This window comes from Chenopodium quinoa, unplaced genomic scaffold, assembly GCF_001683475.1.
Source record: "Chenopodium quinoa cultivar QQ74 unplaced genomic scaffold, ASM168347v1, whole genome shotgun sequence".
Taxonomy (NCBI): domain Eukaryota; kingdom Viridiplantae; phylum Streptophyta; class Magnoliopsida; order Caryophyllales; family Amaranthaceae; genus Chenopodium; species Chenopodium quinoa.
The window spans coordinates 426430-527857 of NW_018744020.1; the positions used below are offsets into that span (position 1 = coordinate 426430).

The 101428-nt window shown below is 37.0% G+C and overlaps 6 protein-coding genes across 6 annotated transcripts; 3 read left to right on the forward strand and 3 right to left on the reverse strand.

Annotated features, from left to right (window-relative positions):
• Window positions 1-27332: 27332 nt before the first annotated feature.
• On the reverse strand, window positions 27333-28286 carry LOC110690218. Its single transcript, XM_021867049.1, has one exon. It carries the CDS (start codon window positions 28284-28286, stop codon window positions 27333-27335), a length of 954 nt encoding a protein of 317 aa, XP_021722741.1.
• Window positions 28287-29205: 919 nt separating this feature from the next.
• LOC110690219 (glutathione S-transferase T3-like) lies at window positions 29206-30282 on the reverse strand. The gene has a single exon (XM_021867050.1). It carries the CDS (start codon window positions 30280-30282, stop codon window positions 29206-29208), a length of 1077 nt encoding a protein of 358 aa, XP_021722742.1.
• Window positions 30283-30877: 595 nt separating this feature from the next.
• LOC110690230 lies at window positions 30878-37156 on the forward strand. The gene is made up of 5 exons (XM_021867063.1): window positions 30878-31837; window positions 35058-35234; window positions 35609-35788; window positions 35882-35972; window positions 36743-37156. The coding sequence occupies exons 1-4, from the start codon at window positions 30947-30949 to the stop codon at window positions 35909-35911; spliced, it is 1278 nt and encodes a 425-aa protein (XP_021722755.1). The 5' UTR covers window positions 30878-30946; the 3' UTR covers window positions 35912-35972; window positions 36743-37156.
• Window positions 37157-44828: 7672 nt separating this feature from the next.
• On the forward strand, window positions 44829-54365 carry LOC110690231. The gene is made up of 10 exons (XM_021867064.1): window positions 44829-45426; window positions 47424-47493; window positions 49741-49865; window positions 49980-50088; window positions 50174-50237; window positions 50320-50375; window positions 51791-51898; window positions 53022-53171; window positions 53579-53749; window positions 53888-54365. The coding sequence occupies exons 1-10, from the start codon at window positions 45134-45136 to the stop codon at window positions 54116-54118; spliced, it is 1377 nt and encodes a 458-aa protein (XP_021722756.1). The 5' UTR covers window positions 44829-45133; the 3' UTR covers window positions 54119-54365.
• Window positions 54366-61660: 7295 nt separating this feature from the next.
• Window positions 61661-64665, forward strand: LOC110690232 (multiprotein-bridging factor 1a-like). The gene is given in 5 exon segments (XM_021867065.1): window positions 61661-61866; window positions 61869-61952; window positions 62644-62727; window positions 64034-64116; window positions 64320-64665. Coding segments are annotated over 5 exon segments (426 nt in total). The 5' UTR covers window positions 61661-61811; the 3' UTR covers window positions 64440-64665.
• An 11078-nt stretch (window positions 64666-75743) lies between these two features.
• LOC110690233 (tubby-like F-box protein 7) lies at window positions 75744-81512 on the reverse strand. Its single transcript, XM_021867066.1, has 4 exons — window positions 80878-81512; window positions 78094-78184; window positions 77311-77440; window positions 75744-76690 (listed from the first exon to the last, which is right to left on the reverse strand). The coding sequence occupies exons 1-4, from the start codon at window positions 81223-81225 to the stop codon at window positions 76120-76122; spliced, it is 1140 nt and encodes a 379-aa protein (XP_021722758.1). The 5' UTR covers window positions 81226-81512; the 3' UTR covers window positions 75744-76119.
• Between the last annotated feature and the right edge of the window lie 19916 nt (window positions 81513-101428).

Consider the following 101428-nt stretch of genomic DNA (forward strand, 5'->3'; position numbering starts at 1 on the left):
CGCCAGTCAAAGAATAGTGGCGCCAATTTACTGTAAAATGTCTGGGAATATTTCGGTGTTTTTCGGAAAATTTTCGACTTCTGTACTCGAAAAAATTTCTGGAAAATTAATTTTTCGGTTTTCATTGCTTTAATAAATTAAATTTAAAGTAAATAATTTAATTAAAAAGCTGCAATTTCATTAATAATATAAATTACATTATCGATGGAATTTAAATAAAGCTTAAATAAATTAACTTTGAATTTAAAAAGAAATAAAAAAGGAAGTCTAATAATTGAAAATTAAGCAATGCTCTTAATCTTTTTTCTCCTTCTTAGCCCTTTTCCAATTCTTGTCTGCATCTTCTTCCTCATCCATAACCTTAGCTAGTAGACATCCTTTAGAGGACCTACATTCAATCTTTGAATAAATATTCTCTCCCCTAGCTAGGACCCCATGCTTCTTTTCTACCCAAGCTTTCTTTTCTGTGGTGTCAGCTTTCCTTTTTCCTTTATCTTTCGCAGTACTCTTCTTCTTAGGCATTATAGGTGTTTTGAACTCAATTCTTTCACCCAAGCGTTCCTTAACAGGAATCACTTTGTCACCTAGACGACTCTTCACATCAGTTTTACTCTGATTTTTCTTCACATCCTTTGAGGGTTTCTTCAGAAGCCACTTTTTCACATTATTGGGCAAAGAATGAAGAACCTTTTGGGTAATTACTTCCCATAAAGGTCTAGCGCTCCAATAAGCATCAAATTTGTCTTCCTGAGAGACAGGGAACTCGTAGGGACGAAAAAGATCACCGGAAGGAATAGTCTGAAGTAGGCTGTATTGTCTCTTTACCCTGCAGGGATAATAAAAAGTCATTCGGGACAAGCTTGGAAGACGGCAGAAAGGCTGCTTGTTGACACCAACCATCTTTTCTATTTTCCACCAAGGGATGACCCACTTAATGGCAAAATTACAAGACTCGAAGACCTTCTTCCATTCGTGGTGCCCCATCTTAGAGAAGTGTTTCTTCCTTCTCACGAAGCAATTTGGAGTATACTTCTCAATGTTGTCCGGAGGGTTAATTAATTCCAGCCTTTCCATTAGCCACATCTGTAAAAATTGCAATGCAAATAAATTATTATTACCATACAAAAATATATTTTTGATTTCTGTAATTAAAAATATTATTTTTCTACCTGTAATAAAATTGGAGAGCCCCGTAAAGGTGCTTTTGGATTCTCTTTTAATTCATCAAGGCTAAGCATAGTCTCTCTAACTATTAAGGGCATTGGATTTCTCCCAGATTCAATCTGCTCTAAAACAGTGGATATAATTGACTGACCCTCATTATTTTTACCACTAGTTAGAAATAATTGATTAAGCATGCAAAAAAGAAAAGTCCTTCTTCTATAAACATGGAAAGATTCAGAATAAGGTTTATCAAAATAATGGCGAGCAAATTCTTTCAAATTAACTACGCTACCATCTACTATTTTTGATAGATCTTTGTCTTTTAAATTGAAGAAGCGTTCAAAATTCTCATAATAATATTCATTTATTCTAGGGATTAATGCAAGATCTAGTGCAGGGAAGCCTTAAATAGCACCGAATTCTTCCGGCAAAGGGCTAATTTCATCATACCCTATTCTAAAGCAATGGGTATCTACATCCCAATATTCTAGAGCGGTATGAATAAAATCTAAATCAAGATCTACCCCTTTGACACCATAAATACCCCCCAAGTGAAACACGTCTAACTCTTTTCTCTCCTTGCCATTAAGAGACCGACACCATTCATGAGTATAGTTGGTAAAACTTTTGGAGACTAGAGACGTGTTGTTATTTTTTTTAATGCTAAGAAAAAATTTTATTTGCTGAAATTATTGGCGCAGTTTATACACAAAATCGGCGCAGTTTTAATCCAGGAAGGATTCGGAGTCAGCGCTCATTAGCGCCAGACGCCAAATATTGGCGCCTGGCGCCAAAAGCTAACTGTAGCGCCTGGCGCTACACCAAAACGCGTGGCGCCAGCTGGCGCTAATGTATCTTATCGTACGAGCTTTCCAAAAAACCGCGTTTTGACCTGATTCGAGCTGCCAATGTTTACGGTTTCCCTGTTCTTCTTTTATATCTTTTTTTAAAAAAAATTCATTTATTCCTTCCTCTTAATTAATATAACTATTTTCGGATTTTTATTTAGACTAACTTACAAGTCTTTTTCAATTTTTTTTGTGACTTCTATTTTTTCATTTTTTCTTTTTTTTTTTTTTGGGGGGGGGGGGGGAAAGTCGGATACCCTCCATCAATAATAAAAATGACGGAATTTGTGCGCAAAATTATTTTTCACATTCCTTTGCACACACAAACATGCACATAACAATGAAAAACCACGATAAATGATGAATAAACTCATAATAGTATGTATATACAAACATGTCTAAATAATGAGTCTAATTAAAGGCAAAGTTTTATACAAAGTCAAATGAATAATAAAAAGCACAGGAACAAACTATGGCGCCGGGGGACGTACACCCATCATCTCATAAAACTGCGCCGTACAAGGAGTAACCTCTCCACCAGCTCCAGCTCCAGCTCCGGTCTCCTCAGGAGGAGGAAAACTCATAACAGGACCCGTCCACCCAAGATCAACCTGAGGCTGAGGCTGCGGAGGCTGTTGCGATGACGAGCCGACCTCGTACATCCCACCACCTCTAAGAGCCGAGGTAGCCTCTCCCTGGCCTACCGGCGCAGCATGTGCACCCTCAGACGAAGAGCTTGAGCCCTCTACCGCCGCGGTACGGGCAGCCTCAGAACGACCGCCCCGACCTCCCGAACCAGTGCGGTGACGTCTCGAGCTAGACCTTGCCGGATCCCTCCGTACCTTAGGTCTCGAGCGCGTACGAGAAGGAATGGGCTGACCCTGCAAAAGAAACTAAGATCAGAAACATGCAAAGTAGAAGCGGTAATGCAAAAACATAAGAAGGGAAGCTACCTCGTGAACGGCGTCGTCTCGACGACATGTAGCCACGTTCCTCATCCGGACGAGCTGGCTACGGAAGGCATCTATGCATTGTGCCATCGCCGAAACCACCTCGCGTGAGAACTGTCAAAGAAATAAGTCAGTAAACATGCATAACATATATGGACAAAAGTTGCAAATGAATAAGCGTACCCGAGTCTAGTGACGAGGAATCGACCGCTCCACAAAGCGCTCGCCCTCATGAGCCGAAGGAATCATCTCCTCAATCGGCCCATATGTCCCCTGATAGTGGATGGACATAAAGGGTGGCACGAACTCAGCAGGATCACCCTTACAAAGCAAAACCAAATCAGTGAAGCATCACTTATGGGCTACTTAACGAAAGGTAAAAGCTAAAAATCATACCGCCACATCCTCAGCAGGTACAGGAACTGGAGCTAACAACGGCAGTAGCTCCTCCTCATAGCACCGCCCAGGGATCGTGTAAGATCGCCAAGGGGTACCAGCTCCCTCTGACATGCTCACCAACCTCACGGCATTAAACATATGACGCGGTGGAGGAGCAGCAACGACAAAGCTATATGAGGAATGCTGAATAGCAACCCTCTCCCCAAGATATGCGACCGCTCCATAGGTCCCCAAGAAATAGCGACGCTCAGCAGAATACTGCGCGGCTAGCCCAGGGACTGCCAAGTCGACCCACGGTCGGTACAACACATCAGGCTCTTGTAAAGAACGCCTATTAGACAAGAATCTATCAAAGGCATCGCAAAATGTTCAAATAAGTAAAGAACCAAACCGAGATGATCCAATCTCGGACGTAGGCAGTGGACATCCCCACACGGCGGCTGCCCCAGGAAGCACTTACTGGAAACCTGCGCGGCGACGGTCTCGCCGGCGCAGCTGAGGGGAAGTACTCGTAGAACCAGATCAACAAAAGGCAAAAATTATCAGCGAGTGCTAACTACAGCTTAGAGTTAAACTTTACAGGAAATATAGTATACCACTACGACCCTCCAAAAACCGGAAAGATCAATGTTCCCCGTGAAGGATCGATGTCGACACGAGTCCTGCAACCCTCAAATGAAATCAGCATAGGCCAAGCTGGCCCAGTCGTAAGTCCCAATCCGGTGTAGATCACGGACAGTAGGAAGGTAGTAAAGCAGCGCCCTACTACCCTTGTCAGGAGAGAACGTCCTTGACAGCAAGATAAGTGCAAAAATGCGCACCCGCTGCTCTTGGGTAGTCGCACCATCATCAAAAGCCGCTGCTAGAGTCGAGCGGCGAATCCCCCTAGCACTGAACTGAGTCGACTCTACCTCAGCTCAAGCCCGAACAACAATCGGACCCAATAGCTCATCGACCTCGGGAGAAAAGACACTGATCTCCCTATCGAACAGCAGCGCCACAGAGCTAAACTCCAGTCCCGTAATGAGACTGAAGTCGGTCGGAGTGACCATCATCTCACCCCAAGGGAAGTGGAAAGTGTTGGTGGTGTCCCAAAAGAACTCCACCAAAGCACGGACTACATGGTGACCTCCGCAAGAGGCAATCATGGCCTCTAAGGTCTCAAATAGTGCAGTCAGTCCGCAAGACTCCCCTAGAAGTCTCGTCTCGTCGTCTTTGGCGATGTACATCTTGTACAGGTCGCCCAACCGTCACAACCGGAACCGTGACAACGTGTCCTCCCAACTGTGACGCCCCGTCTCACCCTCTCAGAGATATGATGGACGGGAGAGAAGTACAAGGTCCGCTCATCCCACTCAAGGAGCCGGCCGAGCAAAGTGGACGGATCGGCGTCGTCCTCTACAGGCTCATGCTCCCGTCGAACGTCTCGGGACCATGAACCTGAGCCTCGCTGTCTAGCCATGATACATTGTTCAGAATCATTGTAAATTAAGGTTCTATGGTATCTAAGGTTCACCTAGCCTCATGATACTATGTTCGCAAAAAAAAAAACAGAGTATGTAGTACTAAAACAGAGCATAAATTCAAATTGAGCATACACGGAATTTTTCAAGCAATCAAACAATTTCTTGCAATACTATAGTAATTATTGTGACAAATTGGACAAGAATTGCTAGCAAAAACATCAAGAACAAGCCACATTGTCTTCCCGACCTTAAGAGGTTCAACAATGGTGATTTGTTCGTTTCTTCACCAAATTGAGTCAAACAAGTCTCAAATTACTCCCAACGAAATATATAAACATAATTAAGCAATTTCCTGGCATAAAATTTGATAAACAAAGAGAATTGAGCAATTCTAATTTTAAATTTTCAAGAAATTCGTGAACAAATGCATGCGAAATTCGTTAAAACCGGAGTGAGTTTGAAGGAAACTTACATAGATCGGGAAAATGACTGGGATAAGCTTTGATTTGCAACAAATTTAAGCGAATTTGGTTGAGAAATGACCAAGAGCGAGTGAATTGAAGTTTTGAGCGAATTCTCAAGCAAGAAACGAGCAGAAGCAGCGGAAATGTAGAAGAGAAGGGTATTTAAGGAAAACCCAACTCTAGAGCCAAGCATCAGACCTTGGAATCAGTCGATATGGCTTAGCGCCTGGCGCTAGTACCAGCGTCTAGCGCTACAGCCAAATAGCGGCGCTAGCGTTATTTCAACGGCGTCAGATTTCTCATCCACTCAGTACGGTTGTTCCAACCTTGTGCAATATGTTTTGGGTTCCTTGGTATTCCAGCTAGCCCCTCTAAGCAATTTGACACAATTTTTAGTAATCGGCTTGATTACAATTACATAAAGTGATCGACTTGATGAAAGATCGTCTGACTTAGATTAAAGCGCCTAAGCATTGGCTCACTGCAAAAGGCACCGACATACTGGTTCATTCAAAAGGCACCGACATACTGGTTCATAATTCAGCAGAAGGCACCAACATACAGGTTCACAAGCAGCAAAAGCGCCGACGTACAGGCATAGCGGAAACAAAGTTCAAGCGAGCTTTTAGAGATCGACAAGCATAGGTCTTCGATAATTTTCTTTGAAATATTATCGCAACAAATGAGGATAGCTTCAAGCGAGGATATCTTCGGCAGCGTTCCCTGGCTTGCGGAGAGTTGTCACAAACAATTGGAGGTCGTTTCAAGTGAAGCAATCTTCGATGGGGTTCTCTAGCTTGCAGAAGTCTATCATGGCGGAATTGGAGGCAGTTACAAGCGTAGCAGTCTTCAGGCGACATTCTCTAGCTTGTAAGGGGTCGTCAAAAGTACAGAAATACAAGAATACAGTAGCAAATCGGTTACCCCCAGAGACGTGTTCTCAACGGTGCAAGATACGCGTTTCTTAACTTTCTTATCTGTTTAACTAATGCTAGTTTGCAGGTATCGGCGTTACAAGAGTGATTTAGGATCGCAGAACCATCTGAATCATTCTTCGTCCCTATCGATACTTTGACTTTTGTTTTCGAAACCTGCGTTTCTCCAAACTCAGTCAAAGTGGGGGCTTCTATAGACACCCATTCGTGTCTCCCCAAAACCAAACCCGGTGATGAGTACCTTTCACATCGAATCATAATCGAATGAAGTGAAAGTGTGGAAAGTCTAGTGTTGCGGATAGTTTTAATTTCTTTTCTCTTCTCTCTGTTTTTGAAAATCTATTTTAAGAAAACAGTCAATCCAGTTTGGTTGGTCCATGATATGGGTCCAATAGTAGTGTAGTTGGATAGGGCTTGAAAAGAGCTTTCCGACGATATATTATAAGCCCAATTCCAATGAATATTGAGAAAGTTATGGCCAAATTACTAAACTGGGCCCGGTTTGATCCTTATGTGCGGCCCAATGATCTAGGGGAGGGCCTAATATAGACTTATCATTCCTAATGCAATTAGGAATGGTTTTAGTCTTTTAGAAGGTTTTTTTCATTCCTAATTCAATTAGCATTGATAAATTGACTTTTGTTGACTTTTTAGAGTTTTAATCAGAATAAAAGAATGTTTTTGAGGAAAATACGATTTTATCCTCCTGTACGGTCAATTTTTATTTGATTTTAGAAAACGCGTTAATAAGTTAATTAGCGCCAAACGCCAGTTATTAGCGCCTGGCGCCTGGCGCTAATGTCTGCGTGTGGCGCTAACCTTGTTTTTGCGCGTCAGAACTCTGTTTTGATTTTCTATCTTTTTGGCTGATTTTCTCTAGAAATAGCCTTCTAAAAACTCCATTTTGAATCATCAGTTTTCACCAATTCTCATCAAGAATCTCTTGATTACTCTCTCTCTTTTCTAAACCTACTCTTTTTCATACAAAATTCCGCATTCACAAGACCTAGAGACACCTAGCCAAATTCGAAGTTGCCTTCGCCCTAGACGTGAAAGGTTTTAATTTCTGAGGGTTTGGTCCCAAATCACTATTTTAATTATTTAATTTAATTGTTTGATTATTATTTTCCTTGAAGTTACTAATGTGTATATTTTGTTATTAGAAAGAGGTATGAGGCATCCAAGTAAGTACTTTAATGGTTTTAATTGATGTTATTATGTAGAAATCATGCTTAGATTGTTATTTTGATTCCTAGTATCATGTCTAGGGTAACTTTAATATCAAGTATGATTAAAAGTATGATCGATGCTTCCTATGTTCTTCCTAATATTTATGATGCTAGTATCATGTTAGGGCTAAAGCTTTGATTTTTATTACTTAGTGACATGCTAGGGTTTGTTATTAATCTTGTTAGTATCATGCCTAGGATCTTGCTATTAATATTATGCTTTATCATGATTATTGTTATAATTATTATTTTGATTATTATATTATGTTGCTTGATATATTATTTATTGTTATTGCTTGATCACACCTTCTATGCATGTTTAAAGGAATTTGTACTTGTAATCACGCTTATATAAGATAATTAATAATCTTGTTTAGGGTTAATTTGATTATAATTCAAGTGATCGCCAATAATAGATTTGTTTGTGCATTAAAATTCAACCAACATAGATAAACAGGTTTAGGGTTAATCCTATTGATTGCATGTTAGTCAGAAAGCGCACATGAATACGATCAGAATAAATTAGAGGCCTATTATTAGGGCGGGTTCAATCTCTTTTAGGTTGGATTTGTACCTTCATCCCCGAACTACCAGTCATGGTTCAAGACCTATTGGAGTTAACGATCTCTTGGATCATTAAGGGGTGTAACCTTCACCCTATGAACGGTTTACAAGTTCCTAAAACTTGTTGGCGACTCTTTTGCTCTATCTTCTTTCCCTTTGGACGCCACCGTACTTTAGTATATGATCACAGTGGGGTTCAAGCTAGGGGTAATGCTTAAAATATTCCCTACAACAGCGTCCTGTACTCTAGTAGAATTTATGGTTAAATATAAAACTCCATAACTCGCCCTATATGTTCATACTCAAGGTATATACGTTCCAAGAGTTTTGGTGCGTAATCTCTTTCACTTACGTTCTTTAAAATTTATTAACTTGGTGATGACTCTCAAAACATAACAACATCAAACATCATGATTATTCAAACAATTAAACACTTTAATTTAATTCTTGAATAATTAGTGACTGATGGGTGCCATAAATGGCACCCATTTGATGAGAATTTAGGTTGTTTTTACCTTCTTTTCATAGCTTTCCTTCTTAATAAATGCGTATTTTTAAGCTTTTGCTCTTTATTTTACCTTTTTCTTTCATATTTTGTGGTTTTGTACATTTTGATGGTTTTTCTAGTGTTTTCTCCTTTATTTGTTCTTTTTTTGTGGTTGTAGGTATTATACGAGGTTCGGTATTGATATGGATGGATTACTAAGGTGGAAGATGCTTTAGGAGCAAGCTCAAGGCAATAGGAAAGCTCAAGATGCAAGGAAGTGGATTCTCCAAGTTCTAGCTATTGCGCTCTCAAGTCGTGCTCTCATGAAGATAAGGTGTTGAACCCACTTTCAAGTGCTTTTTGGGACTGCCAGTCTTGGTGTCCATCATCATCATTCGGTGCGCTCATTCGAAGCGCTTAGCGAACGCACAAAGCCTAGAGAAGAACCGAAGAAACCCAGAGGAGCGTGGGCGCGCGACCACCCCACGCGGGTGCGTAGCACAGTGGCGTGGGCGCCCCCCTCTGGGTTCTTGTTTCGCTCATCTTCGTTTCACGCCTCCTATAAATACCTATTTGTAACCCGATTTTTGTAAGTAATTAGAGATTGAATTTAGATCATAATTTTAGCTTAGTTGAGAGCTTCTCTATCTAGTTTTAGGGTTAGTTTAGGAGTAGATTTTAGAGAGAGAAAGTGAGGAATTTCAATGATGATTGAGAGATTGAAGATTCAATGGTGACAATTGTGTTGAAGATCTTCTCTATTATCAACGAGCATTTCTAACTCGATCTCATTTTATTGCTTTGTTTAATATTCAAGTTTGTTAAGATTGATTTAATTTTGATGCTTGATTAGTGTAGTTGTTCTTAATACTGTGTTGATTTTTGATCTCCTTAGTTGTTAGTTGATTAGATGATGATTTTAGAGTAGTTGTTTGGCTAGGGATTGGGTAAAACTTGTATGATTGATTGATTGTGCTTAATTTGGGAATTATGTTGATTAATTGTTGAGATTAAAGTGATAATGGAAATTGTGCATGTGTGTGATTCAATAGGCCTTGAGAATTATGCTAGATTGCATTGTAATTGCTAATGATACGGACCATTTATTTAGGAATTGCAATTATCGATTGAGTTTGATTTGTGACGTTCCTAGTTAGTGTCTCTCGTAGTTGGCACTAGTTAGACCTCTAGGAGATAGCTTGTCAAACTCTTTTGATTGCTCTTACCATTAGTCTTCACAACAATTGATTTGCATGTCGTTCCCGAGTTGCTACAATTGTCATGATTACTCGTTAATCCCCATTCCCTAGTGCTTTATTTGTTTATTTTCTTTGTTTATTAGTTGTTAGTGTTCTCTCTTTATCTTTGTCTTCGACCTAGCGCGCTTGAACATTACCGTTCCTTTGGGTTAAAATTATGCTACTACATCAATAAAATTATGCTAAGTACGCGAACGTACCTTGTATACGATCTTAAAATCGCCACGACTAATAAAAATCAATCACTTCGAAGTCTCCTACGATTTAAAATCATAGAAGAGTATTAAAATCCTATCTACACAAATTTCCAACAATAAAACCCCTCATAATTAATTAAAATAAGTTGAAATTATATTTAAAATATCATACTTTAATCCCAATTGATGGTTAATTGAAATTCCTTAAAGAAACTTGATTTTTAATGCACTACCAAAAATTCCAGCAGTACATTTCGATGAAAACTTGATGTAATTAAGCCTTAAAATACTTTAATCAAAGGTTTAAACCATTATACATCATAATCCTTCAATAATTCATAATTCAAGAACCTAGGGTTTCAAAAATTGGGGCTTTTCAATTAAAAATAAAATCTGAAAATTAATTAACATAATACTCATAATCAAACATCAAAAATAAAATCACAAAACTCATAATTAATAATTAGATCTAGGATTAAATTGATTTTTAAAACAAAGTTTTAATTTTTTTTGTTCGAAAAGGTTGGGTGGCAGCGGCAGCCACCACGATGGCTGCCTGCTGCCGGCGGCTGACGCTGCTGCCGGCCGGCAGCCACCTGCTGGTTGTGGTCGGCGGTGAGGGAGGGTGGTGACGAGAAGGAGGAAGGGGAAAAAGAAAAAGAAAAAGAAAAATAAAGAGAAAAGGGAGAGAAATTACCTTGGGTTTCCTCCACTCTGGGCAAAGTTTGATTTGCCTTAAGTGTTGAATATTTATACCCCTACTCTAGAAACTCTTCTCCCTAAAATCTCCTTTTTTAATCTATCATAATCCCTTCCCTAATAAAACTTTACTAAAATAAAAACTTTCTTAAATTAAACCCCCATTTAAATAAAATAACTAATTAAATAAACTTTCCTTTTATAAAATATTTCCAAACTCATTAAAATGAATACTTAAAATACTTTAAATAAAACAATTCAATTTAATTAAATACTTCTTAAAATACTTATTTCAATTAAAATATGTATAAAAATACGATGTATTACATACTTGTAGACACCCATTTTTGTCTCCCCAAAACCAAACCCAGTGATGAGTACCTTTCACGTCGAATCATAATCGAATGAAGCGAAAGTGTGAAAAGTTTAGTGTTGCGGATAGTTTTAATTTCTTTTCTCTTCTCTCTGTTTTTGAAAACTTATTTTAAGAAAACAGCCAATCCAGTTTGGTTGGTCCATGATATGGGTCCAATAGTTGTGTCGTTGGATGGGGCTTGACAAGAGCTTTCCAACGATATATTATAAGTCCAATTCCGATGAATATTGAGGAAGTTATGACCAATTTACTAAACTGGGCCGGGTTTGAGCCTTATATACGGCCCAATGATCTTGGGGAAGGCCTAATATGGATTTATCATTCCTAATGCAATTAGGAATGGTTTTAGTCTTCTAGATTCTTCTAGAAGGTTCTTTTCATTCCTAATTCAATTAGCATTGATAAATTGACTTTTGTTGACTTTTCAGAGTTTTAATTAAAATCAAAGAGAATTTTTAAGGAAAAATACGATTTTATCCTCCTGTACGGTAATTTTTATCTGATTTTAAGAAAACGCGTGATTTTTTGAATCAGCGCCAAACGCCAGTTGTAGTGCCTGGCGCTAGTGTTGGCGCCTGGCGCCAATAAGCCAGCGTTGGCGCTGATCAGTTTTTATGTGCGCCAAACTCTGTTTTGATATTTTATCTTTTTGGCTGATTTTCTCTATAAATAACGTATTAAAAACTCCGTTTTCGATAACCAGTTTTAACGAGATTTCATCAAAAACCAGTTTTCATCTATAATCATTCATCAATTCTCATCAAGTTTTCCTTAATTACTCTCTCTCTCTTTTTCTAAACTAGCTTTTCTCAAATACAAAATTCCGCATTCATTAGATTTAGAAACGCCTAGCCATATTCGAAGTTGCCTTCGCCCTAAACGTGAAAGGTTTTAATTTCTGAGAGTTTGGTCCCAAATCTCTATTTCAATTATTTAATTTAATTGTTTGTTTATTATTTTCCTTGAAGTTACTAACATGTGTATTTTGTTATTAGAAAGAGGTACGAGGCATCCAAGTGAGTACTTAAGTGATTTTTATTGATGTTATTATGTAGAAATCATGCTTAGATTGTTATTTTGATTCCTAGTTTCATGTCTAGGGTAACTTTAATATTGAATATGATTGTTATGATGCCTTTTATGCTCTTCCTAATATTTATTCATGTTAGTGTCATGTTAGGGTTAAAGCTTTGATCTTTATTGTTTAGTGACATGCTAGGGTTTGTTATTAATCTTGTTAGTATCATGCCTAGGATCTTGCTATGATTATGCTTTAACATGATTATTATGATTATGATTATTATAATTGTTATTATGATGATTATTGTTTTTATGATTATAATTTTATGATTATTATTATGTTGCTTGATGATATATATTGTTATTTCTTGGTCACACCTTTTATGCATGTTTAAAGGGAATTTATACTTGAAATCACGCTTAATAAGATAATTAATAATCTTGTTTAGGGTTAATACGAATATAATTCAAGTGATCGCCAATAATAGATTTATTTGTGCATTAATATTCAACCAACATAGATAAACAAGTTTAGGGTTAATCACATTGATTGCATGTTAGTCAAAAAGCGCACATGAATACGATCAGAATAAAGTAGAGGCCTATTATTAGGGCAGGTTCAATCTCTTTTAGGTTGGATTTGTACCTTCATCCCCGAACCCTTATTTGGTTCAAGACCTTATGGAGTTGATGATCTCTTGGATCGGTAAGGGGTGTAACCTTCACCCTGTGAACGGTTTACAAGTTCCTAAAACTTGTAGGCGACTCTTTTGCTCTATCTTCTTCCCTTTTGGACGCCACCGTACTTTAGTGTATGATCACAGTGGGGTTCAAGCAAGGGGTTAACGCTTGAAATTATTCCCTACAATATTTCTCCTCATCCGCATCATCTCTATGCGTGCCATCCTTCTCCCCTCTACATCATCTCTTTTACGTAGGATTTTCATGACCAATTTGTCAAGGAGCTCACAATAAATTTCCTGCATCTTTTGATGTATAAAATTGGCACCAAAAATATTGAAGTCCCAATAGACAACCAGACTTCGACACCCTTGAACATCCATTTTACTTGCTCTTTTGAACTCCATCTTGACTCCGACGACCCATTAGAGGTAGGTGGCTTCGCTCCTTCATGTGCATATGGTGTCAATGGCGGCCTGTACAATTCCTTGTTGCCTTTCATATGCCGATGCATTGAACGACTGAAACTGAGTGTTTAGTTGGATTTTTCCCGACAATTAATTCCAGGATAAGTTCAGGTCCGAGAGGTAATTTAAATTTGCCAACTGTGGTGGTATTCTCCCACCAAAAGCATTCAAAGACAGGTCCAGCGATTTAATCTGGCTAATATTTCCGATTGAGGATGGAATTTGGCCTACAAAAGAATTGCGAGATAGGTTGAGTACCACTAGAGCATTCAAATTCCCCAACTCTTCTGGCAGCACCCCATCAAAATCATTATCAGAAAAGTCAATGACGGTGAAGGCCGGAAGGATGTTTTCAAGCTCATAAGTGTTGCCTTTGAAAGTCAGATCAGTTACATTGAATTTTGATGTATTTCCTTAAGTACATTGACAAATTGTTTTTCATTTACCGAGTATGTGATGTCACTCCAATACAAACTACCATTGATGTCAACATAAGTAATACATCTTTTGCTATTGTACCATTGAAGTTATTCAAAGCAGCATCCACAATTTGAAGTTGTGATCACATTAGGTGGCTGTCTAGGCAGCCCATCGATCAATGGAATGCATTGGACCTAAGGACTAGAACTTGCAAATTGGATAAGCTTTTTAAATGGTAAGGAAAAGTATCATGCAACCGGTTATTTCCAAGATTTAATACCTGTAATGACTTGCAATAAGCAAGTGACCAAGGTATCTTTTCTCGGAGAAGATTCCCATTTAAACTTAAAGTCTCTAAATAACATTTTTTGCTGAAAATTTCAGGGATTTTACACTTAAAATTATTTCCTTAAATTTAAAATAGTGAGTTGCTTTATGTGACTAAGACAATCAGGAATGATCTCGTGGAAATTATTGTATTGGAATTTAAGAATTATGAGATTTGTGGTATAGCAAAGTGCATCTATGTTACCACTTAAGGTGTCATAAGAGAGATTTAACACCTCAATCTCGCTAACATTCTTGATTATCAAATATATATTGACAGCAGGGACGGAGATAAATTCAAGGCAATGGGATCAATTGAACCTACTTAATTTTTGTAAAAAAATTACTACTAACATTTAAAAATAAAACAAGTTACTAATTTAAATTGAATTACTTAATTAATATGGGAAATACGATATCAAATTTCTAAAAAATATATCAATGCAAAACACACATATTAATTTATATGTGCAATATATAATATATAATATATATTTTTTAGGATTTTTCAGAAAATCAAGAGAGCCATGCATGTTGTAATAAGCTAGATTTAGACTACCAAAATTGATGTATGAGGAAGAATAACAACAACCATTTGTATTAACTATGAAGTTGAATGAAAGAGAAAGGAGTCCAAATTTTAGGAGTTCAACTAGATGTAGAGTGTCATTGAACTCACTTGAACCCAAATTTATATTATGAAGTTGATTTAACTGGAAAATTGACTTTCACACGGGCCCTTCAAATTGGTTATATTTTGTATTATTCTGTGAGAATGAACCTAACTATGTTATGTGGTGGTACGGTAGAGGTCGGTGAGTGGCCTTCGAAAAAGGGTGAGAAACCAATGACAATCATTAGTAGACTTATTAAGAACGAAAAGGAACTTGCTTTTTTGGAAGAAGAAGATGGTTTGTCAAATTTAGAGTTGATAGAAAGAGGTGGATGTGGTGAAGTATAAAAAGCAGAGTTGCCAGGGAACAATGACATGATTATAATAAAGGATATAAAGGGACTACCTACAGAGGCTGCGTAGCTTTGTGAAGAAGATAAATAAATTTTTTAGAGCAATATGTATGCACTCAAGTCGGAGATACAGACCGTGGGAAGAATATGACACCGCAATTTGCTACCTCTCCTTGCTCATGTTCCACGACGAAATTGTAATTTACTTGTGTACGAGTAAATGAAAAATGGTAATTTGCAAGACTTAATGGTAAAAGCAGTCAATGGAAGCACAAAGTTAGATTGGTTATCATCTCAACAGAAGATAACCGTTGGAATGGCTTATGGACTTGAATATCTCCATATGAACTGTAATCCCCGTATTATTCACAGAGATCTCAAGCCATGCAACATCCTTCTTGACGATGGCATGGAGCCTCGCATTGCGGACTTTAGGCTATCAAAAGAAATATCAATCGATAACACTCACATGTCATTCTTAGTTGCTACTAGAATATTATAGTAAATAGCTCTTGAATATTTCGAGAGTCGTCAGTTCACATACAAATGTGATGTGTACATCCTTGGGATGATTCTTGGAATGTTGGTGATATGAAAGCTATTGGAAGATGATTTCTTTCAAGAAACAAGAGAGTGGACATGAAGATATGGATGAAGAATATTATGCCTTTGGAGGATCCTAAAAGAGAAATTGATCCTTTGCTAATGAGTAATGGGCATGAAGAGCAAATGTTTTAAGTGCTAAAAATTGCATGCTATTGCACCCATATTGACTCTGAATAGAGGCCTAATAGTCATGATATTGTAGACACCAAATTTTGATCCCTTATTTTCCATACTTTTTTTTTTTACTTTCAATTAACTAATAATTTTTGTACTTTCTCCATTTCTTTTTAGTTGCTACACTTTCCTATTTTGGAAATTTCTAAATAGTTGCAACACTTTCCATTTTGATATTCTTTTCTCTCTATTTCTCTGCTACCCACATGGGCCCAATTTATTTTTCTCTCTATCTCTCCCCACTTAAAAAACTGTATAGGAGATAGTGAAAATAAAAGTGTAGCAACTAAAAAACGAAAAAAGTATATTTTATATCATTATAATGACAAATTTAATTATGCTACAAAAATACCCGAAACACTAACAACAACCACAATAATTAGGCATAAGAGAAAAATACAAGTGATGTTTATTTATAATTTTGAGTACACAAAACTCTTATAATTTGTACTTTTAATTTACGAACAAGACACGATGTTAATATGAAGTACAACTTAAACCTTGTACACTCCGTGCCAGAAACTTTCAGTCGTCATTTGTTCATGATTATGAAAATCATTAACGCCATTAGTAGCACTACTAACACCATGGCCAAAGCTAAATACAAATTTAGCACTCGAAAATGCTCCTTAAACGGAGAGGGAGCTTGACGATTTTGGTTGGCGAGAGCCATGGAAACTGAAGAGGAAAAGAAAAGGAGTGTTTTTTTTGGGAAGATGAGGGGTAAATGATGATTTTGGATACGGGAAATCTACCTTTATAGCAAGTAAATCTTATTCGTATTTTTATTATATCTCAATCGTGTAATCATCTAGTCTAATAATAGTAATAAGTTTATCTTACAAAATAAAATAAATAAATGATATTACCGCTAACGTATATAATAATTATTTCGTTTGAGATATTATGTAATCGGAGATTCATAGGTACTCATACGTCATAGTCGAGAGTTTTAAATATTGATTCCCTAATCAGCACAGGTTTAAAATTCCAACTTATTTTATATTACCACTTTTTAACTCTGGATAATATTTTTAGATATACTTTAGTACCAAAATACAACTAATAATTCATGTATTACTATCCTATTATTATTATTATTATTATTATTAGTATTATTATTATTATTATTATTAGTATTTTCAATCATCATTTACATATAGTTTTATTTAAAAAAAAGAGTAAAAAAATAATAATAAAACAACCACAAAAGACAATTTGCATGCATCGATAACGGAAATGCATGCATGACATGCATACAAACCCAAGTGACGGTTAACCATTTATTTTTTTTTTACTTTCTTTTAATCTTTCACTCATTAAATGGTTTTTTAGATGATACTTTGTTATTAACGTACTCATACTTCATTATTTCATGCTTTTCCTTCCTTTCAACTTCTCACCAAAACGCTATTATAATTATACTTTCATGACTCATTTTTTTCTCGGTTCTATATGCCCAGAAATAAAAAGTGTAAGGTATGCAATGCATGTTATTTTTCTTCCTGATTAATGCAATGACGATAATATTCGACAGTGAAATAGTGGCTCTAAGGAAAGATACCTCTGTCATTACCACTCATTTGATATGTCAAATCCATGTAGAAGAAGAAAATGATAAGCCATGGTTGTAATTTAGCAACGAAAATCAGAAAATTGTGTGATATGACAATACGTTGTATCACTGAGTTGTATTTCTTCATAAACGATAAGGAGATATAACTATTCATAATCAATGGCAAACAACTTTTTTCTCTTTGTTATTTTCTGATAAGTGGGTTTTGGAGTAGTTTGATTTGGCTACGGTAAGTTTAACATATGAAGAGTAAGTACAAGGAAATACACTCTTCAAAGGCAAGTAGAACTACAAGAAAAATATATTTTCGTAGAGATTATTTTAACATTTCATATCGATTGTAATTGCTACCAAAAAAAAAAATCTCAACGAATAGTTATTCGATACAATACCACCATTGCCATAGCCTTTAGTAGTGTTTTTCGCTTTCATTGGGGTTGTCCTTATTAATCGATATGAAAAAATACATTCAATCATGGTGATTTTTGTAACGATTATAATGTTGACCTCATTTTCTAAAAACAAAAAAAAAAAAAAAAATCCCTACATATGATCTACTCCCTCCGTTTCTTTTTACTCGCAACAAACTAGTAGTTTAAGGACTCCTAGGCAAAAGATGGTAAGTGTAATTAACAAAAAATAAGGGCATGTGTTTAGAATTAATTCAACTTTTAAAAAAAAATCAATTACAACCTCTTATCACCAGCAGCAGCACCATACCACCACCACCTAGCACCAGACCACCACCACCACCTATCACCACCACGAGTTCGACCCAGCACGAACCCAGAACCACCACCCACAACCCCGAAACCACCGCCTACAACCCCGAAACCACCTCCTACAACCCCGAAACCCACAACCACGAACCCAGAACTACGACCCACCGCATACAACCCCGAAACCCGAAACCCACATCCCACAACCACAAAACCACCGCCTACAACCCCGAAACCCGAAACCCACATCCCACGAACCCAGAACCACCACCCACAACCCCGAAACCACCACCTACAACCCCGAAACCCACAACCCTCGAACCCAGAACCACCACCCACTACCCGCAAACCCCCAAATCCGAAATCCACATCCCACGAACCCAGATCCACCACCTACCACGCCGAAACCCACCACCCACAACCCCAAAACCCATAAAGCCACAACCCACGAACCCTCAATCCCAAAAACCACAACCACGAACTCGAACCCAGGCCAAAACCCCAAAATAAGAAACCCACAACTCTCTATCATCAATTTAAGCTTTAATTGGTCAAATTTAACCATCAAAACTCTAGATCTAAAGTTTTCATGGTTAAATTTGACCATTAAATCTTCAAATTTAAGCTTTATAAACGACAAGAAGAGGAGAGAGAGAGTAAATACGACTTCTAGCGAGTCGGCTAGTCGGCGACAAACAGCAACGGGACACGACAGTGGTTGCGGTGGTGATCAGGGGAGATGAACAAAGAGAGAGACATTTCTGGGTAAATAGAGTGGAGATCCGGTGGTAGAAGTGGTGGTGGTGGTGGTGGTGGTTGCCAATTAAGGTGATGATGAAATTAGATGGAAGGAGAATGATTTTGGTAGAAATGCTTAAGTTAATAAGAAAAAATTAGTAGTTTAATTGGGGTTTTTAGAAAAAAAAAAAGTAAGGGTAATGTTGTAAAATCACACAAAAAAACTTAACATAAAAGGAAATAAATAAGTTTGCTGCAAGTAATGTGTAACGGTCATTTACAGTATTTGTTGCGAGTAAAAAGAAACGGAGGGAGTATATAAGATTCAAACATGCAACCTGAAGCTTTCATATTAAATGTTTATCCAATAAGCTATGACATATTTTATGTTCTCTTTGTCAAACGAAAATTTAAAATACAGTGTAAAAAAGGTTTTTCGTATCGATTCTTGGGTTGTGGTGGCGATTGTAAACGATACGTTTTTCCATAATTTTATAAATGTGCAGAAAAAAAAGTGAATAAATATTAGGAAATTTTTACTTTTGCTACCTGTCAAACAGGTCGATTTAACTTTTGCTACCTATGAAAACTTTTATTTTATTTTACTACCTATCAAATCCCATTTTATAAATTTCGCTACCAGTTAACGAAATCCGTTAATAATTCTGTTAGTGAGATCCAGCCACCCTCATAACCACCTTCCGGCCACCACTCCCTCCTTAGCCACCCCTGCCACCCCCTCCCCTCAACTGCCACCCCCCTCCACCACCCTCATCCATCACTGCCCACCTCAAGCCAGACACCCTCGTCCCTCCACCACCTTCATCCATCACTACCCACCTCAAGCCACCCACCCACCTCAAGCCACCCACCCACCTCCCTCCACCACCCTCATACATCACTGCCCCCCCCCTCGAAAGTACCCACCCACCCACGAAATAGCCCAGAAATGCCCAGCTCACGAACCCACATGCGAGACCACTCCATCGCAACACCATCCCATCGCGACCCAACCCACCCGTACCCACCTACGACACCTCCTATCCACTCGAACCCCCTTAACGAAACCCCTAAATTTTGAAATCAAATTGGGGGGAAAAATTAGGGTTTTTAATTTTTTCGAATAAAACTCATTAATTTCAAAACGAAAACAACAATTAAATACATGATTTTGCAATTCAAATGTAAACAAACAAAAGCCCTAAAACAATTTCGACAATATTGTTCGAATTATGCCCAAATTCGAACAAATTTCGAAGGAGGGAGGTGGGTGGGTGGCTTGAGGTAGGCCAGTAATGGATGAAGGGGGAAAGGGGGGTTGCGTAGGGAAAGGGGGGTGTAGGGGTGGGGGAAAGGGAAAGAGGGGCTACGTAGGGAGGGGGTGGGTTCGCGCGCCGGCCGAAACCCTAGGTGCCGGCCGCCGGGAGGGGGGGAAGGGGTGGCGGTTGAGGGGTGGCAGGGGTGGCTGGTTTTTTTTTTTAATTTTTTAATTTTTAATTTATTATTATTTTTAAAAAAAATAATAAACTTAACGGAACCCTAACAGATTCCGTTAATGGGTAGCAAAATTTAAAAAAAGTGCATATGTTAGGTAGTAAAATAAAATAAAAGTTTTGATGGGTAACAAAATTAAAATCGAGTTGTTTCAAAGGTAGCAGAAGTCAAAAAATCCTAAATATTATTATGTATTTTGTATCGATTTCATATGGGTTTACTATGTTGATTGTAAAATGATACGGGTTCCACTACTATATCACAAACATATGTGCACATTGTAGCGAATGTACAATCACTACGAAAAGGCAATTTTCTTGTAGTTGTACCAAATAATAATTGTATTAGAGTTTTTAATTATTTTTAGTCATTAATAATATTGTCATTTATTCAGTCAAATTAGTAAGTTTTGTATGTAGTTGTAGTAGGTTAATTTCATTTGTCCTCTACCTTATTAAGACGAATTTTGTTACAATTTTTACATAACTCTTGTATTCATACTTATTTATTTCGTATAAGTAGTATTTTTTTTTTGTATTTTGTACTACCTCCGTTAAATGTTAGGAAAAATTGATGAAAATAATCCCAACTTTCACTGGTTCGCCCAAAATAATCCCAACTTTGGATTATTTTTAAATAACCCGAACTTTGGGGGTTATTCGCTTAAAATGGTCCCAACTGGTCACCCAACCTGTTATATCAGGTAATGGGGACACGTGGCATAACATGTTTGGTTGAAAATTTTTTACAAAAAAAAAAGAAAAAAAAACTTTAAAAAAACCCACGACAATCCTCTCTACCACCACCCACCGGCTGCTTCCGAGCCCCAACAACCACCGCCGACACTCCCTCACACCGGCGCCAAGACCCAGACCCTCCTTTCCTCACACCGACGCCGACACTTCCCTCCTCTTCCCCCTAAATCACCTAACCTCCACCGCAAAACCCCCATTATCAACACCATGATACCCTTAAAAACCCAGCCCCACCGCTAAATCCCCCTAAACGGCCCTCTCCCACCCTCAAAATCTTAGCGATTAGGGTTCTGAGGGTGGCAGAAGGCCGATTGGGGATTTGTATGGTGGGGGTGAGTTTTTCATATGGTTTTCGGGTGAATGGAATGAGGCTTTGTGGTGGGGGTTTTGGTGGTTAGGGGGAGGCAGCAAAGCCGGAGCCGGCACTAGCACGGGGTAGGGGGGTTTGGGTGCTGCGGTTAGAGGCAAGGGCTACCTGGCTGTGCTCAACGGTGGCTGTCGGAAATGTAGTGGTGATTTTAACAGGTTTTTTTTTTAATTATTTTTTCTTTTATTTTTTTTTAATTTTAATCTATCACATAGTGACATGTGTCATATAAACCCAAAAAAAAAAAAATTATCTCTTTAACAGGTTACCGGACACTTGGGATCATTTAAAGCAAATAACTCTTAAAGTTCGGATTATTTAAAAATAATTCAAAGTTGGGATTATTTTGAGCGAATCGGTGAAAGTTGGGATTATTTTCATCAATTTATGTGAAACTTTGGGGTATTATTTGTGAGATATAAAATATTCTAAAGTAGCACATAACATTAAACGGAAGTAGTATATTTTAGCTCCCATTTGCTCCTATAAATATCACCCGCCCTTTACAAAGGAAAACAAAGAAAAAAAAAACCTTTGAGAACTGCAAAAAAAAAGGTCTAAACTATTTCGGCACTTTATTAGATATAAAAAAAATAATCTAAAAAAAACAATTTTTTCAGTAAAAAAATATAAATATAACAAAAATAATAATACAATAGAAGGACTTTGCCTCAACTTATATCGGTTATATTTGACACTACTTTTACTAATTCCTCAAGATAACTACTCAAAGTCAGAGGTAATATTTTTTTTCTTTTCATTTGTGATTTCCAATTATTTTCATATACATTTACTTTCTTTTCTACTTTTATGTGTTCCATAACCTCCTAGGGCACTATACATGCCGGTTTCCTAATTTGGAAACTAAGTAGATAGAGTTTGATTGACCACGAGTGAGTTTGAGAGTGAGCATTCATGGTTTGTTTGTTTGTTCCTCTTGCATGTGTCATCATTATTTAGAACACGAAATTGAAGCAATAATAATTGTGCAAAATGCATAAGAAAGCTCTAAAGAATGAATGAAGGAATTTTAGCAAAGTACCATTTTGACCACTTTATTTTTTAGTTATGTAAAACAATAGCGGATCCAGGATTCCAAAGCAGGGATAGCATTACACGAGTAAATGATAGGGAAAAAAAACTATACAACTACTACTTTGAGACTAAAAAAGGAAGCTAAATTTAAGCTGGAAATAACACAACAAGTTAAATTTTTTGCATAATCTAATATATATATATATATATATATATATATATATATATATATATATATATATATATATATATATATATATATATATATATATATAAAGATGAGTTTTTCCCAGAGATTTTCGAGAGCCACGTAGGATTTTGTTATTTTAAAAAAAATAGAGCGCCACATATTTATGTGTGCCACATAGGATGAAATAAAAACAATAAAATGAAAAATTAAATTTATCATACTAATCTAATGATTTATCTAATTATTTCAAATAAAATATGTTAGTCCTTTAAAAATTTATTAATTCTACCCTATCATTATCTTTCTACCGTTCAAAGAGCTTTTCAAAAAAAATGAAAAATTAAAATTATCATACTAATCTAATGATATTTAAAAAAAAAACATAATTACAAAAAATCATAATATATGATTATTGTTATCCCAAATATCCAAAATCACGTAAATGTAGTATGTATAAAAACAAAAAATAAATAAATAAAATTATTCATATAAATAACAACTAAAAAATGATAAAATTTTATATTAACAAGATAAATTACCATGGCATATTCATGTGATTGGTGTCGTTAATAAAAACAACATCGATATGGTTAGCAATTAAAAAGGATTTTATAAATAATGATAAAATTTATGTAGAGAAGATATGATGTATTGTATTTCCTTATAAATAGGCTTTAATTTAATTCACAATACATAGAAAAATATTAATTATTTCTTTTCATAGTCGGAGATCCCAAGATTCATGGCTACATAAAGTGAAATTTATAATACCTTCGAGGATGCAATGGTAAACAAATATATAACTAAGGTTGGAGATAGAAAAAAATTAATCTTGTCACCGTCATTGATCGGAGGTACAAGAAATATGTACCCGAATTATAAAGAAACGATATACTCTACACACTACATATTTAGGGCTGAAAAAGGGAATAGGACAATCCTGTCAGCGTCATTCACAGGAGACACACGATACATAAATCAGAACTACAAAAAAAGAATAGAGTACTCTGCATAGATGGGTAGAAGATAGAATTCTATTTGAAGCACACATTGTTTTTTTTTTTTAATTTATAATTTTTGTTGATATCATAATAATAATAATAATAATAATAATAATAATAATAATAAAAATGTCTTTTAGTTTATGATTTATCAATTTTTAATAATTATTATTATATAATAAGACACAAATCTAAAATAATATTAAAAATAAAGTCGTGCAACGCACGGGCTTCACACCTAGTGTAATGGAATTTTGTATAAAAAGTTACCATCATAATTTTAAATATCTACGGATTTAGCACCGAGTTATTATTACGGATAAAATTATGTACAAAATATATCAAAATACTTCATATTACAATCAAATAATATAAGTCACATTAATAAGAAATTACTAATTTTCTTCACGGACAAATTTTATTCCATACCATTGATTGTTCTTACCCAATTTTTTATGAGAGTTATCGAAATTATTTGATTTGTACATAAATGTAAAAAAAAGTGACTTTTTCAACAAAAAATTAAAATAAACAGAGACATAGAAATGAACCGGAAAAAATGGGGGGAGGGGGGAGATTTGAACCTTGGACCCCCCCAACTACACTAGAAAGTATTATTCACCTACTTAGTAACCGCTGAAACACCTTCAATTATCTTATTAGGTTTGTAATATTTAATCTTTATACCTTAATTAACAGGAGGCCATTTTGTAAATAGTTTTTTTTTCGAGGGTAGCACGTGCCCCCGAGTTACTACGTGGATCAGGGCCTTCAGGGGCGAAGCCAAGATTTTCAAATCTCGGGGGGTCGGACTTATTAGAAAACAAATTGATTAAATAGGTAAAACATTATAAATATGAGTATATGACGTACTAAATTCAACAAATATATAACAACATTGGTGAGATTCTACTCAACAAAAACCTACAATTTAAATCAAATTGAACAACGACAATGGAACTTTTAGAGACGGAGGGAGTAATTAAACACCTTAAGAGAATCAAACCATCGAATAGCCGAAAGAGACTAAACGGAGTCAGACTTAAAGGGGAAGCAGTGGAAATGGTGCCATTTAGTGGCGTCAAACCCTCTTTGTTTGGCTTTGGTGACAACACCCAACCTCAATGCATTAGCAACAATTTTGTCAAGCGGAGCGATTTGATTTTGCGTACTCGGCGACAAAGGAGGACGCCATTGGAGGCCGAGCTTGGAGGTGGAGGTGGAGGAAGGAGGGTTTAGAGGTAGGGTTTTTGAAAAGGAGATGAGGGGGAGAAGATAATAGAGGAGAGAGAAGTAGATGGCGAGGAGAGAGAAAGGTTAAGGTAGTAGTGATGGTGGTGGAGACGGCGACGATGAGCATTCAGGGTCCTGGGTTTGTGGAATTTGGGTCTGGGGGTTTTAGTAACCCGCCAAAGTTTTGACTATTACGGAAAACAGTATGAGTACTTTACGATGTTACTCCCTCCGTTTTTTTAAGTATCCCATTTGGGGATTTTGACACTATTCATTAAATATAGATTAATGTTTGTGAATTATACATAAGAAAAAATTAAATTTTGTGGGTAATGGTTGGAATCGTGTCAATGAATGGATTATTAAATATTCAATTGTTATAATTTATAGTTAATAATAATTTTTTTTTTTTTTTGAAAAAAGGTAAAAATATTAATATTTAACTTCAAAAACGAGAATCGTACACCAAAGGGCAGAATAGCCCCGATGAATCAAGCTACAACAAAACCATCCTATAAAAAGCAAGAAAACTAAGTAGACAAAACAAACTATCTGGCTACCTAACAGGTTCTTGAACCACTCCTGATTTCTTCTGCTGGTCTTAATCGACATTGCAAAAGATATTCTGTGAAAGAGCTCAGACCAAAGGTTCGGAATCACCTTCTCTGGTTGCATAATGAATCTATCCCATATGGCTTTATTTATCTGTTTCCTAATCACATAGAGTAAACCAGCATAACAACTATACACTACCTGTCTTTGAAATCTGCCTTTGATAACTCTCATCTTGTCATTATAGTATTCAATGTTCTAAGGCTCTAGCTTTATATTCATATTTCTTTGCACCAAATTAATACATTTGCTGTTGTAAACACGTTTGAAGAATAAATGATCTATGGTTTCTTCACCATTCTCACAAAGAGGGCAGGAGGCATCAATGATCAGGTTAGAAATACAGGAAAATATATTATTATGAGGATTCCTAACAGATCACCTCTATCTTAGAAAGATGAGCATTAACTCGAATCCTTCTCCACCTAATCATCCATCATACAAACTTATGCTTAGGAATGTTCAACCTATTCCAAACCCAATCACTCCACTCAACCTTACTGTGTTGAGTGTTCAGCTAATTATAACCATTTGCTATGTTGTATCCTTTTGGATTATCATTCCAGAAATTTTTGCATAATTAAGGATATTATTGATTAAAATTTTGCATCGATATGCGTGGAATGTCACTAGGGGACATTTAAAAAAACGAAGGGAGTACTTATCTAAAGTCTAAACCAATGCTCCATTAAACAGTTCACTGCGTGATGTTAAATCTGAAGTTTGAACGAATTAAGAATACTATAAAATCTTGTTGCCAAACTTTCTCATGCAAGAGTAACTCAAGCCCTTATGCTCGATTACACCTTTTACAACATGATTAAATATATCGAGCAAAACTGTTCATGTAGAGGGAATATAAAATAACACATAATCTAGTAGTTCCACCTTTCACACTTGTAATTCCAGTAGATTATCATCACCATACAAATCATTAATAATACCAAAAGTTAATCATGCACTTAAAGTTTGGCGTAAAGTAAAAATTTGACAATCTTTCTAATCCATTTATACTACGGATAACATACCCAAACCAGAGCGAAGAAAAGTTATGGCGACGACAATATCTTAGCTCCCAGGTAAGTCTTAACGGGGTTTGTCTTGCAAGTTTCCGTCCAAATGTTCGCAGCGGCAATGCTCTCCTTTACATAGGTTATATTACCAAAGCTTGTAATATATTTGTCGTGTATGCTTTGTATTTTAGTTCCTTTCTGTTAGCCTAGGTTGTAATTTGCTCTTTATTTATATAATTCTCTTTGTCAAAAAAAATAAAATTATATTACGGATATGACACATATGCCGTTGTTGATTTCCGTGATAAAATAAGTTTTGTTTATCACGGTAATAAACATGGATTTTCTCATGCTCTTATTAGCGGTTCTTTAAGAGCATTGCCACTAATGGGCATTTTTTTGGTTGCCCAATCTCTCTCTAACCACTTTCTCACTCCTCCTCCCCATGGGCATTTTCTTGGTCATTTTTTTTCTACACTAATGGTCAAAAATTATAATCCCCACCATTCTCTCTCCTATTTTTAACCCTATACCCCACCAATATTTATCTTTCCTACACATCATTAAATTTGTAATTTAGTATTTCTTAATTTTATTGTTAACTAAATTTTTTTATTGATTAAATTATTTATGAGTACAATATTAATTATTTTTATAATTATTTTATGCGAAATTTCATTTTTATTAGTACAACATTAACGATTACAACATTGGAACATAATGATCGTACACCTATCATACAAACCAAATAAATTAACGATTACAAAACTATTTATTCATTTGTACGACCGTATTTTTGCCAAATATGCTCAACTAAATCATCTTTCAAAGAAAAATGGGTTTGGCTATCACGCAGGGTAATTCTTCTTTGAATATACGCGTCAAAATTAACGTTTGGTGGTCAGCCAACGTCAAATTCGAAAGGCTCGTTGTTATTCACTGTGGCACTTGTACTCGGACCGGACCTTGCTCTATGAAGCTGAGGGAGATCTTCTTCATAATACCTTCTCAAAACTTCGACACGAGTGTAATTGTGTCGTTCATCCTCGACAATCATGTTGTGCATAATGATACAAGCTTTCATTATGTCGCTCAAAATGTCTTCGTCGAAAGCAAGTGAGGGTTGTCGTAATATGGCAAACCTAGCCCGTAGAACTCCAAACGCACATTCAACGTCTTTCAGAGCTGCAGCTTGTTTATCTGCAAATAACTTGTCCTTCTGGAGTTGAGGATATGTGATACCTTGTATAAATGTTGCCCAGTTCGGATATATACCATCTGTTAAGTAGTATCCCATGTTGTACTCATGGCCGTTTACCATAAAACTAATTTGTGGTGCCCGACCTTTCAAAACATCGTCAAACACCGGAGAGCGGTATAGGACGTTAAGATCATTACAAGAGCCGAGTATTCCAAAAAATGCATGCCAAATCCATAAATCTTGATCCGCAATAGCTTCCAGGATAAGGGTTGCGTTCTTGCTACGACCTGCGTATTGTGCTTTCCAAGCCATAGGACAGTTCTTCCACTCCCAGTGCATGCAGTCGATGCTACCGATTATGCCCGGGAATCCACGCATTTCATTTTGGTGAAGGATTCTCCTTAAATCTTCATCTGTTGGACTTCTTAAGTACTCGGCCTCAATATGCTTGATCACCCCTTGAGTAAAATGTTGCATTGATTTTCTAGATGTTGTTTGACCCATGTGTATGTATTCATCTACGGCATCCGGAGCAACACCGTACGCTAACATTCTTATTGCAGCGGTGCATTTCTGCAGAGGTGATAAGCCAAGCCTACCAGCTGCATTCCTACGCTGCTGGAAGAATGGATCGCCCTTAACCACTTTATTCATAATCCGACAGAATAAAGGTTTGTGCATTCAAAATTGACGACGGAACTGATTTTCGGAATACACAGAATTTATTGCGAAGTAATCATTGTACAATTGCAAATGCCCTTTCTCCCTTTCTCTATCTCCCCTACGCTGCGGGACAGTTTCATCTTCATTTACAATTTCGATCTCGGATGGAGGTGGTTGAGGAAGCATTATGTTAGGTAAGTGATTTGTGACAAATTCGTCAACTAGATTATCAAATTCCGCATATTGATCTGAATCAGAAGAATTTGAGCTTGAGGTTGAGCTTATGGAAAACATTTTCTGTGTTTGGTTTTTGAATGTTTTGGTGTTGTGGATCAATTTATGGATTTCACACCTTTAAATAGGAAAGCTTTTCAGTGCATGTCCTTCAGCTGAGTGTGAAAAGACTACTCAATGTATAGTAAAAACAAAATACATGACTACTCAATTCTTAATAATCAATACCAATGCTTGTCATACGGTTCAAGTTATGTATGAAATGACTACTCAATGCTTGTATAAAACAAAAACTACAATTGGACTTGACTACTTTTTGGGATTTGACAGTTCAATGGTTGATAAAACCAACCACTTGACTCATAATTGTATAAGACAAATCTACACACACTAGCTAGTACTTGACTCATAATTGAACAAAATATATGAAAATGTAATATAAATTGATTAATTTTTTGATAAAATTAATAATAAAAATTAATTCATTGCAACATAATAAACAAAATACCTTTTATTTCATTGCAACATAACTTGAAATCATAATGCATAATAAACTACTCTACTTTCCACCATACACTTCTTGAATTAGTTCCTCCTTCCACGCTTCTTCAGCTGGTGTAAGTGGCGTCATTTTTGACATAATGGCTTGCAACATATCAAATTTCATCTTCTTCTCTTATAATTCGACCTGTTTGTTTTTCCTCTTTTCCTTTTCCCTTTCAAGGTCCAACCTTTGTTGCCGTAAATTTGCCTCAAAGCTTCTAACTTCAGTACAAGCCTTTATTTGTTCACCAATACTTAAAATTGCACTATCATGAGCAGTAGCTTTTCCCTTACGCTTAGCCTTTGCTTTTTTTACCCCGTCGGGTCTGGGTATACCTCCTGATGAAAACCCACCAACGGGAACATCTCCTTCAGCTTCACTGTCAGTTCTCGATCTCTTTCCACTTCCACTGCTATCCTCGGTGTCCCCTTCTGAACGCAGTTGAGAATCCTGTCGTTCCTTTAGTGACAATGCCCATCTAATCTTCGGCCTCCAGTTTGGGTCATTCTTTATCATTTCCCAAGCGTGGGGAAAAACAAAATTGTGTGGTGGTTTGGATGATATATGGAACAACTTCGAGGCCTTTTGAATTCGATTAACTTCGTTGAATCCACTTCCAGTTAACAGACCCGCTTCATCATAACAACTTGTCCATAACAGTACATCTGCCGCCATCCTTCTCCAACGGTTCTCCAAACTCTTTGCATTTCTGGGTGGTAGTATTTCTGGCTGCCTAGCTTGAACCATGTCGTACGCCACAGATATTTGTCGCCAAAGTTCAGCTGCTTTCATGCCCGTACCCACTATTGCATTTCCACTGTATTTTAAACATAGCCCAATAAGAGCTTCATCTTCTGCGACTGACCAAATACGACTAGCTTTAGCGACTCGTTGGTTGGAACCCACCGACATTCTTTGAGTCGACGGAGGGTATTGAGGTGTCTCAGGCACATTTTCTTCTTGGCTATCATCGTACTGAGAGTTACTTCCTTGGTATACAGGAGGTGATTGCTCGTAATCAGTGTTTTCAGTTGGAATTTGTGGAGGTATTTGTTGTTGTGGAGGTATTTGTTGTTGTGGAGGATTTTGCAGAGAGGTGTTGCTCATTCTTTGTAGGAAAAGTTGAAATTGAGGTTGATTCATGAAATTCTCATCTAAATCATTACTATTTTGAGAAAGTAGTGAGTAAAAGGGGTTATTGGGATCCATATCTATTTTTTTTATTAATTTCAAAAACTCACACATAATAACAATAATAATAATAATAACACAAATAAAAGCACAAAATAACGGTTACAAAAATATAACCGTTGCAATAATCAGGAATTTCCTGATTGGTCCAAGCTCCCTGACAGGACACCTGATTGGGCGTGCTGACGCGCCTGTCAGGGGTGCATTTAGTATTTTTTTTGCTTTTCCTTTCCTCAAAACGTTGCGTTTTGAGTTGAAGCGCAGCACACGCTTCCTCAAAACGCTGTGTTTTGAGGCGTGGTGAGCAAAAAAAAAACGCTATTGCCAGCGTCGCACGTGGGGCCCACTCATTATTGGTCTGATTTTAATTTTGCCCAAACTTTGATCAAAAAATGTTTTGCCCATGGGCATTTTTTATTTAGCCCATTGATGGGGACTTTTATTTCTGGATTAAAACCCAAAAACTCCCCATGGGCATTTTTCTCCCCATTGGTGAGAGTGCTCTTAGGTTAATTATTAATGAAAGCAAAAATGAACATATCTCATCTGATATTCTGATCACACGTGACACGCCCGTGTGCCCTAACTGCCTGGTACACTTTTTGAGTTTCTTGTAGCACAAACAGTTCATTTGCTCAAACACAACACCATCAAAGACCAACTTCAAAATTTCTCACTAAAAATGCAAAGGGGAAACTATAATCCTCACACAAATCCCTTCCAAACCCACAAAATTCATCAAATTTCCCCTCAAATTCCTCGAAATCCACCAAATGACAACCCCTGTAATCCTCCATTAAACCACCCAATTCACCATCTTCCTCCTCCTCAATACCCCTTTTCACCAGAATATGAAAGAATTTTAAGGGATGAAGTTATTTACCTTCATTCTTTATGGCATAGAGGTCCACCTTCTTCAACCTTAAACCCTAATTCTCAAACACCCCATTATCTTAAACCCTCAATTCCATCAATTTTCAAGAAAACCCAGAAAACTTCAAAATCCCTTGAACCCCATCTCATTTTTGATAAAGAATGGCCTGTTGAATCAATACCCAAATGCCCATCTTCTTCTGCGTCGATTTGGCCTAAGTTTAAGCCCCAATCGGCCCCGGCTTCTCGGCCTGCGACGTCCGAGGAGAAGGAGAGGGTGTTAAGTTTGAAGATTCATCTTAAGGGTTTGGATTGTTGTTCTGAATTGTTTGATAGTGATAATGATGATGATGATGAGGAAGATGATGGTGATGATGTTGAGGAATTCGAGTATTTTATGAAAGTTTTTGAAGAACAAGAGGAATTGAGGGGTTATTATAAGAAGAATTGTGAGAATGGGGAGTTTTACTGTTTAGTTTGTGGGGCTTTAGCTGGTAAACTTTCTAGGAAGTATAAGAATTGTGTTGCTGTTGTTCAGCATTCTGTAACTATTTCAAGTACCAAGAAGAGGAAGGCTCATAGAGCTTTTGGGCATGTCATTTGTAAGATTCTTGGATGGGATGTTCATCGGCTTCCGTCGTTACCGTCTAAGGATGGGGGTGCTGGTAGTCAGTCCTTGGAGAAATCCTGTGTATTTCCGGTGAGCTTTTTATTGTAAAGCTATTTAAAGTGGTTATTTATATATATTGAATAAGTATGGTTAGTTTGGATGGTTATTTAAAGTATGGTTATTTATATACGTAGTATATTGAATAAGTATGCTTAGTTTGGAGCATAATGTAAAGTGTAGGATTATTATTATTATTATTATTATTATTATTATTATTATTATTATTATTATTATTATTATTATTATTATTATTATTATTATTATTATTATTATTATTATTATTATTTTGAAAGAGTAAAATGTAGGATTATTGTATGATGGAAAATTATATTCTTCTGCTTTAACATATGTTGCTGTCCTTTTGGGTGTTGAGGGATGTGGGAAGGAACTGAATTTGATAGACATAGATTAGTGTAGCATTTCGTCAAATAATAATTCTTAAAAAAAAAGATTAGTGTAGCATAAATGATTAATTATTAGCCTCTATGATCTACTAGAGTATTTTTGTATTTTTTGAAAATATTCTGAGTTATGCGTCTACAGTTGCACATTGTACAAGGGAAGTACTTAAGTGTGTTGTGAGTTCTGCAAAGAGATTTTGTGTGTGTGTTTTCTGTGCTTCTATTTCCTTGGTCATGGGTGTTTAGTGCTTTACTGAAGTTCAACAGTTGCAGTACTTAACTGTTGCTTAGTGTTTAATTATTGATTAGTTTGTTAGGTTGCTTTTGATGTTGTGGGTGTTTAATGATCTTATAAGAATTTGGCTAATATCTACTTACTTGATCCTAGCCAGGACGCTATCTTATTGTCAGTTACCATGTATCCATAGATAAGTTTGGTCAAGCTATATAACATCCTAGGTTCATATGCTGTAAACTTCCAGAATTTCATGAGTCATGATTCTATGAGAAATGGAATTATTGGCTTTTATAATTTTCTGTCAGTGCTAAGCCACACATATTCACCGAAGATTTGTTATTACCTCTAAATACTGGGCAGATACCTTTCTAACTGATGAGTGATGAACATGTAAGAGGGAAATTATGAGAAACTGTATCAATGATCCAGTGCTGGCTGCTAGTGCTATATAACTGTCTTTGGTGACTGGTGACAAGTGTAACTGTGAAGTACAACTGAGGTATTTTTATTGATATTTCTCAAAAAAAAAAAAAAAACAAAAAAAAAAGGTATCTTTATTGATAGACTAGAAGCTACAAAAATAATCTTGTAGTAATTAGTCGTAGCAGGCATAATAACTGTGAAAGGAAGAATTTAATTTTGAGATATTATCTATGCCCAGAAAAAAAGGAATATACAACTTGATTCTGGACTCTGTAATTTTCAATTGATTCCTTCTTTCTTTTCTTTTCACTTTACCTAAATATCAAACAATGACCTCTTTGCATTACGAAGAGACTACAATCTAATATATATATATAAAGGGGAGTTTTTCCCGAGTTTTTAGAGAGCCACGTAGGATTTAATTTTTTTAGCGCGCCATGTAGGATTATAAATATAAGTGGTAGCCAATTAAATAAGAGATTATTAATTTCTTTTACAATTAAAGAATTCAAATGCCACGTAAGCAAAATTGGCGAATGAGATTTTAAAATTTAAATTAATTAAATACAAAATATTATCTTTTAAGATTAGGAATTTTTATCTAATATTTTAAAACTAATATAATAACAATTTTAATCACATAAATATGAAAAATATTTTTTGATAAAAAATACTAACAAACCGTGCATCGCACGGGCTTCATCTAGTGACTGTAAGAAAATTAAGTCTGACTTAGCTCCAAAATCTGGTCTATTATCATCAAGCTTAAAAAAACAGTGTGTGAATTACCGGTATCCCTTCGGTGTATTCATGCTTGGGTGTAAGAGCCGAATTGGCTATTTCCTATAGGGTATATCAGTGATTGATTTACCAAGTGTGTTATTTACTACTAGTAAAAATTATCTTTTAAATTTAGCTTAGTTTTGTTCCATACTAATAACATCACTTAAGTAAATAATTCGTCCTTGCAACCAAGCTTCTTGGCAATAGGATTTAGGTAAGTGAGCGGAGAGGGTAAATGGGTAAAGTAATCAAGACAACTTATTACCCTAATAACACAACCCATTTCTCTTACATTAAATTTCTAATTACCCATTTTGTTTCCTTTCTTCAGAAATGAGGGTAGTAATAAGTTTCACTTTAGCAAAAAAGTAAATTGAAAAAATAGCCTTATATAACATTGAACAACCTAAAATTTTGGGAAAAGCTCTTCAAACTTAGTGCATTGAGATATTGAGTCAAAAGTAGCAAGTGATAGACTGATAGTAATTGATAGGAGAAGGGATTTAAAGAATACGGTGAAGAATTCAAATCACCATGTGTATTTTGGCTAAGATGCTTCCATTGTTATATTGTACTTTATGCAATCAGAAATTTGTATTACTAGCACCTTGTTATTCTATATTAACTAAAGGTGATCACAGATTGGGCTGGGTTTTGTTAAAAAAAAAAAAAGAGGTGACCCATTTTGGGGACAAGTTTTTGGCCTGGGCCAAGCCAAAAAACCATGCCCAAACCCGCTAGTTCGGGCCAAACTCATGTCTAATTTTAACTAAAAAACATAAAATAAAAATAAAAAATCTCCGGGTCCCAAAAAAATTGCCCAAACCCCTATCAAGAGGTAAGGATTGTCATCTCACAACCATGAATCGTGAGATCAATTCTAACCCCGGCTGGGTACTTTGTGAGAGGCTCCGGTTTGGTAGGGTTTCTTTTTCTTACCTAAAAATTCATATGAACCCTAGAAATAATTGAATTTGCTCGAACAAGAATTTCATCTTGGGTGGGGGAGAGACAGAGACAGAAAGACTAACATGCAAAAACTAAAAAGCTGGAAAGATTCTACAGAAACCTAGAGTTTTGTCTTATTCCTGAATCAAGATGTCAAAAGATTATAGGTCTTGTCCTAAATTTATGAGGCTAATAGTTAGTATTTTATAACATTGAAGGCATTATCAGTGCAATATATTTTCCAATAAAACTCTAGGCCTCATATCTAGCCACATGTCTACTGCTCAAGTTTTCTACAATATCGCGTACATAATGAAATAGGTCACTGGAATCTGTATAGACAGACTAATCTTGGTTGAAACTCTTTCACTACTCAATATTTTAACCTGTGAAGGTTGATTAAATACCGTGAGTTGATGTGTGCAGTGTGATAAATTTGGTTGAATGTATATTGTAGGGTGACAACCATGCTGATGGTTCGAAGGACAGTCCTGCCGCTGTTGAAAGGGAAGGAGACTTTGCAAATGTCAGCAACAGTTATGCAGGCCCAGGAGATAAACCTGATGCTGTTGAGATGCAAAATAATAGCGCTACAGATACAGGATATGTAGCTAGTGAACTGGTTCAATGTGTAGTAAGTTACAATCTCAGTCAATAGATAGACTTGTAGCATGTATAAGTTATTAAGCATATTTTGTATGGCCTTTCTTTGTTTTTATTAGTTGCAAGACTTGCAACATGTCAATTTTTTACGCTTGCCAGTGCATAATTCTGATCATTAATATCTTTAATCATCAACATTGTTGTGCTTTCTGAATTTCTTAAGAGTTCTGCAAATTATATATATTTGAGTTGACCGATTAGTTGACCTTTCACATTTGAATTAATGCTGGTGATCATTTTTCTCTTGTTTTTCTTATCCGTGGCTGCCTGTAGGGGTTATTAATTTCATATCATGCACTTGTGTTCTATTGCAATTAAATTGATTTGTTTCTATGCATATAACAGAGTGAGAGTAAGGTCAATGCTGATGGATGTGAGGCAGATGTGCATGGAAGTTTGAATAAGGAAGATTGTAATTCTGAGAATGTTCAATTGGAGCAAACAACTACTCTTGATTCAGCTCAGAAGATTGAAAATATAATGAGAGGAGGCTCTGCTTTTGGCGTCGAATCAGTTAATTGCGAGGTGAGTTGAATACTTGGCTTTTATGTAGTATGACTGTATGAGTTATAAATAGAAACTGACAGTTCATTTCCTCTCTACTCTCGTAAATTGAAGTTATCATCAATGGGAGATGCTGTGAAGTAGTGATTGGATAGTTTGCCTAAAGGGTTTCTGATTCAGGATCATCTGTGTAGCCAATTATAACGTAAGCTTCTCACTTGCTCAATATTCATAACGTCTTATCTTCTCATTCTACTAGTACTACTGTAGTACTACATATATTTGTTATTGAAGTGCTTTCTTAAATGATGATATTTTTTGTTAAAAAGTATGATTCGGTACCCTCTCTAGGATGAGGAAAGGTCAACTGATGTTTGATTAATTTCTCTTTTGCATATTGCTGTGTAATTAATAGCAAAATTGGCATCGGCTTAGCATTAGTAGATTGAAAATTTTTGAACTAGTAGAACAGACTTTTGTTCTAGATCTCTTGAAATTTTTTACATTGGGCTATGTTTAAGTGTGAATCATCTGGTACTCTGGCCTTAAACTTGATAGGATTATGTCAGTCACATGTAATTGCATCTTTGTTTTTGTGCCCAGCCTCTTCTTCGTTTACCTTAGGTTGTGGTAACAACAGAGTTTCATACCCTGCAAATTCATATTACCTATGGCACTCCTTAAGTCCTTAACTCTAAAAATCTTTGTAGTGCTTCTTCAGCATATTGTGAAGTTACTCTAGAAGTCTAGATAGGGGACTCTGTTAAAACTTTGGCAAATGTCATTATCCATTCTCACATTATTTTGCTGCACATCATCATGGTCCGGCATTATAGGGCGATAGAATATAGTGTGTTTGAGCGGTAGATGGCATCTGACCTTGTTTTGATTGGTCTGTATGTCTGCCTGCATACCTATAATTTTCACTATCATATCTAATGTGATGACCACTGTCACATTTCTTTCTGTTTGTAGGCCTTGTAAATATTGAATGAAGATCGCCTTGTGTTTGAGCAAGCCTCCTAACAGAAGATTAGAACAGAAATGTTTCAGATACTCCTTTCTAATTGAGTTGTAAGAAAGGCATGGGAAAACTAAAGAGTTTGTGTTTGATGTAGGTATTTCCTACTGTAATATGCTTATATACACTAGTTAGTTAGTATCTTGTACATTGTCACAAATTCATTGTATGTGATTTGTGGGTGTACTAGTGAAACGGAGTCAGATCAGTCTAATTGTTGGGGGGGAAATCAGCTACTCTCTTGTATGCTAATAGCCTCAGCTATGCTTGCATTTTACATTGTGACTACAGCCATATGGCTTATTTAGCTATCTGCTAGCAATGCGATCAAAAGTCATCAATCTGAGTATATCAAATTTCCAGCTTAATGGTAACTTGTCGAACCAATACAGCAAATGTAGAATTTCTTATATATACTTCTGTAGTTTTCTCAATCAAGTGTTTAACCCATAACATTTCTGTTTAACCAGTGGTGAAGTTCTGTGATGGATCATAGTATTGGCGAGTTTAAGGATCCTGCTTCTGATGTTCTGTATCAGTGTATTGACTGTGGATGCATTCAATCTCTTTGCCTGTGGAGAAGAGCGAATTATTATGAAAACGGGCTGCATAAACCAATTGTTAATGTCTTCCATTTTGTTTACAAAGCTTCTGAATCATTTTTTTTTTTTTTTTTCTTTGGGTGCGTGACTAGTTCAGGTGAAAATTCATTGATATAGTGAGATAGCTTGACTTCAGTTTTCAGTAATGGAACCTTGTTGGAGCTAATGCCTTTGTGCATGGTTAAAGGTGTAAACTGTAAACCACTCAACCAGAACCTGCATCGCCAGCTGCAGCACCTCTTTAATAACAATCGTCTTAATCAATTGCGTTTAGCGCCGTATGAGGTACATACACAGATACACTGACATTGTTGATTCCAGGTCCAGAAATTGTTTCTGAAGTCAGAACTTGTGGCTGAGGTTCCGTAGCAAGCTACCAGAGTTATTCGAAGATCGTTAGGTGTCCGGCTTGTATATAGCAGAAGTCCATTAAAATCATCAGGGACCAGTAAGATTGTTGATTTCTTGCTAATTTTACATTTTGATACCAATTTAATATGGATCATACAATTCAACGGATAATTAGAGGACAACAATACTTAATCTTTCAAACACTAAATGGAATTATCTCATTTAGTGATTTAGGTTAAAGCATAAAAGCTCAACTCATATTTTCATATTCTTAATCTTTGCATGATAAAAGAATGTAGAATTTTTTTACATGGGATTATTCAATAAACAAAAAACCTAAAAGATATATCTAAAACACATTCAAATCATAATGAAGTAAAATAAATAATTTAAACACTCCTTATATCATTAAATGATATATATATATATATATATATATATATATATATATATATATATATATATATATATTTGAAACCAAATGATTTAAATATATCATTTTTATGAATTTAATTGGTTGTTGCTATTTGAAATAATAATCTATTATAATTAAATGTAGCCATGTAGGTGGTGTATATTAAAAGGGCTTTGAGAGAAGATTGGATTGAATCATTCTTTTTAGGAAAAATTGATTCTAATAATCCCACCTTTAGCCAGTTCAATGTTAATAATCCCACCTTTGGATTATTATTTATTAATCCCACCTTCAGCCAGTTCAATGTTAATAATCCCACTTTTAGATTATTATTTATTAATCCCACCTTTTAAGGGGTTCTGCTTCTATTGGTCCTTAACCTGTTGGTAACCGATTTTGATGAGGCTTTCCAAAGGGAGGTTTGATAGGTACTTGTATATACATATCAAGGGGCATTTGAGACATTTCGCATGGAATTTACCCATCTCTCTCCTCCTTTTCTCTCACCCCCACGTGCTGGATTTAAGTGTACAACTGGGTGATTAATAGTATCGCTACATGATCAAATAATATCATTGAACATTCAGTGGTACTATATATTCATTCATATTCATTTAGTGGTACCAACTACGTATAGAAATAATATCACTACATAGTCAATGATATTATATAAGCTTTTAGTGATACATTTAAATCCGGTCTCACTTGCCAATCTCTCTCCTCCTTTCTCTCACCCACATGTGCTTACAATACTTTTTAATATTCATTGGTACTTCCTTGATTTTGATAGGTTAAGATGCCACATGTCATTTTGTAATTGGTTGGAAAAAAAAATTAAAAACTGAAAAAATAATAATAATAAAAAAAATCAGCCTAGCCCTCCACCCACCGTAACACCATAACCCTCACCCTAGCCCCACCGTAAACCGGACTACCGCCACCCTATACCTTCGAAAACGGCCGGCCAGAATCAAAGACCACCTTGCGGATCAAATCCACCTTCGAAATCACCCCTGACCCAAATCCCACCCTCGAAACCACCATAACCACCATAGTCGAAAACCCTCGAAACTCCACCGGAAACCGCCATAAAACCTGTGTGTTCTGGCGGTAGGTATGGCCTGTAAGGGGGTTCCAGTGGTGGGGATGGCAGTTCCAGCAGCGGGGATAGGGAGAAGGGGTTCCGGAGGTTGGGGGTCAGGGTGGTCGTGGGAAAAAAAAAGTTATGTTTTCTTTTTTAATTTTTTTGGACCAATTATTTAGTGCCATGTGTCACTTAAAAAAAAAATACCCAATGTATAGATTACCGGTCATAAGAGACCAATATGAGAAGATCCCCTATAAAGATGGGATTATTAAATAATAATCCAAAGATGGGATTATTAAAAGCGAATCGGCTAAAGGTGTGTGAAGTATTGATTAGAAACAATATGCTTAACTGTATTCATGGCTCTAGGCCGAATTATATAATATGATGTATAAGATAAGTTTGGCAAGAATATTGATAATATTATCTACTTAACATAAAACTCTCCTGCCAACTAAGAGTATCTAAATCAAATCTTCAACATATATCATATATCGTAACACCCCCCCTCAAGTTGGAGGATGGTGGGGATCCATAATGCCCAACTTGGACAATAAGAAATCAAACTGTCGTTTGCCAAGGGCCTTTGTAAAGATGTTCGCCAACTGTGAATCTGTAGGAACATATGAGGGAGCAATAGTACCATCTATAATGACATCTCGAACAAAGTGACAATTAACCTCGATGTGTTTTGTTCTTTCATGAAAGACTGGATTTTTAGCATTGTGTAAAGCTGACTGACTATCACAAAACAAAGGAATTGCCTTGGGATGATGCACTCCCAAGCTCAGTAATAAACCTTTCAACCATTTCAGTTCACAAGTCGCGGCTGACATAGCACGATACTCTGCATCTGATGACGATGTTGCCACTGTAGGCTGTTTCTTTGTCTTCCATGAGATCAGAGATTGGCCTAAAAACAATAACCAACCTGTTACAGATCGACGAGTGATTGGACAAGTAGCCCAATCTGAGTCACACCATCCTTGAAGAGTCAAAGTATCTAACCACACGCAAAGCTGCATCCCAATGCTCTACTTGGGGACACTGCATAAATTGAGCTAAAATATGCACAGAATAAGCTAGATCCGGTCTTGTCACAGCAAGATAAACCAACCGACCAACAAGTCTACGATAAGCCTCCGGATCTATAAGCAACTCTCCCTTCGCATGACCCAATCTGTGATGTTGTTCCATTGGAAAGGCACTAGGCTTAGCACCTGTCAAGCCAACTTCAGAAATGATGTCTAGCGTATATTTACGCTGACATAGAAATAAACCTTTCGCACTCCTAGCAACCTCAATGCCAAGAAAATATTTCAAGGGCCCTAGATCTTTCATTTTAAAACAATCTCCCAAATATGCTTTGAAAGTCAATAACGCAGCGGAATCATTGCCAGAAATAATCAAATCATCAACATAGACTAACACATTAATCTGAACTTGCCCCCTAGTGAATGTAAACAAGGAATAATCAGAGTAGGATTGGAGAAACCCGTACCCTTTCAGAGCTGCAGTAAGTTTTGCATACCAGCAACGTGGAGCTTGCTTCAAACCATATAATGACTTACGTAGTCTGCACACCAATTTTGGATTCGAGTGTTCAAATCCCGGGGGTAATTTCATGTACACCTCCTCATCCAAATCTCCATGTAAAAAGGCATTATGCACATCCATTTGATGTATTTCCCAATTCTTCGAAGCTGCTATTGCCAAAAATGCTCGTATAGTTGTCATCTTCGCTACTGGAGAAAAAGTCTCATTGCAGTCAATACCCGCCTTTTGTTGATTGCCAAAGACCACCAAACGCGACTTCAATCTCTCCTCTTTGCCATTAGACAAATACTTGGTCTTATAGACCCATTGACTACCAAGAGCACGTTTCCCGGGAGGTAACTCTTCCAAGGTCCAAGTTCCATTATTTTCTAAAGCTTGGATCTCTTCTTGCATTGATTTTCTCCAACCTTCATGCCTCATTGTGTCCTTGAATGACCTCGGATCATGACCCGAAATAATTGCTGCCAAAAATGTACGGTATTTGACAGAAAAATTATCACAATTAATATAGTGTGCTATAGGATACGGGGTACCTGATTTGTGCTGTGGAAGCGGTGTAGGCGAAGATGGACTTTTTGCAATTACTGTATGAGTTACATAATCCCTTAAGAGAACCGAAGGAGTTTTCACTCTCAAACCCCTACCCAATTCCTGCTGCCCAAACGAACCAGAAGACTCAGAGTGAGTTGCGGTCTGGTGGCTGGTAGGAGTAGCAGTGCTCGGCGCTGTGACCTGCTGCTGCTGACTGGGACGAGCTGCAGTGCTGCGCTGCTGCCGCCGCTCATGAGGCTGTAACTGGCCCTGCTGCTGGTGCAGGGGCTGGTCTGTTGCAGCGGGCGCTGGTCGGCCAGCGGGCTGATCAGAAGCATAGCCTTGCTGGTCGGCCAGGGCACTATCGCTCGAGGGATCTACTTGCAGCACTATGTCTTCGACTATAACCTCCTGACTACCTTGATCATAAAAATCATCATCGACCACTACATCATCATACATTGGGACCACACTCTCTGGCTCAATATTCACCATAGTTGAATCCAAAAATGGGAAGACATTTTCAAAGAACTTTACATCCCGTGACACAAAAAAATTTCTCTTGTCAAGATCATACAAATTCCACCCTTTTTTTTGCCAAATGGATACCCCAAAAAAATACATTTCCTACTACGACTCTCAAACTTATCACCCTTCGTGTTTTGATTGTGGGCAAAGCATAAGCAACCAAAGGTTTTGATGACATTGTAAGAGGTGGGAAAGCCAAATAAAATTTCAAAAGGAGTTTTATTGTGTACCAAAGGGGATGGTGTTCGGTTAATAAGATGAGCAGTTGCCAAAACGCACTCACCCCAAAAATAAATCGGCAAGTGAGCCTGAAACCGTAAAGCACGGGCTACATTTAAAATGTGTTTATGTTTTCGCTCAACCCTACCATTTTGTTGTGGTGTCCCAACACATGATGTAAAAAACAAAATGTCAGTAGCAGAAAAATAATCACGCAAGCAATTAAATTCCGTACCATTATCACTCTGAACAATTTTTATCGTTTGAGAAAATTGACGATCAACCATAGCAGTAAAATTCATAAAAGTACGAAAAACTTCCGTTTTATCATCCAATAAATACACCCACACAACATGAGAAAAATCATCAACAATAGTCAAGAAATATCTAGCCCCACAAGATGAAGGATGCCTATAGGCACCCCACAAATCACAATGAACTTTTTCAAAAATACGACTAGCTCTATTGTCACTAGACGGAAATTTGTCCCTAGGATGTTTAGCACGGAAACAAACTTCACAATTTTTATTCAAATTACCCTTAAAATCAACTACAGGAGGAAGTAACTTTACTACATTCTCTGAAGGGTGCCCCATCCGTTTATGCCATAACTCCATAGAAGAATTTGCTCCATTTGCCGTAACATGTTGCACCGAGTCAGCTTCTCCGAAGTAGTAAAGTCCATCTTGCCTAATTCCCGTTCCAATCAGCATCCCCGTTTGGTCCTGTATAGCACACAAAGAAGAATTAAATTTTACAGTACAATTCAAATCTTCAATTAATTGTGAAATCGAGAGCAAATTGCAACTCAATTGCGGCACATATAAAACATGATTAAGAGTAATTGAGGCCGACAATTGAATCGACCCTTCCTTCTTTGCAAGCACAGTTCCACCATTGGGAAGACCAACGGGACAATGAATAATATCAGTGACATCAAATAACCAAGTCTCATCTCCGGTGACATGATGCGTCGCGCCGGTGTCAATGATCCATCTTGTGGAATTAAACTTACCATTCAAACGGTTGTCAGGAATTTTTGTGTTACCAAAAAATCCCGCAATTGCCTTCCATTGGTCAGGGGTAAAAATCTGATTGGATGAATCCGACTCCGAGGTGTTGCTGCCAGTGGTTGATCCTCCAACATTGCTACTTGAAGACGTATTAGCTCGTACAGAACCATGCCCCCTGCCTTGTGTGCTGCCTCTGCTACGCCCAGCCCCATCAGACTTGGGCCTATCAAACCATCCTTCAGGGTAGCCATGAATTTCATAGCACCCACTCACATCATGTCCGCGTTTTTTACAGTGCGTACACACCGGCAAACCCCAACAACTTGAAGCATCATGGCCTGAACGTTGACACTTGGAGCATACCTGTCTGTCATTCCCCTTGCCACGCCCACGGCCAACACCGTTATTTGCGTTGAGGGCAAAACCAACTGCCTCCGATGGCTTATCTTCAGGGACAGCTTTGGCGAGTCGAACCCGTTCATCTTGGATGACCAATTGGTATGCTCTATCAATCGATGGCAGAGGATCTTGTGAAAGAATGTTTGCCCGTAACTGAGCATAATACTCGGAGTAAAGCCCCATAAGGAACTCATGAAGTCTAGCCGTTTCCAGTCTCCGAGCGTGCAATTCCCCAGCATTGCAATGTGAACAGCAAGAACAAACAATCGGAGGTTCATGACGATAGAGCTCCTCCCACAAGGCATTTAATTGCCCATAATAAGTTGAGACAAAAATGGATTTCGTCTGTTCACATCTCACAATTGAGGACTTCAATTGATAAATTCTCGGACCATTAACCAGAGCAAATCGTTGCTGTAGATGATCCCATAGCTTCTTTGCTTCGCGATATTTCGTCAGGGTAAACTTGACCTCCGGATCAATTGTGTTAGTTATCCAAGACACTAACATTGCATTAATGGTATTCCAGCCCGACTGTGTACATGGAGGGGTCGAACCAATGATAGTGCCATCTAAAAATTCGAACTTGCGCCGCGCCTCTAACGCCATACGTATATCGGCAGCCCAATCATCATAGTTATCGCCTTTAAGACGAGTCGGGGTTATAAAATCACCTGGTCGATCTTGCGATCCTAGGTAAAACGGAGAATTCGGTTCTATTTTGGACGGTGGTGGAGGTGGTGGTGGTGTATTACCAACCATGGTTATAATTTACTGAAAAAATCAAGGCTCGGATACCATGTGAACTATTGATTAAAAACAATATGCTTGACTGTATTCATGGCTCTAGGCCGAATTATATAATATGATGTACAAGATAAGTTTGGCAAGAATATTGATAATATTATCTACTTAACATAAAACTATCCTGCCAACTAAGAGTATCTAAATCAAATCTTCAACATATATCATATATCGTAACAAGGTGGGATTATTAGAATAAATTTTTCCTTCTTTTTAATAATTATGCTTTTATGAGTCGTATCAGATTACTAGTGAAAGAAAAACTAGTTTGGAGCCCGGACGCTAGCTCGGATTATGTTTAAATACAAAATGAAAAATTATCTTGAATTTAAATAATATTTTGGAATCAATACCCTAAGTTTAAATAATAAAATAAAAATCGTAAAATTAGTTGGGGATGTAAAACTGTTTTACAATTAAGTAAGGAATTACGTGTAATGCTTTAGTTACAATTTTCATATATAAATGTTAATTAAGTGATGAGAGTGAGGGATAGCTCAAGTAGTTAGAGCTATCCTCCCGGTTCCAAAATTGTTAATGGCGTTAGTGATTCTACCATGAACAATGCACATTTTTGATAATATCGCTAATAGTGTTAACGGTTATATAGTGTAAAATTTTTGTTATTCATTTACAGTTTTATCATTAGATAAACACATGATATTTGCCAAAAGATCAATAAGGGCGCCCACCATTAATACGAGTTACTTCTTCCGGCTGTCCTCTGATTCCAAATTTCCAACCATACCCAAAATAAACAAAAAAAAAAAAGAAAAAAAAAAAAAACTTTCCAGTTCCAAAATTGAACTTACAACATCATTACTTTAGATAGTACAAAAATGGCGGTATCCTACTGGTTCACGTCATCACCTCTCCAAAAATTTCCGTCATTTTCATCATCATTCCAAACTCAAACTCCATCTCTTCAACTTCATCATCATCATCATCGTAGTCGTAGCAATTCTACAAGTTTCGTCGCTGAACCAATTCATCGTAGAAATCATATTTGTTGTAAGCAACAGTTTCGCCGCCATAGCCGTGATCTTCGTGTTCGCTGCAATCTTGAAACTCCTATTAATCTTAGTGGAACCACTGATTCTACTTCTATCCAAGTTTACCGCGATTTTGAGAGGTATACTATTCTTTTTGCTTTATAATTGCTATAAATGTTATTTATTATTATAATTGTTTTCAGTTTAATTTGATTGAGGTTGCACTTTGGTTCAATTTTATGTTCCGAATTTGGAAGTTAAATTTTTATTGTAAGGGTTTGTGTTCATTTGCTGATTTTGATTTCATTGTTTGTCTGTCTTTGTGCATGTTTTGTTTGGATGGTCAATTTCAGAATTAGTAGAGGTTTTGGTGAGGTTGAATTTCTAGGAATTGTAATTGTTTGTGATGTTTGGTCGACAAATTCATAGGAAGTAGAAATTGGTAGAAAATTTCAAGTCTTACAAAATGGACCCAACTTAATTACCTAGGTAAGTAGAACTAACCATCCAATGTTAAACAAACAATATTAAGCATTTCCTAAGAAACACAATAACACATGAAGATAGATTTCTTAAGAATTTGCACTTCCTACATTCATCCAAACAAGCACTAAATTAAGTAGTAATCTCTATGATGATTTATCAAAGGAATAACAATATAATTTCCTTTCTGTTTCTGCCTGAGAAATATGGTAGGAGGGGATCGGGAATTCGGATGAACTGTCTATATGCAAGACGAACAAAGTTAACTTAAATAGATCGCCCCAATTTCCTTTTTGGTTGTCCCTTTGAGTTTGTCTCATAACGTTTTTGGTATGTTGTCTCCGCGTGTGTCTCCACTACTATTTCTAATAATAGTAGAAAAACACAACCCACTTGCATCTATTTTTCCCTACTCTTAAAGTAGTTATTAAAAAATAAATCATTCTGGCCTTCTAAAAGGGACTGAGGGAGTATCAATAAGCTCTTTGGGAATAAAGAAGATGTCATCATGTCAAGATATAACTTAATACTTCACTTATGGAATAGTACATGAACCACGGGTTACTCGCTTGGTAAGGTTTTTGTGTCCTTGAGAGAAGGTTGGTGCTTATGTTACATGTTGTTTCGCGTTTAGATGGTGGAGAATATAACTTTGGGAGTGATGAACTATATTTGTGCTGAAGGGCTGTTTGCTTGAGACGTAATGCGTTCAGTCTTGATTTATATTTTTGACTCGCTTGTACATATGATGTATATTTTCTTCTTATTATAATGAAAGGAAGTTAATGTGGGTTTTTTTCTTTAACTTAGTGAAACTTTGTTTGGCTCTTTTTAGTCACGTTAGTCTTGTGCTAATTCCGCTTATTTTATCACGAGATTGGTATAGTACTCTAGAAGGATCCTAGAGCCTTGTCATTCCTTATGAGGAAAAATGGAGAGGAGCACACCTTGACAGAGTAACTGTTTATTTGTTTTCACTTTTCAGTCAAAAGGTCAACTGCAATTACATATATTCATCATTATTTTGCACTCTTAGACTTCTACGTGGAGATTAAGAATTAATGGGTTGAGAGAGATTATGTTATCTATCGAGACAACCAATAAACTAACGTGTACCTAATGGTATGGATTCTATGGAATGGAGTATAAAATATACTTTATTTTCTCGAGAATTTATAATACGCATTGAAATGTCACATATTATAAAAATTTGACATCCATATGCTATTTTTTTTGAACTTTTACAAAAACGAGAGGAGGAGATTTACCTTTTGTGCTAAATCACCTTCACCTCAAGGCAACCTACTAGTGATTTCTCTTGCACCCTATTGCCCCCACCAGACACCCACAGTTCTTAATGTCCTCGAGTTTTTAAGATGGCTAATTTACTTTCACATGGCTTTATTTGTTCATTGAAAGAGATGTGAGGCATCAAAATCTGTAGTTTCTTTTATAAGGTTGATTTTTATAAGAAAAAAATGTCTGTTGTAGGATTCAATTATAAGGGTAGTGATTTCATGTGTCTACATGCTACTTTTCCTATGATTGCTCATTATCTTACTAGAAACTTAGCGTGTAACATAATATGTCAATGCCACTCATCAAAGTGAAATCTTGAATTAAATAGACCAACAGATCTTTTTCCCCCTTGCAGATTAATTACAGAAACAGTAAAACAATCACAAGATGCCTGGGGTGGAGCTAGCAATTGGAGTGAAGTTGAGGTGCCGTCACATTATTTTGTGCAACTTGAAATAGTAAATGGTCATAGGTTCTATGTTTGACAATTGAGATTTGATATGCATCCTTAATGAGATTTTCACAAGTTCTAGAATCTTAGTTATTCCAAAATTAGCGGTTATTTATCTTTTTCAATTAGTGGTTGGTGAAGTAACAACGAGGTTCTTTGTGAATGTCAAGAACTCCCTCTGTCCCTTTTATTTGCCCTTAAACCTTTTGTTAAAGTTATTATGCAAGTACCAAAAAAAAAGAGGGGGGGGGGGATGTGAATGTGGGATCAAACTCAAAACTCAAAGTAGAGAGGATTAGAAAAAATTTGCTGATGCAGTCATGAGTTCGGTAACAATAATCCGATTGAGGCAGAAAGGACTTTATAAATAACTCTATAAATTATTAAACATATTTTGGTCAACCTAAAATTAGAATGGATGTAACGGGTGAAAATTTTTGTTCTAGCACAAAGTACGATGAGTCACACCTTTGTAACAGACAAAGCGGGGAGAAAGACGTGCTTTCTGTGTTCAATTAATGGGATTTTGTAGAACTGAAAACTTTAAAATATGTAACAGGTGGAACGACTGGGTTTTGCAAAGCAGCAATTCCAAATTCCTATACAAATTCCAAATTCTGGAATGGCCGAATTTTACTTTTGTGATTGGGACATCAAATTAAGGAGAAATTGGGTGCGGGGGGGGGGGGGGGGAATAATTAGGGATGAAGGAAGCCATATTAACATGACATGGGTTGATTAAAGTAGGAATATGTGATATGTATTAGTTCTTACAACGTTATTACTTCAAAGCTCATATAATGATATAATTAAATTCTTAATGCTATAAGGTTTTTAAAATTTTCAAAATATTCTTTCTTATAGCTTTATCATCTAGATGTCTCATTGAAAATTTTTGGTCGGAACTTCAATAAGCTAACTTAATCATATAATACCTAACAGTATTTTATTTTTATAAAATCGATAAATTCTTAGGGTATGGCTCACATATCTTCCTTTCCCTTTTTATCCTTAACCCCTTTATGGCTTTTTTTCCCTCCTTGCTTGTACCATATTAAATAAGATGCAGCCTTCTTTATCATTCCTTTGTTCTCTACTTCTCTTGGTTCACTTGGCTTGATTTTCCAGCTAGTAATTCTATTCATTTATAGGGGATTATGTATGGTAATTTGTTGGCTGTTAGTTTTTTACTTTTTTTTTTTTTTTTTTTTTTTTTTTTTTAAAGTGATAAAGATTTCCAGATTTTGGCTGGAAAAGCAACCCCCCCCCCCCCCTCTCTCTTTTATGCTCAAGTCAATATTCAGTTGATTTGAATTTCATTTATCAACCATTTTATTTGTTTTTTGACACGTTCAGCACATTAACAAGCTAAAGGCCAAAAAGCTAAATGGAAAATTGCCAAACCAATAAGGCCGAGATTCTGTGATTAATGGTTGAAGTAAAAATGCAAGGAGGTTTCCTTGTGTTATTGGAAATCTAAGTGACTAAGTCTATACGTGATCTAAAATTGTTGTCAAGTATTTGGACTTTTGGAGTGTTATAAGGTGAAGAGTGAATCTATGCTGTGATGCGGCTTGATATCAATGTAAAAATATCAATTTCTGCAGTCCAATTTCCTAAACCTTCTAAAACACCCTTCTGTTAAGGGTGCTCAGTCCTGAAGTGTAGTGTTTGATTCAGAATGAAAATCAATGGGATTTTACCTTTCCATAGAACTGTAATGAGTAAGAAATTGATTTGATTCATGTCTTTCTTCGTTTATTTTTGTAAGTACTTATGGAACTAATTTCAAATTGGGGTTGATCTAATGGTGATGACTGATTGTTTCAGTTGTATTGCGAGAAATCTCTGAGCTTGTGCTGTTGTTCTTTTATGGAAGGGGAACCATTGTCTCTTTTAATGCTATTTAAGACTTTTAGACACCTTGCTGAACTCATTGATACTTACATTTGCTTGCTGAAGCTCTCGCTAAGAAGTTGTATCTTTAATGGCAGATAGTCTTTGAATTATGTGGTTGATTAGCAGTTCAGTAACGAGTTTGGATTGCTGTGTGCTCATTGAATTGGATTCAGATAATTTTTTGTTTATCATTATTAACATATACTTAAGGTGTTTTCCTGTGTAATATATGTGCATTTATGACTTGCTGCTGGATGTACATATGTTTTATTTATCTGATTACAAATACTCTTCCAAGTTTGGTTAATCTTTAGTTTTTCAGGGTGCTTGGGTGCTGGGACCAAAACACTCAAAACCATGGTCAGTTGTACATTTTATTGGTGGTATATTTGTTGGAGCTGCTCCACAGCTTGCCTATCGTTATTTTCTTGAACGCCTCTGTGAAAAGTAAGGATACTTTTATTGTAAGACTGATAGAATTTATCATCTTGTAAATATATTAATTCTGTTTATATATGCATATATAATTTAGGGCATGACAGAACATTTTGAATGTCACAGGGGTATATTGGTGATTGCAACACCATATGCTAGTGGATTCGATCATTTTTCCATTGCAGATGAGGTGCAATTTAAGTTTGAACGTTGTCGTCGATCTCTACAGGAAACAGTGAGTTTTCAATGTTATTGTGTTTCTCTTGTTGGCTTGTTGCTATGTAATTTTGCCAGTACATTTATATATATTTTTGGTGTAGGCTGATGAACTTCCTACTTTTGGCATTGGGCATTCACTGGGCTCTGTCCTCCACCTATTAATTGGTATTTCACTATGTATATCTAACGACTATCTCTAATTATTTTCCATCTTCCAACTGTTTTATGATATTGATGTGGTTCTCAGGGTCAAGGTATGCTGTGCAGCGAAATGGGAATGTATTGATGGCATTCAACAACAAGGTACCTTTCTCCTTTGGCCATGTGAATCTGTGACTTAATGTCTATATATTACATCGGGACACAGATGAAATGCTTGTATGCATCTAGAGCTCTTTTAGTTACCTAGTTGGCCAAATCTTTGGATTATTTAAACATGATGTGTGTTGTTGAATGACTTTGCTTTGTCTAATCATTGAGTTGTACCTCAGTAGTTGATCCTCTGCTTTCTTTTAAATGTATCACTTTGACTTTTACACTGTTCATATACTCCATTTTGACTTGCTTTTATGATTTATAGTTAAGGAAAAATTATAGTTGTGTGGGATCAAGTTAGATTCGTATCGGCTTATAATTTATTGATGTCAAATTTATATAATTTTTACATGCTGTAATTAAAGATATTAATGATTGAAATGACAGCGTGTAATGTGCTGTATTCAAAAGAAAACAAAGGCAATATATATATTTTTTATGAGCCTTCAATTTATTTAGCTTTGAACTAAACAAGATAGGATACCTTGCACATGAATGCCCTATCAAACTCACTAACTTCTTGCATGATGTCGACAGAGCTTCCCGACTTCATAAAGATCTGATAAGGCCTTGTTGGTACAATATTGATGCCAAGTAGACCGCTCTATTGCACAAAACTCCCCGCCTCCTCTCTAGGGCTTATGTTCTTAGAATTGATGGTATTTCTCTCTAACCACAGATGCCAAATTATATACCCAAACCAGAGCCATCCACCCCTTGTGTCTCCCTAGTCCAATGTCCCAAATCTGACATAATTTACCTGCAAAATGTAAAAGCACTGAAGGCTTAAATTCTAAAATAATCTAGCATTACTCCTTGCTTGGAAGTACATTTATGGGGACCCTACTTCTTAATGCTTGTCTCCGGGAAAGGACATGGATCATTCTACTTGAAAGTTTCAATTTTATACCACATCAGTCATTTGGCTGTTAAGCCTAATTAAATGTATCATTTTTAAAGATGCTGGTTTTGATATGCCGTAGAAATTGTAGCTCACAGAAAAAGTGTGTTTGAGACTAATTGAAACTGAATTCTATTCTTAGCTTGAGGTCCATTCCAGAGTCTTGTTCATTGTAGGCCTCTTCCTTTCCTCCCCCTTGGTTGATTTTTTATTTTTTTAATTTTTTTTTTCCACTTCAATTTTATACTGGCAATTTATTTTTTTGGTTATTTATGTACTCATGTACCTTTTGTTGTCTGCTTTTTACACTGGCTACATCTACGTATTATTTATTAGTTTTCAGGGTTAAATATAAATTATGCCAGTCCATTGTATTATTACATTGGTTGTGCCTGACCAAACCAACATTACACTATAGATAAAATATAAAAGATGTGCTATTTCTATCCTCCCTCTGCTTCTTATCACTGAGAAATAGTGTTGCTTGTTGCTGAGCTGACAGGACCCAAGCCAAGCTATTCCACTGTTTTCACCTGTTTTCCTTCCAATGACTCAAAGTATGGGGCCACTTCTATCACAAATAGCATCATCAGAGACAATGCGGCTTGGAGTAAGTAGTACTTCAGAGTTTTTGTAGCAATTGCATGCATAAATGTATATATAATTTTCTGTGTGCTTGAGGTCTGTTATTCTCTTCTACATCCATCATTTAAATATTTATGTTTATGGAGCATCACTATAGCATATTAGCAGGGTAGCTTGGTTAAAAACCCATCTTCAATAAAGAAGATTAGATTTCAAAACTTTTTATACTCCTTTTAGAAACAGAATTATGGTAACAAATTGAAGATGCAGTTAATCTTCTCCTAAGAACATAATTTGCTACACATCTTATTGCAAGACTGTTAGCGTTACCTATAGCTGTCGATTCGAGGCAGGTCATGTCAGTCTCGGTTATATATGGGTTGGGTCATGTCAGTCTCGGTCATATATGGGTTGGGTCATGTTGGGTCTGGTTAAGTTCAGTCAGGTTATATCATTTCAGGCTATTTACTCTTTTGAATGCAAATTGAGTTTAAATCGAGTCAGATTCTGGTCAGGTTCATTTTCAGGATACAGTTGTGTCGAGTTGGGTTTAAGGCTGGTTTTTGGAAGGTAAATTTAAGGCCGGGTTAGGTTTGGGTTGGATAACTATCGAATTAGATCAATTTCTTAAGCTCTCAAGCTCAGTTTAAGTTCGGGTTGGATCAATATTAGGTATGCTAAAGTTTGGAGGTGGTAGAGATGGAAACATAGCTTTTTGAATGTTTGAATAAAAGCATGAACTTGTTAGGTTTTTTTTTATTTTTTTATTGTACTTCTAATAAGTTCATGGTTAAGAATGATATTATCCAGTGTCAACAATAATTTGACTATTGATGAACTCAGGCTCTCAGATGGGATAGCTAAGCCACCATCACTTGAGAAAGTCTGATTAGTGTGGATTTTATTCCTTGTAATAGTGTAACACAAGTAACTGCGGTTAGTAAATCAACTTTATTCACTCAGCCAATTTTAGGAATACACTAACATTTGCCTGCTCAATTTCTTTTCTCATCCTTTTTTTTATTATTTTATTTGAGAAAGGGGCAGGTGGTTTATGTGTGTGCTTTTCTTCTCTGGAAAGTTTACTCTTCTTGCTATAATTGAATATTTCCAAGATTGACTGCTGAATAACAGGTGTTTTTATATAGGCAGAGACAACTTTGAAGCAGTTGGAGAACCTTAGCCCCCCTATCATGAAGCAGGTTCTTCCCTTGATTGAGCAACTTCCACCCTTGTACATGGACTTGGCTAAAGGAAGAGAAAATTTCAGTCCAAAACCTGAAGAAACTCGACGCCTTGTATGTGGAACCTCCTCTTTAAATTAGTCTATTTCTGCTTTCATCTGATTTGTGTTTCTAGAGTACTCTCTTTCCTTTTGCCCTCCTCCCTCCCCTTCAGCTGGGGATAATTATGATCCTAAGTAATTTCAAATCTCTGGGCAGTTCTTGAACAGATAACCTCCACTCTGGCATTAGTTATCTAGTATTGGGTGTAACTAATAACCTTTTGGAGATATAATGGAATTAATTAAGGTTTTGTTTTACTTCTAAGTGATATAATTAACCTAAAGTATGCCCTTTTTGAATTTTGGCTCGAAACATGATAACTTGCTGAAAATGCTTGACAGTTCACCTGTCTACTAAATTTTTGTGTGTACTATATTCATACAAATTTACCTGATTTATTCTTCTACTGAGTGTTCCAGATTAAAACGTACTATGGCATTAGCAGGAATCTTTTAATAAAGTTTAAAGATGATATTATAGACGAGACGTCAACACTGGCGCAAGTATTGAGTGTTGATTCTGCTATTAGTTCTGAGCTGGATATGTCCATTCGTGCAGTGCCGGGCGACCATGGTACACCTTTGCAGCAGGTGAATTTTGTCTAAGCAATAGGCCTAAATTTTCTCATGTACTATGAATTCTATGATTGCGTAAGACTGGCTTCTTAATGTATCAGTGTACTTTTCAGCGACAAAATATGACTGACTGATTAACCTTTTGTTTGGCAGGCTCTCCCTGATGTTCCTCCTGCAATGGCTGATGCAGTTAATCGTGGAAGTGAGCTTTTGTCAAATTTGATTGCAGGGACTCCATGGGAGACGGTGGCTAAGGATGTCAGCACTTCACTGGGAATGGACTCTCAGATTCTTCGTGCAGAAACCTCCAAGGACATGGAGCACCTTATTGATGTGCTCAGTTCTTGGATGGCTTCCAATATTGGCCCAAAGCTTTTGAGGTGATGCCATGTATAGGATGCTAGCGAGTGATGGGCATTAGATATTTTACGAAGGGCCGCAGTTAAGATGTAATTGTTGTAAAGATAAATCTTTTAGTGCATTACATTAAATTGGTACGAGGTTTGAGTACCTTTATATCTGGCTGATTAGTATGTTAATATCTATGTAATTATTTCAAATACTACTTCAAAGCTCTAAAAAAACACAAACTCTTATATTTGGCTAGACACATGGTGTGGCCAATGTTGAATAATTTTGAGAATTTAGACAAATCCATGTTAATTAATTAGTCTACTTAGGCAAAGGTGTTGTAAACTAATTAATAAAGATTATTAAAGGAAAAATAATTTTGAAGGAAATTTATGTTCTCGGCAACGAGAAACATGTTTCTCTGTTTTGAAGAAGACAAAGTGTCTGTCCTCTTAGTGCCCGATCAGCAGCCCGGTCAGGGTGGTGCTCGCCCGACCGGGCGCGAGGCTGGCTGAAATTTTACCATCTCCACCGCCCGATCGGGCAGCCACCGCCCGATAGGGCGCGAGAAGAGCTGTGAATCGTCACTCCAGAACCGTCTGATCGAGCGGTGGCAGCCCGATCGGGCGCGCATGTCTGGGTGGTTGAATTGAGACGGTTTCCTTCAAGTGTCGGCAGTTATACATATGTTGGGATATACGTTCGAAGAAGAAAAAGTAAGGCAATTTTCTTAATTCTTCTTGAAACCTTCATTTGCAATTCTAATTATCATCATCATAATTACACAAGTTTTTATACATTGAATTGTAATCATCCTACTTGTGATTACAATTGTTCTTCGTTGTATCTCCTAAGTAAATTTCCGTGAAAACCCGGTTGTAGTATAAGGTCGTAATTATACTTTTAGGAAAGTGATTCCGTTCACGCCTCGAAGATTTTCCGTTCTAATTTGTTTGCTATTTTTGTGACCCTTGTTTAAACACAAATTTCCCCAACAATCCAAAAGTATAATTAACAAAGATGGCAAATGTTAAGGAATTGATGGCCAATATTCAAAAGTTGGACAAATTAGAGGGTGTTGATTTCCGAAGGTGGCAGGGGAAGATGCATTTCTTCTTGACTACAGTTGGGGTGGCTTATGTTCTTGCTACTCCGAAACCCGAGGAGAAGGAGGAGGAAACTTTGGATGAAGCAAGGAAACACAAAAAGTGGGAGAATGACAATTATATGTGTTGTGGCCATATACTCAATGGTATGTCTGATGAACTCTTTGATATCTATCAGTTTAATGATTCTACTAAGTCTCTATGGGATGATTTAGAGGCTAAATATATGGCTGAAGATGCTTCTAGCAAGAAGTTTCTTGTTAGTAAATTTAATAATTATAAGATTATTGATAGTAGGCCAATTATGGAACAATTTCATGAGATACAAAGAGTATTAGGAAGTCTTAGACAGCATAACATAGTTCTTGATGAGACCTTTGTAGTGTCATCTATAATAGACAAATTACCTTTTTCTTGGAAAGACTTTAAAAGTGGTTTAAAGCATAGGAAGGATGATATTAACCTTGAGAGTTTGGCTTCTCACATCCGGATTGAGGAAAAAATCCGGGTGCAAGAGGGAAATAAGGATGCAAATCCTAGTTCTACTATGGTAAATGTAGTGGAGGATGCCAAACAAAATGTGATAAAAGGGGGTAATGACTCAAACAAAATAAAGGCAAGAAGCTTAAGTTAAGCGGTGATGGTTCAAAGTCACGTGCTTGTTGGGTTTGTGGAAAACCCGGTCACTTCAAGAAAGATTGCATAATCTGGAAGAAAAGGATGAGCAAGAAGAAGGCTCAATATAGGAATGGCAATGCTAGCCAATCCCAAGACAAACAAGGTAAATCTTTTGCACAAATTTCATTTAATTCATTTATGAATTATATGTGTATGATTTCAGAAATCAATTGTGTACAGGCTGATTGTTCGTGGTATATCGATTCAGAAGCATCGAGGCACGTGTGCAAGGATAGATCATTGTTCAAGACCTTCTTGGAGGTTGATGATGGAGAAATTCTCTATATGGGCAATGACTCTACAGCTAAGGTGCTTGGCAAAGGACAAGTGGAGCTAGTCTTTAGTTCGGGAAAATCTCTTATTTTAAGAGATGTGTTGTATTTTCCCGAATTTAGGAGAAATCTTGTATCCAGTGCGATCTTGAATCGATTAGGTTTTAAGATGGTGTTTGAGTCAAATAAATTTATTTTGTCTAAAGGAGGTCAATTTGTAGGACTTGGTTATTTGTGTAATGGTATGTTTAAGTTAAGTATATCAAATACTTTGAATGATGTTGTGTATGTTGTTAATGATAATTCTTCTCTATGGCATTTGCGACTTGGTCATGTTAATTATAAAAAGTTGTATTTTATGTCAAAGCATGATATGATACCTGTATTTGATCCAAGAATAGAGAAGTGTAAGACATGCATGTTAACCAAAATCACAAGGAAACCATTTTCTAATGTTGTTGAGAAAAATAATTCATTGCTTGATTTAGTGCATTGTAATTTGTGTGATTTTCACAACACACCTTCTTTAGGGAATAAAAAATATTCGGTAACTTTTATTGATGATTATTCAATGTTTTGTTACATTTATTTGTTATTTTCTAAAGATGAAGCCCTTGACAAATTTAAAATCTACAAAAGTGAAGTAGAATTGCAAACCAATGAAAAGATTAAAAAGTTAAGAACTGATAAAGGAGGTGAATACTATGACCCAAGTTATTTCCAATCTTTAGGTTTAGTACATGAAACTACCGCGGCATATACACCACAACAAAATGGTGTAGCGGAAAGGAAGAATAGGACACTGGAAGAAATGGTAAATTCTATGTTGTCATATTCAGGTTTAAGTGATGGATTTTGGGGTGAAGCCGTTTTAACGGCTTGTTACGTGTTAAATCGTGTTCCCATGAAAGGGAAAGATGTAACCCCATATGAGCTATGTTATAAAAGGAAACCAAACTTGAGTCATCTCAAAGTTTGGGGTTGTAGGGCAATTGTAAAAGTGCCGGAACCTAAACGTAAAAAATTAGGTGAAAGAGGAGTTGAATGCATTTTTATAGGATATGCGGATCATATAAAATCCTATAGGTTCTATGTAATAGAACAAAATGACTTTTGGTCGGTTCACACCACCATTGAGTCAAGGGATGCATTGTTTGATGAAAATCGATTTTCTTCAATTCCTAGACCAAAGGACATAACTCCAAATGCCAATGCTCAAAGTATTGATCAAATTGTCATTGATCAAGAGGTGGATGACCAAACTCATTTAGAGGAGGAATCTACATCATCATCACAAACTAGGAGAAGTAAGAGGGCAAGGAAAGAAAAATATTTTGGCCCGGACTTTCATGTGTACTTAGTTGAAGGATCAAGGGAATCTGTTTTAACACAATTTCCATACATTTTTAATGTGAAAGATGATCCTTTGACCTATGATGAGGCTATGAGGTCTCGTGATCCTCCATTTTGGAAGGAAGCTATTAATGATGAGATGGAATCCATCATGGAAAACAATACTTGGCTTTTAGCTACTTTACCACCAAAATTAAACCAATTGGGTGCAAATGGATCTTCAAAAGGAAATTGAGGATTGATGGAACGATTGAAAATTTCAAAGCCCGGTTAGTGGAACAAGGTTTTACACAAAAACCTGGTATCAATTATTTCGATACATATGCACCTCAACTATAAGATTGTTGATAGCACTTGCGGCTATCCACAATCTTGTGATCCATCAAATGGATGTCAAGACAACATTCTTGAATGGAGATCTAGAGGAAGAAGTTTACATGCGACAACCGGAAGGGTTTGTTGTGGAAGGTCAGGAAGAAAAGGTCTGCAAGTTGATTAAATCTTTGTATGGGCTAAAGCAAGCACCTAAGCAATGGCATCAAAAATTTGATGAGGTTGTGTTGTCTAATGGTTTTAAGTTGAACAATTCAGACAAGTGTATTTATAGCAAATTTGATGACAACGGTCAAGGTGTCATAATTTGTCTATATGTAGATGACATGTTGATCTTTGGAACCGATTTGTCACAGGTTGAAAAGACAAAGTCATTCCTTAGTTCAAAGTTTTCCATGAAAGACATGGGGGAAGCGGATGTCATCTTGGGCATAAGGATAAAGAGGGAAAAAGAAAAGTTGATCTGGTCATAATCTCATTACATTGAGAAAGTGCTCAAGAAATTCAATGTGAGTGAAGACACTACTTCTCTTTATTCAACACCTATGGATCCTAGCATAAAGTTGATACCTAATGAAGGTTATGCGGTTTCACAACTTGAATATGCTAGAGTAATAGGTTGTTTGATGTATGCCATGACAAGTACTAGACCAGATATTGCTTATGCAGTTGGTCAACTGAGTAGGTACACTAACAAGCCTAGTATGCTACATTGGCAAGCAGTTCGACGCTTGTTGAAGTACTTGAAGAAAACCAAGGAATTTGGTTTGTCTTATAGTGGATATCCTTCGGTTGTAGAAGGGTATTCAGATGCAAGTTGGATCTCTAACAAAGATCATTCCTCCACAAGTAGATGGGTTTTTCGATATGGGGGAGGTGCCATTTCATGGGCTTCAAAGAAACAAACTTGTATTGTGGACTCCACAATGACATCGGAGTTCATTGCTTTGCATTCGGCTGGTAAAGAAGCCGAATGGTTAAAGGATCTCATGTTTGAGATTCCTTTGTTGCCAAAACCGATATCACCAATAGTGATACATTGTGATAACAATGCTACCTTGGCAAGGGCTTATAGCCAAGTTTATAATGGTAAGTCAAGGCACATTGGAGTACGAAATAGCTACATCCAAGGGATTATCAAGGATAATGTGATCACTATTGATTATGTTCGAACGGATCTTAATCTCGCCGACTGTTTTACAAAGGCATTGGCTAGAGATGTTAACAATAGGATAGCAATCGGTTTAGGATTGGAGCCCTAAATAATCACAATTAGGAGAATCTCAACTTAACGCCCAATAAGACGTTGGGTCTTAAGTTCAATGAGATTAATTCTCTTAATTGATGATTGGGAACTTGTTTATTAATCCAAGTTAAAGTTCCGGTTTTCTGTGATGAAAAGAGGTTGTTTTTAAACTTAATAGAATTCCTGATAAAAGTGCTTTGGTCACAAGTTCATGTTGGAACTCTACCTATATAAGTACGAGGTTTAGCCGCTTCAAGAAGCTATTAGGGGTGTAGCTTTGATGTACTTATGAATAGATATGGACACATGGCTTATAGTGTCAAGCTAATATGTATTTAAGTAATTAATCTCGTGTGTGTAATATCTTCAAGTTTCCAAATGCGTTGCTTTTGGTTCAAACGTTTTACGATACCAAATGGATACGGATTCTTGAATTGTATATTGCACTAAGTGGGAGTTCAAGTCTATGTACACTTTCATTTATGCATAAGATTGTTTTGTGATGATGACGTTTTTGCAATGTGTCTAGTTTAATTCTCAAAATGGGGGAGGATTGTTGAATAATTTTGAGAATTTAGACAAATACATGTTAATTAATTAGTCTACTTATGCAAAGGTGTTGTAAACTAATTAATAAAGATTATTAAAGGCAAAATAATTTTGAAGGAAATTTATGTTCTCGGCAACGAGAAACATGTTTCTCTGTTTTAAAGAAGACAAAGTGTCTGTCCTCTTAGTGCCCGATCAGCAGCCCGGTCAGGGTGGTGCTTGCCCTACCAGGCGCGAGGCTGGCTGAAATTTTACCATCTCCACCGCCTGATCGGGCAGCCACCGCTGGCTGCCCGATCGGGTAGCCACCGCCCGATAGGGCGCGAGAAGGAGGTTTAATTTTGCTGGGTTTTTGCCCGATTGAGATACTTTCGCCCGATCGGGCGCGAGAAGGGCTGTGAATCGTCACTCCAGAACCGCCCGATCGAGCAGTGGCAGCCCGATCGGGCGCGCATGTCTGGGTGGTTGAATGGAGACAGTTTTCTTCAAGTGTCGGTAGTTATTTCATGGTTGTTGGTTTTCTTTTTGGTTCTAATATATATATGTACTATTGTACATATGTTGGGATATAGGTTCAAAGAAGAAAAAGTAAGGCAAATTTCTTAATTCTTCTTGAAACCTTCATTTGCAATTCTAATTATCATCATCATAATTACACAAGCTTTTATACATTGAATTGTAATCATCCTACTTGTGATTACAATTGTTCTTCGTTGTATCTCCTAAGTAAATTTTCGTGAAACCCGGTTGTAGTATAGGGTCGGAATTATACTTTTGGGAAAGTGATTCCGTTCACGCCTCGAAGATTTTCCGTTCTAATTTGTTTGCTATTTTTGCGACCCTTGTTTAACACAAATTTCCCCAGCAGCCAATTTACATAATCACATTCAAGAACATTAATTAAGTAATTATACTCTTTTGCCCCTTCATCTTGTGCGGAATCTAATTTTTCGCGGAAATTAAGGAATTTGGTGATTTTTTAATCCCGATGATAAGAAGTACAATAGTGCATTTGACTATACTTTATTGCATTATATAAATAAAAAAAATCAAAAAGTAATCTTTTAAAAGAATGTCATGATCATCTTTTGTTCAATGTGGGAGAAGCAAGCCAAGTTATGAAAATGATTATTGAGAGGTTCATTCTTCAACAAAAAAGAAGGGTATATAATTGTCCAAAAGAATAATCCAATAGTTGAGGGGGAGGGGGGGTGTTAATGGGGTTTATTTTCTTATCAATCATGACATCTATTAGGGTTAAAAATGCTATACTTTTATTTATAATTCGTTTTTAACACTTTTCAAGTAGCACATGGTGACATGATAATTTAATTTACTAGTTCGATTAACGCCCAAATTAGGCCCCTTTATGGACATAGAAGGAATGGAGACATGTCCAATAGTAAGTTAAGCGAGTCAAGTATTTTGTGAGCAAGTATTGTTGGTTAATGTATTTATACTTCATATTATTTGTGTATTCTACAGAGTATAATTTTTTGTTAGTGTGTTCATTTCCTATTAATATGCATGTACTTAGGTTTGCTGATTACATGCTTTGCTTGTTATGTAGAGCCTCATCTTTAACTTGGCCTAGCGACAATCATGTATGTTATTAGTCCACTATCTTACATGAGTTACATGTTGTAATGCTTAAGTTGATACATTAATTTATTCACATTTAATCAACCAAAATTCAAGTCTACTTTATATGGTGCAAAATCTACAACATGATTATTAATTTGTATTTTCTAATCCTTCCATTTCCAAATAAAAGTCATATTATCCCTAAAAAAACATTATCCCTAAATAAAAGCCTTTTTCCACCATCACTTTATGTATTCACTTTAATCAACAAAATCACATTAGCTAAATGTTTTATTTTTTTTTATTCACCTTTTATTCAATCATCAAACAAAACCTCACCAACTTACCCCAAACATGTGGTATTGTATAATAAATAAATGAGACTTTTATCTTAAGACGGATCGAGTAACATGATTCGGATCGATGTCAATGAAACGAGATAAGGTCATAAAAGAGAAACTTGTTGTCTATATATAAGAACACGAATGTAGCCCTAGAACTGGAAAACATCATAAACAACTCTCATATCATCTTCCAACACTAAAAAAAACTATCTTTATCTCTATCATCTTCAGAAGAACACCCTTTACAAAGCTCGAGAATCAATGGCAGGAGTTGGACCCATGTCGCAGGATTGGGAGCCCGTTGTTATTCGAAAGAAGACCCCAACGCCGCCGCCAAGAAGGACGAGAAGGCCGTCAACGCCGCCCGTCGTTCCGGCGCCGAAATCGAAACTGTTCGCAAAGGTTCCATTTTTCTACTACCCTTTTCATTTTTTGATTTTAAAATATGATTGCTTTTATCTAATTTTTGGGTTGAATTAGATCAATGGAGTTTTATGCTGTTTTGGTGATTTCCCTCTTTTTGATGGATTTTTGTAATTAGGGTTTTGGGAGGATTTGTTAATTTGATTTTGAGAATTAGTGAATTTGATTTTAGGGTTTTATTCGGATGCGTGTATTTAACGCTAGGGCTACTTTTCTTTGTTGGATCATTATTCTGCTGATTGACTAGTTTTTAATTCCCTTTTGTTTTAATTTTTAGGAATTAGGATGAACTTTTGGAATTTGATATGTATTGTGCTAATTATGGTTAGTACTCACACTGTTATATGTTGATTGTTGTGGATTTTTGATGATTGTTGATTGATGTATATGGTTAGGGCTTGTTGAAGTTTGGTATTAGTAAGGGAGGTTTCAGTTTGGCTGGTTGTACTGTCATGTGGTTAATCGGGTTTGATTCGTGTTTGGATTATTTTTCGAAGTTTCGTTTAGGAGTTGTTGGATTGTATTGTAATACGAAGCCGACTTGGGTATAGTATGGGTCAAATTTTGCATCTGAACTACAGAAATCAAATTGATTGCATTGCAAGTATGTATTTCGGATGTAATCAATGTTTCTGATGATTTTCCTAACTTTGCCGGGTTTTGATTGCAGCGGCTGCTGGGACTAACAAAGCTGCATCCAGTGGCACATCTCTGAACACTCGAAAGCTGGATGATGAAACTGAGAATCTTGCTCGTGAGTGCCTTCTTTTATGCTTTTGATTGGTCTTAATTTCTCAAATACATTTGATTTTGTGGCTGTTATGTTTTTCAGAACAGTGGATTAAGTCCCATTTATTCTATAGCTCTATCATCCTTGAATACTTTGCCGCATCACATTTGCTTGGTGTCGTTATTAAGTTGTAGAGTTGAAGAAAAAACTTGCTATTCTTTTCTATTTATGCTTTACTAGAGTTATAATTAAAGGTACTAAGTTAAAAGTCAAAAAGGGCAAATAACAAGATTTAGCTTAGTAAAATTTGTCTCAAATTTGCTGGCTAACAAGATCTCAGAGATTGAGTTGCCTGCTGGGTTGGTTTGTTGCCTATGTTTTTGGGATGATCTCAAGTTAAAAGTGAGTTTTATTTAAGGGACAGAGGAGTATTCATTTTACATTGTTGACTGTTATCTATCAAACAAGTTATGGTGTTTCTGTAGGTTTGGCAACTGATGCATTGTTAGACTACCTGTGTTTTAGTAGATGAACAATTCTTCTTCGGTTTGTCTAATTTGATGATCATTCTGTCATGTTCGACATATCATTTGGTGAATTCTCTTCTGAGATCAATGTGTTTATCGTCCAGTGTATGAATAAGATTTTTGAAATCTTATATGGGTCAATTGTTTTGAAATACTTCTGTCAGCTTTAAAGAATACTGATGTTTACAGAAGGGACAATCTGTAATGTGATTGGATTTTTAAGTTTCAGGAAAAGCCCTGTCCAAAAGCATAGTATTTTTGTCTACTTTAACCTAGTTATGCAATCTGTTTATAACAGTGCATTTCAGTGACTTGTGTTTATAATTTGTTTCTAAAATTTGCTGAAGGAACTTTCCTTTTGTTTTCCACTAATTTTTGTGGTCTGTGCAATGCACATGTTGTTTCCTTAATTTATATATGTACATTATGTTTTCTTAAATTTTTCTAAAAATGGTAATTAATATTTAAGATATGTTTTATGAAATGTATATAAAAAAAAAGGATATGTTTTATGAAATGTATATAATTTCATGCTTTGTATATTTCATTTTAAAATAAAAGATGCAAACGATATAAAAACAATACTGTGTTGGAAGGTTAAGAATTAAGATAGGCAGATCAAGGAGTTGAATTAAGATGCAAAGATTAATGCCACTCTTTATAAAAAAATTAATTCCAAAAAGAACAAATACCTGTAAACTGAAAATTTTACGCATTGGCACAAAAAGTTCTTTGTGAAGATAAAGATTTTGTGTTCTGTGTACTTTTCAGCTGACTTTTCATTTGACTGAACTTTGCATTAGATGATCGAGTTCCAACCGAACTTAAGAAGGCCATCATGCAGGCTCGAACTGATAAGAAGCTCACCCAATCTCAACTTGCTCAGGTTTGTCTCCCATATTCTTTATTTCTTTGTGCAATGTATCTGCTATCTTACCAAACCATCAAAACTGGAGAGACGGTGGTCAAGTGAAGGCTAGAATTACAGAACCTTACAATAAAGAAGTTTGGTTTCAGGCTCAGTTTCACAACTCCAGTAAGTTCTTCATATTGTTATACTCACAAAACTTACGAGGTATTTGGTTGCAGGTGATCAATGAGAAGCCACAGATTATTCAGGAATACGAGTCAGGAAAGGCCATTCCAAATCAGCAGATCATTGGAAAACTGGAACGTGCTCTTGGGGTGAAACTGCGCGGAAAGAAGTAGACTGAATAACAAACCCAGATATTTGAAAGCTTTTCACTAAAACTGTTCTTCTAATGTGTCAGGGAGTTTGAAACTGATGTAAATCATTTTCCAACTGTTGTTTTTGTATAAATGTGTGGCTTGGACTAAATCTATGGATATGAATAACACTGCAGATGCTTGATCTTTTGCTCCTTGCCACAATATGTTTGGTTGGATGCTGCCTATGAAATCCTTGCATTGTGTACCTTGTGGTGTGGCTTTAACAATTCATTGTGACTACATTCCCCTCCGTAGCTGATTCTTGGTTGAATTTGCTAAATTTTTTCAATTGCTCAAAATGAGCAAATATGATAATTGTTTGTATATTGTAAAGCTAATTGGCTTAATTAACCAAAAAAAAAAAAAAAACTATGGAATGTTCAATAAAGCCGTAGTAAATTATCAAAAAAGTAATGTAAATATGATCTGTTTACAAAGGTTTATCTTAATCAAAACAACACTCTTTTGCAATTTGCAGTGAGTGCATCTTTATAATTGGTAGGACAACCACTTTTACGTTTATTTTTTTCAATTTACGAAATGTTTATTTAGTTAATTTCGTAATTAAATCAACATAAATTCTAGCTAGCGTGACATTTTTGTGAATAACTCGTTTTATTTATAAAAATACCACTAGATAAACAGTTTTTTCTTTTTTCTTTTTTTTTTTTCAGAAAAAAAAATAGTAAAAAGAAATTTGGGTAGAAAGAAAACAGCATTTCAATTTTTTGGTTGAGTTATGATAAGATTATTTTTGAAAGATATTTTCAAATTGAATTATTAAAACCTTTTTATAGTGAGAAATCTTTTTGGTAATTAATATAAAAAAAATTGATAATGTGTAATCTAGCTTACATGGCAGATTTCTAAAAAAAGATTACATGGCAGAAAATTGCTCAATGACTCCAACGTCTGTCTTAAACACGAAATAGGTAAGATATATACATATATTATTTTATAAAATATTAAAAACATGTATTCTATATATCGAAAAGCAACCAAAGGAAAAATGTGGGTGATGAGGAAAAGAGAAGAATCCACCTTCTTTCTTGGGACTACCTACAAAAACCGAAGGAAAAAGGTGGGTTGGGAATAAGATCCACACAACAAACAAATGCAGCCTTCTTGACCAAGTTGGGATGGCGAGTGCTAACCGAACCAAATGCCGTTTGGTCTCGTGTTTTAAGAGCTAAATATTGCAAATAGACGCTGTGATATTGACATGTTCGAACCTAAGGCAAATATGTTGAACGTTTGGAGGGGTATATTGGAAAATGCAAAGCTCATTAATGAGGGGTCGAGGGTGGCAATTAGTAATGGAACCACAACTTTATTTTGGGATCATAATTGGGCTATGGAAAAGCCTTTGCGAGCTGCTGCCATTCGGGAGATTCCGAATGATCTTGATGGGGCAACTGTTGAGGAACTCTGGGGTGAAGAGAATGGTTGGAATAGAGCTGATCAAAACAAGCCTGGCCCGATTTTGGGCGGGTTTTGGGCCCAGCCCGATTTTTTTGGGCGGGCTTGGTAATACATTATAAAGCTATTTTAGTTCTTTTTTTGGTCCGGCCCAAAAATGGCGCAAAAAGCCCGCACGACCCTTTCATTTTGGCCGGGTTTGGGGCATGCAAATTTTGGCCCGAAGCTAGGCCCGACCCTACCCGGCCCGAGAAATGGGCTGATTTTTTATGCCTCGGCCCGACCCGCCCATTAATCAGGTCTAGGTTGGAAGTGGGAGCTCTTTGCTGATTTTCTTCCTGCCAAAATTCTTTGAATTATAGAAGCACATGCCTTGTGAAAAGACCCTACTACAGGGGACTTGTTGTATTGGAGTGGATCTCCACAAGATGAATTTTCTATCTAAACGGCTATGAATATTATTCGTAAAGAGGATGAGTTGGGTAATGACAAAACTTGGAATTTAATTTGGAAAGTTAAAGTGCAACAACGAGCGAAGGTGTTCCTATGGCTTGTTATGCATGATCGTATAATGACCAACTCTGATAGAGTGAAAAGAAGTCTTTCTAATAGCCCATGGTGTTCAAATTGTAATAACCATGAAGAAACAACCTTGCATGCTCTACGTGATTGTAAGGCAGCAAGAGACGCTTGGAGATATGTAGGAGGCCCAGCTCTAGCCCCTAACTTTTGTACAGGCACATTGCAATAATGGATAGCTGCGAACATAAGGGTACAAACCCGAAATGATCTTTCTCCAAAGGTCTGGCCAACGTATTTCACGATCACTATATGGTGGATTTAGCATTGGAGGAATAATGTTGTTTTCAAAAAAGCTCAGGAAAATCCAATCAACATCTATCAATTTCTCCTTGTTAGATTTGAAGAAGTCTGGAGGGTTTTAGGGGATGATCATAGCAGTTCTCAGCAGAATTCGAATGCTCGTAGTGAAGTTTGTATCTGGTGGCTGGCACCTACCATTAGATGGCTTGCTTTAAACGAGGATGGAGCGGCTAGTTTGATACCTTTTGAAAATTCGGAGTAGTTTGGAATTTGTAATTGCAATCGAAAATACATAGAAGGAAATTTTGGTCCATAGGCAATTGCTAACAGAATGAAATTGAAAGGCTTACAAAAGCTTATAAGCGAAGGTAACTTGCTTCAAATGCAAAATTTTGGGCAAAATCCCGTTAATTTTGTTGAAGGGTTTTCCTGGGAATTTTAAGAATGCTTTTTTAGAGCATACGAGGCGTAGCCATAGATTTAGTCGTGTCGCGGCTAGGGGTGTACAAAAATGGACTTGGACCGGAAAACTGACCGGGATTGGACGGAATTGGATTGGACCGGGCCTGGACTGAGGGATTCCGGGTCGGTCTTGAGTCCTCACTAATTGGCTATTTCGGATTTCTGGTCTAAACCGAAAAGTGTATTTTTGTAATTTTTTGGGTGAAAATTCAAAATTTTATGTTTAAATTTCTAAAAAATTTAGGTACAAAACTTGTAATTTATAAATTCTAGGTGCAAAATAGGAAAACACAAAAACAAAAACAAGACGTTTAAAATGTATATATATATATATTAATATACTAAAATGCAAGAAAAAAGAAAAGAAAAGAATATAACCGGTCCATTCCGATCCAAAACCGAACCGGACCAGAATAAATAGGTCTAGATCGGAACCCGGACCGGTTGATTCTGGTCCGGTCCCAGTCCCCAAAAAAACGATCCTAGGTTCCGGTCTGGTTTTGGACCGATGCACAGCCCTAGTCGCGGCCACGATAGTTTACAATGTGTACATCTCTTACAGGCAACATGTGCCCATGAATGCTACTAAATGGCTTACTTTGAAAGAATTTGTGATGCACTTGGGTAGGAAAGGGAAGTGTAAGGTGGGGAAGACAGAAAAAGTGTGGTTTTTGACTTATAATATGAGGGATTCTGAAGCTTTGTTTTATGAGAGGAAGAAGGCTAAGCTGTTCAAGTCCTTATTGGTAGAGGAAGAGAAGCAGGAGGAGCAAATTAAATTTTGAAACAAATTGAGCGGCTGGCAAATGAAGATTGATGTTGAAAAGACCATGGAACCAAAGATTGTCAAGAATAAGAAGATTTCATTTTCATTTGGGTAAGGTAGTCCTTCATCAACTTGTGTTACTGATTTTCCGAGAAGAGATAATGCTGGAACATTTGTTGTAATACCCCTCATGATTGCTTTAAAGGAGTTTAATATACTACTCATACCAACAAGATGCATCTTCCTTTTAGGAAGCTCATATGCTAAGATACTCCATAATTAAGCGTGCTTGGCTAGGAGTAGTCTTGGAATGGGTGACCTCCTGGGAAGTTTTCTCGGGGCGCGCATAAGTGAGGACAAAATGTGCCGAAAGGACTCGTATTGGTTTGTGAGGAAAGTTGTTGGCCCTTGATGCGCATTTCGTGGCAATAGGCCCTTGCCTAATTTGTTTGGAGTTGGGGTGTTACAGCTGTGTTGGAGGATGTCTTAAATGTCGAGACATGTTTGGGGAAGAAGGCGATGAAGAAGGGTGTTGGTGTTGGCTGTGACGTTGTAAGTGAGAAGTCAGTAGCGTTGGATGATTTAATGAGAGAGGAAGAGGAAGCAAAAGATAGAAAGAACAAAAAATCCGATTGGTTGTATGAAGGAATCATTGTCGAGGTAACAAGCAAAGCATGGGTTGAAAAAGGCTATTTTAACACGAAAGGGACTGCAAGGAAGGTCTAGATAAATACATTGGGTTAATTGAGATGTTAAATCTTCTCCCTCCCTAACGAATTGTCCGTTGAGGGTTTGATTGTAGGATAGAAGTAAAGAGATTATCCCTTTCTTATTATTGTCTCTAGGTGCTTTGATCTTAGCATCGTGAGACTCAAATTCTTCTTTGGTTGGCTTATATCCCAATCCAAAAGAGAAGCTTTTCTTTGGGATAGGAAGTAAAAGAGAGTTCTTTATTTCTATTCTCAAAGGCATCATAGGAAAGTAACCAATTTTGAACAAGATCTTGTTTACTATTAGGGTGGAATATGGATCAAGCTTGAATGGTTCTTCAAGGCTTTCTTCCATTTCTAGTGTGCAGATTGCCTCCGGCGGCGAATCCTTACATGTCCTCCTTATCATTATCATGATTTATTTCAAGAAGTAATTGATCATTTATTGCTATTTTAAGAGGAGAAGCATGTATAGTCATAGAAAGACCTTGATAGTTCAACCTAATAATTTGATGGAGCGAGGATGGTATTGCTAAGGACGTCCATGAAGAAGGTTGAATGTAGGTTTGATGTCCATGACATGGAATTCATCCATCTTTTGTATTGGGCCTGTGGTAATTAGTAGCTTAACAGTCCCACACACCGATCTCCTTGAATTGTCATAGGCCCTAATGCTTTGTGTTGTTGATTGAAGGTCTTTTCCTGGATTAAGACCTAAATATTTTGCAGTTTGTAATGGGCATACGTTTACGACAGACCCATTGTCAACTAAAGTAAGAGGGATGTTGTATCCCTTGCCCCCTATAGTTAGGTATAATGCATTGTTGTGGGTAATGTCTTTTAAGGGCAAATTATCACTAGTAAAGATGATTCATTTGTCGGATTTTTGCTAGTAAGCAAGTTAGCGAGATCTTGTGGAGTTGTGTCTGTACTTACAAACAAAGCTGTTAGAGCATATATAAGATAATTCCTATGTTCTTTAGAAGTACTTAGGAGTTCCCAAATGCTAACATTTGCCTTAGATTGGCGAAGTTGTTTGACCAATAGATCTTCCACCTCATGTGGAGGTAGTACTGGATTTTGAACTTGATTTTGAGTGGCCGAAGATCCATTTGGTTGTGTTTGATAAAATCACCCAGAACGATCATTTATCTCGTTTGGGTTAGTTGTAGGACTTATGAACCAATTTTCTTCTAGGGTTTTGAGTGCGTCTCCATTTCAATATGCTCCATGAGTTGTGTTTGATGCCATTGTCCGTCCAAGGAGAAATTTGATAAATCTTGTGATTTCCCCAAGAAATGATCCCAATCAAGCGCTCTACTTGTTTCTTTTTGTAAACAAGGTGGAGGTGGGACGACGACATACTTAGAGACATATAAGTTTTGAAAGTCTTTGTCCCATAACCTACACACTTCATTAGTTGCCCCTATGAGTGTTATGGTTAGAGGCTTCCCTATGAGAGTGATATAATTCAAACGATTAAACGTATCACTTCCCATATGATCCTCATCAATGTGAAATGTCCCCAATGGGGATACATTATTATTGGGTTTAGACGTGGGAATTCTTCCATCGTCTACTAGATCTTGAATTTTGTGATTTAGGACAAAGCAACATTCAGTATCATGTCCAACACCTCATGATAAGCACAATAGGCATTGCCATCCCATTGAGAGTTTCTTTTTCTGGATAAATGGGTGGCGTTGCCCCTATTGGTGCGAGCAATCCTTTTTCGTTTGATTTTTCTAGCAACTCTTTATAGCTCACAAGAAATTGTGTAAATATTTTTTTCTCTTTTCCATCTTTTCTGAGGGTCATTATTATGATATTGCATTGTGCTATTATATTGCGTGGAAGTTGCAAATACATTAATAGAGGATGAAGTGTTATCATTCCACTTTTTGTAATTGTTCTTAGGTTGATGATGATGAGACTTATTTGCTTTTTGTTTAGCAAGATCATCTTCAATCCTAGTAGCCACAGAATAGTCCTTTTGAAAAGTGTCTAAACCAAGGTAGCGTAGATGTTTGTTATACTTTTCATGACATTGTCAATAAACTTTTGTACTAACTCGAGTTCAGGTGGCCTTTGGGAAAGGTGGGCCGCCTTTTCTCGCCATCTACCATAGAAAGCAAGGAAACCTTCATCGTTGTCTTGCTTAAGCATTTCAAGTTCACATAAAGTTGAATTGAACTCTACTTTACTCTCATATTGGGTGATGAAAGCCGAAACTATATCTTCACATGATGTCTTAAACTTAGCATCTAGCCCATAGTACCACTCTCTCGCGGTTGGGTCTAGAGATAAAGGGAAAGTCAAAGTATAAAGCTTAGGATCAACTCCCTTTAAAGCCATGGTGCAGTAAAACTCATTAAATGGTTTTTTGGATTATTGGTCACCTTGAATAGTGGCAAGTCCATAGTTACGAACTTTTCTGGTAAAGTGAGTCCTGTATGAGGAGCAAACTTTTCTGCATCAAAGTACTTTTTCCCCATTGTGGAATGGAGAACAAGCTTCTCTAATGACTTCTCTTTTATAGATAGTTCATCCATCTTTTGTTGCAAAGCAAAAGATTCGGCATTTTTCTTTTCAGCTTTTTCTAGCTTCTTAATTCTTCTCTCCTCGGCCTCTTGAGCCCTTTCCTCTCTCAAGCGAACAATCTCTTCTTGGTGTTGCTCTATGGTTGACATCGTTGTTGGACTAGAGAGAGTTCTTGAGGGAAGATGGTTTGAAAGGAGTGAATTGTTTGGTGGTAAACGTAGAATACGAGTGCCCGGGGGTCTTCGTTCCCAATCTTGGAAACCGGCCCTAAAGGAAGTACGAAAGGTTAAGGAAATCGATACGCTTGTTTAAAAGACAAAAGGAAGAAAAAAAAGAAAGAAAAAGAAAAAGACACAAGATGCATTCGAATGGATAATATCACGTCTAACAATGATTAATAATGATATTGTCTGTACAAGTCAATTGTTCTTTGAGAAATCAAAAGGACTTCAAAACAGTAGATGCACGCAAATAACCAGGTTGCGTGCGAAAGGGACAATTATATGATACCCTTCGAATGTGACTCAAAATTACAAAGGGACAATTTTGCAATTGGGAACCTAACCAAACTAAAAAAAAGCTAACCTAAACACGTCGCATATAGTAATATAATCATACCATAAGCCAAGATTCACATAATGTCTTTCTTAAGGTCAAAAGCTTTGGTATCCAAAGGTATCATATCTTAAGAAACGATGCACAAATCAATCACTCAACGTGTTGACTCATGACATAGCCCTCCCAACATTTTGTTGGTGATATGGGTGGGATGATTGTTATTGATTTTGGGATAGAAGCATAATGTTGGCAACCCCTTGTCAATGAGCCAATCACCAAAGGTTATAGTGTGCTATTATTTATGCATGATGCAATAGTGATTGTTTGGTTTTTACTTTTGTGAAAAAGGAAGATATTATGCATTCAAGTCTCGCTCTCTAACTAGAGATTATCCAAGTTAATTCCCGTTACAACCCATAGGAAACCTAGTGTTGGAAACCTTGGACCATAATTAAAAATTGATCTTGTAACCTCTAAGTCCCCAGTGGAGTCGCCACTGTAAGGAGGGTGTGCCCATCATAAGCTAGGGATCCTACAACTTAAATGTCCATGGCCCTTTAAAAGCCTAGGACTTTACACTTGTTAGGGTTTAATAGGGTTTGAATTCCTGACTGTTTGGGGACCTTGAATTAGAATTGATTATATCATTACGCTTTTTTGTAAGAAACAAGTATGAGTCGCCAATGAGTTTTAGAAAAACTCATAAACCTCATTCATGCCTCTCTCTCTTTAGTAGAGTTCAAGGGATATTTAGCACGAATTGTAAGTTTACCCATGCCCAAATTGGTCTACGTGTACCAGAATGAGTTCGGGAGCGAGGATACTAAAATAACCTCCCCTTTAGGGGGGAATCGCTATCCTAGCCCTAGTAACCTCTACTAGCTCTTCCTTTTTTCACAATTTCATCACCAAATAATATATGCAACGTGATACCTAAAAGCTAAGTTAGTTGATTTTGTTTACAAGCATCAATCACGTAGGAATTACATTGCAAAAGTTGTTATTCTTGTTTAATCAATATTCGTGAAAGAAATGATAAATAAACAAGATTCGCCTTCACTAGTAGAAAAATGCAAAAAGCCACCGCTTCAAAATCCCCTTATGCCACCGGTTTTGAACCGTTGGTCATTTGGGGGGTGACAATACCTCCTTTAAAAGCCAGCGGTTCAAAACCGGTGGCAAAAACTATTATTCCCACCGGTTAACAGGTGGCATTATAAATTATTGTCACCGATTAACAAATGGCAATACTCATTTCCCGTTTTTTTTATAGTAAATTTAATGCCATACCGGTGGCAATACTTCCATGTAATATTTTTTTTATTCACTTGATATATAGAAAAATTAAATCAAAATAAAAATTTCCAACATCAAAATATAAATCGAGTATCATATTATCATTCAATATAATTGCAAACTTACAACATATAATAAAAAAAAACAATATAAATCAATATAATCGAAGTATCGAACAATTACAACATATAAATAAATAAAAAATAAAAAATAAAATTACAATATAAATAAAAAAATTACAACATCAAAATAAAATAAAAATAAAAAACTCATACAACATCTAAATCAATATTCCTAAATCTTGCTTCTTCGATTTAAGATCTAAATCAATATACCTGCATCAATTAAAACAAAATAAAATAAAATACATAAGCTGCGGAAAATAAAAATAAAAATAAATAACTCAAAACACTTTGCATAATCGATTACAATCATTAAAAAAAATCCAGAAAAAAAGCATGGACCCATAATTAAAATCGAAATTAACCCAGAAGATCGAATTAAAATTGATTAAAGTCAAATAAAAAATCGAATTAAAATCGATTTTAAAACTCAGAAAATTCGATTTAAAAAACCCAGAAAATTTCGATTAAAAACCCAGAAAATTCGATTTAAAAACCCATAAGTAATCGATTAAAATCAAATAAAAAATAAAAGTAAAATCGATTTTAAAACTCAGAAAATTCGATTTTAAAAACTCAGAAATATTCGATTTAACCCAGATAAATTAGTTTTAAAAACCCAGAAGAAATCGAATAAAATCGATTAAAATCAAATTAAAATCGATTTTAAAACTCAGAAATTTCGATTTAAAAAACCCAGAAAAATTTGATTAAAAAACCCAGAAAATTTCGGTTTAAAAACCCAGAAAAACCAAGAAGAAATCGAATAAAAATCGATTAAAATAAAATAAAGATCGAATTAAAATCGATTAAAATCGAATTAAAATCAAATAAAAATCGATTAAAATCAAACCCTAACCTCGATTAAAGTCGGTGTTACTCATGCATGTGTTCGTGGTGCTATTGTTGCAGTGGTGGTGGAAAAAATGGTGGTGGTGGTGGAGATCGAAGGAGAAGAGATTGAAGGAGATGAGAAAGAGAAGGAGGAGAGGGGAGAATGGATAGAGAAAGAGAAGGAGGAGAGGGGAGGGGAGAGAGGAGAGAGAAACGGCTGAGGACGAGTACGGTTTGCGGTTTATAAAGGGGCAAATTTTTTATATATATAAAAAGCCACCGGTTCGGTTTGAACCGGTGGCAATACTATCCTTGCCCTTTTTTTCCCACCGGTTTTTAAAAATCGGTGGCCATTGAGCGGTGCCTTTTTGCCTTTTTCTACTAGTGCTTGACTTAGGTGATCAATTAACAATTAATTATTTAATTCTATTCTTCTTAACGCAAGATACTATGTGGAATTAATTAATTAAAAATTTGTTTAAAGTGATCAAACAACACTAATTAATTAATTAAAGGTTATTTAAATAAGAAAACAAAGGTTATTGATCTAAGTGCTCGAGAATTTAACACTTCTCCTTGCTAGATCTTTGTTTAGAACACTTATGGACTCCTTGTTTGGAAACCTCCACCGTAGTAACATTGAAGGGGTGAGTGTTTAGGACAAGAGGGTTAAGAGTACACAAGTTCACAAAGTTTCTGCCAGAGTTTTAGGTTAATTTTTTTTCTGTTTCAGCCTCGTATTAAGCCTTTATTTATAGGGAATGTATGCATTTAGGATTTCGCGTATTTTGTCGCAGTAGGTGTCGCGCGCATCAGAATGGGTTGCGCGCGACAGCCCAGCGCAAGTCATTTAGATGCACTGCTCAAGGAAGCGCAACAAGATGTCTTGCGCGCGATATTATGGTAAGATTCAATTTTATGAAATTCTGAATCTTTCGTAAGCGCATCACTAGACGTTGCGCTGGGTGTCACGCGCAACCTTGTGAGTTGCGCGCGCCAGACCAGCGCAACTCATTGAGATATGCGCGGATTTTTCTGCGGCATCATTGATTTTTAACCTAGGCCTCTCTAAATCCGTCATAATTAGGTTTTAACCTAGGGCTTAAGCCAATTATGATCGGGCTTAGTTAGTTTGGACCTTAATTCATTTTGTTTTGAGTTAGGCTAGTTATTTTGTATTCTTGTGACTTAATCAGTTGTCCATAAGCATTTCTCACGTTGATCCAACACAAAGATGGTTTTATTTATTGTCATAACACTTCCGATCGGGACAGGAGGCCAAAAGTAGATGTCTCCCCTTATGTACTCTCGGACACGTCCAAGAATTAATGCATTAGCCTCGCTTCCCCTAAAAAAAATGTTATTATTTTAGTTGAATTAGGGCTTGTTTGGTTCACCTTATTTTTGCTTATCTAAACTTATCTGATCTTGATTGTTTAATTTGACAAAATTTTAACCTTAAATATAAGATAATTATAAGAAAAAATATATATTAAGTGGTGTCTTGTTAGCTTTGTAATAATGTGTATTTTATTAACATGTAATTTTCATAATTTTTTTCATTACGAAATTATAGCGATAAAAAACTGCACATAAAGCGATGCTCTGATCTAAACTTATTGTTTCTTATATGATCTGGTCTGAACTTATTTTTTCAGATCTAGTCTGAACTTATTTTTTCAAAAAAAAGTAAAAATTAGATGAACTAACAAGGCCTTAGACATAATGTATAATATATCAAACTTACAAAGAATAACAATAACAAAGTACTCAGCAGAGAATATAGGTTCACTTGCAAAAGCACATGCTTATATTCTACACTTTTAACACTTGACATGAGAGTGTATACATACAAGTTACATTCGTGGCGGCGGCATGTACATTATCTTTCATCTAACCAACAAAATGTAGCAGAAAAAATACAGATTTGGGAACGAAAATGAAGAAAGAGGAGCTACATAGGAGAGTGAAAACTTATACATCCTTTTCTTTTTCTTTTTCTCTTTTCTTCTTTTTGTGGATAAATAAAAAATAAAAAAAAAACCAAAAAAAACAAAGAAAAAAAAAATTACACTTAAACAACATATATGGACACCCATTTCATGGATTTTGGCACCAAAGATGGCAACTTACTCGCATGCAAGTTTCGTACCAAAACTTGTTAGGCAAATTGCAAATGCTTGGAAGGCTGAAAGTGGCTGGCGATAATCCATGGTAAAAGTATCATCTCCTACTTTTCCAAACTGGAGGAGAACTACCTCTTCATCACCTTTTCCACCTGGTTGGCTTTGATCCACTATCGCTACAAGTTGAAAGTTCTTGACCGAAGCTACCGTTACCCGGCCATGAAAATTCAAGCACCAGCATTGCAAGTGCTCATGCCACCTTGGAGCTTTGTTCCTCAGAACAGTGTAACTAGAATCCAGCTCTGCTAACTTAGTTTTGGCATCCTCTGTCTGATCCAAAATGGTCCCCGTCGGCCCAGGGCATTTAAGGGAGCAAATCATCCTTCTGGGACCTCTTGATTTCAAGAGGTTAAACTTGTATGAAACTTGCCCGACTTCAAAATTCCCAGCAGAAACTTGGGGGCTTATCTGTTTGCTAGCAAACCGACGAGTTGATCTGCTACTTGATGGTTTTGCTCCATCATGGGGTGGCTGGCTATCATATATTGTGAAGTTTGTACCAAGAAAATCTGAACTGCAAATTGAAATTAATATGAGAATGCAAACCCCTGAAAACATGAGCCAATCAGCATTGAAGGTTGCGCCTTCATCAAACACTTAACTTACTGAACATAGATAGGCAAGAGTTCTACTAATTAAATCAAGTGCAAGTGTTACACTCTAGATATAGAATTATAGATATATGGAGTATGATGACATCTTAATATTAAACCATTGCACTAAAAGACACAGAGTGAGAGACATAAGTACATAGAATTCCTTAAGGTTGGCTGAACTAGTTGGGAATCTTTAGTCTCTCCATGAAAAAAATCCCAACTAATCATCCCTAAAAAGCTCAAAGAGCACGTGAAAATATTATGTGGTTTATCTGACAATCTGAAAATGACAAAATTAATAAAGCAATAATAGTATAATAAAGTGAATTAATTTGCACTTCTGTGGACCTGACAGTCTTACAAGACTACACGTCCCCCGCCTTTGTCCACCAAGTTACTTCTAGATATCTCTCTCTCTATCTAATTTGGAATTCATCACTTGGCATAAGCAGTTGGGTAGAGTAATAAATTGTCCAAACAAACATATAATAAATTCTGACTTCACAGCAAAACAAAATTCACAATATAGAAACCATACCTTAATTTCCCAACATATGCTTGACTTCCTTGTGATAGGTCATCGACATCAAGTGATATGATATACTCAGTGTGGGCACCACGTCTATATCTCCTTGCAGCTAAGAGGAATTTCCCCTTTTCTGAAAATGCTGCAATCAAGATATACAATCAGCAACAGCCAAAATTGATAACGCAGTATTGGACAAGGACATACTCCAAATCAGCCACATAAACAAGTAGGTTGGTAGGAGTAATTGCGCCAACTAAGTGCAAGATTTAGTTAGAAATCAAAACTGGAATAGAGGAGTTCGAGGGGGGGGGGGGGAAGTGAAATTTAAGCTTAAAGACATTATCTTCTGAACCATGTTCAGTTAACAGCCCAAAGTACATGAGCCAACTCATATTAAAAAAGGGGAAAGCAGTGTTTCACATTCTGTTTTCTGTAAGCATAATTTGCTAAAATCTTCAGAAACAATCACCAGCACATTTTTAATCATTTCCAGGGACTTCAAAATCTGTTGGATACATTTTTCGCAATAGCATGTAAGAAAAAAATATAAATTAGTCTCAACACTTGATTAAAAAATCTTTGACAACAGCATGAGACTGCCTGCAGGCTTATGAGCATAAAATTGATTGAAAACACCTATTCCATAAGTTGTTTCCACACTCCAATGAATAACTAAATGAAAAAATTGGCTACAAATAATTAACTGCATACTAAACATATAATTTCAAGAAACTGAAAAAATATAAATAAAAATTCCCATATCTACTAGATCAAGGTGCCGTATTTCCTTACATGATGGTGATACAGAGAGATAGAGATAGAACGTAGAGTTTTTCTTGTCCCGCTTTATGAGACATTGAAGTGGGTTTTCACGTGGCCCTGGCTGCACCAGTCAGAAACCATTCACGGAATCAGTAAGAAACACCTGACTTGTAAACAAGTATGGATACATATATATATGAGCAACAAACAATATAATGGAGCACAGGCACAGCTCATAAATAATCTACAGAAAGTAGAGCATAAACTCAGCGTAACCATGTCTAGAAAAGACCCTAACCATATAGAGTCATAAACCAGAGAACATGAGGATTGAGAAAGAGTCAAATCAAGTTTTCCTAAACTTGTAGGCTTAATAAATAAAATGGTTGCCTCAGTTATGTATCTAAGAGGCAACGTTAAACTTTATGATGGTAATGTATGGTATATAGTTGTCACAAGTTCACAACTCTAAAAAGAAACAGCAATTATTTCCGGTTCTCACAGCTCCAAAAAGGGCACAATTTCAACAAGTTAGTGATATGAAAAATATAACTTATAAAGTAATAGACACTACTTCCTGTTGAATGTTTTTGGATAGATTGGTCTTTCAGATCTCAACATCAAGTATAAGAAGTTAGACATTGTCAAATGTCTAAAACCACTAAAAACCTCTAAGGTCCAACATCTAGAAGCTTGCTAACGGCAAAAGTAACAATATCGTGTTTAATAATAGTAGATGAGGAATTAATTAATGAAAAAAGTGACAATTTAACTTCTCCAAAGCATAGTCTCAACCTATAGAAGTTACATTAAAGCCATTTTCACATTTGACAGAGTTTATGATTATGTGGAACTCCAGAAGCTACTTGTAAAGTGTTTCCAAACAGAACCTAATATTTTGCTGAAAGTAGATAATTTTCAAATTTGCTTAAATTTTATATAAATTCTGAATATATTTGTGCTAAATTAATATTAAAGCATACAGGTGTTGTTTCAGTTGCACAAAACAATGGGGTTATTAAAAATTCATGTGAAATTGGAAATAGAGGGCTTGTTTGGTAGACCATAAAATGTGAGAATGTGGGAAGTGCAAATTCATGGAAATTTCCAATTCCACAAAACATGGGATTATATTACCAAGTTCTCCCTTAGAGACTTGAAGTTCCCATGATTTGTAAAAACCTATATAACAACCAATCTAGTTAAGTTAATTCCTAGGAAATTTGATGTGGGATTTTAATACCCATGAAATACATATGCCTATAGGAAATTAATTCTTATGTCAACCAAACAATACCTATGTACTTCCATAGCCAGCAATATTGTCTTTTTTACTATGATACAATAAAAGGGTTTGAATGTTTGAAAATAAGAATATCATATTGAAACAAAAAGAATACTCTTTTTAAGGTCTCCTCTACACCTACGCTACTCCAACGATGTGATTTTATCATGGCATACGGAAGATTCAAGTATTGAAAAACTTTGCTCCATTATCCAAAATTGTAAAATGGCAGGTCCACATTTGCTCAAGCAAATGGTAACATTGCAAACCAGACAACATTGCATAAACATTTACATCCAAGATTTAAAAAAGCTCACTAATAATTTGGGGAAGAAGCAGAAGACAACATTAGAGAAAGTTGAAATTAAGTCATCATCAACGCTAAAGCTCCTACTACAATATTTCATACAGTACAAGTGGCAGCAACGTAACTCTTCAAGGAAAAATTGGCTACAGAAATCTGAAAACGGTTACGTTTATTTTATATGTTTCCCATCATTCCCTAAGCAACTATCAATATTCAATAGTCAATATACCACAATGGTCCACAAATGAAAATAACAACTTTCAAACTACAACCAAACTTAAACTCGAAACTTGAGTGCAAAAGCAACCACTCTAAAATCGCCCTCTTGATCTCTCCCTGGTAACCGTATTCACCATCGACATCAAGGGATAACAACGGAATAAATACCCAACAACGCCAATAGCCCTAAAAAGCTGAGATTAATAATAGGATCTTGCTAACAAACGCCCTAGGGGCGTTGGATAAGCATTTAAAATATCACCTAAAGTGGTATTAATTTGGGAAAGCATGACAAAATCACGCGTTGATCGGTGTAACTAATGTTAATTTTTAATTTAATGTTTCTTCTTTTAGCTAGCTTATCCAAGCCGTTCATTAGCTTTTGCCTTAACAATAATAGTTAAAACTTAGGATATCAAGCTACGACTACTCTTTCATTAGTTTAAGAGTCACACCCAATTAGCTCAAAAAAGATCATCCCTCTTTATAGTCCAATGTCTCCTATCTAGTCATTAAATTTGGTATCAACAGGCACTGTAAACCGCAGAGTTCCTTTACAAATTCGGCAAAAAACCGCTCCATTAGCCGAAACCAAACCTAAATAAACACCAAGTCTACCCCAACCATTCGTTTGATGTAACAAGTCAAGTTTCGAGTTTTCGGCTTTCTTCAGTCAAAAATTCACACCCATTAGCTTAAAACGATCACCCATCTTACTAACCCCCTCAATTTTGTAAACTAATCTCCAAAACAGGAAATTACTTACAAAAATCAAACTCCACTTTCCGAAAAAAAAACCTCAAAATGGTAACAATAAAACAATACATTTCTCCAATTAAATCGTCAACAAATTAACAATATACTAAATTAATCAAAACAATAACAATATAAACAAAATCCAACAAAACAAAATTAACAGAACTCCACATTTCGCCTAAAATCAAACAATTTAATTCAACAACCCAAATTCAAAAATCAAACAAAAATGAAAAATAAAATTAACCTGCTTAAGGCAAGAAGGAAAGGTGATCTTAGCAGTAGAAAGAGGAGACTTAACAATCTCCCTCGTAACATCCCTCCATCTCTTACAAACACAAGCACAAACGACGACGTTTCGACGAAGCGGCCATTTATCTTCAGTAGATTCAACGCGAGCTATGATATCCGCCAACAACTCCGGAAATAAAGTCGACCATCTCCCACCGTCGGATTCATCGCCGGAGTTGTGGTGGTTTCCGGCGTCGAGCGAGAAGGAGGTGGTTGACGGTGACTCACGGTGAGATTTGGAGGAGAGAGAAAAACAACGGATTGAAGAAGAACGACGTGAGAGGAATGATCTAGTGAGAGACATCAGCAATGGAGGAAGAGGATGATCATGGAGGAGAGAGAAAATGGGAGAATTTGTAGAGAGAGAAAATGGGGAAATGTAGAAAGAGAAAGAAAGAGAGAGAGAGTCAGAGAGTAAGAATTTTGGGGCTGAGACTTGGGAAGAGAGGGATGATGGGAGGGTGAGGTGATAGAGTTTTTGGGTAACCGTCAATTTTAATCTTTGGACTTTGGTGTTAGATGAGAAACTTTGGAGAGAAGAAAGATTTTTTTGGTGGGAGAATTCATTTTTTTCTTTTAAAAAAAATAAAAAAATTCCTCAAAAAAATAGTACTCCACTCCGTATGGAATTTTTTTATGGTGGTTTGGTGAATTTGTTCTTGGAATATGATGGATAGAGATGTGCATGAATTTGTGTGATTGGAAAGTGTATAGATTTGAAAATTTCTAAATGAATTCATTAAAGAATTTTAATGTATTTTGTCTTAGGTTTTTTAATTAAATAGGGATGTTCATAATTTTGATTAAAATCGAAATTTAATTTAATCTAAACCGAATTATCAATTCGGATCAGATTCGAACTTTAAATCGAATCGGATCGGATTGAGAATTTTTAAAATTTGGATTTTCGGATCGAATCGAATTAGCATGTAAGAATATGGACTCAAATATGGATTATGGACTGCATGTTGTCTTAAAATGATGCTGCTACCCATTGTTGAAAGTTATTGGCCCTAACATACTAAAATTTCTTACTTGCTGCTCATATTTGCCTATTTGGTGCATGTTGTTAAGATTGTAATGGTGTTTTCTTATGGGTGTACTAATGTTATTGAACAATTATTTTATATAATCCGATTATTTTCGAAATTTATATTAATATTAAGGCTAGGACAAGTGTGATTATTATAATTGCATTTATATTAACTTTTATTATTGTACGAGTCTATTAGATGCTAAAAATAAAAGTTTTAATTCGGATTTTTGGATCAGATCCAAATAGCCAAATTTTAATTCTGATTGGATTAGAAAAGTAGTTCGGATTGGATCGTATTGAAAAATTGAAAACCGAATTATATTTTGGATAGGACTGGATTTGGCCTAAATTCAAACCGAAAACCGAACGGACACCCCTAGAATTAAATGAGGGTAAAGGGTGATTCTTTTTTTAATTTATCAATCATTATACACTTTAGCTGTAATAATTTAGTCCTTTATTTTTTAATAATTAAAAAATAAGTCATCCCCTTCCTTCTTCCCATCCCTGGCTAAAACTAGTCCCCCTCACCATGGCTACCCCACTTCCCCGCCGAAGCCAACCCTAGCCTTTTCCTCACTGACTAACCCTACCCCTTTTACCACCAAACTAAACACAATCTAGCCCCCATTCCCTTTCCTATTCTTCCATTGAAGCATACTCCAAGTTATTATTCTCCATTAGAGTGGCATGTAAGCTTTCCCTCATCCAAATAAGCGACCGGGTGACAGTTCATTTCGATTCAAGGGTGGGAGTGAGGGAGGGAGTTCAATTTAAGTGGGGCTTTGTGGGTGGTTAGGTGAGAGGTGGTGGGATTTCACGTGGCTCAAATAGGGTTTCACAAGGCTCATGAGTCATGTAAGAGGCGGTAGGGTTTTACGTGGCTTTAGTGGGGTTTCGAGAGGCTTAGGTCAAAAGGTGGGATTGGGTGGGGTCAAAACTGGGGTTTGCGAGAGGGCCAACTACTAGGGTTGAAAGGTTGCAGTTTTAAGTGGTTAGGTGGGAGGTTCAGGTGGGTATCAGTGGTCATTTGAGAAGGACAAAGTTGGAGTTCTGTGGTCATGTGAGAAGAGCAGGGTTGGTAAAGTTGGGGTTTCAGGTAGGGGTCAAGTGATGGTCGTTTATTGTGGGTTTGCCATTGAAGAGGTAGGTTGGCTTGGGAAGGTGGGAGGTAAGAGGAGCAACTAGTCCAATGTTTAAAACTAATTCAATACAATTCAATATATTTGATTGACTCAATTAATTGCTCATATTAATTTACACATCTATTTGATAATTAAATAAATAATTTATATATATATATATATATTATATATATAATATTAAAGCCTCGTTTACTTTGCCTTCTTTTTACTGAACTAAAATTATTTTTACTGAATTGAAATTAATTTTACTGAACTTAAATATTTTTGTTGAACTGAAATTAATTTTACTGATTTTCTATTATATTTCTTCTTTATAGTTACTGAATTTTACTTAAGTGAAATTATTTTTACTAAATTGAAATTATTTTTACCGAACTGAACTTATTTTCACTAAACTGAAATTAATTTTACTTAATATTATTATTTTTTTAGGTGAAGAGAACAGAAAGTGAACAGGGCCTAAGGGTCTTTTCTCTTTCGCTTAATTTCAATTCAATTCAGTTTAGTTCAGCTTCAATTAGTTCAATTCATTTCTTAATTTTCTTCTCTCATAAAATATTCATTTCAGCTTTATTCAGTTCAGTTTAGTTTAGTTCAATTGAGCTCTTATCAGTTAAATTTAGTTTAGTTCTATTCAATAAATTAGAACATGCCCTGACTCTAATTCTATATATGTTATCATGTAGCAAACAAATTCTTTAAATTGTATGTAGTTGGATTTTATATTGGACAATTTGTTCAAATTTAAGAAATAAGTCATTTCCTACATACGAGTATATCGATACCCATTTACTAAAAGACACGCCTGCAATGAAACGTGTAATATTATGGTGTGTCCTTAATAGATTCAATAATAGAAAACTTTTTAAAAATTGATATAGAATATATGCAAAAGTTTTCTTTTAAAATTTCGGAAAAAAAAAGTTATATATATTATATTTACCAACTTTGATATCTAACCATAAATTAATATAAATTCCAATATAAGTAATTACTTTTTAATGTAATTATAAATTCCTACATAAGTAGTTACTTTCAAATGTATAATGATTATTTATAGTAATAACAAAATCATGAATATATAACTTTCAACCTACCATGTATAATTGGTGAATGAAAAATTACTAAATGTGAAATTAAATAAAATTAAAAAAAATATGTCATCATCAAGGTTCAAAATAGAAGAAATCTTGAATAAAAAAATATGCTATATTATGTAGTCATAAAAGATAAAAAAAAAAAAATACTTTGCAATATTTTATGGACCAAATTATTTTGTATATTTAAATATAGTTTTAAATTGATACTTCGTATTTGTAAAAAAAAAAAAAAATTAAAAAATATTGATACTCTGTAACAAAGAGTGAAAAACTAACCTATTATTTAAAATGTATATAAGTAAATATCAAAACCTAAATATGTTAGTTCGGAAATTACCCTGGTGGAGGGAAATGCAAAATAAAGGGAAAAAGGGGGTTTAAAGTAGGGTGGTTTTAATAGCACATGCCTTTCATGTGACCAAGTCAATGCCGGAATATTAGGTCAATGTTCAGAAAATTAGATAAGGCTGTGTTCTAGCAAAAAAAAAAAAAAAAAAAAAAAAAAAAAAAAAAAAAAAAAATTAATAATAAGGAGTGTTTCTAAAATAATAATAATAAATTCCAATATAATAATTCCAATATAATAATTATTCCAATATAAATAATAATAAGGTGTGGTATTCGTCTTATAGCTGTGGGTACTATGTGGCGGCGACTGATTTCAAAGGTGGGTGTTTTTATGGTTGGTTAGTCTTTAGGAAGTTACTTTGATGGTCTTCAATTTGGCGTTGGGGTTTTTTCAGGTAGTAAGGCAATTATTCATGCTGTGAATCGATTGATTGAGGATCGTGGTTATGAGGTTGGTCTTTCTATGTTATTGGTGGATATTCAAAATGCCTTCAATCTTGTTGATCGAACGAGCATGTTGCATGAAGTTTGTCGTCGTTGTCCGGGGATTTTGCGATGGGTTGAATTATGCTATTCAAATCCAGCCAGATTGTATTATGGGGACCAATCCTTATGGTCGTGTCAGGGGGTGCAGCAGGGTGATCCCCTTGGCCCTCTACTTTTTGCTTTGGTTTTACAGCCCCTGGTTTGTAAAATTAAAGATTCTTTTGAATTATGTCTTCAGGCATGGTATTTGGATGATGGCACTATTACTGGTGACACTTTGGTGGTGGGGAGGAATCTAGAGTTGATCATGGAGGAAGAGCCTTTTTTTGGGTTACATCCTAGTGTGGAAAGAACTGAAGTTTTCTGGCCTTTAAAGGATCCTCAAAGCAGGCTTGTGGGTGTCTTTCTGCCTACTATTGCTCGACCTTCACATGGTGTTAAGTTGCTTGGTGGTCCAGCTAGTTATGATCCCGATTTTGGAGGTGACCTTGTGATACAGGGCAAGACCATTGTTGTAATGGGGAGGGTTGCTAAGCTCGATGATCCCTAGTGTGAGTTGTTGTTGCTTAGGGCATGTATCGGAGTTTCTAAACTCTACTTTGCTTTGAGTACTTGTCCTCCTAGTACTTTTGAGGTAGCTCAGCGCACTTTCGACGAGGCTCTTTGATATGTCCATTTTATATAGTAATTTACCCCCGTCCCTTGGTCATAATTAGTAGTGTTTTTGGCTCTTTCGAGCCACTTTTATTGCTAATTGGTGTTTTCTAGTGTTTTCATAGTCTTTGTTGAGTTTGGTAGGAAATTGCACCTTTGGAGCATTTTCTCGGGTTTTTCATGGAGCGACTACGGAAACTAGAAGAGCACGACCATCTTTGAATCCCAAGGCCGGTTAGAGTCATCGAGCCGGTGATTAAGGGCTCAGTAATCGGGATACCGAGGTATTTAGACCGAGTATTCAAGAACCGAAGAGGAAATTCGGATTGGGCCGAGGAATCAAGCCCAATCGAAATCCAAGCCTCGAAGAGAAGCAAGGACCCAATCGGGCAAGCATTAGCTCGATCGGGCGCGGCGTGCAACTTTGGTGCTGGTGCGTGGCCTAAGGCGCGCCCGATCATGCGAGCATTTAGCTCGATCGGGCGTTGCTGCTGAGAAGGGGCGCGAGGAAAAAGGCGCGCCCGATCGGGCGGCCTCTAGCCCGATCGGATGCGTGTTTCTGGAAGACTTTGTTAGACGAACACTTAGTTTCTAATTAGGAGTTGTTTAGTTTGTTGTTTAAGTACGTTTTTGGACGGTTATTACTCACTTACCTTCGTTTTTTAGATTTTCTCTCTCTACTGAGGATATTTCTCTCTCTTAAATTCTCTCTCAACTTTTGTCTTAATTACTTTCATAATTCCAGATTTATTTTGGTAACTATTTCTCTTCTCTTAATCTTAGTTGTTTATTTTATTCCTTTTATTATGTTTTGTTTTATTTATTTGATTAGTTTAGTTATGATTATATATGAGTAGTTTAATTCTAGGGTTTATGGGGATCCATAATTAATATGAAGGGATAATTTGTTATTATTGATTATTGGTATTGCATGATAATTTCTTATTGAATTGTTTTAATTCTTTGCAATTAGATTATGAATCGAGCAGATGTAATTTGATTGTGAATGTTTAGCAATATTGAATTGATGAATCGAGCAGATGTTAATTTAATATTAAAGGCTATTTTTAATAGGAACTTAATTAGATCTAGTAAATTGCGAGAGCCTGTTAGATCTATGTTGATTAATAAATTGCGAGAACCTGTTAATCATGTTATTTGTGCAATGTTAATTATTAATTATTATGTTTTATCCCGCAATATTAATTATTGGTGAAATTGAGGAGATCTTGGATTGAAGGTGTAGTTGAAGGTTTGAAAATGGAGGTTTTGGAGAGAGAAAGTGTGAAGGAGAAAGAAGAATTAAGGAAGAAAAAGAAAAGAGAAAGGGAGAAGGGGGTTTAAAACCCCGGATAGAAATAGAAGCCGCCCGATCGGGCGGAATTTTATTGTAATCAAGTGCCACAAAAAGAAATATCGGGCGAAGCTCGCCCGATCAGGCGAGCAAAGGGCGATTTCCAGGTTCGAGTTTGCACCCGATCGGGCGCGCACTTTACAAATTTCCCAGAACTACTTTCGTCCGATCGGGCGAGGCTCGCCCGATCGGGCGCGCCTATTTCTATCCGGGGTTTTAAACCCCCTTCTCCTTTTCTATTTTCTTTTTCTTCCTTACTTCTTTTTTCTCCTTCACACTTTCTCTCTCTAAAACCTCCATTTTCAAACCTTCAACTACACCTTCAATCCAAGATCTCCTCAATTTCACCATTCAAAACCTCAAATTTCTTACATATTCTTAATCCTCACACCTTCCTCTATATTTTCCACCTATTTTCTCCCACTTTCTCTCATACTTCCTTCAAACCCTTAGAGAGAGAAAGCTCCAAATACCCAATTTTCCACATACAATGGCTTCGAAGCGTTCAAGGACACAAAGGGGTGAAAGTTCGAGGGCACCACAACCAACGATCAACCCGGATCTTCAAATATCGGGATGGGAGGAGGTTGTCATCACCTCGGAGGAGCAACGGGCTGGATGCTAAACCTCATTGATCGACAGGTAATCTCAACCCGTTTTGTTCATCATCCCACACTAGCTAGATTAGGTCTAGATAAATATGTGGAAAAATTGTTTAAAGGTATGGGAATGAGTGGTTTCTTTCAAATGTGCCATGATACTTATGACTATTTAACATTATAATTTATTTCAAGTTTTAATGTTATTAAAATGAATGTATTAATCACTCATGTGCAATTACGATTATTAAATAACGATGTGAGACTAACTCTTAAAGAATTTGGAAAGTTGTTTGATTTGAAATCGGATAAACTAATTGAACCCTCTCAAGACCACACCGTCGTGGTCTACAAGAGGCTAACTGGGGAGGATTTGGCTAACCTCCAACACGCCAAAGGGACGTGGATTCAACATCCCGTCCCAAAATTTTGGCAAAGATTTGCCGGCCTCACTATTTTTGGGAGGCATGAACCGGCAAATGTGAGGAGGGATGAACTGAAACTATTGGCATCTTATGTAATTCCTAACGCTGAAAAATTGAACATACCCCATAGGATAGCCAATCACTTCCAAAGGGCGGCCAATGCGGCCGAGGCGAGTAGGTCTAGGGCACCTATTTATTTTGGGGGGTTAGTGACCCACATTGCCAAAAAACACCTAGGTTGGAACCCGGATGGGCATAGGAAAGTTGTAGGCTCAAACCTCATGGACCTAGCCTATTTAGGGAGTCTAAACTGGGTGCAACCCGTGGGGGGTGACACTTGGTGGATAGTCCACCGACAATCGGGTAGGGGGGACCAAGCCTTCACCTTACCCAGCCCCGCCTTGACCAAATTTGAGAAGGGGAAGCCTTCCTATACATTTGAGATTAACGGTCAAGGTGAGGTTCTACCACCTCACCCTTCACCACAACCCCACCAATCTCCCCAAGATCATTCCCTCCATCACCATTCACCACACTACCCACCACCTCCACCCTTCACCTACGGCATACCCACTTCCTCGATCGACTATAACGTCGACCCCAATGCCCCTTATGACTTTTCGGCTTTTAGGAGCCAATTGGACCGTATCGAGATGGGGCAAGGGAGAGTTGAGGGTATGATGCAAAACCTAGATTCTAGGTTAAGCACCTTGGATGGGCGGGTAGGACACATAGAGAGGAACCTCGGGAGGGGTCTATACCCCATGTACGATGATTATGCACGCCGAGGGGCTATTCCCCCGAGGCATTGGTTCCCGATTGGTTCCAATACCCCCAAGGAGGGTATTCTCACCCCGGTGCGTATGGTACTTATGTGGACTACTCTTCAGTCCATGGATATGGGGGTGACGCTCCTTTTGGGGGTATGGGGGGAATGTGAACCCTAACTACTTTGCAGGTGGTTCGGATTATGGTGGTGCTGGACCGAGCTAGGGTGGTGCCGGCTCGAGCTATGGAGGAGGATATGAGAGGATGGATGACGATGAGGAGTAGCTCCTCCTAGCTACCCTCCCAAGTCAATGAGGGCATTGCTTGATTTGGCTTGGGGGGAGATTTCTTGTATATATGATAAATTTCTTTTTCTCTTCTCTATTTATTGCTTTCCTAGTGTAGATTTTATTGCTTTCCTTTATGAAAAAATACAAAAAAATTTGAAAAGTACAAAAATCCAAAAATACGTTCCAATGAATTGTAACTCATGCTTCCCTGTGCCCCTTACTTGAGAAAATTTGTTATTATTCTTGGTTATTGATAATGAGCGTTGTGAATTTGTTGGTCATGATTTGAAGTTTAATTGTTTGGATTCCTAAACATGCATCAATTTTGCCAACTATTTGTGAATATAGTGCTTGACTAGTTAATTTGGTTAGGAATGTGTGATAGTTCCATAGTTCCTGGTATGTCAATGAATTTGAGTATTGGTTTGAAACTATTAGTAATGTTTATATAGCTCAATATTATGCACTTTGAGGAGGACGGAGACATTTGTTCTCTTAGGAAGCCTTCAGACGATATTAGATACATTTGTTCCCTTCTTGTTACCCATGTTGTTGCTTGTGCCCTTTTATTGTTTATTTAGCCACATTACAAGCCTATATGAGCCCCATTGGTTACTAGTCCCAAGATTGGCTTGGGGGAGCTATTAGTTGGTGAGGTGAGGGAGTTGTGGTGTGCACATTATTTGCACCATGTGGGAGTAAAAGAAGAGTGATTGTTCTTTGATTTTATGATTGGAAAATATTGATATATTGTGTTACAAAGTTGAAATTTCCAATATGAGTTAAAAAGAAAAAAAAAAGAGCAAAGAAAAAAAGTTGTTTCATATGTTCAAATGTTCTATTTGAAGGTTGTTCAAAAAGAAAAAAAAAGAAAAAAATTCAAAAAGAGAAAAAAAAAAGTTCAAAGTTTGTATTTCATTCAAGTTCTACATTATCATATTTTTATGAGTGATATTGTAAGTGTTGGGATTGTTTATATTGTTTGGAGTTGTATTTGGTGGATTCTTGTTGGAGTTATTTATGTTGATGGAGATGTATGATCATCATTTATTTTGATCATGGGTTTATTAGGATTTGGCTCCCTTAATGCATAGCTTTTCTCTCACATATTCCCAAATTTATCTTACCCTTTACCCTAACCTTACATTACAAGCTTTAAAGACCTTCCGACCTTTGTGCATAGAGTTGTGTAAATGTGAAAGTGTTGTTTATCAATGCAAGTTATGACTTGACATATTCCGAGTCGACTATTAGGTTGAGTGTACGTCTTTTTAAACACACGAGTGTGTGAGTTTGGGAGGGCATTGTTCACGAATAAAGGGGTTGGTTGGAGAGCGATCGAGTACATCTTTTACTCGCCACATTAATGAGAGTTGAGTGTGTGAGCACTAGTCTTGAATTCTATATGCTCTTGTGGTTTGCTCTATTTGACAATTGTTGGGGAGGAAGGGTGATTGGATGAATAAGTTTGATTGATGTTGAAGCATGTTCATTAGATTTGCCTTGAATCGTTTGTGCTTGATTTGATTATTGGGGTGAGGCATGTTTTATATGTTCATTGATGAGCTCTTTGCTTAGTGACAAGCAAAGGTTTGGCTTGGGGGAGTTTGATATGTCCATTTTATATAGTAATTTACCCCCGTCCCTTGGTCATAATTAGTAGTGTTTTTGGCTCTTTCGAGCCACTTTTATTGCTAATTGGTGTTTTCTAGTGTTTTCGTAGTCTTTGTTGAGTTTGGTAGGAAATTGCACCTTTGGAGCATTTTCTCGGGTTTTTCATGGAGCGACTACGGAAATTAGAAGAGCACGACCATCTTTGAATCCCAAGGCCGGTTAGAGTCATCGAGCCGGTGATTAAGGGCTCAGTAATCGGGATACCGAGGTATTTAGACCGAGTATTCAAGAACCGAAGAGGAAATTCGGATTGGGCCGAGGAATCAAGCCCAATCGAAATCCAAGCCTCGAAGAGAAGCAAGGACCCAATCGGGCAAGCATTAGCTCGATCGGGCGCGGCGTGCAACTTTGGTGCTGGTGCGTGGCCTAAGGCGCGCCCGATCATGCGAGCATTTAGCTCGATCGGGCGTTGCTGCTGAGAAGGGGCGCGAGGAAAAAGGCGCGCCCGATCGGGCGGCCTCTAGCCCGATCGGATGCGTGTTTCTGGAAGACTTTGTTAGACGAACACTTAGTTTCTAATTAGGAGTTGTTTAGTTTGTTGTTTAAGTACGTTTTTGGACGATTATTACTCACTTACCTTCGTTTTTTAGATTTTCTCTTTCTACTGAGGATATTTCTCTCTCTTAAATTCTCTCTCAACTTTTGTCTTAATTACTTTCATAATTCCAGATTTATTTTGGTAACTATTTCTCTTCTCTTAATCTTAGTTGTTTATTTTATTCCTTTGATTATGTTTTGTTTTATTTATTTGATTAGTTTAGTTATGATTATATCTGAGTAGTTTAATTCTAGGGTTTATGGGGATCCATAATTAATATGAAGGGATAAATTGTTATTATTGATTATTGGTATTGCATGATAATTTCTTATTGAATTGTTTTAATTCTTTGCAATTAGATTATGAATCGAGCAAATGTAATTTGATTGTGAATGTTTAGCAATATTGAATTGATGAATCGAGCAGATGTTAATTTAATATTAAAGGCTATTTTTAATAGGAACTTAATTAGATCTAGTAAATTGCGAGAGCCTGTTAGATCTATGTTGATTAATAAATTGCGAGAGCCTGTTAATCATGTTATTTGTGCAATGTTAATAATTATGTTTTATCCCGGAATATTAATTAATGGTGAACCTGTTACCCTAGGCCTTCTTATTATTGTTTTTCTCCCTAAACTTATTCTTCGTATTATAGAATTTATTCCCAAAAATATTGGTTACTTAGATAGTTTAGATTATAATAATTAATTAGGAGTAAAAAGACTTGTTTCCCTGTGGAGTTCGACCCTACTTCCCTATCTACTTTAGTTAGAGGACTTAGGTATTTACTTTTGATTAGGGGATACGACTTCACTAGTAGAAAAACGTACATTTGCGTCGTCATATTTGTGTCATTCATTAGAAAGAACGAAGTAAATGTTAAATTTTACCATCCTGAAAAGTTATTTGCGTCGCATATTTATTAAGAAGTGACGCAAATAACTGTTGTATTGCAGATTTTATTATTTGCGTCGCTCTTATTTATTAAAGCGACGCAAATGATAATCTTATTTGCGTCACTCATTTATTGACAAGTGACGCAAATGAGTGAGTGAATAAATTGCGTCACTCTTTTAATAAATGAGCGACACAATTGACTAATGTACAACATTATGTTATTGTTATTTGTGTCGCATTTTAATAATGAAGTGACGCAAATGTATCTTTTACATTTAGGTTATTTCAGAATTTTGACCTTAGTTTTTCACGCCTACCTTCTGATTAGGGGATTTTTATCCACCAATCACCGTCTGACAAGTGGACCAACCAGGTTCCGCCACGTGTCCTTCACGTAGGCCAATAGGAGCCTGCCACGTGTCAATCACAGATACGTCCTCTACGGACCAATTGAGACACGCCACGTGTCCACCCATGCCAAATGGGAAAACCGGCCAACAAGGCCCAATCCTGTTTAGAGGCCCGGTCAGCCCTAGGTTTACCCTAAACCTAGAGAGTGGCACGCTTCTCAAGACTATAAATACTTAATTAATCCTCATTAAAGGGGAGGAAGAAATTAATCTCACCTGAAGAACGGAACAGAACAGAAACGTTACGGAAGACACTAATAACCGGCTAATCTCGCTAACAAAGCAGATTACCAACATTAAACACTCTCACCTAGAGAGATCTTATTACTTTAATTTCCGTATTAATTACTCCTTAATCAGGTACTAACTTGACCGTTGGAGGCGGAGCTCTCAGGAGTCTCCGTTATTTTGCAGGTATAGGCGTCCGGTTCCAGTCTCGGAATTGTAACTCTCCCGCAGGACATCAGAAAACCCCGAAACATTTGGCGCCGTCTGTGGGGAGAGTACTTCAGAGATGGCATCCAAGTCTGTACCGACTCCTGAAGAGAGGCGTCCCCTAAACGACCCTCAAGTTCAGTCGGACCATGACACCGAAAGTGAATTTGAAGTTGAAACTCATACAGCTCCAGACGGGACCCTAAGGGCCCGACGTACCCGTCATACCGAAAGGAGGGAACGGGAGCATCTTCAAACAGGAAGCGAGCCAGCAGGCGCACCGCCTGCTCGGCAACAGCCGACTGATGGGTCTGCTCCCATCACAAGGAACGAACTCATGACCTTCATGAGGGACTTCAAGGGAGAGATTCAAGAGTTGATCAACAAGAAGCCGCCTGCTTCAGTCAAGGAGCAGTCGGCCAAGAAACCTTCCACTTCACTAAAGAGGAAGTGATATACGTGTTTTATACAATGGTTTTCCCCGGTTTGATTGCATGATTTTACATGGTTTTGAGCTCTACGGAGCTATTTCTTGCTAACAATCTCTTCTTTAGTGTATTCGATTGTTTTAGTAAGCTTTTCAGGAATATGAAGCGTTTCTAGGCAATTGGACGTGTTTTTAGTAGATTCGGAAGAGTTGATAGCCAAGAACTGCAATTTATGTGGAATGCCCGACCGGGCATGGCTTGCCCGGGCAGACCGGGCAATGAGGAGTTCACAGGAAGAAGCCCAATTCTGAACGGTGCAACACGCGCCCGATCGGGCAGGCTTCGCCCGGTCAGACCGGGCGATGAAGAAATCAAGTTATGAGATGCAATTTTGGAAACGTGTTACGCGCGCCCGACCGGGCGAGGTTCGCCCGGTCAGACCGGGCAAAGAAGGAAAACTGTCGTATTTTACGCAGCCTTCCTCCGCCCGATCGGGCGAGGTCCGCCCGGTCAGACCGGGCAAAGCTCAAGAACGCGTATTTTCTTATTTTTCCGAAATATTATCTTTTGGGGGTATAAATACCCTTTTGTAATTAACTTTTAGACAGTTAGTTTTTCATTAGTTTTCTCCTTAAGCCCTAGAAAACTCTCAAGAACCCTAGTTTTATTTTCTTAAGCAATTTCAATCTTTAATCCTAGTTTTATTAATTGTTCCTCAAGAATTCAAGATCATCAATTGAAGTATTTGGTATTTCTTACTTTCCATCTCTTTTATTTATTTTATAGTTCTTTAATTATGTGTTCTCTATTAGATCTTGTTTTTGATTTAATTATGATTTGTGAGTAGTTTCCTTAATCCGGGATCTTGCTAAGCCCGATTATGATTGATGTATAAAGTAGATCTTTAAATTCCCCAATAATAATCCCAATTGACATGCTTAATTGATTGTGTTTATGCCAATACTAGATTAGGGATAATTAGTATTGTTATCATCCCTTTGTTCTTATTGCAACGGAAGTTGGGTATTAACGGGATTAGGTTATTTCAATTAAGGGTTTGAAGATCATCACGGAAGTAGATGATTGAATAATTAGGAATCTAGGCATGGTGTTTAATGTCCCTTATTCGCTTGATTCCACGGAAGTAGGCTTGATAGTTAATTTGGGAAGCCATTGATAACTCGGAAGAGACCTTTGGTATTATTATTAGGGATTGCTTTTCTTCTTGTCAATTGATTTATATATTGGGGGTAGATTTATTAGTTTATCAATCATAATCGTGGTGATGCTTGATCTTGGATGCTTTAGTTTATTGATTAATATTTCCTCTAGTTAATTGTGTTATTTAATAAATTAGTTGATTATTATCATCCATTATTGATTGGTCACGTGCTTAGTGATTAATTGAGTCTGATTAATTGAATGAACCATAGTCTCTTGGGATTCGATCCTTACTTGCCCTACTACACAGTTAGAAGGAATAGTTAGGTTATTTTTGTTAGGTACGCGATAAGCCTATCAAATTTTTGGCGCCGTTGCCGGGGACTAACGGTTTCATATTGATTTTTCGTGATTCGTTTATACTAAGCGTTGTTTGTTGCTTCGGCTATTGTCTCCTGTGTTTTTGATGTTCTTTGCCTAGTTCTTTGTTGTATGCAAACACGTCACTCAGGGTCAGACGACTTAGTGCCTCTCGATTCAGAAATTGAAGCGACTGCAAGAAGACGAAGAGGTAGAAGAAGAGCAGGTAACAGAAATATGGAAGACCAAGCAACAAAGTCTCTTTTGGAGTACGGTATCCCTGACACAACAACCGGACTCCTTTCTAGCATTATTAGACCACCTATCACCGCTCAGAATTTTGAATTGAAACCGCAATTTATTCAATTCATATCCAATGATTCATTTGCTGGCACACCTCTTGATTGCCCAGTGAATCATATAGATGGTTTCTTGGAAAAGTGTGACACTATGAAGCTGAATGGTGTTACAGATGATGCTCTTAGACTTCGCCTTTTTCCATTCTCATTACGGGATAGGGCGAAGGAATGGTTAAGAGATGAGGGTTCTGGTTCCTTTGATACATGGGATAAACTAGTAAAAGCTTTTCTGGTCAAGTTCTTGGGACAAGAAAAGACTGCAAGATTAAGGAACGAGCTATCCACTTTCAGGCAATCAGATGAAGAATCCTTATATGACGCATGGAGGAGATTCAAGAGGTTACAGAGACAGTGCCCCCATCATGGCATACCTGAATGGATGTTAATCCAAACATTCTATAATGGTCTAACCCATGAGTTCCGGATCTATATCGACGCCGCATCTGGAGGCTCCCTTCTAACTAAAAATCCAACCGAAGCAAAGGAGCTGGTTGAGAAGATGTCAGCCAATGACAACTATCACCCAGGCGGCCGAAATAATGTCAAGAAAGGAGGTAAATTAGATGTTGATGCTCTAACTCTTTTAACTAGTTCTGTGCAGGCACTTTCAAGCAAGTTCGATAGACTACAAACTGGATCTTCCAATAATGTGCTAGAAACTTGTCAAATGTGTAATACTCAAGGTCACATCGCACCTAATTGCCCACGAAATTCGAATGAGGTATCAATTGAGGAAGCCAATGCCTTCTACAATTCCAACCCTAAAAGACCATACGATCCCCATTCTAATACTTATAATGAAGGTTGGAAGAATCACCCAAACTTCTCATACAAAAACACCCAAGCTCAGCAAAATCCACCTCCGCCCCCACCTCGAAACAACAATTATAATCCACCTGGTTTCCAACCAAGACCACCCCTAGTACAACAACCCATGCAACCCATGCAACCACCCCCTCAAAAATCCAATCTCGAACTAATGATGGAGAACTTCATCAACACCACAAATAATTCCATCCAACAGTTACAAGCCCAGAATAAGCTCATGGAAAATCAAATAAGCCAACTTGCTCATCAAGTCGGCCAATCTTCAAAAACACCGGGTACGTTTCCTGGCCAAACAGAGCAACCACAAAAGGGGCACATGAATGCTGTAATTTTAAGGAGTGGAAAACAGTTGGAAGGCCTTCCCGTAAGGGAACCATCAACGATAGATATTGAGGGAATGAGTGAAAAACAGGGAAATCGGCAAAGTTCTTCTTCGCCCGGTCAGACCGGGCAAGGTCCGCCCGATCGGGCGCGAGAAGCAGTCGACGAAAAACAGGGGAATGTGCGAATTTCTTCTTCGCCCGGTCAGACCGGGCAAAGTCCGCCCGATCGGGCGCACGAAGAAATTCCAGACAAACAAAAGAACATAAGCAGCTCTTCTTCGCCCGGTCAGACCGGGCAATCACTGCCCGACCGGGCGCGAGATCCAGACAGCCCAATTCCAAGGAATGATGTTCAAGAAAAGCCACGGGAATACATTCCAAGCGTCCCTTTTCCACAGAGGTTAGCCCAGGCTAAGTTAGAGAAAAAGTACGGTAAATTTCTAGACATCCTTAAGAAACTTCACATTAATATACCGTTCTTGGATGCAATTTCTGAAATGCCTTCTTATGCAAAGTTTTTGAAAGACATGCTATCTAACAAGAAAAAGCTTGCAGAGAATGCTACTGTTTCTCTAACTGCAGAATGTAGTGCCATTCTGCAAAACACTCTTCCTAAGAAACTAGGTGATCCAGGCAGCTATTCAATCCCAGTGAAGCTGGGAGATATAGAGATCAATAGAGCGCTATGCGATCTTGGTGCAAGTGTAAGCCTTATGCCGCTCTCCATCTGCGAAAAGCTTCAAATGGGTGAGCTAAAGCCTACAAGGATATCTCTGCAACTTGCAGACAGGTCAGTTAAATTTCCCCTCGGTATACTTGAAGATGTTCCATTGCGAGTTGGTAAATTCTTTATTCCATGTGATTTTGTTGTTATGGAAATGGAAGAAGATGCCCATGTCCCTATTATTCTTGGTAGACCATTCTTAGCTACTGCAGGTGCAATTATTGACATGAAGAATGGGAAAATAACATTTGAAGTAGGGGATGAGAAAATGGAGTATTCATTACTGAATGCTATGGGAAATCCGTCTATGGGTGAGACTATTTGTCAAGTGGATGTCCTCGATGATCTACAACAAGAACAACTTCCCCTGATCAAAAAGGAAGATGCTCTTGAAACGGTGTTGATAGGAAGTATCCATGATGAAGATTGGGAAGTAAGGGAGTACACGAGGCTACTAGAAGACGCAAAAGCTAATCCAATCATCGCTCCAGTCAAGGAAGTCCTTAGTACATCGAGTGTTGGGGAGAGTTCAACGCCTCCCGAGGTAGAGTTGAAACCCCTTCCATCTAATCTTAAATATGCATATCTTGGTCCCAAAAATACATACCCTGTTATTGTTAATGCTGAGCTTAATAACATTGAATTAGAGAAACTTCTCGCTGTTTTAAGAAAATATAGAAATGTTATTGGGTATACCATTGATGATATCAAGGGTATTAATCCCTCTTTTTGTATGCATAAGATCATTCTTGAAGACGATCATGCCTCCTCTAGAGAACCTCAAAGAAGACTAAACCCAACTATGATGGAGGTAGTCAAGAAAGAGGTTCTCAAATTGCTTGCTGCAGGAATAATCTACCCTATCTCAGATAGTAAGTGGGTTAGTCCTGTACAAGTAGTACCAAAGAAAGGAGGTATGACAGTTGTCAAGAATGACAAAGGCGAGCCTGTTGCCACAAGAACTGTTACAGGGTGGCGGATGTGCATTGATTACAGAAAATTAAATAAAGCCACCCGTAAAGATCATTTCCCCTTGCCTTTCATTGATCAAATGCTCGAACGATTGGCTAACCATTCCTTTTTCTGTTACTTGGATGGATATTCCGGTTTTTTTCAAATCCCCATCCGCCCTTGTGATCAGGAAAAGACTACATTCACATGTCCATATGGCACCTTCGCATATCGCAGAATGCCATTTGGACTGTGTAATGCCCCAGCCACGTTCCAACGGTGTATGATGGCTATTTTCTCAGGTCTCATAGAAAATTCTATGGAAGTTTTTATGGATGATTTTTCTGTTTATGGTTCATCTTTCGATATTTGTCTTGAAAATCTAACAAAGGTGCTCCATAGATGCCAGGATGTCAATCTGATATTGAACTGGGAGAAGTGCCATTTTATGGTACAACAGGGAATCGTTTTAGGCCATGTAGTTTCAAACAAAGGGATTGAGGTGGACAAAGCCAAAGTAGAGGTAATACAGAAACTTCCCCCTCCAAATTCTGTGAAAGGAGTACGAAGTTTCCTTGGCCATGCAGGTTTTTATCGCAGGTTTATCAAGGATTTTTCAAAAATTGCTAGACCCTTAACTGAACTGTTAGCTAAGGACGCCCAATTTGATTTTTAATGATGCTTGTCTTGAAGCTTTTAACAGGTTGAAGGAAGCCTTAACCTCTGCTCCTGTTATACAACCCCCGGATTGGGCCCTACCCTTTGAAATCATGTGCGATGCTAGTGATTATGCGATAGGGCCGTCCTGGGGCAACGAAAGGATAAGAAATTGCATGCTATATATTACTCTAGTAAAACTCTTAGCCCTGCTCAAATGAATTATGCAACTACTGAAAAAGAGATGCTAGCTGTCATATATGCAATAGATAAGTTTCATTCTTATTTAGTTGGGTCGAAAGTGATTATCCATACAGATCATGCGGCATTGAAATATCTGATGAGCAAGAGCAATGCCAAGCCGCGGTTGATTAGATGGACCCTCCAATTGCAGGATTATGATATAGAGATCAGAGATACGAAGGGGACAGAGAATGTCGTCGCAGACCATCTCTCTCGCCTCCTCCTTGATGAGGAGGATGAGGATAACCTCCCATTTGATGACTCTTTTCCCGTTGAGCGTTTGTTAGCTCTTTTACAGGTTGAATCTCCTTGGTATGCTGATTTAGCTAACTATCTTTCTACAGGTACAATGCCTCACGGTTACTCCTATCAACAAAGGAAGAAATTCCTTTATGAGGCACACCGACACTTTTGGGAAGACCCTTTCTTGTACAAACTATGTGCCGATGCAGTGATCAGACGGTGCATTCCCGAAAGTGAGGTAAGCAATATAATTTCTCATTGCCATGACTTACCTTGTGGTGGACATGCAGGCCCCTCGAAAACAACTGCAAAGATCCTACAATGCGGATTTTACTGGCCCACTATGTTTAAGGATGTGTACTCCTATGTCAAGGCCTGTGACCGTTGTCAACGAACGGGAAATATTTCCAAGAGGAACGAAATGCCACTCAACAACATACTCGAGGTCGAGTTGTTTGATGTGTGGGGGATAGATTTCATGGGCCCTTTCTCTTCCTCTAAGGGGAATCGATACATTTTGGTAGCCGTTGACTACGTGTCAAAATGGGTTGAGGCCATTGCTACACCAAGCAATGATGCCCGTGTGGTAAGTAAATTCTTCAAGAAAAACATTTTCAATAGATTTGGTATCCCACGTGTGTTGATTAGTGACAGGGGAACACACTTCATGGAGAGCCGATTCGAAGCAATGTTGAAGAAATATGGAGTGCAGCACAAACTTGGAATTGGCTATCACCCCCAAACCAGTGGCCAAGTAGAGGTATCAAATCGAGAGATAAAGTCCATCCTAGAGAAAACAGTTGCAAGAACGAGAAAGGATTGGGCTGACAAAATTGATGATGCACTTTGGGCTTACCGAACAGCTTACAAAACTCCAATAGGTACAACCCCGTACAGACTTGTATACGGAAAAGCTTGTCACTTACCCGTCGAGCTAGAACATCGAGCATTTTGGGCCATCAAAAGCCTGAACTTTGACGCTAAGGCCGCGGGAGAGAAGAGGCTATTGCAGTTGAATGAGCTAGATGAGCTCCGCCTCGAAGCCTATGAGAGTTCAAAGCTTTATAAGGAGAAAACAAAAAGGTGGCACGACAAGGGCCTCATAAGAAGAGAATTCAAAGAAGGAGATCAAGTCCTTCTATTCAATTCAAGGTTGAAACTATTTCCAGGGAAACTCAGGTCAAGATGGTCGGGCCCTTTCACGGTCTACAAAGCATATCCTTATGGCACCATTGAATTATGGAACAACACCGGGGCACCTTCAAAGTCAACGGACAAAGGGTGAAGCACTATCGAGCGGGAGATCCTATTGAAGAGAAGTCAGATATCACATTCTCTTCCCCGCCACAAACTCAATGAGGATGAATACGGTCAAGCTAATGACCTTCTAAACAAGCGCTTGCGGGAGGCAACCGATTCTTTTTTTCTATTTTCCTTAATATTTTATACTTTATCTTTCAGTTTATGTCTGTGTTATGCTGTTTTACAGAGAGTATCAAGCTAAGCACGAAGTGGGATGTCAAGAGAGCAGTCAAAGATCGAGTTATCGCGTTTTTGCTCTTCGCCCGGTCAGACCGGGCAAATTCCGCCCGATCGGGCGCGAGAAACAGAGAGCCAAAAAGAAGAGTATGAAGCTAAGCTTCTCTCCGCCCGATCAGACCGGGCAAAGAAGAATATTGCACACTTGTTTGCCCTTCACCTTAAAAAGCAAGGCACCACTTATACGACAATTAAATCGAATGGTGAACGCTCTAACATTCCTATCGTCCTAGGAGGCCTTGTCACTCACCTAGCACTTCGGGAAGGCTTTGATGAAGCCAGCCGATGCCCAGTGCCTGGCCCCATTACCTTAGATCAGCATTATCTCACTACTGCGGGTTGGTTATCCATAGATTTTAATAGATTTAGTTGGATCATAGGGAGAACCAACAGGCTTTCTGTGCCTTTACCTTCCCCTGACCTGACTAAGATTATGCCTCACCAGCCCTCCTACCTTCTCCAGTTCCCTAGTGATTCGTCTACCCCTGTACCAGCTGCCCCCACTAGGACCTATTTTAGGAGAGAGTCTG

Coding starts and splice junctions, on each gene's coding strand:
- LOC110690230 (XM_021867063.1), top strand. CDS start 30,947: ATGCAAAGGGGAAACTATAATCCTCACACAAATCCCTTCCAAACCCAC. Junction 35,235..35,608: donor GTGAACTGGTTCAATGTGTA/GTAAGTTACAAT, acceptor TGCATATAACAG/AGTGAGAGTAAGGTCAATGC. Junction 35,789..35,881: donor TCGAATCAGTTAATTGCGAG/GTGAGTTGAATA, acceptor CGTAAATTGAAG/TTATCATCAATGGGAGATGC.
- LOC110690219 (XM_021867050.1), bottom strand. CDS start 30,282: ATGGATCCCAATAACCCCTTTTACTCACTACTTTCTCAAAATAGTAAT.
- LOC110690231 (XM_021867064.1), top strand. CDS start 45,134: ATGGCGGTATCCTACTGGTTCACGTCATCACCTCTCCAAAAATTTCCG. Junction 50,089..50,173: donor GTCGATCTCTACAGGAAACA/GTGAGTTTTCAA, acceptor TTTTTGGTGTAG/GCTGATGAACTTCCTACTTT. Junction 53,172..53,578: donor CTGAAGAAACTCGACGCCTT/GTATGTGGAACC, acceptor TGAGTGTTCCAG/ATTAAAACGTACTATGGCAT.
- LOC110690233 (XM_021867066.1), bottom strand. CDS start 81,225: ATGTCTCTCACTAGATCATTCCTCTCACGTCGTTCTTCTTCAATCCGT. Junction 77,441..78,093: donor TCTCTCTGTATCACCATCAT/GTAAGGAAATAC, acceptor TCTTGATTGCAG/CATTTTCAGAAAAGGGGAAA. Junction 76,691..77,310: donor GCATATGTTGGGAAATTAAG/GTATGGTTTCTA, acceptor TTCAATTTGCAG/TTCAGATTTTCTTGGTACAA.
- LOC110690218 (XM_021867049.1), bottom strand. CDS start 28,286: ATGAATAAAGTGGTTAAGGGCGATCCATTCTTCCAGCAGCGTAGGAAT.